The 144,179-nt window shown below is 42.1% G+C and overlaps 2 protein-coding genes across 2 annotated transcripts; one reads left to right on the forward strand and one right to left on the reverse strand.

Moving 5' to 3' along the window:
• The first annotated feature begins 4,731 nt into the window (after window positions 1-4,731).
• On the forward strand, window positions 4,732-57,556 carry GPR137B (G protein-coupled receptor 137B). The gene is made up of 7 exons (XM_082673224.1): window positions 4,732-5,211; window positions 32,177-32,226; window positions 40,771-40,993; window positions 43,823-43,972; window positions 46,378-46,506; window positions 51,849-51,973; window positions 53,991-57,556. The coding sequence occupies exons 1-7, from the start codon at window positions 4,843-4,845 to the stop codon at window positions 54,100-54,102; spliced, it is 1,158 nt and encodes a 385-aa protein (XP_082529350.1). The 5' UTR covers window positions 4,732-4,842; the 3' UTR covers window positions 54,103-57,556.
• A 4,292-nt stretch (window positions 57,557-61,848) lies between these two features.
• Window positions 61,849-119,776, reverse strand: ERO1B (endoplasmic reticulum oxidoreductase 1 beta; the record flags this gene model as incomplete). The annotated part of the gene is made up of 15 exons (XM_082673725.1): window positions 61,849-64,856; window positions 69,597-69,730; window positions 70,721-70,807; window positions 73,009-73,078; window positions 74,120-74,366; window positions 74,478-74,570; window positions 78,133-78,159; window positions 88,286-88,332; window positions 88,469-88,589; window positions 94,242-94,315; window positions 99,765-99,847; window positions 101,148-101,189; window positions 106,617-106,700; window positions 113,655-113,774; window positions 119,756-119,776. 15 exons carry the CDS (start codon window positions 119,774-119,776, stop codon window positions 64,796-64,798), a joined length of 1,311 nt encoding a protein of 436 aa, XP_082529851.1. The 3' UTR covers window positions 61,849-64,795.
• Between the last annotated feature and the right edge of the window lie 24,403 nt (window positions 119,777-144,179).

Consider the following 144,179-nt stretch of genomic DNA (forward strand, 5'->3'; position numbering starts at 1 on the left):
GGTGCCTGTGACAAGCCGTGTTTGGAGAGTCACAGTGTCAGCTATTAGCGTTTGGAGCAAACACACACCTTCTTTGTCAAACAGCTATTTTTCTGGGCTCGCTACTGCACCATTGAAGAGATTGAATGCGTGATCCATGCAGTCTGAGCTGTCCGTCTTGAGCTGGATGTTATTTTGATCCGTTAAGCCACCAAGTCAGGTTCAGCAAAAGACCCAACTACACAGGAGAGTCTCAGTATTCAGGAGGACAGGTTAACATGCCCCATGGATGTAAGTCAACTTCTCTCCCCAGCTGGCCCAGTGCTTATTCAATGGATTTATGGACACAGTGACTGTGCAGGCAGAGACTGAGACCACCCATGTTTTTAACAATCCAGACTTCCCCTATCAAGGCTAACCTGGCTCCTTACCAGCATTTACTAACCAATTATGAGTTCTCCCTAAAGGTACCGGATTAAGCCACCTGGAAGCAGATTATATAGGTTGGATTTCTTTATTCATGGAGGGGATCAGCAATTTGTCCTCACTGGAATAGACAATGCTTCGGAACTTGGACTTACTTTTTTTGCCCAGCTATCATCCTTGGGCTTTCCAAATGCCTTGTTCATCATCATGGTATCCTATACAGTATCACTGCTGACCAAGGTCTCACTTTACACCAGAAAAAGAAATGCAGTGGGTTAATTTCTGTCCCTCAGTAGCAGCTGGGCTTATAGAATAGTGGAATGATTAATTGTTGACTTAGTTATAGCGCCTGCTGAAAGACACATCTGTAAAGACAGTATGACTGTCCTATAGCACATAGAGTATCTTCTGAACTCAAGGCCAATGTATGGCGTTGCTTCTCCTGAAGCCAGGATACATGGCTATAGATACAAGAGGATGGCGTCTCTCATGAATACACCCAATGACCCACTTGCAAATTTTTTTGTTTCTGTTCCCTTTACCTCTGGGCTCTGCTAGTTTGAAGGTCTTAGCAATCAGCAAGGAATTTTTCCACCAGGGGAAATCAATCATAGTTCCCTTAAGATTGAAACTGAGACCCGGGCTATTTCAGACTCCCTGCGCCAGTGGGTAAGAGTGCAAAAAGAGCGTGATGGTAGTGACAATCAGGGGATGCAAGGTTGCTGTTATATGATGGGCAAAAGAGGCCAATATGGGACTTCCCTGGTGGCGCAGTGGTTAAGAATCCTCCTGCTGGGGCTTCCCTGGTGGCGCAGTGGTTGAGAATCTGCCTGCTAATGCAGGGGACACAGGTTCGAGCCCTGGTCCGGGAAGACCCCACATGCCGCAGAGCAACTGGGCCCGTGAGCCACAATTACTGAGCCTGTGCGTCTGGAGCCTGTGCTCCGCAACAAGAGAGGCCGCGACAGTGAGAGGCCCGCGCACCGCGATGAAGAGTGGCCCCCGCTTGCCGCAACTAGAGAAAGCCCTCGCACAGAAATGAAGACCCAACACAGCAAAAATAAACAAGTAAATAAACTCCTATCCCCAACATCTTCTTAAAAAAAAAAAAAAGAATCCTCCTGCCAATGCAGGGGACATGGGTTCGAGCCCTGGTCCAGGAAGATCCCACATGCCGCAGAGAAACAAAGTCCGTGCACCACAACTACTGAGCCCAAGTGACACAACTACTGAAGCCCTTGCACCTAGGGCCCACGCTCCGCAACAAGAGAAGCCACCGAAATGAGAAGCCTGTGCACCACATCAAAGAGTAGCCCCCGCTCACTGCAACTAGAGAAAGCCCGTGCGCAGCAACGAAGACCCAACACAGCCAAAAATAAATAAATAAATTTATTAAAAAAAATAAAAGAGGCCAATAGAATCCAGCCATGGTGGTGCCCCATGTTACTGGCATGTCCAGTGAAAAACAATTTTTTGTTAAAAAAATTAACATACTCAGATCCCTCAGACCTAAGGGTTATCCCTTGATTAGCTAAGATTCTTGATAAAGGGAAAAGGGGATTTGTAATGTGCATTAAAGAGCGGAGTCATAAACTGATATAATGATATATCAATTAAAGCCTTGCGACCAACTGCAAAAATAAGAACTCTAACTTCTACTTATATTTTCTTCCTTGCTGTGTTATATGTATATTTATATCTATTTTAACTAATTATCCTTTACTTTTAACTTTCTTCTATTTTATGTAGGATAAATTAGTGAAAGATATCAAAACAATTCTGTGGCAGAATTAAAGGAGGAATTACTATCACCCAGAGATCCTGGACTTCAAGCTGGACACAGAAAATGATCCTTCAGTGTGACCCCTTTGGAGGAAGGAGTGAAGGTATTTTTCAGTTGTATAAGGAATATTGCATTATATTAAGTGGGAGCATTTTTATTTTATATAGTTTTTATTTTCAGAATTGTAAGAATAGAGAGAAGCACATTTGATGCTGGGTGGTCAAGGGACAGACTATTGTCGACATTGTCATTTTGGGGGGCTGCTTTGGAAGTATGGTGGAGACTGCTAGTTCCTCCCCAAATCCATCTCCCCTTCGTCCATAATAACAGAACCTTGACTTTTAGCTGTGCATGTTGCCATACGGAATAAAAATTACATTTCCCAGTCTCTCTTGTAGCTATCTTATTAAGGTAACTAAGTTCTACCAATGAGTAGCAGATGCATTGTGTGCTACTTCTGGGAAGGCTCCTTGAACTAGAGAGAACACGTGCCCTTTAGTCCTTCCCTCTTCCTCCTAATGCCATCCTGGCATTAGGTGGATGCAATGGTTGCAGAGCCAGCAGCCATCCTGGATCATAAGGTTGTCTTGTGACTAGAGGTCTTGCATGGTGGAGAAATATCAGAGCATGGGCCTTTGATGACATTGTATTCTTTCAGTAAAATAAAATATAAACAGATTTTTTTTGATTGTCCAGGCAAGCACAGGGAAGACCAATATAAGCAAGGCATGTTTCTATACTAAGGAAACTTATAAACAAGTGGGGTGAATGACAATTATGCAAGGATGCTCTGTAAGCACACAGGTGGTGCACCTAAACTAATACTGAGTGGATGATGGTGTGGTCTGGGAAGTCTTTCTGGAGGAAGTAACCCCCTTACAAATGAATGGGATTTGGCCAATTGTTGGAAGAAGGGGTTGAAAGAGCTTCCTTGGCAACAGGAGTTAAGGGGTGTTAACAGTCATTAACACCTCAAGAGACAAGTCTGGGAGGTCAGCTAGGGTAGGAGTTTGAACTTTATCCTCAGAACAATGAGGGGCAAGTGAGAGAAGGAAAAGATAGAGGAACTAGAAAGGAGCGTGACACCAAAGGCACACCTGGCCCTGATGAAGCACCTGAAATGTATTAGGAGGGTGTAAGCACTAAATAATTTGTTGGAAAAGCAGCGCTGGTCCAGGCTCCACCGTGGGGGAGGACGGGTTCGTTTAAGGAACGAGAACACACAATTAGGCACGAAGTTGATGAAAAAATAAATCACAAGATACTACTGGAGTCTTGGAGATTTCGGGTCCCTTTCTTTTGTTTACCCGAACTGCTTGTCTAGAAGTGCTCCCAGACGCAGCTTGGCCAGCCCTCTCTGCCCACAGCACTCTACAATTCCCGCCCACACCCCCCGCCCGCCAAGGTGATGATAGAGAGGCTCCCTGGGGCGTAAACTCAGTCAAAGCCTCTGAAGAGCGACCCCTCAGCCACAGCAAACGAGAGAGCTTGTCTGTCTGATGGGCAGGCAGTCCTGCTGGATGGGCCGGATTGGAATGGGAGGCAGCACGCCGAGAGCGGCCACCAGCTCTCTGAGGTCCCGCGGGCTCCCTCCGCTGCCCCGCCCCCGCGCTGCCCGCCGCACCAGCTGCTTGCCTGGGAGGTGAGGGGCGAGCATCCCCCAGCCCACCGAGGGAGCACCGTGTGGGGCGCACTATGAGGATTTCCGGGAGAAAACAGCCCCGCTTACCACCGAGACCAGGCGGCAGCCATAGGGACCATTCTTTTCCTCACTCTGCGTACGCAAACTTAACCTCAAAAACACAAACCCTGTCTTTGGCATTTCTGGATTTAGAAATAAGCATCACTCCAGCATGACATTTTCAAGGAAAAACGCCAATTAGTTCACAGCCCCAGAGTCGTAAAGTTTATTTTTAATGTTTAAAAAGATTGCAACGTTTGTCGCTGTTGAAATAAAATAACTAACTTCTGCAAAGCAACAAGTAATCATCAGCAGAGAGCGAGAGGTGTGGGGCTGCGTCCCAGGAGAAGGGGGCGACGCGGAACCCGTCAGGCGGCTCGGGGGGCGTGGGGGGGGGGGCCGAGCGGCGCGGGGGCGCGCGGCAGGGGGCGGGGCTCCGGGGGGCTTGCGGCGCGGGGCAGGGGTCGGGGTGGGGGCTTGCGGCGCGGGGGCCGCGCAGTGCAGGGGGCGGGGCGGAGGCGCGCGGCACGGGGCGGAGCTCTGGGGGGCTTGCGGCGCGGGGCAGGGGTCGGGGTGGGGGCTTGCGGCGCGGAGGCCGCGCAGTGCAGGGGGCGGGGCGGGCGGGGTGGGCGGGGGCGCGCGGCAGGGGGCGGGGCTCCGGGGGCGCGCGGCGCGGGGCAGCGGGCGACGTGGGGGCGCGCGGCGCGGCGCGGCGCGGGGGGCGGGACTCCTAGGGGCGCGCGGTGCACAGCCCGGGCGCGCGGGGCTGGCGGGCGCGGCGCTGCCAATCGCAGACAAAGGCCGCCCCAGTGAATCATGTGGTGCCGGGGGAGGAAGTGCGGCTTATTTTCTTTCCTCCAGTCGCCGGGCTCTGGGTGGAGCGCGATGCTCGGAGACCCCCGCGGGGGCGGCGGCGGCCGCGAGCCCAGATGAAGCCCGAGCGCCCCGGCCGTGCCGTAGCGCCCCCGGCCCGATGGAGGCCCAGCCGTGGGACCCCCTACGCAACGACTCGCTGCCGCCTACGCTGACCCCGGCCGTACCCCCCTACGTGAAGCTCGGCCTCACTATCGTCTACACCGTGTTCTATTCGCTGCTCTTCTTGTTCATCTACGTGCAGCTCTGGCTGGTGCTGCGCTACCGCCACAAGCGGCTCAGCTACCAGAGCGTCTTCCTCTTCCTCTGCCTCTTCTGGGCCTCCCTGCGGACGGTTCTCTTCTCCTTCTACTTCAAAGACTTCGTGGCGGCCAATGCGCTCAGCCCCTTCGTCTTCTGGCTGCTCTACTGCTTCCCCGTGTGCCTCCAGTTCTTCACCCTCACGCTGATGAACTTGTATTTCACGCAGGTGAGTCTCGGGAGGCCGCCCCCGCGGGCGGGAGGCACCTGGAGGGCGCTCACCTGGAGGGGGCGATGGCAGCCGCCGGGGCGGGTCACAGAGCCACCGGCCTGCGAGGGTCCGGGGAAGAAGCATTGGTTCTGGGGTGGTCCGAGCCCTGTCCTACCTGCAGGCCGTTGTCCCAGGTAACGCCCTCCCATTCCCAAGGGAGGCGAGGGAGAAGGGACAGGAAAGTGAAGGCTGGAGGCCACCGCAGCCTCTGCTCTCAGCTCAGCATCACCCAGTGGGTATGGTCCTCCGTGCGCGGGGAGCAGCATCTCCGTGCACACAGGAGAATCGGTATTGATGGGAGGTGTGCCCCCCAGGGACACTCGAACCCTAGAGTTTTCCCTCTATCCCCTCATCCCAAAGGATCTAACCCCCCAGCCCGGAAAGATCACCTGCACGTTGGCCTCCAGGTTGGGGCCAGACACTGGCTTTGTGAGGCAGGGTGGGACTGCCCTGTTTTGGATGGGATGTTTTGAGCCTCCAGAGTGGGAGCCCTGCTGAAGTGCAGCTTGCTAACTCATTCCACAGGATTGCTAAACAGCAGTCGGGGCAACACCCAGCTCCTGAGCTGATGCGGCGGGAAGTCAGGGTTGCTGTCTGAGCTCATCTGAGAGGCCCCGAGAAAAAGCCGTAAAAGTTTGCTGGGGCCCTTTTACAGGCACACGGGAGTCGTTTTAGGAGGCAGATTGTTAATAAGCTAACGGGAGAACGTGCGAATTGACTTGGCTGCTGTGACGGTTGACTTAATGAAGTACAGTAATTGGAAAGTACTTTGCAAATACTGTGTAAAAGCATTGCATAAAGGTGTAATAGCACAATACCGTCGTCATCATCATTGTCATCTCTGCTTCTCATTAGCTTTCCAAGCACTAAAATGTCCATTTTCACTAGGACCCTGCCCAGGGGTGAGGCACCAACCACATCACCTGGTAAGGGGAATTTGTACCAGCAAGCATTCCATTCCTTTTAATAGTGTCCTTATTTATTAAAAGAAAATGCTGTTGCTTTAAAAAAAAAAAAAAAGGGAAAAAAGAAAAGTTAGAAAACGGATTGCCCTGGTGTAGTGGGAGCCCCTGACTGAAAATTTGGAGGAAATACTTTTGGCTAAAAACTAACATATGTACCCTTTAGTAGCTATTATAATCTTATCAAAAGGGATCTATACTCAAAGCCTTCTCCTCGGTCCAGTGTATCAGCATATTTTCCAGTCCACAAGTAATGTGTATCATCTGTCCAAATACAACTTTTAAACCCGAAAACCAGTTCAGGCAGTCAGCTACGTTGCAGACACTCTGGCTTGTTCATTGGATGGAAAGGGCTGATTCCAGCAAGATACGTAAGTCAGGTAGGTTGATGTTCCTTCAAGAACTGTGACGATGATCTGATTGCATATTGAGATCTTTATTCTGGTCCCTTTCTGAGAAAAAAAGGGCAGCGTAAAGCACTGCCATGGCTCTCTGGCACTCACATGCAAATTCTGCACTCAGAGCTGGATTAGGGGCAGGGCTTCACATTTTCTGCACCATCTGCTGGCTGGTGAGTAAATGCTGAGCGAGGGAAAGAGTGACCAGGCCCACAGCCTTGCAAGCCAAGAGGCTGCAAGCCACCACTCTAGCTTCTTTGTAACTGTCAGGACTTGTTTTCTTTATATCTCCAGGGTGGCTGGCAGGGGCAAGTGGTACTAACTGGTGGCATCTCAGACCCTGGCAGAGAAGCCATTCTCTGGCTTCCTGGCAGATACTCTGATACTTCTGGGGTGTTATAAAGGGGTCGCCCTTTGACTCCCTGCTCAGATGCCCCTCTCCCCCCTCCCCTCCCACATGCCTTCTCTTAGGCAGGGTTCTCAACCACTGGAATGGCTGGGGGACCTTTAAGGATTACTGCGGCCTGGGGCCCTTCTTAGAGCACATAAATCCGATTTCGGAGGGTGGCGGGTAGTGGCTAACAATGAAGAAGCCTGTGCTGTGTGCTAGGCTTGGTTCTAAGCGGTTTGTCTTATTTATTCTTCCCAACAACCCTCTGAGGGAAGTACGGATGGTGTCCCCATTTTTCAGAGGTGGGTCAGGGAGGTTGTATGACTCACTCAAGGTCACACGACCAGTGAGCCCTGGAGCCAGGAGTCGTCCCTCCTCCCCCACCTCCTCACCCCGCCACCAGACCAGGCTGTACAGCAGAGGCTCCGAGGCCAAGGCTGCCAGCTTCTGGGCCAGGGCAGCCCTGCACGAGGCAGGTCTGTCTGCAGAGCTGGGGTGGAGGGTCTGGCGGGGGGGGCGGCCGGGAAGGGCCGGGTTGGGGGGTGAGTTCAGCAGCGTCTGGGCAGCCGTCTCCCCCAGCTGTTCTCTCTCCTAATTTGGGGTCTGGCCCTCAGACTCCTGGGGTTCCTGGGTGTGACTGAATGCGGCGGGCTCAGCTGCCCCCTGGTTCAGCCTTGTCTTGAGCCCTGGGGCAGATTCCTGCCATTACAGGCTGGTTTGAGGAAGGAAAAGGAGAAGTGAGGCCTCTCGGTGGGGAAGAGGTGGTGTGATTACTGGACACTGAGGCAGGAGCCAGCACCTACTGCGCCTTAGAGTGCGGTGGGGAAGCTGCAGGGGGGTTACTGTGGGCGCCTGGGGCTCAGGGTGGGCCAGCAAAGGCCTGTGAATCCGGGCAGCACCTGGCGTGTCTCCCAGGGCCAGTTACCGACCTGCTGCAGGACAAGGGCAGCGCTAGCGCTCTCCCCAGGGTTGGAGCGGGTTAAAGGAGGTGCCCTCTGTGCTGCATCCTTCCGCCCCTCCTCTCCCTCAGTTAAGGTGCTCTTTCTGCATCTCCTAATAGCCGGAGCCCAGACTCTGGCCAAACCACAGTCCTGAACGTCAGGCCCCAGCACTGGCTCAGCCCTTTATCAGCCCACTGTGTCATTGAAATAATTTTTCCCACCAACCTGCAGCTTTTATGTTTGTCAAACGGCAGTGGCCCTGGGCCTCCCATTGCGGGGAGGATGGAAGTCAACAGTTCCTCACAGCTGTAGCTCGCAACGCTGAGTCAAAGGGACTGGGGGGTCCAGCCCTTCATTCGGCAGATGAGGCAGCCGAGGCCTCGGGGATTCTGGTGACTTGTGCTGGGTCCCCCAGCCAGGCACACAGAGCCAGGAAGAGTGCTTGCTGCACACAACACCCTGCAACTCAATGCATCCTGGTCCGGGAACGAGGAGGCAGCTGGAAGGCTAATCCAGGGACCCTGTCTTCTCCACCCCACCGGGAAAAGGGAGGTGGTGACCTCAGGCATAAGTGGATCTCGCTAGGCCTCTTGGCAGTCAATTTAATCAAGAAATGTTTACCGAATCTGTTGTGTGCCAGGCCCTAATCTAGGAGTTGTGAAGAGGGAAGCTTCTAGGCCTCTTGATGATTATGAAGAAGTAAGAAGCTTAGGAATACACACTTAGGAAGCCTTTGCTGGTCCCCAAGTACCTTATTTCAAAGCTAGGAGCACACAGTTGCACAGGGGCCGGGAATCCTCACCTCTGCACCAACCGTGGCTGCCCGGCCCCTGGCAGCGGCTCCTCGTGGTCACTCAGTGGACTCACAGCTGCCAGAGCTGTGTGTGTGTGTGTGTGTGTGTGTGTGTGTGTGTGTGTGTGTGTCTGTACACACACACACACATGCAGGACCAGGAGAAGTTTCTTTATTAACGTTCAGTCTACCATCTACCACCAGCACTCCCCAGGAAGTCACTTCCTGATTTTACTTCTAAAAACTGCCGCCCAAGAAGAAGCTTTCCAATTTTAACAGCCCGATTTCGCAAGATCTGTCCTCCAAGCACTAGCTCTTTGTTCTCTCTGTCCCCCACTCTTGTGGCTTCAATGCCGAAGGGCTCGCCTGCCAACGTCAGGGGAACCAAATTTCCTTCACAGCCTCCGCACTCGTGGGAACAGTTAGCCTCTTCTCAGCGTATCTGAGCTCCAGCCCATTGACCAGGAAGCCGTGAATTCTCAACAGCAGAGGCTGAGCTGAGAATGGTCAGTGTTGTCCCTGTGCTGTGAGCCCAGACCTGTGGCTCCCATTCCCATTGGAGCCTGGGTCTGGTCCCACACAGCCTCACGCCTGTAGGTTTTTGCTGCATCCTTTTGCTCCCCTGCCTTTCCCTGGGTCAGACGAGCAGGGACTAGCAGGGAGGCAGAAAGAGAGCATCATCGTAAGGCCCTTTTCATTGCTCAGGTGGGTGGTGTGCGGCAGTGCCCTTCCCGCCAGAGGGCTGTGATGCGCCCCCATCTTCCAGCCCCCAGAGACGTCAGCTCGGAGGTTCCGGGTGGAGCAGTGAGGACTGGTCTGATTGGATAAGAGCATTGATGAAATTGATGCCACTCATCCGAATGACATTCCTAAGAGTGTCAGGTTTTTGGAAGCATCATAGTGTGTGATCCCAGGATCTGTTTTCATCCACTGATTCCTGATCGCCTTGCAGTTCCAGGGAGAGGAGAGAAGCCTCTTCCCTGTTCTAGGTCTGGCACGTCTGTTGTCTCAGGACGGAAATGGCCTCAGCACACAGGTGACCATACCTGGCACGTAGGCACCCCCAGAGGTCCGCAGAGCTTGTAAATATTTTACTTTTGATTCATCCTGTGGCTAAAGTTTAGAGCCTGTTAACCTCTGAGGACAGAGGAGGTCCGAGTGGTTTTACTCTTGAGTGGGTTATTTCCTCAAACTTGGGCGTGGAGGACACAGGAAAGGAAGTCCAGACAGTGCCCGAGTCAGTATTTTAAACCTTGTGTGTCACATATGGTCTCTGTTGCATGTTGTTCTTTCTTTTTTAGACATCTCTTTAAAAACATAAAAACGATTCTTAGCTCACAGGCCATACGGTAACAGGCTGCAGGCTGAACTTGGTCCTCGGCACAAGGTTAGGACAAAGCTGGCGTGTGTCACCAAGCTCCCATCCCACCTTGCCGTTATTTTTACTGTGACAGGTCCTCGGGCACGTTGGAAACAGGCCGTGGCTTCTCAGCTTGTGGTTAGAGTGTCGTTCACTCAGCGAACAGATCTCATCAATCACCTGCACACGGGTATCTGGGCTCAGAGACAGTAAGCTGGAATTTGTGCCCTGAGGGGCCACAGACTATAGGGAAAGATAGACAAACTGAGGCAGCAGTGCCGGGAGCCACATGCCACCCACAGCACCCGGGGGAGGGGGCACCTGTCCCGGCCTGCGAGGCGTGGGGGAGCTGGGGAGACACAGACGAGGGGCCTTGGGCTGGACATCTTGTGATGTCACCTTTAATGACAGACACACCGGTCAGGCTACATAGTGTGTAAAGCACAGGGTAAACGTCTGCACACACTGCTCTCCTCGCTCCCCAGACCTAAGAGCCGTCAGAGGTCACGTTGCCCATCAGGCCATGTGACGGTCTGTTGGTTGTGTGTGACCGGGGACAGACAGGGAGGGACGTGGGCCGAATGTGAGCCCGGCTGGCTCCTGTGGGCCCAGCCCCGGCAGGACCACAGCCCTGTCCTGATGAGACTGCATCACTGTCCGCACAGAGGCCCTGGTCCTCCCAGCTTTCAGTCGCACAGTCTACTGACATGACCTTGGAGACACATTTCACTCACTCGACAAGTGTGTTCTTAAAATTGGGGTGAAATTCACGTCCCGTAAAATTAACCATTTTAATATGTATGACTTAGTGGCATTTAGTACATTCACATTATTATGCAACGATCACCTCTGTTCAGTTCCAGAACATTTTCATCCCTCCAAAAAGACCCTCCACGCCCATTGAGCAGTCACTCCCTTTCCCCCGCTCACCCCAGTCCCTGGCGGACACCGATCTACTTTCTGTGGACTGGCCTGTCCTGTATACTTCACATCAAAAGAGTCATACACTAAGTGGCCTTTCATGTCTGGCTTCTTTCACTCAGCACGACGTTTTCGAGGTTCATCCGTGTCGTAGGGTGTGTCACTAGCCCATTCCTTTTTAAGGCTGGCTGACGTTCCATCACAAGTGTGTTCCACAGTTCGCTTACCCACTCATCTGCAGAGGACACTAAGGTTGCTTCAGCACGTGTTTCTGAGTGTCTGTTATTCCCTGGAGGCTGTGCAGATTGGGTGAAGGTCACACGTAGTTCCTGCTTTCAGGGAACTTGGCGTTGAACAGGGAGAAGAAGAGACCACGTAAATTCTGTCTCCATGGTGCCAGTGGCCCATGTGACTTAGTGACAGTCCTTACAGTGGTGACACCAGGTGCGAGATGTTTCTGATAGAAGATTGGGGGCTTAATTCACTCCGTCATCTCTGTAATTCTCCCTCTAGGACACACGCTTTAAACAGAACCAATGGCTTTGCTACTATTTAAGTATAAGTCAAATCCTTTCACCCTGCTTTGTTCACGGCAGCCTCTTGGGGTCCAGGCCACCACCAGGATGGAAGAGTGAAGCTGGGGGAGGGCTGGCCCCGACCCTTGGGGCCATGCGGAGCTGTGTCACCCCTCCCACGACAGACTTGGTGGCATGTGTTGCTTCCTCTTGGGTTCTCCCTGCTCGGGGTGGGACATTCTCAGTTCCCTTCATTGCTTCTGATGGGATATGGGTTTGTCCCTCACCGTCCTGGTCATTATCCCAGGTGTCTCCATCCAGTGTCCTTCAGTGAGTTGGGGGCAGCGCAGCAGCAGACCCGCGTCTCGCTCCCCGAGAGCAGTTTCTGTCACCACGTTCCTTCCCCTGGAGGAGGTACCGCCGGCCGTCCTCTTGGGCAGAATACAGGAGCATCCTCTGACCTCGTCTGAGTCTGTTTGGCTGCTACAATGAAACACGACAGACTGGGCCGCTTCAACACCAGGAATTTCTTTTTCCTCTTCTTTCTTTCTTTTTTTTTTTAACAATCCATTGCTTTCTTTTCTTTCTTTAAAAATTTTTTATTTTATATTGGAGTATAGTTGATTTACAGTGTTGTTAGTTTCAGGTGTGCAGCAGAGTGATTCAGTTATACATATGCATATATCTGTTCTTTTTCAAATTCTTTTCACATTTAGGATTATTACAAGATATTGAGTCCCCTGTGCTATACAGTAGGTCCTTGTTGGTTGTCTGTTTTATCTATAGTGGTATGTATTTGTCAGTCCCAAACTCCTAATTTATCCCCCCCCGCTCCACCTCTCCCCTTTGGTAACCATAAGTTTGTTTTCTATGCCTGTGAGTCTGTTTCTCTTTTGTAAATAAGTTCTTCTGTATCATTTTTTTTAGATTTCACATATGAGTGATATATTTGTCTTTCTCTGTCTGACTTACTTTCCTTAGTATGATAATCTCTGGGTCCATCCATGTTGCTGCAAATGGCATTATTTCATTCTTTTTTATGGCTGAGTACTATTCCATTGTATATATGTACTACATCTTCTTTATCCATTCCTCTGTTGATGGACATTTAGGTTACTTCTTTGTCTTGGCTATTGTAAATAGTGCTGCTATGAACATTGGGGTGCGTGTACCTTTTCGAATTATAGTTTTCTCTGGATATATGCCCAGGAGTGGGATTGCTGGATTGTGTGGTAGCTCTATTTGTAGTTTTTTAAGGAACCTCCATACTGTTCTCCATAGTGGCTGCACCAGTTTACATTCCCACCAACAGTGTAGGAGGATTCCCTTTTCTCCACACCCTCTCCAGCATTTATTGTTTGTAGACTTTTTGATGAGGGCTGTTCTGACTAACACTAGACACTTCGCTCTCTCAGGAGGCTGGTCGCCTGAGGGCAGGGTGTCGGTAGGGTCGGGCTCTGGCAAGGGCCTCTTCCTGCTTGCAGACAGCCGGCTTCCCGTCGCGTCCTCACGTGGTAGGGAACAGAGGGAGGCTCCTTGGGGTCCCTTTGATAAGAGCACCAATCCCACCCACGAGGACTCCACCCTCTTGACCTGAGTGTTCAGAGGCCTCCCCTCCTAATACCATCACAGTGGGGGTTAGGATTTCAACCTGTGAATTTGGGGCGGACACAAACATGCAGTTCATAAAAAATACCACACTGCTCCCAGCAAGGGCAGGAGTTCCAGGAAACCTCAGAATTGTCCTTCCTTCCGAGGCAGAAAGTTATTTTCTGGAGGGAAAAAAACCCCTGAGGCCTCTTCACTACCTATTCTGTAGTTCGTACATCATTTGCCGAGAGGATTGGGGTCCAGTGGCGAGCCGTGGCCCGATGCTGCTGCAGCCACACGAAAGCCTGAAGCCTTGGGGCCCGGCTGGCTGGTAACCCAGCTAAGCTTCCTAGGTGGAGAAATGTATCTTCCGTGCTATGGTGTGTTAACCTTATTTAAGCCTTTACCTTATTTAAGCGTTTAGAACAATTATGGGCAGGGCCCTGGCAGGTAAACTGTGAACTGCCATCGTGGCAGGAGCAGTTCAGAAACATCGTACCGAACATGGTACCTTGTGTGGCCACAGCCCTCCCTCCCGCAGAGGGAGATGCCTGCCAGGGAGGCTGATGGGCGTTGTTCACCTCCACCTGCGCCAGTGAGGTGACCCGGGCTGCCCTGGGGGCGGCTGGGCCCGCGTCCCTCCCCTACAAGTCAGGCCCACCCCCACTTAGAAGCAAGGCTGCAGCGATCCCTGTGGGGCTGGGATCCCTCTGGGAACTTCGTGTCATCGTTTTGAAAGGAGAAGTTACCGTGATGAACATTCGTACTGACCCTCTTATCTTACAGGGGGACCCTGAGGCCCAGGAGCGTAAAAGAGAGTTTATCAGGGGTGAGCAAAGAAGCAGGTTCAGGGAATTCCCTGGTGGTCCAGTGGTCAGGGCTTGGTGCTTTCACTGCCGTGGGCCTGGATTCAATCCCTGGTCCGGGAACTAAGATCCCACCAGCCGAGCGCGGCCAAAAAAAAAAAGGCAGGTTCATGGCAGTCTGGCCAGCTGCGCACCCCTGAACCCAGACGCTCGGGTAGCAAGAGATGACACAGGAAAAATCAGGGCGCCTGAAGGCCAGCGTTCAGTGTGTCGTCAGGTGGCCTTGAGGGCCTTTGGACAGGCGTGCCCTCCAGGGTGCTGCTGCCCGTCGTGGGTGGTACCTGTGGGCCTGACTTGACCAGTGTGGAGCCCAGAGTCTGTGGGGTGGCCTGGCGGGTGCTGGTGATGTTGGATGGAGGTGCAGTTCAGTTGATAGGGACAGAGAGGCTCTGGTGAGCCGCCGGGGCGGGTGGAGGAGAGAGGAGCTTGGCTGGACCCCTGGGAACTGGAGCAGGAGAGGAGCCTTCCGGAAGGGAGGGGGCAGGTGGAGACGCCTGTATCCCGCGAGACCTCATCCCTTCATCATTTGCAAAGGGGTCCTGAGACTACAGGGCAGAGAAGTGTGAGGCTGAGCTCCTGCCTTCGTGGGGCTCCCAGGCTGACTGGGGATAGGCTACACACACACACACACACACACAGACACACACAGACACACACAGACACACACAGACACACAGACACACACACAGACACACACACACACACACACACACACACACACACACACGCCTGAGGAGGGCTCTCCGGTGCTGGCTCAGCTGGACAGGAAGGGCAGCAGAGCTCTCAGGAGAGCGGGAGAAGGCTGAGGATGCTTCCGGGGAGTTCTGGGCTTTACAGAAGTTCAGAGGAGAGGGAGCATCAATGTTGGTCCGGAGATCACAAATGAAAGCAGCTCGCCTAAGTGCTGGGGGGCCTCTGTCCCGACGGTCAGCGTGAGGCCAGGCAGTGAGTAGGACTGGCTCCCTGAACCACGCACTTGCCAAGTTCAAAGACAGGAGATGACAGGGTGAAGACCTGACCTTGGGAGCCAGTCACCTCCCTGGGGGCCTGTCACACCTGCCCAGGTGGGGGCACAGAGCACGTCTTGGCTCCAGGCTGCTGCACCCAGAATGACTTGGCATGGACAGCATACTCCTTTTTCTATCATGGGGTTCTGTGGCTTTTTTTGAGGAAATTTTATTTTTCATTCAAGCATAGTTGATTCACGGTGTTGTGTTAGTGTCAGGTATCCAGCCAAGTGATTCAGTTATACATATACATAAATCTGTTCTTTTTCAGCTTCCTTTCCCTTATGGGGAGTAGAGTTCCCTGAGCTGTACAGTTGGTCCTTGTTGGTTATCTATTTTACGTATTCTGTGGCTTTAAAAACAGGACCAGTGTCTGCAGACGTAGAGACATCGCCGCCCTCGCTCTTAGAGAGTTGACCTTGCGGGGACTGCTATGCGGAGGGAGACGTCCTGCATTTGAATTCAGCGGGCTCCAAAAATTTAGAAACTGCAGGTTGAGTCACCCTGCTCTGGTGAATGAGGGTGCTTAGCATGTGGAAACACAGACTAATGACTGTCACCCAGGGCGACCAGGGCCTCAGGGTTTGCATAATTTCCCCAATATATCAGGAAGTGGCCAACAGAGAGGGATCACAAGCGCAAATCGTGAATGTGTCAGTGGTTCCTAAACTTCTTGAGTACGAAAGTTCCTTTTATGGTCAAGAGAGCATTTATGATCACCGTTTAGCAGCTGTGCATTTAGAATCGTGGTTTGAGAGCGTTTGCAGGGACTGGTAGTAATAATATAGCAGCAGGAGGGGCAGCAAACACAGAAATGCTGAGATAGTGTCTGGTAGGTGGCAGGCATTTGGCTGAGTACTCTTATCTGTGGTAATTCACCCAATCTTCACAAAAACCTATGAGGTGGGCACTATTATTAGTCTCATTTTACAGATGAGGTACTTGAAGCACAGAGAGGTTAGGTAACTTTTCTAAAGTCACACAGCTGATTATTGGTGGAGCCAAGATTCAAGCCCAGGGGAGCCAGCTCCGGAGTCCACACTCTTTTTTTTTTTTTTCCAAGTTTTTGTAATATATACATATACATTTATTTATTTATTTATTTATTTATGCATAACCCGCCCAGCGTGGGTTGCAGGATCTTAGTTTCCTGACCAGGGATCAAGCCAGGGCCATGGCAGCTCCTCCATGAACTGAGTCCTAACCACTGGACCGCCAGGGAATTCCCCAGAGTCCACACTCTTAACCATCTTTAGGCGTCTCTCTGCTGGAGATGGACACACAGCTGTGACCTGCAGACGGTGGAATACCCAGCCTTAGTGAGAACGCATGAATGAGAGCCAAGTGTCTCAGCATCGATACATTGTAAATACCTTGTGACAGGTGAACAGACAAGTTGCAGAAGCGTATGGAAGGCATTGATTCGAACAAAGTGAGAAACCATGCACGATGGGACTATATATTGTTTATCCTCGTAAAAGCAGAAGCCTGCTGGCTATCAGAACACCACAGTCAGGTGGCCATTCCCTCTGCAGAGGAGGGAGGGATCAGAACCAAGGAGAGAGACGCTGGGGGCTTCAATGGTGTCTTTTTATTTATTAGAAATAAAATGAACTGGAGCGAACAGGGCAGTGTCAAAGGTGACTGAACTGCATGGTGGGTAGTGAATTTTGGTTACTTTATTTCTTTGTGTATATGTGACATAGTTTATAGTAAAGTTTAAACCTACTATAAATGTGTAACATTTTCAAACGAATTTGCATACATACATTTAAAAATAGTATGTGAGAGAGAGAGGAGGAGGAGGCAGAGATTGGTTTAGACATGCGTCTGTGCTTGGTACACACAGAGTTACAGACCTTCTTGGGGCTAACTGTGAGGGTCTCCAGGGGCCTCAGCCCCCGGGCGGGACCACAGACACAGAAGCAGGTGTGTAGCCTGGGGTCTGGAGCCTGTTCAGGATGGGAGGGTTGTGAAGTGTCCACCTGCCTGTTTTCTTCTAAAGGGGCAGCGCTTCAGGAAGAGGTGGCACTGAAGCGGAGACTCGGTGACGCGGGTCGTGCTCTGGGGGTGTGGGGGTGGGTGTGGAATTTATAAAGCAAAATGGCCACATAGAGAAATTGTGAATAAAGTGCAGGTCTGGAGGCATAGCGCTTCATTGAGCTGTCACGGACGCTGCCTCTGGGGACAGAAGAGGTTACTTTTGTTTAGTTTCTCTGAATGCACACGGGTCACTGTCATCCCCACAAGGAAGAGCCTGGGACGTTTCTGCCAGAAGCAGCCAGCATGCTTCATTAGGAAAAATGATTGTAAAGCAGCAAAGGCCAGCTGGGGTTGGTAGGAGGAAAACACAGGCAAGCAGGACTTCAAAGGGTGGGAACAGAAGGGGTGAGCCGTTCAGGGGCTGTAATTTATGAGGGGAGGGAGGCCGAGGGCAGCAGCTGCTTCTAGAACCTTTGTACTTCTGTCACCCGTGTACGTCATAGGCGGCTCTCTGGGCCCTCCTGCGTCATCCGGGAGGTGGCGGGAAGGGCCTGGGGTTGCCCAGAGGGCACAGAGCCCCACGGGTGGGCGGGAGGGGTGCTGGGAACAGAGGCGGGCTCTCCCCACCCCAGCCTCCCTCCCTGGGGCCAGCTTGGGGGTGGGGACGTCCTCCCGCTTCCCCAAACTGGAATTAAACCTTCAGAAAGTCACCTGGCTTTCCCGTTCTGGGCGTCAGTTCTAGGTAGGACTCCGCAAGGCCGTGGAAATGATGCTGAGACCGACAGGAATGGGTGCGGGGAAGATGCTTTAGTCCCACAACAGGATGGGAGTTTCCATGGAAACTGCTGCTCTGCCCCTCTCTCTCGGCCGCAACCCTGCCTCCTGCCTCTCCTTCCCTCTGCTCTGCCATCCCGGGGGTCCCGGGGCCCAGGCTCCTGATCTTAAACCAGGTCCTAGTGCCCTTGAATAATCTCTCTCGCGTTTCACAAACACATTTTTAAAGAGTAGCTGATGCTCTAGAATAGCCTCCCCGCTGCCACTTCCTCCTGCCTCCCCCGCTTCCCCTCCAGGCCCCTCCCCATCTGCCCAGCCCCCCACGGTTATACAGTACTACTTCCGAGCAGCGGCTGGCACCCTGATGGTCCCTCACCCAGGCCTCTCTCTCCCCCTTTGCCCGCCTACGCGCCACTGGCACCCCCGGGCCAGCTCCTTGCCTGCCGTTCTGCTCCTTTATGTTGACTGAGACCAGTTCACACTCTGTACTGTTCTCCATTTAAAGCTCTACATCCACAGACTTGCCCAACCATCACCACCATCAATTTCAGAACATTTTTTTTATTGAAGTATAATTGATTTACAAGGTTGTGTTCATTTCTGCTGTACAGCACAGTGATTCAGTTATGCATATATACACATTCTTTTTCATATTCTTTTCCATTATGGTTTATCACAGGATATTGAATATAGTTCCCTGGGCTCTACAGTAGGACCTGTTGTTTATCCATCCTACAGATAATAGTTTGCATCTGCTAACCCCAGACTCCCAATCCGTCCCTCCCTCACCCTCACCCCCGCTTGGCAACCACAGGTCTGTTCTCTATGTCTGTGAGTCTGTTTCTGGTTCATAAAAGTTCAGAACATTTTTCTATCACCCCCAGAAGAAACCCTGGAGCTCTTAGCAGTCACCCACACTTCTCCCCAGCCCCCAGACCCAGGCAACCGCTAAGCTACATTCTGTCTTTGTTTTCCCTGTAAACATACACCTCTGTTTTCACCTTCTCTCTGAACCCCTAGTCCAGGCCCTTTGTCTCTGGTCCCCCACCCCTGCCCCCCTCTAAAAGCACAGCTCTGATTTCAGATTGTGTGGCTTCTACTGAAAGCCTTCTGATTCTCTTACAGGCAAGTGCATGTGCCTTACCTGACTAAAGGCTGCTGCCTGGACTTGTATCCTAGCCTAGCCTGCTGTCCACCTGGCCCACCCCAGGGGGTCCAGGTTCCCCGCAGGGTGTCTCACTTCCTCACAACTCACACCCCCCTCACACCATGTCTGTATCTGGTTGTAGTTTCTGGAGGTCAGGACCAACGTTTCCTTATTTTCACAATTCTCGGTTCCAGATCTGGCGCTGTGTCAGCTGAGCTGTCACCAATACCACCAGTCTGAATGTGGGGAGAATTTGAATTTTTGTCTGACCTCACTTGTTCCCCAGCCACTCACAGGTCCCTGTCGTCCTGCCCTCCCATCTGGCAGGTCTGGTTTTGCAGGGAGCCAGCGGAGCCCGCACTGTCCGTAGCAGGGGCTGTAAGATGTGAAGGAGTAATTCGTCCTTGTCTGCCTCCCCCTCAGGAGCCCTGTCCTCCTCCCAGCCGGATTCCTGCTGAGGTCAGTGGGAACCAACGCAGACTCTAGGAGATGGGCAGCCCGATAAGAGAGCAGGAGTCAGCCCCGGAGGGTTAGCTCCACTTCTGGGCACTAATCAATCTTCAGTGAATTTCCCTGGAACACAGACAGGAGTGGGGGAGGGGTGAGTAGGAGAGATTTAGAATTTTTTTTTTTGAAAACTTGGTCCAGGCATTTACGTACTGTATTTAATGAGGGCAGAAATGACGCTGCAATTAAATGTATAGTGTGTCAGTTTAACACGCCAGGAATTTAAATGCAACTTTGAGCAACTTAGGTTTAAGGATTAACTTGAGGACAGGGCAGAGTTTCTAAGCACAACTTGCAAAGGCCCAGGTGAATTCAAGACATAAACAGTTGACCCTTGAACAACATGGGTCCGCCTAGATGTGGATTTTTTTTCCACAGTGGATACTACAGAACTACATGATCTGCGGTTGGTTGAGTCTGTGGTTACAAGGAAGCCGCCTTTATGCTGTAGGCCCATGATAAATTCTACTTGGATTTTCACCTGCATGGAGGGTCAGGGAGCCCCTGACCCTCTCGTCGTTCAGGGGTCAACCGTAATTGCCACAAATTATAAAGAGTGGACAGAGCGTTTACAAATCATGGCTGAGGCTTTGATTTTGATGTCGTTATCTGTCACCGTGGCTTTTAGCTTAGAGAGGATCCAATGGTTTATTTCGTGTCAGACTGTCCCCTTACCTGGTGATGACTTTTCTCCTCCAGGCTGCGATGTGGACTTAATGAGGATCTAAGTTTTGCGGGGTTTCCCCATCTTTTACAGGATGGGCCTTTGGGTTCCTTTTGGGGTAGAATGCTTTGACCTGGGGGACCCCTTGGTTGGTGTTCACGGGGGTGAAGGCTGAGTATGATTTTAAAGTTGTCATTTTTTCTTGTTTGTTGTTGTGATTATTATTATTGCTGTTATTAAGGCTGCAGTGAACATTCTACCTGTGCTTAGCACCTTTAAGGGCAGTGTTTCCCAAACTCTGTTCCCTGGAACACTCATTAGGTACACCTTCAGCGGCCAAATAAGTTTGGAAAATTGCTGCATACCTTGCGTTTCCCTTGAAGATTTACAACATAGAGTAATTAGCTTTTTAAAGGCTCTGGGAATTCGTGCAGGGGAAATCTAGGTAGCCTAGCAGTTCCTAAATTTGTTCGCTGACCTAACGCCTATTTCCAGTCACCTTTATGAATTCCCAGTTCTGTGGGCGCACCTTGAGAAAGTCGGCCTCAGGGTCAGTTCTTACAAGGAGCATTATGGGGGCAAAGCATGTGATCGTTTATAAAGCTCGAGTCCTGGACCAGATATTTGATCGTCATGGCTGGGAACCCTGACCTTCGCTGTGTTCCAGGAAGGGGCTTCTGGGGACCAGGCTGGCCTCCCACCCCTGACTCCTTTCAGTTCATCATCCATCCGGCATGCACATTCGGGGCTGCAGGGACCATGGGGAGTAAAGAAACGTCTCTTATTGTATTTATGGAGGAGGATGGTGCGCAGTTGGGCTGTGCTTCCACTCGGGAGGGGTGACTGCTTTTGCAACTCTTGGCTGGGGGTGTGGATCTGCAGGTCCCGGGCCCTGAAGACCCAGCGCTGGCCGAGTGGTGGCAGTGAGCTGGGTGCCCCATGGGCCACGGGTTGACCCTGATCCATGCATGTACTCTCGTGCCGTCCTGGTGGGACCAGGAGCCGCCTGGGTGAGACGAGGCAGGATGTGGCCGAGGAACAGTTGATGTGCCCATCACGCGGCCGAGCCCCCGACCTGCAGATCAGCCCCCTGTGCCCAGACCACCTGAGCCCATGGCCTTTCTGGGTTGCATCTCCTCTTGTCATTTGCCCAGTCCAGGTTTTCCCTCACCAGTAGGGACCATAACCCTGTTGAAGGCAGAACGGGTCAAATTTTTCTTGCATCCGTGACAGCACTTTGCACCGAGCTGAGTCCATAGGACGGTACGACCTGTGGGTGGTTTCTGGGAGCCCAGCGATGGCCCTGGCGTATGAGAGTCAGCTGAGTTACCTGCCACCGAGTAAGCCCCCCAGGGGTGGCGAAATAATAAAACGATATTTGTATATTTTGTCGACAAGTTCAAACACTTTTTAAAAAATACTGTAGTTTCAATATCATATGATATCACTTATGTGTGGAATCTAAAAAAATGGGACGATTTAACTTATTTACAAAACAGAAATACACTCACAGACATAGAACACAAAAATGGTTACTGAAGAGGAAAGCGGGGGGTTAAATTAGGAGTTTGGAATTAACACATACAAGCTACTATATGTAAAATAGATAAACAACAAGGACATACAGTATAGCACAGGGACCTATATTCACATCTTATAATAACCTATAATGGAAAAGAATCTGAAAAAGAATATATATATATGCATATATATATATACACACACACACGTATGTGTGTGTAACTTAATCACTTTGCTGTACACGTGAAACTAACACAACATTGTAAATTAACTATACTTCAATTTAAACATGGTTTTAAAAATACTATAGTTTCTTCTCCTCCCTTTTTTTAACTTCCTGATGAAATTTGAATATTTATTTATTTATTTATTTTTTACATCTTTATTGGAGTATAATTGCTTTACAATGGTGTGTTAGTTTCTGCTTTATAACAAAGTGAATCAGTTATACATATACATATGTTCCCATATCTCTTCCCTCTTGCATCTTCCTCCCTCCCACCCTCCCTATTCCACCCCTCTAGGTGGTAACAAAGCACTGAGCTGATCTCCCTGTGCTACGCGGCTGCTTCCCACTAGCTATTTTACGTTTGGTAGTGTATATATGTCCATGCCACTCTCTCACTTTGTCACAGCTTACCCTTCCCCCTCCCCGTATCCTCAAGTCCCTTCTCTAGTAGGTCTGTGTCTTTATTCCCATCTTACCCCTAGGTTCTTCATGACATTTTTTTTTCTTAGATTCCATATATATATATGTTAGCATACGGTATTTGTCTTTCTCTTTCTGACTTACTTCACTCTGTATGACAGAGTCTAGGTCCATCCACCTCACTACAAATAACTCAATTTCATTTCTTTTTATGGCTGAGTAATATTCCATTGTATATATGTGCCACATCTTCTTTATCAGTTCATCCGATCATGGGCACTTAGGTTGCTTCCGTGTCCTGGCTATTGTAAATAGAGCTGCAATGAACATTTTGGTACATGACTCTTTTTGAATTATGGTTTTCTCAGGGTATATGCCCAGTAGTGGGATTGCTGGGTCATATGGTAGTTCTATTTGTAGTTTTTTAAGGAACCTCCATACTGTTCTCCATAGTGGCTGTACCAATTCACATTCCCACCAGCAGTGCAAGAGAGTTCCCTTTTCTCCACACTCTCTCCAGCATTTATTGTTTCTAGATTTTTTAATGATGGCCATTCTGACCGATGTGAGATGATATCTCATTGTAGTTTTGATTTGCCTTTCTCTAATGATTAATGATGTTGAGCATTCTTTCATGTGTTTGTTGGCAATCTGTATATCTTCTTTGGAGAAATGTCTGTTTAGACCTTCTGCCCATTTTTGGATTGGGCTGTTTGTTTTTTTGTTATTGAGCTGCATGAGCTGCTTGTAAATTTTGGAGATTAATCCTTTGTCAGTTGCTTCATTTGCAAATATTTTCTCCCATTCTGAGGGTTGTCTTTTGGTCTTGTTTATGGTTTCCTTTGCTATGCAAAAGTTTTGAAGTTTCATTAGGTCCCATTTGTTTATTTTTGTTTTTATTTCCATTTCTCTAGGAGGTGGGTCAAAAAGGATCTTGCTGTGATTTATGTCATAGAGTGTTCTGCCTATGTTTTCCTCTAAGAGTTTGATAGTGTCTGGCCTTACATTTAGGTCTTTAATCCATTTTGAGCTTATTTTTGTGTATGGTGTTAGGGAGTGTTCTAATCTCATACTTTTACATGTACCTGTCCAGTTTTCCCAGCACCACTTATTGAAGAGGCTGTCCTTTCTCCACTGTACATTCCTGCCTCCTTTATCAAAGATAAGGTGATCATATGTGACCATGTGTGTGTGGGTTTATCTCTGGGCTTTCTATCCTGTTCCATTGATCTATATTTCTGTTTTTGTGCCAGTACCATACTGTCTTGATTACTGTAGCTTTGTAGTATAGTCTGAAATCAGGGAGCCTGATTCCTCCAGCTCCATTTTTCGTTCTCAAGATTGCTTTGGCTATTCGGGGTCTTTTGTGTTTCCTTACAAATTGTGAAATTTTTTGTTCCAGTTCTGTGAAAAATGCCAGTGGTAGTTTGATAGGGATTGTGTTGAATCTGTAGATTGCTTTGGGTAGTAGAGTCATTTTCACAATGTTGATTCTTCCATTCCAAGAACATGGTATATCTCTCCATCTATTTGTATCATCCTTAATTTCTTTCATCAGTGTCTTATAATTTTCTGCATACAGGTCTTTTGTCTCCTTAGGTAGGTTTATTCCTAGATATTTTATTATTTTTGTTGCAGTGGTAAATGGGAGTGTTTTCTTAATTTCACTTTCAGATTTTTCATCATTAGTGTATAGGAATGCAAGAGATTTCTGTGCATTAATTTTGTATCCTGCTACTTTACCAAATTCATTGATTAGCTCTAGTAGTTTTCTGGTAGCATCTTTAGGATTCTCTATAGTATCATGTCATCTGCAAACAGTGACAGCTTTACTTCTTCTTTTCCGATTTGGATTTTGTTTATTTCTTTTTCTTCCCTGATTGCTGTGGCTAAAAATTCCAAAACTATGTTGAATAATAGTGGTGAGAGTGGACAACCTTGTTTTGTTCCTGATCTAGTGGAAATGGTTTCAGTTTTTCACCATTGAGGACGATGTTGGCTGTGGGTTTGTCATATATGGCCTTTATTATGTTGAGGAAAGTTCCCTCTATGCCTAGTTTCTGCAGGGTTTTTATCATAAATGGGTGTTGAATTTTGTCGAAAGCTTTCTCTGCATCTATTGAGATGACCATATGGTTTTTCTCCTTCAATATGTTAATATGGTGTATCACATTGATTGATTTGTGTATATTGAAGAATCCTTGCATTCCTGGAATAAACCCCACTTGATCATGGTGTATGATCCTCTTAATGTGCTGCTGGATTCTGTCTGCAAGTATTTTGTTGAGGATTTTTGCATCTATGTTCATCAGTGATATTGGCCTGTAGTTTTCTTTCTTTGTGACATCTTTGTCTGGTTTTGGTATCAGGGTGATGGTGGCCTTGTAGAATGAGTTTGGGAGTGTTCCTCCCTCTGCTACATTTTGGAAGAGTTTGAGAAGGAAAAGTGTTAGCTCTTCTCTAAATGTTTGATAGAATTCACCTGTGAAGCCATCTGGTCCTGAGCTTTTGTTTGTTGGAAGATTTTTAATCACAGTTTCAATTTCAGTGCTTGTGATTGGTCTGTTCACATTTTCTATTTCTTCCTGATTCAGTCTTGGCAGGTTGTGCATTTCTAAGAATTTGTCCATTTCTTCCAGGTTGTCCATTCTATTGGCATAGAGTTGCTTGTAGTAATCTCTCATGATCTTTTGTATTTCTGCAGTGTCATTTGTTACTTCTCCTTTTTCATTTCTAATTCTATTGATTTGAGTCTTCTCCCTTTTTTTCTTGATGAGTCTGGCTAATGGTTTATCAATTTGGTTTATCTTCTCAAAGAACCAGCTTTTAGTTTTATTGATCTTTGCTATCATTTCCTTCATTTCTTTTTCATTTATTTCTGATCTGATTTTTATGATTTCTTTCCTTCTGCTAACTTTGGGGTTTTTTTGTTCTTCTTTCTCTATTTGCTTTAGGTGCAAGGTTAGGTTGTTTATTTGAGATGTTTCCTGTTTCTTAAGGTAGGATTATATTGCTATAAACTTCCCTCTTAGAACTGCTTTTGCTGCATCCCATAGGTTTTGGGTCGTCGTGTCTCCATTGTCATTTGTTTCTAGGTATTTTTTGATTTCCTCTTTGATTTCTTCAGTGATCACTTCGTTATTAAGTAGTGTATTGTTTAGCCTCCATGTGTTTGTATTTTTTACAGATCTTTTCCTGTAATTGATATCTAGTCTAATAGTGTTGTGGTCGGAAAAGATACTTGATACAATTTCAATTTTCTTAAATTTACCAAGGCTTGATTTGTGACCCAAGATATGATCTATCCTGGAGAATGTTCCATGAGCACTTGAGAAAAATGTGTATTCTGTTGTTTTTGGATGGAATATCCTACAAATATCAATTAAGTCCATCTTGTTTAATGTATCATTTAAAGCTTGTGTTTCCTTATTTATTTTCATTTTGGATGATCTGTCCATTGGTGAAAGTGGGGTGTTAAAGTCCCCTAATATGAATGTGTTACTGTCAATTTCCCCTTTTATGGCTGTTAGTATTTGCCTTATGTATTGAGGTGCTCCTATGTTGGGTGCATAATATTTACAATTGTTATATCTTCTTCTTTGATCGATCCCTTGATCATTATGTAGTGTCCTTCTTTGTTTCTTCTAATAGTCTTTATTTTAAAGTGTATTTTGTCTGATATGAGAATTGCTACTCCAGCTTTCTTTTGATTTCCATTAGCATGGAATATCTTTTTCCATCCCCTTACTTTCAGTCTGTATGTGTCTCTAGGTCTGAAGTGGGTCTCTTGTAGGCAGCGTATATATGGGCCTTTTTTTGGTATCCATTCAGCCAGTCTGTGGCTTTCGGTGGGAGCATTTAATCCATTTACATTTAAGATAATTATTGATATGTATGTTCCTATTCCCATTTTCTTAATTGTTTTGGGTTCGTTATTGTAGGTCTTTTCCTTCTCTTGTGTTTCTTGCCTAGAGAAGTTCCTTTAGCAGTTGTTGTAGAGCTGGTTTGGTGTGCTGAACTCTCTCAGCTTTTGCTTGTCTGTAAAGGTTTTAATTTCTCCATCGAATCTGAATGAGATCGTTGCTGGGTAGAGTAATCTTGGTTGTAGGTTTTTCTCCTTCATCACTTTATATATGTCCTGCCAGTCCCTTCTGGCTTGCAGAGTTTCTGCTGAAAGATCAGCTGTTAACCTTATGGGGATTCCCTTGTGTGTTATTTGTTGTTTTTCCCTTGCTGCTTTTAATATATTTTCTGTGTATTTAATTTTTTTTTTTTTTTTTTTTTTTTGCGGTACGCGGGCCTCTTACTGTTGTGGCCTCTCCCATTGTGGAGCACAGGCTCCGGACACGCAGGCTCAGTGGCCATGGCTCACGGGCCCAGCCGCTCCGCGGCATGTGGGATCTTCCCGGACCGGGGCACAAACCCGTGTCCCCAGCATCGGCAGGCGGACTCTCACCCACTGCACCACCAGGGAAGCACTGTGTATTTAATATTTGACAGTTTGATTAATATGTGTCTTGGTGTGTTTCTCCTTGGCTTTATCCTGTATGGGACTCTGTGCTTCCTGGACTTGAGTAACTATTTCCTTTTCCATATTCGGGAAGTTTTCAACTATAATCTCTTCAAATATTTTCTCATTCCCTTCTTTTTCTCTTCTTCTTCTGGAACCCCTATAATTCGAATGTTGGTGCGTTTAATGTTGTCCCAGAGGTCTCTGAGACTGTCCTCAGTTCTTTTCATTCTTTTTTCTTTGTTCTGCCTGCAGTAGTTATTTCCACTATTTTATCTTACAGGTCACTTATCCGTTCTTCTGCCTCAGTTATTCTGCTATTGATCCCTTCTAGAGTATTTTTAATTTCATTTATTGTGTTGTTCATTGTTGTTTGTTTCCTCTTTAGTTCTTCTAGGTCCTTGTTAAATGTTTCTTGAATTTTCTATATTCTATTTGCAAGATTTTGGATCATCTTTACTATCATTATTCTGAATTCTTTTTCAGGTAGACTGCCTATTTCCTCTTCATTTGTTAGGTCTGGTGGGTTTTTAATCTTGCTCCTTCTTTTGCTGTGTGTTTTTCTGTCTTCTCATTTTGTTTATCTTACTGTGCTTGGGGTCTCCTTTTTGCAGGCTACAGGTTCATAGTTCCCGTTGTTTTTGGTGTCTGTCCCCAGTGGCTAAGGTTGGTTTGGTGGGTTGTGTAGGCTTCCTGGTGGAGGGGACTGATGCTTGTGTTCTGGTGGATGAGGCTGGATGTTGTCTTTCTGGTGGGCAGGTCCACGTCTGGTGGTGTGTTTTGGGGTGTCTGTGGCCTTATTATGATTTTAGGCAGCCTCTCTGCTAATGGGTGGGGTTGTGTTCCTGTCTTGCAAGTTGTTTGGCATAGGGTGTCCAGCACTGTAGCTTGCTGGTCGTTGAGTGAAGCTGGGTTTTGGCGTTGAGATGAAGATCTCTGGGAGATTTTTGCCGTTTGATATTATGTGCAGCTGGGAGGTCTCTTGTGGACCAGTGTCCTGAAGTTGGCTCTCCCACCTCAGAGGCATGGCACTGACTCCTGGCAGCAGCACCAAGAGCCTTTCATCCACACGGCTCAGAATAAAAGGGAGAAAAAGCAGAAAGAGGATAAAATAAAATAAAGTAAGATAAAATAAAATAGTTATTAAAATAAAAAATAATTATTAAGAAAAAAATTTTTTAATTAAAAACGAAACTAAACAAAAACGAACGGACAGTACCCTAGGACAAATGGTGGAAGCAAAGCTATACAGACAAAATCTCACACAGAAGCATATACATACACACTCACAAAAAGAGGAAAAGGGGAAAAAATAATAAATCTTGCTCTCAAAGTCCACCTCCTCAATTTAGGATGACTCGTTGTCTATTTAGGTATTCCACAGATGCAGGGCACATCAAGTTGATTGTGGCGATTTAATCCGCAGCTTCTGAGAGAGATTTCCCTTTCTCTTCTTTGTTCTCACAGCTCCTGGGGTTCAGCTTTGGATTTGGCCCCGCCTCTGCGTGTAGGTCGCCGGAGGGTGTCTGTTCTTCGCTCAGACAGGACGGGTTAAAGGAGCAGCTGCTTCGGGGGCTCTGGCTCACTCAGGCCAGGGGGAGGGAGGGGTGCGGATGCGGGGCGGGCCTGCGGCGGCAGACGCCAGCGTGATGTTGCACCAGCCTGAGGCGCTCCATGCGTTCTCCCGGGGAAGTTGTCCCTGGATCCCGGGACCCTAGCAGTGGCGGGCTGCACAGGCTTTGGGGAGGGGAGGTGTGGACAGTGACCTGTGCTCGCACACAGGCTTCTTGGTGGCGGCAGCAGCAGCCTTAGCGTCTCATGCCCGTCTCTGGGGTGTGCGCTGTTAGCCGTGGCTCGCTCCCGTCTCTGGAGCTCCTTTAAGCAGCGCTCTGAATCCCCTCTCCTCACGCACCAGGAAACAAAGAGGGAAGAAAAAGTCTCTTGCCTCTTAGGCAGCTCCACATTTTTCCCGGACTCCTTCCCAGCTAGCCGTCGTGCACTAACCCCTGCAGGTTGTGTTCATGCCACCAACCCCAGTCCTCTCCCTGGGATCCGACCGAAGCCCGAGCCTCAGCTCCCAGTCCCCGTCCGCCCCGGCGGGTGAGCAGACAAGCCTCTCGGGCTGGTGAGTGCCGGTCGGCACCGATCCTCTGTGCGGGAATCTCTCTGCTTTGCCCTCCGCACCCCTGTGGCTGCGCTGTCCTCCGCGGCTCCAAAGCTTCCCCCCTCCGCCACCCGCAGTCTCCGCCCGCGAAGGGGCTTCCTAGTATGTGGAAATCTTTCCTCCTTCACAGCTCCCTCCCACTGGCGCAGGTCCTGTCCCTATTCTTTTGTCTCTGTTTATTCTTTTTTCTTTTGCCCTACCCAGGTACGTGGGGAGTTTCTTGCCTTTTGGGAGGTCTGAGGTCTTCTGCCAGCGTTAAGTGGGTGTTCTATAGGAGCAGTTCCACGTGTAGATGTATTTCTGATGTATCTGTGGGGAGGACTGTGATCTCCGCGTCTTACTCTAACGCCATCTTCCCCCGCTCCCGCCCGTCTCCTCACTTTGATATCTGTGAAAAATTCTCTCTTTTTTTTAAAATTTATTTATTTTTGGCTGCGTTGGGTCTTCGTTGCTGTGCACGGGCTTCTCATTGTGGTGACTTCTCTTGTTGCGGAGCACGGGCTTCAGTAGTTGTGGCATGCGGGCTCAGTAGTCGTGGCTTGCGGGCTCTAGAGCACAGGCTCAGTAGTTGTGGTGCACGGGCTTGGTTGCTCCGCGGCATGTGAGATCTTCCTGGACCAGGGCTTGAACCTGTGTCCCCTGCACTGGCAGGCGGATTCTTAACCACTGTGCCACCAGGAAAGCCCCCAAAATTCTCTTGATTATTTAAAAGCAAGATCCTCAAGTACTATGTATCGTAAGAGCGTTTTTCTGAGAGCGTTGTTGTAGGTTGCATGAATCAGTATTATTCAGTATTATCAGTAACAGAACTTTGGAGTGATGTATTAATCTATGTCTTATTCCTAAGGGAGGTTGTTTTATAACTTTTCTCCTTCTCATGGACTGCAGAGAAATACCAAAGGTGACGTGACTTGCCTAAAATCCCACGGGAACTTGTCAGAGAACGCTGAGCTCAGGGCCCCTTTGACGTAAGGGCAGTGTACTCACGCCATCTCTTTGTGTTTTTACCAGGTACTTTATTTGTGATGTGAACCCCTGCTTCTTACGTCCTTCCCAAAGAGATTTAGGACAGAGACAAAACTCATGTCACAAACAAAATAATTCCTCCATAAGTTTGGAATGCTCCCCTGTGAAGCTCTGAAAATGTGTTTTTAAAAAGCGGGGCGTGGGTTTGCTTATTGTAAAGTCTGTAGGAATGTCTGTGGTTCCCCTCTCACCCAGATGTTGATTCTGAGGATTAGAGTCCTCAGTTGGTGGCACGTTGTTGTAAGTTTGAGGCAGGCGTGAGCGTGAACGTCATGGGGTGCTGTCCGTGGACTTGGAGCGTCCCCCGATCTCTGTTCTTGGCACTGTACCTGGACTCTTGTGGTGTCATCTCATTGCTGTGATCAAGTATTTCAGTGCGTTTGAAATGAATGATTGGAAAGCGACTCAAGAATAATAGGTCAGGCAGTTTTTATCTCTTTCGTATTTCCTACGAGGCGGTCTTTGTGCTAGCCAAACCCGAATCCGAATCCCTCGCTCGGGGTGGGCAGTCTATTAAAATGCAGATTCCTGGGCCCCAGCCCAGACCCATCAGCTTGGCACCTCGGAAGGTGGGGCTCTGGGATTTGCATCTTTAGCAGTTTCCCTGGGTGATTCCTATGCACGGATAAGTCTGAGAATTACTACTGAGGATCCTCAGAAGAGTGTCTTTGAAAAGGTTCCCAGGGGAATGGCTGCTTCTATTGCACGTGTTTTGTGGGAATCGGCCCCTAGGGTCACTTGGAGGCTCGGTGCCCCTCGTGACATCTGTCTACATCTGCAGACACGGCAGGGCACTTGGATCCACTGAAGGCTTTCCCAGCATTATGTTCGCATAACCCTCCAGCAGACTGATTTCTCACTGCTTGCTCCTCAGACAGGAGGGCGACAGTATGGAACCCCCGTGAGCCCCCATGGGTTCCAGGGCTGCCTGTCCTCTCCTCCCGTGTCGCCAGGACCGTGCTCTCACTCCCCACCCTGTTTTCCCCTTGTCCTTCCCTCCTTACCACTCAGGCAAGGTTTCTCCCCCTTAGACAGGTGTCTGGGGGCTGAGTAAATCCCAAGGCAAGTACCAAGGGCCCAGAGGGCTGAGGAGAGGGGAACAGCGCGTGGCGGAGGATAGTGGGCTCCCAGCGGGACATCGCAGCCCTCAGGGCCAGCAGGAGGAAAGGCGGGGTGCCCAGGGCGTGTTTGGGAGTTCCGTGCAGAGGGAGAGCCTGGATGCAGGGAGCGCAGGTCGTCTGACCCTCGCGGTCCACGGCAGGAGCATCTCTGAAAAAATGTCCTCACTCCTCTCCTCTTCCACACCCTTCCTTTCCTCCTGCCCGTGCTGCCGCCACCCGCTCGCAGACACCGGGGGTCAGGAGAGCAAGCGTATGGGCACCTGCACGGCTGCTCCAATGCACCCCGAGCCAGACGCTGACCGGTGACCGCCCTCAGGGCTCCCGCGAGCACACACCCACCCCGTGGGAAGAGCCGCGTGTCTCGTGGGGCTGGAGCCTGTGCTGACACCTGCTTTCCGTCTCCCCTTCGAAGGCCTTCTCACAGGCTCTGCCAGGCCAGCCTCTGCCCCCCACATGGGCCTGTTAACAGACTGTGCAGGCTGTGAAAATCTGGGGAAATTCCAACAGGCAGCATGTCATCGAGTTTGACACTCCTGTAGTCCAGTGGGCTGCAGAGTTTGAGGCCTGAGTCGATGGACACACGTACATTCAAACCACATTCTTTTGGTGCCAGTGAAAGTCCTAATAAAGTGAGAGTGAACTGTTTATCTCTGGGGGAAGTATGGACTGAAATACAAATTTTTTTTTTTATTTTTTTCGGCCACACTGTGCAGCATGTGGGATCTTAGTTCCCCGACCAGGGATTGAGCCCACGCCCCCTGCATTGGAAGCGTGGAGTCTTAACCACTGGACCACCAGGGAAGTCCCTCAAATATAAATCTTAAAATAAGGGACGTACTGGCTAGTGGTAGACCAGTAATACCTTAAAAAAACAAAACATTTTAACCATTTGTAAATACTTTTCCTTTTAAGTTTCAAATTAAATTTAAATTGTATGCACAGCCTAAACAATGTTTAGCTTCACAAACTTTCTCACAAAGCAGACATCTCAATTTCAGAGGCCGTGCCCCAGCGCCGAGGCACCAAGGGAAAGGGGAGTTCTAAGCAATGATATCAGTTTGTCAGTGTCAGCAGATTGTGTCCCCAACTTGCTGTGTTTTTTTGTCATTGCAGGTGATTTTTAAAGCCAAGTCAAAATATTCTCCAGAATTACTCAAATACCGGTAAGTTCACCCCCCGCCCCCCGGGACATTTCTCTGTGTGACAGCAGGTGACCTCAAGGTTTGCACACATCACTCCTCTGTGAGCTGCCCGAAACTGGCTTGCTTGCCGGGTGTTGCGTTCACTGCTCACTGAATCACCGCTTAGCAGGCCTTGCAGCATATTGGCCATGATTAGAAGAAACAAGAGTGTGGTAGGGACTTCCCTGGCGGCCCAGTGGTTAAGACTCCCAGCTTCCACTGCAGGGGGCGTGGGTTTGATCCGTGGTCGGGGAACTAAGATCCCTCATGCCGTGTGGCATGGCCAAAAAAGAAACAAGAGTCTGGTGCCTTTCCTAACCAGGGAGAACGGAGAGGGGAAATAAGTCCGAGTCGTGCGTGCTGCATCTAAACCTTTCCAAGGCGCTTGCGAGGTCAAGGGCCTCAGCAGAAGGAAGGTGAGCTCCCTAAAGATGCCCACGGGGCCTGACATCCCCCTTCCTCCCCTCTGGGTGCAGGTGCAGCTCTGGTAGAGCCTTGTCCCCAGGCCCTGCCCCCTCCCCCTGGTGGCCTGACCCCCAGTCCCTGGCTGCCGACTGCTGGCGGGCTCTGTTTCTGGAACTCACCAGTGAGGCCCATGCAGGGCTGAGCAGGAGAGCCTTATAATCTGGAAGGGGAGGCTTTAAATCACATGCCGAATTGATGGCAGGAGGTAGATATGCATGTTTTTCCTGGGGGTGCGGGGCGGGTCCATCGCTTTCCCCAAGTTTTCAAAGAGGCCTATTGACTTCCCAGCAGCAAAGAACCCCAGTGGTTTCAAGAATGGTCAGCCTTGGGGGACTTCCCTGGGGCCGGGGTGGTGGTGGTGGGATGAATTGGGAGATTGGGATTGACATGTATACACTAATATGTATAAAATAGAGAACTAATAAGAACCTGCTGTGTAGAAAAAAAACATAAAACAAAATTCAAGAATGGTCAGCCTTGGGCAGAGGGGGAAGGGAGACAAGGTGTTCAGAAGGTGTGAGATGGGCACCACGTGAGCCAAGGTGTCCTGATTTCCCTGCCTGGGAGAGCTCGGCTGCCTAGGTAAACATTTCTGGAAAGGTGGCTTTGGCCACTTACCTTCTAGAGTCAAAATGAAATTTTAGTTATTTTGTTACTTTACAAACATGTAAAAATGTATACATATTTTATTTAAACATGTATCATCTTAAATTTACAAAGACTTTTATTTAAAATTCTGAAAGTATATGTTTTTCTTTTTTTTTTTTTTTTTTTGCGGTACGCGGGTCTCACTGCTGTGGCCTCTCCCACTGCGGAGCACAGGCTCCGGACGCGCAGGCTCAGCAGCCACGGCCCACAGGCCCAGCCGCTCCGCGGCATGTGGGATCCTCCCAGACTGGGGCACGAACCTGTGTCCCCTGCATGGGCAGGTGGACCCTCAACTACTGCGCCACCAGGGAAGCCCTGGAAGTGTATGTTTTGATCCTCCTTTTGTATCTCAGGAAGCTGAAGTTCAGAAAGTTAGGTGATAGTACATGGGCCAAGATACAAGTGATGAGACTTGTGTGCTGTGTGTTTGTTTTTGTTTTTCATCTGATCTTGATGTTTCCCTTCAATGCTTTTTAAAAAAAATTTACTTATTTATTTTTGGCTGCGTTGGGTTCTCGTTGCTGCACGCGGGCTTTCTCTAGTTGCGGCGAGCGGGGGCCACTCTTCATTGCGGTGCGCGGGCTTCTCATTGTGGTGGCTTCTCTTGTTGCGGAGCACGGGCTCTAGGTGTGTGGGCTTCAGCAGTTGTGGCACGTGGGCTCAGTAGTTGTCACTTGCAGGCTCTAGAGCACAGGTTCAGTAGTTGTGGCGCACGGGCTTAGTTGCTCCACGGCATGTGGGATCTTCCCAGACCAGGGCTTGAACCCGCATCCCCTGCATTGGCAGGCGGATTTTTAACCACTGCGCCACCAGGGAAGCCCTTCACTGCTTTTAAAAAAAATTTTATTGAGGTATATTTGATTTACGGTGTGTTAATTTCTGCTGTACAGCAAAGTGACTCCGTTATACATATACACATTCTTTTTCATATTCGTCTCCATTATGGTTTATCACAGGATATTGAAAATAGTTCCTTGTACTGTACAGTAGGACCTTGTTTATCCGTTCTGTATGTAATAGCTTGCATCTGCTAGTCCCAAACTCCCAATCCATCCCTCCCCCAACCCACCTTGACAATCACAAGTCTGTTCTCTGTGTCTGTCCCTTCACTACTTCTGAGGAGTTCAGTTCATGTTTCTGCCAGACTATTTGTCTGGGACTTCAGAGTCTACCATGGAATGATGTTGCTTCTAAGAAGGACAGTTTAAAGTAGCAATACTTTACAGCCAGCCCTCCATATCCACAGATTGCGCACCTGCAGATCTGGAGGGTGGGAGGGGGCTGACAGTCCCTTATGTGACATGTACGACACTATTCTCTGTAGTGGACTTGAGCATCCTTGGATTTTGGTATTGGCTGGTGATCCTGGAAGCTGTCCCTTGCAGATACCGGGGGACAGCTGTATTAGGAAAACTTGGGGACGTGCAGGAGGAAGAACATTAGAAATTAAGCTTGCACGTGGGCCTCAGTGGAGGCTGTTTGGAACGTGAGTCGACTTGGACAGAGGCAGTGGCTCGAGACAAGCGCTTTTTTTTTTTTTTTTTTTTTTTTTGCGGTACGCGGGCCTCTCACTGTTGTGGCCTCTCTTGCTGCGGAGCACAGGCTCCGGATGTGCAGAGGCTCATCCTCTGCGCCACCAGGGAAGCCCGACAAGTGCTTTTAAAAAATATATATTTCAAGGATTATTTTCACAGATGATTATCATACAGTATTATAATGTATTATGTGCAAAATTCCATTAAAAAAACATTTACAAAAGGAAGTACGACACGGTATGTGTTGAGGGTTCTAGATGTACAGCAAAAGCTTAGAAAGGGACAAGGTACAAAGCCAACCAAATTAGATGACTATGCATCTTTACACAGTACAATAACATGTTTTTGTAACTACCTGTGTTACGTTGATACGAGACCCTCATCCTCTGTGCAAACTGCCCCCCGCCCAAGGAGGTTTCGTAAAACAGAAATTTAACTTCACCACACATTCTACAACACAGGTGGGCTTTTTGGTGCATTTGCAAACTCCTTTCCAAACTCACATTACGTGGTTTCTGCCGAAAATAATTTGATGCTGTTTGTTTTGATTTATGTGGAAAAGGAAAAAAAAAAGAAGCATTGTTCTTATGTTTTTTTCCTCGTGGGGTTTTCAAAATTGCTTCCGAAAGCAAATAACATGGGACAGATTCTGCAAATCTCACTGCATATTCACAGTATTTTCAGCATAGGTGGTTCCTTCTATCTCCTTTTCCCACTTCCTTCAAGGAGCCTGAACCAGCAGACTCCACCCCTTAGTCCTCTGTTAGCGTCTGTATATTTCCCTCTCGACCTCTCTCTACATTCATTTCTTTCCTCATCCTCAGCATCACTTGGTGAAAACACAAAACAATGCGATACCACTGAGCGTGAGTAAGGTGATAACAGTACGTCGGATTTCCAAAGGCATTCTGTGGCCAGTGTCAGTAATACATGGCTGTAAGAAACCCAGCAGTCTCTCCCCACAAAGTTGCCCAAACATCCGGTTACAGAAGAGAGACTTTTAAAATGCAGTACTCTCAAATCCAGCAAGAGATTTCTTTTTGCATATTAAATGTTAAAATCACATGCATAATTATAGAATATCTTAAAGTTACAAAAATATTTTAAAAACCAATCCTGACAGTTTACCTGCAACTGCTATAAAAATTTCTATGAAAGATATAAAAACACAAAGGCTCTTCATTAAAAAAAGAAGGAAGGAAGGGAGGGAGGGAGGAATGGATGCAGACACTGAACTGAGAGGTCTTTCATGCACCGCATCGGACAGTCTTCCCAAAAGCCAGCTGTTGAACTCAAGAGCTTGTACCTTAAATGTTTATTTAGTACGTATACATACCCGTGAGCCAACCCAGAACCTGGCTGGGCGTAGGCAGCAAACGATCTTGGGGCACCTGAACCATCAGATGCAATTCTCCAGCTCCGAAGGATGGATCCTATTGTTACATGAACCTCAGCTACCCTGCTTGGGCGTTGTGGCTAAAGGTGCCCTTGGCCACGTCGGCCTGTGGATGGCTCCGTCACTGAGCCGAGCGGTCCCCAAGGAGGTGACTGCTTTTCAAGCACGAGCACGTGGAAGCCAGAGGCCAGGTTCCTGACTCCGCTCTTTGGATGCACCACTGGGCAGCCTCACGTGTCTCCTAGGAAGCAGTGGGCTCTTCTTCCCCGGACTCCTCGGGGTCGGCCCCCTGGAACTCCTTGGCACAGAGCCGACACACGTCCTCCGTGGTGACATCAGGCCTCAGGAGGAGGTTCTTTCCCGCGCAGCCACTGTTGACATCTTGGAATGCAGGCCGGAGGTAATTCTGAGCGTCGTCCACTGAGGGGATGGTCCGGTTGGTGAGACAAGCGCTTTTGAACGTGGTCGTACAGGAGCTGTAACTGAGGCCGGAGGAGGGAACGTATTTCCCGAGGAAGAGGGTGCAGAGCAGGAGCCATAGGTGCTGTCACCCTGGGGGAAGAAGAGGGGGAAGAGGGACCAGGGGCCTCCAGGGACAGGCTCAGACGGGGGAAGGATGGGGCGAGGGTCACGCCTTTGAGGTCAGTGAGCAGGTGGTGGGAGGACTTGAGGCAGCAGGGGTACCTGCGGAGGAGGTGATGGGGCAGGAGGTGACGCCTTTTTCTAGAAGTTGCTCTTGACGAGGGTGAGGCCTCACTGCTCCCTGGGTGATGTCAGAGGAGAAGCTCAGGGTCCCTTGAATTCTCACAGCGGCTGTTTGAGGCAGGAAGGAAGGATCAGCTCCGTTTCACAGAGGAGGACACGGCAGCCCCGAGCGGCCGAGGACCCGCCTAGCGTCGTGGCTCTGTGACCCAAGCTCTCTGGGTCACGCCCAGCAGATGAGAGCAGAGCTGGGGAGGGTATGGGGGGAGCGGAGGCTCGGTGGCTGTCGTGTGACCATTCAAGACAGAGAGGGTGGCCGGGGGCACACACCAGCAACGTGTCTGGGTGGTGAGCTGGGCCTGGTTGGCTTTTGCTTTCCCTGTCCCCGGTGTCCTCTAGGGGTCCTGTATTATTTACTGTAGTAAAGAGTAGTAAGAATTTATATCCACCATGGTATTTAAAACAATACCCAGGAGGAGTCCTCCGGAAAAGCTGAATGTCCAGATTGTGCTTTTTCCGGAGGCTTATCGCCGTCACGTGTATACAGAGTGTGCGCACATGCCACCAAGGGGCTGGGAACGGTAGGGCTGATTCCAGAGGGTTCTGGATGTTTCTAAATTGTGTTCTTCACAAAAGCACAGCAGATAATAATAAAACAATAAAAAAATAGGGCTTTCGAGGAACCAGAATGCAGATTTTTGGTGACTCTCCATTGGTCCTGCCTTTGTCTCTCTCTCCATGCCCCTGATTTCCCCCATCACCGTGAGAACGTGGTACAGAGCAGATGAGGTGGATTGCAAGGGCCTGGACCAGTGATCACGTCCTATAAAAGAACCTGTCCTTGGCAACTAATTCATGTGCCTCCCCCCTGCCCCAAACCTGTTTCTGTGTGAAAAGCTTTGAATGCGTGACTACACGTGAAGATGGATCTCTGAGCTTTCAAAGAGCTGCCCACCGCCAGCCTCACGCGGCACAACTCCAGGGGCGAGGGTCACGCTGGACCTTGCCCTGGGCCGGTGGGCGGCAGCTCTCACCACCCCTGTGCACATCTCTCATCTCCTTTAATGGCATCACCCTGTGTCCATCCCCACGGCCCCCCGCCCCCCTGCCTCTGGCACGCCCCCCTGCTCATCTCCCCGGGGCCGTTGTCTGCCGACTGCGGGCTCTTCACCCCTTCCCTGCTTTGCCATCCCGTCTTTCTCAAAGACAGACATGGCCACGTTGGTCACTCCTTTGCTTATCAACCTCGAGTGTTCCCCGGCTGTCCTGCCCACCCCTCCGGTCTCTCTCCCACCCCCGTCTGTCTCCCCTGCAGGGCTGGTGCTCAGTCCTACAAACACCCTTCAGCCCGAACGAAGCATACTCTTTCCTACATCTCTGACTTTGTACCAGTCATACTCTGTCTTCCATGTGCTTTGTCCGTCCCTCCAGTGTCTTCCCGGCCACCCTGAGCAGGGGACCCGGGCCACCTCTTGTTCATCTTGTTACCTCGGTCCCCCAGCACAGGGCTCGGGTGGGAAGAACTGCAGTTCTTTCTCTCTAACTTTGAAAGAGACAGCCCCTCAAGTTTAGATTGTCTCCACAAGAAGGGGGAGGATCTAGTATCTGCTGCAGTAGCGTGTGTAGGAGAGAAAGGGCAGCCCTTGTTTAGTCAGCTGCCGCTTCCTGGATTCAGAGTGCACATTTCATCTGGCTGATTCCTTCCCTCTCTTCCTCCTTGACATTTATTGAGCTCCTGCGGTATACAGTGTGGATAGAGCGGGGAAGGAAAGAGCCGAAATCTCGACCCTCGTGGAGCGAACTGCCTAGGTAGGAGCAGCATGTGGTCAGGTCACTGTCCGTATGCTTCATTATAAACTGGTGATAAGTCTGCGAAGTTCAAGTGCGGGGGACCGGGAAGCAGACCTCAGGGAGACCTGATCGTGTGCCTCTGGTGAGGGCTGGGTGTGCAGGAGGTGTCAGGAAAGGCTTCTTGGAAGCAGTGATGTTTGAGCTAAGATCTGAAGGCTGAGGAGGGGTGGGGTAGGCCAAATTCCTTTGGTAGAAAAAGTACGTGAGAGCCTTTGCCAGTGGATAGTAAATCATTCATTGCAAGACATAAAATCCCATTCAGATTAGCTTGGGTAAGTGGGGGGTTTATTCCATCACCCTGACATCTGATGGCAGGAAAGCAAACTGCAGCTGCCCCATTGCTGTGCTTCGCCTCCCAGCAGTCACTGCACTGACTACTGTCAGTGGCGTGATGGCTGGAGCTGGGACCAGGACCCAGTCTGTGATGGCTTTGGAAGACCCCAACACTACCTTCTAGCTTCAAGCCTGCTTTTAGTTGCTGGTTTTCTGCTTTGGGACTTGTGGACATATTCAACTTAAATGGTCTATTTTTGAGCCAAACCAGTCTGTTCCTTATTTGCCTCTTGAGTGATATTTACCTGAAGTAAACACGATATGGACAGTCCTAGAGGGAAACTTGAACTGATTTCGGTTTTGGTAAATCTGAGAAACCTCTCTCTAGACCTTGCACAGGTCACGTAGGCGGCGTGTAGCTCTGAGAAACCACAAGTCAAAAACGGCTAGTGGGGGCTTCCCTGGTGGCGCAGTGGGTGAGAGTCTGCCTGCCGATGCAGAGCACGCGGGTTCGTGCCCCGGTCCGGGAAGATGCCACATGCCGCGTAGCGGCTGGGCCCGTGAGCCATGGCCGCTGAGCCTGCGTGTCCGGAGCCTGTGCTCCGCAACGGGAGAGGCCACAACAGTGAGAGGCCCGCGTACCGAAAAAAAAAAACAACAAACGGCCAGTGGCATAGCCCGTCCCCTTCTGGCCCCGGGGAAAGTGCTGAGGCTGAGGCGTACTCACTGCAGACTGTCCACTAGTGAGTGTTCCCACGCAAAAGGGGGTGCTGCCCAGACTCGATGACTTTGGGGGGGGCAAAACCCTTTCTTTTTCGGCTGCGCCACTTGCAGGATCTTACTTCCCCTACCAGGGGTGGAACCCTGGCCCTCGGCAGTGAAAGCGCAGAGCCCTAACCATTGGACCACCAGGGAATTCCCTAAAATCCTTTTTAAGCATTATCTCGCTTGATTTGCAAAAACAGCCAGCAAGGTGGGTATTATTTAGTCTGCTTTCGGATGGTGACACTGAGGCTCACCCAGGGCGATCTTGCCCAGGTTCTCAGAGTGCAGGATGCTTCCCGCTCTCCCCGAAACCCAGCCCTGCCTCTGAGCCCGGCTCTGCTCTCTGCATTCTTGTGAGTAGCGGGTGCATCAGCCCATGTACATACACCCCTCTGATCCTCACAGCCTCCCAGGGACAGGGGAAGCGGGGCTCGGGTAAAGGACCTTCCTGAGAGCACAGTTTGTAGTTGATTCATCTTTTAGATTGGGAACCCTCCAAAGACCGAACTCTTTTTTTTTTCTTTTTTTTGATTTTTTTAATTGAAATATAGTTGACGTACAATGTTGTGCCGATCTCAGCTGTACAGCAAAGGGGCTCAGTTATACACATATACGCATTCTTTTTATATTCTTTCCCATTATGGTTTATCACAGGATATTGAATATAGTTCCCTGTGCTCTACAGTAGGACCTTGTTGTTTATCCATTCTAAATGTAATCGTTTGCGTCTACCAGCCCCAAACTCTGAGCTCTTAAGTGTTAACTTTGGCATGTTCTGCTTCTAGCATTTAACCAAAAAAAAAAAAAATCAGTTTCCTTGTGGATTGATCTAGAATGTATGGGCAGCATGCGTGGAAGGATGCCTTCAGTCTCTTCTCTGGTCCTTCCCAGGTTACCCCTCTACCTGGCCTCGCTCTTCATCAGCCTCGTCTTCCTGCTGGTGAATTTAACCTGTGCAGTGCTGGTGAAGACGGGCACCTGGGAGAGGAAAGGGATCGTCTCCGTGCGTGTGGCCATCAACGACTCACTCTTCGTGCTGTGTGCCGTCTCCCTGTCCATCTGTCTCTACAAAATCTCCAAGATGTCCTTAGCCAACATTTACTTGGAGTCTAAGGTAAGGTGGACATGTGGTCGAGATCCCGCTGGTTCCCCCTGGTTCTCAGAAGAGTTCCCTGGTTTGCAAACAGAACTCAACCAATGCCTCTCACACCTGACCTCCTGCAAATGATGAGCCGGGTTGTGGTTGCCAAAACAGGGAGCCTTGTAGTTCCTTGAATTTTGTATGTGAGAAGAGTTGGCTCTGGGTGGCTTGTGGCATATGGGGGTGTGCAGAGTTACTGGCAGAGCGCTAAGACTCTGGTTTATGGATACAGCGGTTTAAGTGACATTTTAAAGGACCAGTGGCATTGACTGTGCCACTAATATTAATAGAAACACACACCTAGTGTTCCCTGCGTTCCCGGCACTTTTATAAGCGCTCTGCATGTGGAAACGACTGTAACCCTCACAACTCTATGGGAGTAGGTATCACTCACTTGATAGATAGGGAAACTGAGGCAAAAAGAGGTCAGAGGCTCGCCCTGGGTTACACAGCCAGGAGATGCAGAGCCAAGATTTGGTCTCCGCAGCCTGGCTCCGGGGTCTGGGGTCTCTCCTCTCCACCACCCTGTCGTAGTGCAGGGAGACTCAGATCCACGCTCACCCCTGCCTTGGCTGTGCCCATAAGGGGGTCCCCCTTAAGAGTGGGAACTGCTCCCGGGGTTCAGGACATCAGGCCTTTCATGGTGACAGTTCAGAGATGGAGCCAGACACGCTGTGTGTTGGGCTGCAGCCCACAGACCTGCAATCCCTGTGCATAACCAGCTTCAAGACCAAAGAAAGAGCCCGGAGTCAGCAACAGAGATATCAGTGGTTTAATAGATGGGGGAGCTTACACGTGTGAAGCAAGGTCCTGCAGAAACACCCCACCGAGTGCAGTGGACGGCAGGCAGGACTTGGTGGCGGTCTTCGCTCCCGGGGCGGGGGAAGGAGAGATTACCAGTTAAGGTGGGGGGATTGACATCCGGTGGGCTCCTTAGTTACCAGGGAAACCAGCAGAGGGGCCCGCCCCTCACCGCCCCCTTGATAAGAACATCACCAGCTGGGCCCTGGGAGCAAGTATGTAGGCAGGTCAGCCCTGTGAGTAGGTGTAGGTGAAGCGGGCCCTGGTCAGGCAGGGGATGGACAGAGGGCAAGAGAACAGCCACCCTGAGTGGGCTGACCGTACACTGGGAGAGGGCAGCTCCTGCCCGTCCTCTTGTTTAGCTGCTGTGCCCCCCACTCTAGGGTTCCTGTCTTCTCCTTTTCTTCCCCCAGAGTTACAAAGAGGGGGGCTTCCCTAGTGGCGCAGTGGTTGAGAGTCCGCTTGCCGATGCAGGGGACGCGGGTTCGTGCCCCGGTCCGGGAAGATCCCACGTGCCGCGGAGCGGCTGGGCCTGTGAGCCGTGGCCGCTGAGCCTGCGCGTCCGGAGCCTGTGCTCCGCAACGGGAGAGGCCACAGCAGTGAAAGGCCCGCGTACCGCAAAAAAACAAACAAACAAAAAACAAAGAGGGGCAGGTCTGCTGCCTGGAGCAGGGGTTCTGAGGTGCCCCTCACCAGCCTGGTCCCCGACTCTCCCTCATTGAGAAGCCTGGTGGCGAGTGGAGGTCAGGAGAGACGCCCTGGGCTCTGGCTGGACGCGGGACCCCAGGCCCACCAGCCTGTCGCCCCAGGGAGCCTGGGTTTTCTCATGTGTAAAGCAGTTGAGTGATTTCACAGCTCCTCTGCTTTGGAAATTCAGCGATGCTGTGCCCCGGGGCACCCCCCTGCCTTCCTTGCCTCGCAGCCGTGTGGCTGTAACATCTTTGGTCTGAAGACTTGAACAACTGTGCCTTCCACAATCCTGTGTCTTCAGGAGTGATCAGTAGATTAAAGTCTGCGCCTCCAACTTCAAAAATACAAAGCCTTCATCAGGGCGTCCTGTGATGTGACTGAACTCTTGCCGAATCCCAGAAGTTACTGTGGCACCGTCGTTTTCTGATTGAGAAAAGTCGGCAAATTTTAGACGTCACTTTGCCTGACTTTACTATTTATAGTGTCTCGTGTATAAGGGCTAGCGAAGGCTTTTTAAAGACAGGATTGTGATTTTTATAGGAGGGGTCACATTTTAGATTGTCGAAGTACCGTTTAGATGACCCCTATGGCAAACAAGCTAATAATAAACTACCACTGGCAAAATAAAACACTAGCTTAGATTTAGTTAATGACTTTCAAACACAAAACTCAAAAATCGGTTTCAGGTTTTTAGTTAACCGTTTCTAGCCAGGGGTCATCTGACTTTGGAAATTGAAACTTCGTAAATGGGGGCACAGATGACGCATTTTCACAGAATTGCAAGCCCTGAGTCACGTGGGGACTCCAGCACTCCCGCCTAGAGGATGCTGGGTCTTGAGGAAGTGCTCACCGCCCAGAGCCACTGTCCACAGCAGCGCTGTCTGCCAGCCGCCATCCCTCTGAGGTGGTTTTGTTGTCCTCAAGCCAGGGGCCGGGCGCTGGGCTCATAAGCTGAGAGGGTCCTTGGAGCTGAGCCAGCGGCATTTAGAGATTTAACCAAATAAGCCCTCTGACTTTCTTGTTCTTCCAAACCTAGGCCTTAGGCAAATGGTCCTGTTTTCAGGCATCTCCAGATCAAGTCCCAGGTTTTGAAGCATCTCTATGAAGATAATTTGAAGTTTGGGATGGGTGTGGTGTGAGGTGAAGTTTGCAGTTGGGTTTAAGGTCTGAGGGTGGAGGAGAAGCTTGGAGGAGACAGCAGTGCCTCTGAGATCGAAGCTTTAGCAGGTCCGAACACAGCCCATGTTCTGGGAGGGGGCTGGGGTCCTGGGCCCGGAACGGGCGCCCCCCTCATGGCTCCTTCTCTTCCAGGGCTCCTCCGTGTGTCAGGTGACTGCCGTCGGTGTGACCGTCATCCTGCTCTACGCCTCCCGAGCCTGCTACAACCTGTTCATCCTGTCGTTTTCTCAGAGCAAGAATGTCCATTCCTTTGATTACGACTGGTACAATGTGTCAGACCAGGTCAGTGGGCGCCGACGAGGGCCACCTGATCGGTGGCTCTTTGCTTTGCAGCATCCCACGTGGCAGAGAGGTGTAAGCTCCTTGATTCTGCCGCTAAATAGCTGGGTGACCTTGAGAATCACTTACCTGGGTGGTGTCTGCACCCTCACCTGTAAAGTGGGATCATAGTTCCTGCCTTGTTGCAGCTCACATGTCTTCTGAGAAAACTAGGAAACACACACACACACACACACACACACACACACACACACTTCTCCTTTCGACTTTCTGGGGCTTTTGTCAAGCAGTACTTAAGTTTTTTAAGTGCTTTCATATAAATGTAATATGATGTTATTAAAGGGTGAAATTTGCAAAGGTAAAAACAAATTGTATCCAGGTTTCAGAAAATACGTAAAATTATGAAGTTGTTTTTAATGGAGCATGTAAACTAATAGCATTTGAGGAAATCTAGACAAACGTGACCAAGAATATTAAGGTGTTAGTAAGAGCCCATTTTATATCCCAATATGAAACTCTTTCTTTTTTATAATGTATTCTAGAAATTCATAAATTATAAAACAAATGAACAAAGGTAGTGAAATATAATATGGCATCCATCTTCACAAAAGCTCAAAATAAAAAAGAATGAGAATTCGTGTTCTCTCATTTGAGAAATATCGATTCTTTGTCTCCAGCCCTGGGCAAAGTGCTGGGGACACAAAAAAGAACAGACCTAAGCCTCCCAGTAGGAGTTTGTGTCTGCTGAGGAAAAGAGCCACGCAGATAAGCCATTACAACAAAGAAACAGAAACGTCTGTAGTAGGAGTCTATTGGATTGAATGGCAAACGCTCCTGAGATGTTCCTGGAAAACACTGAATACCCAACTCTAGACAAATCCACTTCTAAAATCCCAACAGTGCTCAAACCTTGCACTGAATTGTGACTCTGGAGGAAAGAATGAAATGACCATGATAAGTTAAAACTGTGAGGACAAGATGAAATCCAGAAGAGGCACATGCAAGATGTTATAATTAGAAAGGATAAAAACCGCCACAGTGAACACCGCCGCCCCTCACCCAAACGAACAGCACAAATACAGGATGGGGGGAAGGTGGGCAAAGCACTGCTGAAGCTCTGTCCTGTTGTGAGAAATCAAACACATAAAGGTCTAAACATCCAACAATGATAAACTAGAAACTCATAATACATCGAGGATTTTCATTGTGGTAAAATATACAACACAATCGACCGTTTTAATCATCTGTGAGTGTCCCGTTCAGAGGCATTCAGTGCACTGACACTCCTGCGCAGCATCACCACCACCATCTCCAGAACTTCTTGATCTTCCCAAACTGAGACTCTGTCCCCACTGAACAACAGAGATTTGGTTTTAAAACAAAATAATTATTTCAACGTTTCTTTCAATTAAGAGCTTATAATTATAACGAACTTAAGATATCACAATTTAAAAAATTCTGTTGTTTTGGGGATATCTATTTATTTATACATATCTAGATCTATGTGTTGCAACCAAAATGATCTAGCAGCAAGCAAAACAGACGGCCCCGAGTTACGGGTTATTTATGTAGAATGGAAGAAGCACACACAACACACTTTTGAGACATGTAAGTAGAATTTGAGATGCAGAGTGTGAGAGTGACCTTTCCGAAGGAGAGCATGATTGGTTCGGTTACTGTACTTTACACGCGATGTAGTAGAGAAGGCAAAAGGATTCCGTTCAGGGGATTGGCGCCTATGGTTTGATGTAGGTGCAGTCTTCCTTTGAAATGATGGCCTTTCTGATCGACTTGCCCAGAGACAACCTCACCTTCCCTCTGCCCTACAGAGAGGACAGCACTGCTATGCCACATCCACTCAGCCATCTCACGGGTCCGGCAGGTAAAAATCCTGGACTCAGAGAATTTTTTTCTAGACAATCTAGCCTGCAGTAAAGCTTTAAAGGATAAATCATAGGATGTGGTTAATGTGAAGAGAAGTTTAAAAACTGACACGTTCATCCCAAGGATGAGACCAAGGGTAACACGTGATACGCTGCTCTTAAGAATCGCGAGAAGGCAACAGAGCATTCTCATTACTCAGTTGTTGAAGGAAAGAAAATCAGCTTAGAGACTTAATTTGGATGTAAGGAAGGTTCTTGGAGGGTGAAGGAATAAAACCTCAGAGATTGGCATTATCTGTCTTTGAATATTTTGAAGAAGATAATTATCTATCCTGTCTGGTTTAAATAACTCCCCACCTGAGGTCTGGACCATTAGTAGTATCTGATTTCAACATGCACATTTTTGGGGGAAAGAATTACACTGTATTCGATTATTAGTCTCTGTCATGTTAGAAAGAATCGAATCAAACTTATTTCCTCTGCCCTCAACCTAGCGACTCTCTTATTTTCTTCTCTTTTCAACAGGCAGACTTGAAGAATCAGCTGGGAGATGCCGGATACATAGTATTCGGAGTGGTCCTCTTTGTGTGGGAACTCTTACCTACCACCTTAGTGGTCTACTTCTTTCGAGTTAGAAATTCTGCGAAGGACCTCGTAAGTAAACCACTTTGTATTTGCAGAAAACATCTCCTAATTCTAATCACGAAGCATACAGTTGGAATTTTTTCTTAGATTTTTCAATAGAGAGCCTCTTCCATCCTATTCTGATATGAAAAGTTCCTTGTCTATTTAATTGAGACTTTCTTTTCCCTTAATTATCTTTTGAGGGAAATTTGTTTTTCAGTTTAGCTTTATTTTACAAAAAAAAAAAATTTAAGTTGCATCTTGAGGCCTGGAGATAGTGGTTAACTTTTTATTCTAATGAAACAGCCACCTCACTAGTATTTGAGGCTTGACTTGCTGTGAACCAAAGGTAGAAGCTTTATTTTAGCAAAGGAAAATAGAGAATGGTAGTTCAGCTCTTCACCCCTGTGTTGTGCTGGTTGGTGATTAGGGGGTGGAGTGATGGGGAGATACAACCTTATTGTGAAGAATGCTAAAGTCACTCCCCCAATTTGGTCATGTTTCTGCTCAACCAGCTTCATATAAATGTCTTTATGGGGGCGGGGCAGAAAAATGCCAAACCCGGTGGAGTGGGGAGGCTCCCGGAAGCTTTGCTCCCTGAATTATCCCATCCATAGGAACTAGTGGTAGGATTTTGAGTCACTCATCTGTGAAGCCCACAGAAAAGTACAGTGAACGGTTTTTGGCCAATGGAAGCAAAGTGTGGGTGGCAGGGAAAGCATAGATACGTAACTAACCTGTTTTGTGTTTTATCTTGTCTTTTGTTTTGTTTTCTTATTCATCTCTGGATAGTCACTAGTGAGCCAGGAATAGGGGAAAAAAAAAAAAGTCATACTGGAGCAGGGTGGGTAGTGGAGAAGCACAGCCTGACCAATGGGCCCTTGAAGACAGAGTGTGTGGGCACTGTTTTCTAGATCTGAGAGTCAGTTTCCTCACCTTTTATTATTTTTAGCTTCAGGACAGCAGTTCTCTGCTCTGACCTTTACTGGCATTGGGAACACCTGGAGGCTTCTGTAAAGTCAGACCCAAATGCTTCCTCATCAGTGGCAGAGAAACATGGGGAAGGTGGGCAGGGGACTCCAGGCCAGAGTCTAGTGCCTTGTTTTCTTTCCTTCTCTGAAGACAGACAGTTGAAGCTTTCTGGAAAGAGCCTCTTAACAAACATCCCCGTGCTCACTGTGCTTCTCCTCGGCTCCATGGGCCTTCTCACCAGTGTGACAGAGGCTTAGGAACTACACTCCCTAAACCCAAGGCAGCCTGAAGGAGAGAGTACACATCTGAGTCCTAAGGGGTGAAAGACCGTTGTTCAAAATACTATTTTTTTTTCTCTTGATATTTAATGTTCTTTCCATCACATCTCTGTTGATTAAAATCAAAGAAAAAGGGGCTTCCCTGGTGGCACAGTGGTTGAGAGTCTGCCTGCCGATGCAGGGGACACGGGTTTGTGCCCCGGTCCGGGAAGATCCCACATGCCGTGGAGCGGCTGGGTCCGTGAGCCATGGCCGCTGAGCCTGCGCGTCCAGAGCCTGTGCTCCGCAACGGGAGAGGCCACAACAGTGAGAGGCCCGTGTACCGCAAAAAAAAAAAAAAAGAAACAGTATAAAGAATCATCCTGGTTGAGTTTCAAAGTACTATTTTATTAAGTGAATACAGAATATTAGGGATAGTCTCATTTGTACTCTTAGGTCTCACTGTCCAGGGAAACGTGTCAGCCTTAACACACTCTGTGTGTATGTGTATAGAGTTACTTGGCTATTGTGTTTGAATATATTTACTGTTTAGGGTATTATCTAGAGCAGTGGTTCCCAAACTTTTTGGCGTCAAGACATTTTACACTGTTACATTATTATTTGTTGTTTTGTTTGTTTTTATTGAGGTATAACTGATATAACATTATATTCATTTTAGTTTACAGTGTAACGATTTGATATTTATATATATTTCAAAATGATCACCACAGTACGTCCAACTAATGTGTCACCACACATAGCTTATCAATTTTTTTTCTTGCAGTAGGAACTTTCAAGATCCATTCTTATAACTAATTTCAAATGCAATACAGTATTAACTATAGTCACCATGTTGTACATGGATCCCCAAGACTTATTCATTTTATAACTGGGAGTTTGTATCTTTTGACTTTCTTCACCCATTTCACCCACCTCCAACCTCAGGCAACCACTAGTCTGTTCTCTGTATTTGTGAGCTTGGGGTTTCTTTGTTTTTAGATTCCACATATAAGTGAGATCATATGGTATTGACCTTTTTCTTTTTCTAGTTGACTTATTTCACAACATAATGCCCTCAAGGTCCAACCATATTTTTGCAAATGGCGAGACTTCATTCTTTTTTTTTTTTTAATTTTATTGAAGTGTAGTTGATTTACAATGTTGTGTTAATTTCTGCTGTACAGCAGTGACTTGGTTATACATATATGTATTCTTTTTCATATTCTTTTCCATTATGGTTTACCAGGAGATTTCATTCTTTTTATGGCTGAATATTTCTAGCGTGTGTGTTATCACATTTTCTTTATCCATCCATGCATTGGTGGACACTTGGGTTGTTCCCACATCTTGGCTATTGTAAATAATGCTGCAGCGAACATGGGGGTATATATATCTTTTTGAATTAGTGTTTTCGTTTTCTCCAGATAAATATGCAGAAGAGAAATTGCTGGATCGTGGTAGTTCTGTTTTTAATTTTTTGAGGAAGCTCCATAGTGGCTGCACCAATTTACATTCCCACCAGCAGTGCACGTGGATTCAAGGATTCCCTTTCCTCCACATCCTTGCCAACACTTTCTTTTTTTTTTTTTTGATTATAGCCATTCTGACAGGTATGCAGAGATACTGATTGTGGTTTTGATTTTTATTTCCCTGATCATTAATGACATTGAGCATCTTTTCATGTAACCAGTTGGCCATCTTCTTTGGAAGAATGTTCATATCCTCTGCCCATTTTAAAATCAGATTGTGGTGGGTTTGTTTTTTGTTTTGCTATTGAGTTGTATGAGTTCTTTATATATTTTGTATATCAACCCCTTATCAGATCTAGGATTTGCCAATATTTTCTACCATTCAGTAGGTTGCCTTTTCATTTTGTTGATGGTTTCCTCTGGTGCGCAGAAGCTTTCTGGTTTCATGTAGTCCCACTTGTATATTTTTGCTTTTATTTCCTTTGCTTTTGGAGTCAGATCCAAAAATCGTCAAGACTGATGTCAAGGACGTTATTGCCTATGTTTTTTCTAGGAGTTTTATGGTTTCAAGTCTTTCATCCCTTTTTTAAAAAAAAATTTATTTTTGGCTGTGTTGGGTCTTCGTTGCTGCGCGTGGGCTTTCTCTAGTTGCGGTGAGCGGGGGCTACTCTTCGTTGCGGTGCACGGGCTTCTCATTGCAGTGGCTTCTCTTGTTGCGGAGCACGGGCTCTAGGTGCATGGGCTTCAGTAGTTGTGGCGTACAGGCTCAGTAGTTGTGGCACACGGGCTTAGTTGCTCCGTGGCATGTGGGATCTTCCCAGACCAGGGCTCGAACCCATGTCCCCTGCATTGGCAGGCGGATTCTTTTTTTTTTTTTTGCCGTACACAGGGCTCTCACTGTTGTGGCCTCTCCCGTTGCAGAGCACAGGCTCCAGACGCACAGGCTCAGCGGCCATGGCTCACGGGCCCAGCTGCTCCGCGGCATGTGGGACCCTTCCGGACCGGGGCACAAACCCGTGTCCCCTGCATCAGCAAGCGGACTCTCAACCACTGCGCCACCAGGGAAGCCCCTGTTATCTATCTTTCTGATTCAGGATGCCCTGATAAGAGATCTCACTGTGGCTTTTGATTTGTATTTCCCTGATGACTAATGATGTGTCAAGCATTTTTTATGTACTTATGGGCCATTTGTATATCTTCCTTGGAAAAATGTCTATTCAGATATTTTGCCCACTTTTTAAAAAATTTATTTTTCTTTGGCTGCAGTGCATGGCTTGTGGGATCTTCGTTCCCCAACCAGGGATTGAACCTGGGTGCTTAGCAGTGAGTGCAGAGTCCTAACCACTGGACCACCAGGGAATTCCCTGCCCACTTTTAAATTGAGTTGTCTTTTTACCATTGAGTTATGAGTCCTTTATATATTTTAGATATGTCCCTTGTAAAGATATGTGATTTGCAAATATTTTCTCATTCTGTGGCTGTCTTTTCACTTGATGGTCTTTTGACAGAAAAACGTTTTTAATTTTGAAGTCCAGTTTATCTGTTTTTTTGGTTTGTTGCTCATGTTTTTGGTGTCATATCTAAGAATCCTTTGCTAAATTGTAGGTCATGAAGATTTGCCCCTATATTTTAAGAGTTTTATAATTTTTAGTCTTTCGTTTAGGTCTTTGATCTATTTTGAGTTACTTTTTGTTTATGTGTGAGGTAAGGGTCCAACTTCATTCTTTGTACAGACATTCTTGAACTGCTATAAACAGTAAATTTGAAGGTGTCCCACCTTGTATAAGTTCCGCTTTGCTTCCTATGTTTGGCTAGGTGAGTCTTAGAAAAGCAGAAATTCACATATAGATATCCATCCTATAATAACCTTTTTTCATACTCTATTGGTTAACTTTTAAATAGACCACTAGGGACTTCCCTGGTGGTCCAGTGGTTAAGACTCCGTGCTTCCACTGAAGGGACTGCGGGTTCAGTTCCTGATCGGGGAGCTAAGATCCCACATGCTGCACCGTGTGGCCAAAAAAAAAAAAAAAAAGACCACTAATGATATGTACAAAGATGTCAAACAAACGTGGGATTTTATGCCAGGTTGAAGCCACAAACGCGAAATCCGCATATACAGAGGCCTGACTGTACTATATCATTTTATATTAGGGACTTGAGCGTCCTCGGATTTTGGTATCTGTGGGGGGGGGGGTCCTAGAACCAGTCCCCTGTGGACAACTGTAATTTGTTTTGAGAGGTGAACTCAGCTTGGGGACAGAAACAGGAGAGGCAGATTATAGAAACTGGATAAGAAACTCTCTCAAAATTTCATCATTTCATTATTTTAGTTTGTTGTGAATGCCCACATCATTATACAGGTTTATATCTAATTTGGGACTGTCTAGTTTGGCTGATTTGGGTATTGTCTGATTTTTCTGTAAGAGATTAAAACAGTGATCATTCACTGCTGCAAGCAGAACTCTGAAAGAAGATTTTGTCCATACTGATGAGAAAAAGTTAATACCTCTTAAATTAAACAGTAACTGAAATGAACACTCCAGCTACAAGTGCCTCCATCCAGGTGGATCGAGCATCTTTAGTCTCTTGCAAGAAAGAGATGTTATTTATCTTTGCCTCGTGCAAGGCACAGTGTCTGAAAATACACTGAACCATTACATTGTCTTTCTAGACCAACCCTGGAATGGTCCCCAGCCATGGATTTGGTCCCAGATCTTATTTCTTTGACAACCCTCGAAGATATGACAGTGATGATGACCTTGCCTGGAACATTACCCCTCAGGGACTTCAGGGAAGGTAAGACCCTAGTTCATGCTGGAGGGGCGTGGTTAGGAGGCTGAGGGCCGAGCCAATGAAATGGATTCAAACTAAACGGAAATGCCTGCATCAAACCCCAGAGCTGGAGGTAGGGTGAGGCCAACAGAAAAGGAGGGGAAGCATCTGAGTAGTAAGACTAACTGCAACCAGAGTCGAGACCCGCCTCCTGAGATCATGTGCTTCGCGACCTCTGCCAAGGCCACGTCGTGGTCTGCAAACAGGAGGTGGGGTAGCTACTGGATTCCCTTCCCACTCTTCAGCCCAGGGACGCTTCAGCCACACTTCACTGCTCAGCGATCATCCTGTCCCTTCTTTCAACCTGTGAATCTGGGACTTCAAGGCCAGCAGGGGCGAGAGGGGCAGAAAGGGCTGACCTAGTGCTTGCCAGGCTCCTCTCTTCACTCTGCCCGTCCTCCCAGGATCCCTGGACTGTTCCTGTGAAAGGGTAGCTTCCGGCTGAGTGTTTTTTAGAAGTGAAAGCTTATCTTATGAAACCCTTTGTGAATTTAAAGACCTACCGTTACATATTAAGGTAAATTCTTTTTCCCCCTGGGGCAAAATGATAAAGCTATGCTTGCTTTTCTGCTCTTTACTACTACAGTAAAATCCTTAGAAAACCTTAAAAGAGGTCTGAAAGGAGTCCTTGTTACAGGGTCAGAAAAAGCTGGGAGAATACCTTGCTTTCTCAGTGGATCAGGGAGCAGAGAAATCCTGGTCAGACGACAGAATAAAATATAGTGCTGGGGAAAAAAGAACAGTCCACCCAGCCAGCAGGTGTAAAGAACACAGATAATTGGGAAAGGAGTCAGTGAACTCCAGGCCTTTGAGGTCAAAAGGTGTCCCACCTCTCTTCCCTAAAACTGTTCTCTTCTCCAGTCCCCACGGCATTGCCTGTTCGCTATGTATGTCCCTCTATAACCTGCTGGAGCAGCCCTAACCTCTCACGTGCCGGAAGAGACACAGCTGAGGGTGCCCTCACTGCCTCTGTGGAAGAAGAAAAGATCCCCTTTCCATTACACAGAGGAAAATAATGATAAAACAACAATAATGTACATTATTGAGAGCTAACTGTATAGTAACATTCTGTTATAAACATTTTACAGGTATTAACTCACAAAAGTCCAACAAGGTAGTTACCAATATTACTCCCATTCTAACAGATAATAAAATTGAGGCACAGGAAAAAAAGTTTTTTTTAAATCAAGGCACAGAAGTTATTTGTCCAAGACACACAGGTAGGATGGCCCTAGAGTCTGACATACAGAGTGAAGTAAGTCAGAAAGAGAAAAACAAATACCGTATGCTAACACATATATATGTAATCTAAGGGGAAAAAAAAGGTCATGAAGAACCTAGGGGCAAGACGGGAATAAAGACACAGACCTACTAGAGAATGGACTTGAGGACACGGGGAGGGGGAAGGGTAAGCTGGGACAAAGTGAGAGACTGGCATGGACATATATACACTACCAAACGTAAAATAGATAGCTAGTGGGAAGCAGCCGCATAGCACAGGGAGATCAGCTCCGTGCTTTGTGACCACCTAGAGGGGTGGGATAGGGAGGGAGGCGCAAGAGGGAAGAGATATGGGAACATATGTATAACTGATTCACTTTGTTAAAAAGCAGAAACACACCACTGTAAAGCAATTATACTCCAATAAAGATGTTAAAAAAAAAAAGACACAGGTAGTGAGCTATACTCTCCATTAGGATTGAGATACAATTTGTTGCTAAAGCGTCTTGTTATACACAGTGAGTGGCTGCAGTATCACTACACTTCTGGGCTGTACAGAGTCCAGGTGACTTGTGGGTGGTCTTCTAGCCACTGTGCACAGCACTGTTTAGTGGGAAAACGGGCTTCAAGAAGCTACTTTCAACAGCTTCGGGATTGTCTGGTTTATACAAAACCCTAGTTCTGTCCGCCTAAAATTGGCATGTCATCAACAGTCAGCGTAATGTTTCACGTCACTGAAATCTCTCTTTTTCTTTTCAAGTTTTGCTCCGGACTGCTATGATTGGGGACAACAAACTAACAGCTTCCTGGCTCAAGTAGGGACTTTACAACCAGACTCAACTTTGGATCCTGACAAACCAAGCCATGGGTAGCATCAGTTAACAGTTATATGGACGACGCCTCAGTTGAAAATCTTCAGAAAGACTAATTTAATGACAGCTGAATTTTTAGGGCATGTTTCCTTAAGAAATAGGACTTGATTTTTCTTTGTTACAGGTTTCTGATGGCTCCATAGGACTAAGCAATAATTTAGAGTGATAAAAACCTTATTTTAGTACTAAAAAGTGAGCCTGGCTGCCTGTTTCAGTGAGTATAATTTAAACTTCAAAAAAAATCTGTACTTTTATAAAGATGTATTTTATATAACTTAATGCTAAAATATACTAGGATTTTTTGAGAATGTTACTGCAATATATGTTGTAGTTTGCACAGACTTTTATGCATAATTCACTTTAAAAGTATACAGTATATGGTCTGATGGTTTTTGTTTTGTTTGGTTTTGTTTTAAAGGCTTTTGGACTAAAGTATTCCTCAAATCCTTACCTCTTCAGATCGCTCAGATTCTGGTAGACTCTAAGTACAGTTGACATCTAGAAAGTCGATTGCAGCTCCAGTGTTGAAAGTTACAGTGTGGCAGAACGTCAACAGACTGCATAGTACGTAAACTGGCTCCTTAAGAGTTGTTGGAGGCATAGATGGTTGGTTCCTCAGAGAATCTCCTAAATTTTGCCAAAATTTAGTACTCCTTTCAACAGGGCACTAATGTATACCATCAGTGATAAGTTGATAAAGTTAATAAAAACACTGATAGAATTGACTTACACTATTAAACTTCCTCTGCTGTATTCAGAGATTTTTTGCACAGTTTGTTAGCCCAGTGAATCTGATACCCATTACCTCAGGACTTCAAGACTGCACCTTTCCCAGCTCACTGAACATTCATTAGTGAACAACGAAGAGGTTCTCAAAAGGGGTTTAATAACCGGTAACCCTGAGTCCTTGAGCCAAAAGACTATGTGGAATCCTAACAGTTTTCTTACAGTTTCCAACCATATTTAAAATAAGACTTTTTAAGTAGCTCTGAAAGCAGCCCACTGGAAGCTGCATGTTTAAAATGGTAGTAGCACTGCCGTATCCTATAGCATGAGTCCTGCCTCTCAGCCATGGAAAAGGGCATTCCAGACAGTTGCTTGTAAGTAGTATTTCATTTAAGTGAAACACGTCATGAAATACTAGTTCCCCAACCATAAATGCCATTCTAAAATCTCCAAGTCTATATATATACATATATATGTGGCCTGCAGTTATAAAACTGCCTATAATAGGAGACTGTACATGGCTCTGTCAGGGAGGCTGGAGTACTAGAGGAAGTATTGTTACCAGAGAGAAAGTATCTTTCTGCTCTGCCTAGGAAATCTCACATCTAGGGACAGAGGGGAGGGGCAGATGAAAAGGAACTTATATTAGCAAGTTCTGCCCACGTGACGAAACCCATTTCTGATGTCTTCCTTCCCAGTTTGGCCTTCAGGAATAACTTGTCTCCGGGCACTGATTTCACAGTGATCAAGTCTGCTTCTCTTATCTTGATGGTATTTAAAAATCAGGATCTCAAGTTTTCAGTGGGTCATGATTGGGTTTTTCATGTGTACCAACACCTTCACCCTGCATAATCACACACAACAACATTCTTGCTTTTCAGTATATGGAAGAATTTGGGTCACATATTTAAAACAGTTACTGCCAGGGAAAATTCTACACTGAAGCAAAATTTGCACTGATTATTCAGGTTACCTTAAAATATTATAAGTTGTTATTCTAAATAGCTTTAAGAACACCCTACTTGTCATACTATCTTTGTTAGTGATACTTAGAAGAATTTAAAGGCAGACTCAGCAAATGCTTAAAAATCCTTTAAATCATGCTTTCAGGAGGTACTGCAGTTCTTCAATATTAGGTCAAAACATCATGCAATTATTATACTCATCCTATGACATACAAATATCTTATTATTATTATTGGCAAGAAAATTGAAATACTCAGCATTAACTGATAAAAGCCGTAATCTATTTTTATGATTAAGCTGCTAGTATTATTTGAACTATTTTTTTATCAGAAACGATAAAAATGTTTTAAGTGCCTATTTTTCTCTTCTTCCCTTTTTGAAAAGTAATGCCTTAAAGTACAAGTAATGTAAACACATCTAGAATATGAAAAACTGATTGTAACAAACTCTCTCTCGTAAATGATCACGTATACTCTGAAATGTTGTGTGTATGGTGTGGAAAGGAAAATTAAAATTTCCTTTAACTTCCTAATTTACTTGTGTTGCCAAGTACACTAACAAAGCTACTCCTAGGTGAAATACTAAAGGCCAAGAGAAAGCAAGGAATGGTGATTACTGGTTCTAAAATACCCAACTGTCCTCTTGTCTTAAGGCAACATGATGAAATTAAAACTCCCATAATTGGAACGTTAAAAAAGTATGGGGAAGTATGGCAATATCACTGAAAATTTTGTACCATCATTTAGCTAAGTCTGATTCAACACTAAAAGGCTGCATGTGAATGTTCCTGTGCATCCACTGGAAATATGCATAACAGAGTTAATTATGGAGTTAATTTTCTAAAGAATTCCAACTGATTTGTGTACAGGCAGACCTTGGAGATAACTGCAGTTTGGTTCCAGATCACTGCAATAAAGCAAAACATTGCAATAAACTGAATCACATGATTTTTTTTGGTTTCCCAGTGCATGTAAAAGTTATGTGTACACTACACTGTAGTCTATGAAGTGTGCAGTAGCATTATATCTTAAAAAGCAATGTATGTACCTTAATTTAAAAACATTGCTAAAAAATGTTAACCATTATCTGAGCCTTCAAGTCATAGTAGTAACATCAAAGATCATGGATCACCTTAACAAATATAGTAATAATGAAAAAAGTTTGAAATATTGGGAGAATTACCAAAATGTGCCAGAGTCACAAAGTGAGCACATGCTGTTGAAAAAATGGTGCCGACAGACTTGTGCAATGCAGGGTTGCCTCAGACCTTCAATTTGTAGAAAATGCAGCACCTGAGGTGCAATGAAGTAAAGCACAGTAAAATGAGGTCTGCCTGTAAGATGTCCTTCAGTGGCTCTTTTTCCTTTCTACAATTAACCCATTTAATTGGGCTGATGATTAAAACACCCGGAGTGTAACACACAGAGCTGTGGACTCTAAGAGGTTTTGATTCTTAAAATATACACACACCAGTCACATTTAGCTATGCCAGTTCTTTCTTGAATGTGTCGGGCACACTGCTAATGACTATGCTGGTTATTGTGTTTAGCTGCTTACATCAGGCACACTTGCTAATGCATCCCCCAATTTTCTCTCTTACCAAAATCCAGAAGAACTGCTCTTTGTTGGCCTTGAACAATTAACCCCTATTAAGAGGAAAGGAATAACTGTTAGTAAATCCTAGAGCGTGAGAAGTGCTTTGAGAAAAAGGTCCTCATTTACGTTTACATAGTATTACAAGAATATTGCTTTTACTTTTTAACCATAAAGATGAACTTATATTAGAACTAAATGGGTCTAAATATTTGAAACTATCAAGATTTCCAAATAAAGAAACTTTGTTTTTAAAAAAAAAAAAACCTTGCTCTCGTGTCTTTAGATTACTGCATGATAAAGTATAGGGCTGATCAAAGACACATCTAATGTGCATTTCTAATTTTTATTCCATATAGGTGAGAATTTTTTTTAATTGGAAGCATTTCTAACTATGCATACTACTACTTAAGACTTCATAGTCCAGATGGAGGAGCTTTTGGAAAGGATCAAGCTAAATAGTGGAATTCTTCTCAAAGACTATAAACAAACGGATTAAAGTGAGGAAACATTTTTTTAAAGGGACCATGAGGATAAGGAAGTGGAATTCAGTCAGTGTTTATTGAGCACCTACTATGTGCTAGACCCTGGGCTCAGTACTTGTGTCTGTGGGCCCAGCCTGTGGACTCACCACCACCCTTACATTAACCCTACTCTTGGCGCTTAGCAGGTATGTATTTATGAAGAGCCCTTGCACCAAAGGGTCAAAATACCTTAAAAGTCAGCTGATGTTCGTGTGCCTCCAACCTAGATCTCTGGGTTCATTCCCCGTACCTGTCACTCAGCTCCTCTGGGCCTGGGCACTGATGTGGGTTCATTCAGTGTGGGGTTCTGAGACTGGCTGCCAGGTCATCAAGTAGGGGTTTCAAAGTCCTCAGATCCAAACCTGTTGACTCAGCAGCTCCTAATGGTATCTACCTGGTTCCTCTAAAGCTGGATTCGTACCTCTATCTCTATCCCTTGACCTGTCGCTGGGACCTACCCCGTTTACCTAGAGACTAATCATACCTTGCCAGCATTCATTCTTTAGCCTCCAAACCTGATCTGTCCTTTTGGAGCCTGGTGCCCTACCACTCAGAATATTAGAGTCTTTTATCTCCAGAATATGTTTTCTGTCTCTGAACTTTAAGAACCTAGTCAGAACTAGAGATGAGCTGCCTGCTCTCTTCAGCTGGATCCATGACCTGTTTCTTTTCAGCTTGTATGAGCTTCAAAATCTCTCTCTTCTCTGCTGATCCCTGTCACTCTGACCTTTCTTGACTCTGACCCTCAATTTCCCACGACCCTTGCTAACCTACAACAGTCCCTCCCGTTTCTTTGCAGTCCCAAGTCATACGTGCTCCTTGACGGCACTGATTTGAGGTATAGAAAGGGTAAGTTTAGGATAACCAAATAATGCTTTACCAGCGCCATTCAATTTGTGCTACTGTATATCCTTGGTGTGCTATCCCCTTGGTGCGTTCACTAGCCTAGAGTCTGGGCTTCAGGTCTGCAGACTGAAAACCTGTTAAAGGACAGCAGAACACTTACCCATTTGGAGATACAGTCTGTGAAGGAAATCCGCACGGAAAAGTTAAATGATATCAGAACGATGCATGGTGAACGCAGACTCTGCCCTGACCAAGGGGTGGTAGGTAGACGGTTTTAATCAGCCTGTGACAACTTGATGGCACTGTCAAGCAAATAAGATTCATTCACATCGAGGGGACCTTCTCCACTAGACAGGTTTCTGTGTTACCTATTCCTCTTCGACTGATACACAGTTGATTACTGAACATCGTGAAGGTTAGGGGGCTGACCCCCAGGCAGTCAGAAATCCACATGTAACTTTGTAATCAGCTCTCCGTATCTCCGGTTCTAAATCTGCAGATTCAACCAACCACGCATCACATAGTACTGTAATATGTATATACTGAAGAAAATCTGCATGTTAAGTAGACCCGTGCAGTTCAAACCCATGTTGTTCAAGGGTCAACTGTAGTCTTCCTCTGAGTGCATTCTCGCTATCAACTAGATATAACCTAGTGAGGTTACAGAATTCATACGTTACACGATGGCAGGGATATGTCTGTTTCGTTCACTGCTATATGCCCAGCTCCTAGAACAGTGAGTGAATATTCAAATCCCGTTTCTTCTGGTATATATCACCGGGGCTTTTTTAAGGTGACTTCTTGCACTTGCACTTTTATACACTGCATATTAATTTTAGAAGATTAATACTCATTTAAGGGCCCCTCCCTGTTTTGTTATGAATCTTTGACAGACATCCAACTTTTGGACAAAGAATCCATAATGGAGTAAAAAAGGAAATAAGGACTGTATAGCAAGACAGCTTCTACGAATGATTTGAGAACTAGGTCTTAAAAAAACGGAAGCACTGAGATGAAATTCTGTCTACACAGGCATCTCACGTTCTGTCTCTTTGCTCTCACCTGTTTGGGCGCTGGCAACTAGAATACTGAAATGATTAACACAACAGATAATAAAAAGTAGATTTTTATCAGGTGAAGTATCAAAAGAACAGTGACACATTATGTGGTTAAAAGGGCAACGCTCCAGAGAAAACACTGAGGTGGGCAGAGTTTTTAGCATGATTCTTATGTTAAAGGACTTTATTTTTTTAAGCTCCTATGGAACAAACAAGAACAGCTAAAAAAAATCATTTTAAAATTTTGAAAGGGGGCAGGGGAGATAAGAGGGGGCCAATGTACCAGGTATTAAAACATAGGCCCTGAGTAGTTAAAACAATGTGGTACAGGTACAGGAGTGAATAGATCCATGAAATAGAGAACCCAGGATTTTAGATGAGATACACATAGCATCTCAAACTAGTGAGGAAAAAAGATGAGCTGTTCGATAAATGGTACCGGATTAACTGGGTAATCGTCTGGGAAAAAATTAGGTTGGATCCTTAACTTGCACTTTATGCCAGGATACACTCCAAGGAGTCAAAATTTAGATCTAAAAAAATAAAGTCATATTATAAGTTCTAGAAGAAAATATAGGTGAATTATTGCTGTGGAGTGAAAAGGGCCTTCTTAATTATCAAGAAGTCTGGAAGCCACTAAAACAATAAATTCGACTGCATAAAGACAAAGAAATCTCCATGGCTAAACCACCATGAGCAAAGTCAAAAGACAGACTGGAGAAAAAAAAAGTACAGCTTATTACAGTCAAAGTATGAACATCTCAAATAAAGCACTCCTAGAAATTGATAAGATCAACAGTGCAGTAGAAAGATGGGTAAAAGTTATGAACACGAAAGGAAATATGGCTCTTGAACATATTAAAGGTAGTCAGCCTTACACGTGATAGGAAAAATACAAGCTAAAATACACTGATACATAATTTTTGCACCTTAGGAGAGCAAGAATCCAGCTTTTTAATAACACCGGTATTGGCTGGAGGAGCAGATACTGCCTTCAACTGAAGGTGGGCATGTGAATTGACAGCCGTCCCCTGTGGAGAGCAATATTCTAATATCTTTCAAAATTATGAATGCACATGGTCTTTGACCCAAAAATTCCATTTGGGGGAATTTAGACTTACAAGTACGTATTTACATATGTGTAAAATGGCATCAATACAATATCTGGAAACAATCCAAATGCCCATTAATAGGAGATTGGCTAATTAAACGACTGCATAGTCATATAATGGGATACCAAGCAGTTACTAAAAAAAAAAAAGTGATTAAGCTATCTACTGACATGGGAAGACTGCCAAGAAAACCTAAGTGGGGGGAATAAAAAGCAAACAGTACGTATATGATGCCACTCTTTGGGTAAAAATGAGAGAAAAAATAAGACTTTTTGTATTTGTTGGTATATGCCTTAAAGATGTATGGATGGAAACATAAGAAGCCAAGCACAGACTGATGGTGAGGGCAAGGGAAGGATGCCCAGTACGGAAAGTTGGGCCCAAGAAAGACAACGTTCCACTGTAGAGCTTTGTACATTTTTTGGTTTTTGAACCATGTGAATGTTATTACCTTTTCAAAAAATAAAATAAGTATATTTAAAAAGCTTTATGACTCAATACCAATCAAAAGATGCCAGAAGACCCCAGTTTTTAGTTGAATGGTAATAAGCCAATTTATAAACTAACGCAAATACACCACCTTCTGAGCCAAGACTCTACAGAGTCAGGCTTTCTAGTTTCAAATTCTAGTCCCACAACCTAGAATTTCCGACTATGGATAAGTTACTTAGCCTCTCTTATCCTCAGTTTTCATATTTAAAAACAGAGAAGTAATTGTACTTACCTGCTAGCGTTGCTGAGAAGATAAATCCATGCAAAGCCCTTCAACAGTGGCTGCCAGTGAGTGCAATTATGATTTTAAAAAGAAACAACCACAGACTAGTTTCTCCCTTCGCCCAAATTATAACCAGTTTTCATCTCATAAAAGGAAACATTTAAAAGGGGGTTAAAAAAAAAGAACAAGATAGGAAGATGGCAGAAACATTTAATTCACATTTTCTATAATCTGGTGGGTACAACAGCAAATTATTTGGAATTCTGTTCAAAATCAAAGCTGCGCCTGTAGATGTTACTTAGAGTACACGTAAATTTGGTGTGTGTCTATGTTGTTTTGTTTTACCAAATAATTTCCATGGTACCATGCACCCAGTCTGTATTTTGGTGAATAGCTATGGTTTCTGCAGGTACTTCAGTTTGCAAACTGCTGAGAGGTTTACTGTGAACTGTTCCCAAATTTCCAGATGAAGGCAATGCTGACGGAGATCAAAATAGCTGTCCTTTTTTATATACAGTGGCACCTAGATAAAGCTGTAAAACATGGCACAGTGTTTCATATACGTACAGAGATTATAAGTACTGAGTAACTCACAATGTTAAAATGTCAAAATAAAACGCTGGGTTTATCAGATTTCAAAACTGTAAAAACTATTACTAATATTGTCTGATCCTCCTCATAATCTAAGAATCAACACAAGAGAAACACTTAAATTTATCAGTTTTAATATACAGTATTTCTAACTTACATAGATGCCACTTAAGAAAAAAAAATAAACTTATGCCATTGAAGGAAGGAATATTTTCCTTTTCTTCCTTTTCATTACTTTATCAGCTGGTACAATCATTTCTGTCAAGTTACATTATCAAGTGTTGGACTTTTAAATTAGGTGATGAGATAAAGACAAAATGCCAAGCATTTTCACAATGCAGTCGGTACTCTAGTATCACTTGACAACAAAAAGGTATGTGAGTTGGAAAAAAGTTTATATCACAAGGACCATAAAACATCACCAGGCTCGCAAAACAAAGATTCCTATCACATACACATTCATTTGAAAAGCACACACATACACAAAAATGTAGGCTGCCCGCCACAATCTAATTTATGGTAAAATAAAGTTAATCAAATAGATTTCAGCTTAAGAATACTTCATTTGTTTATTTTCTTGGTAGTGAAAGATCTGTTAAAACCTTTAAAAGAACTTTTTACCCTAACTAGATCTTTTAATCCTAGAACTCACTCTAATACACAATTGTAACTAATCTTGAAACAAATCACAGTAAAGGAAAGAAGCAAGAAATGGAAATGACCAAAGATCTTCTCCAGGAAACAGAGCTTAAATAATAGCCTTTATCTTTAACTGAGGGAACGATGAAGTGACACTACCAAAAAGATTTTTAAACTTACAGTAATAATAGACAAAGTGCAAAACATTCACATTTTCTTAGACTCTGAAAAACACTAAGAATAATTCTTATTAATTTACCAGCAAGATTACTTAGATATTCACTTTTTAGACAAATTTACCTGAAGGTCCCCCTCTCCCACCAGACAATAACTTGCATCCCTAAAAATGAAAAGAGAAAGTAGAGGAGCCTCCAACCAAGTCAGCCTGTTTTATTCAACTTAAAAGAAATACCACCACTGTCAACAACAAAATGAAAACTCCAGGTCTATAAAGGTTAGAAATGGGGTAAGAAAATAATTAAATAGTGATATCTTACTCCCTCAAACCATAGACCTCCAAGGGATGGCTAAGTATTTTTAAAAGGGATAAAGCCAACTAAATACAAGTTAAAATATGTCACTAAAAATCATCAGTGAACACATTCAGACTTTGGCAGGATAAGATATGGGTTTAAGAGCACTTATTTACTTCATGAAAGACTGATACCCGCGTGACTTCTACACAGATGCAACCTTCCGAATTAATCACATTATATATACTAACACCTTTTAAAATAATCAATATCTTAAATATTAAGGATATTTAAATCCTAGGTTTAAAAAATGACAGTTTAGGACTTATGAAGTCATCTGTTGGTACAAGTCACACGAAGTACCATTTATATACAAAGAACTAAAAAAGAAAAGGTGGGGAAAGGGGAAGCTTAGAGAAGGTATGAATTAATTTATCTACTTAAATACCCTACCAAAGAAAATCAGATTGAAAGAGCATTGCATAGACTGTATTCTGAAATAAAGTCCTTTAAAAATGCTTACTTTAATATAGTAAGTTTTGTGTATATAGTGTTTTCATTTGGTGTTATAAATCCATACAATTCCATTCAAATTTTATCAAGATGGAAACTATTAAATAAGTATTTATGCAATTTTTTTGGTTTATTAAACAAAAATTTCTAAAATTGGAGTAGGGGCAAAGAAACACACAATCAATAGAAACTGATTTACAGGTTCTAATTCACAGGTTCTAAAGAATCCTCTTGAGCCAGCCCACCGCAGGCACGTGAAATCTGGCTGGGTAGCATGGGGATAGTACTTATTCACCTTTGCCGAAGCAGGTCCTTTAGACCAAAGCAAAACACAACAACAACCACCTAGAATCTTCAATAAAAACCAATGAAACCGAAGCCTTGGGGATTCTAAGTTATAACTATACATTGAAAGGGTCATTGATCACGCTGACACTTCCATATTACAGAAGGTGATACACAGAGCTAGGCAAGGCTAAAAATACATTTAAAAATAACTGATGAATTTTTGTCACTGATACCTGCCCTAAGCAACATTTGCTCCCTAGCTCTCCTTTTCCATAATAGACTAGTTAACAGTATTATTCAGATGGAGACATAGTCATTTAAGTTTGACAGCTGGAAACAAAGAATAGAATAAGCACAAAGCCAATTCTAAACAAATGGAATAGCAGAATATTCAACAGATGGAAACACATGGAATTAAATACAGAATTAGTGTAGTTTACATGTTTTAAAAGTATATACTTCCTTTACAAATATCTCTAATTGATAATCTATTAAGAAGCATAAATATTCAAGTGAACATTTGAATTTTCTCTTTAAGAGTTCAGAATTCTTGAAGTCTGAAGATTAGTCTCCTTCTGCTGAAATGTCCAAGACTAAAAAGGCTTCACACAGTCACTTTATGTCTCTAATTAGACATATAAAAGCCTCTATTACCTACTGTGTTGTAGTAAGACTTTGAAATTCTGTAACTCTTTTATACTTGTAGAAAGCCTACAAGAGAAAAAAGAAAGCATATTAGCACAGCTAATATGATGTGTACACATTTCAAATTATTGATGCTGTTATATGGGCTACAATTTGAAAGCAAAATCGAAAGTAAAATGCTGTAAACAACACTAAGCAGTGAAGCTTCCATTTTCAAATGCGTATGCTATAAAGACTGACAAAACAGAGCTGCAGTTCGCTACTCTTGGTTTAGAAGGGGCAAAGGAAGCCAGTTACTTCATATTATCAACAGATTCTAGATTAATGATGGGAACAGTGGTATGGTAATTCATTACAATAAAGAATCTCAAATCATTTACATTGGCCTTATAAATTCATTTTGCACATTACTCTCCAAATCCGCTTCTTTCTTGTTCCCCAAAGACGGATTTGTTTTAACCCAAACACTAATTTGTTTTAACACAAAGGCACAGGTTCTATTTATTCTGTCTATTGATGAATCCCTATGCCCTCCATCCACCCATATTTATAGTGTTCAATAAATTATTGAGTGAATAAATGAATGAAATGCTTCTGAGCCCAGACCCAGAAGTAAAACTCTAGAATGGAAATCATAAAAATAAAATTCTATAAGCTCAATTATTCTTAGGTACAATTCAGGGTTGATACAATAAAAATCTAATGTTTTTCTTTCTATAGCTTAAGATAATGTAGAATGCAGTACTGAGCTCATTTCTTTAAGAACTTAATAAATAACAGCTTTTCTTATATTGAGAGCTTAACGTATGGTAAGCAACGTTCTAAGCTCATCACAGATATAATCTCATTAATTGTTTAAAAAAAATTCCACAAGGTAGATAAAATTAACCCTGATTTTACATTTTAGGAAAACTGAGGCTCAAATAAATCAAGTAATTTTCCCAGGGCTGCTCAGCTAGTAGAGTAGGTGGGTTCTAACCAGTTCATCAGATCCCAAGACCATATGTCCTCTCAAAAAAAATCTATGTCCGTTATGGTCTCAAAAACATTTTCTTTATATTCTTACAAGCTGTAGGATTAACAGAAAATGAATTCTTACTCTAATCCTCAGAATATTAGAGGACTGAAACAGTGTTTACTTATTACGAAAAAACATTATGATTATTAAACAAAATAAATGTGTAAAATCATATGCTGTACCTCAAAGTACCTGTTTTTAAAAATACCTATCAAAATACATATGAAGATACGGTAGAAACCAAGGTCCATAACTAAAGAAAAGAGAGTTTAGTAAAGAGCAGCGAAAAAAGTATGCTCAAAGTCTGATATAGATACAGAATGAAGAGTGTCAGAAAACTCAAAGGTTATCATACAAATTAACCGTAGGTTACCTTTTACGCGGGGAGTACAAACTCGCCAGCACTATATGGGACCAGAATCTCTGTGAAGATGCATTCCAGACCTCACAATTTATTACACAAGAGAGATTTTCCACATTCCCTATTATAAGACAGACACAGGAAGGCACAGAGTGTACCTGCATTTACCTACTGCTTTACCGGTACTTTTACAGGGATACTAAAATATATTTTAATAGCCAACAGGTATATTAATTTGTTCCCTGGAAAATAAGCCCTTGATATAAATGTTGAAACCATCAAAAAATGGCTGTTAGTGTAGGAAAGACATCTGCAGAGTATTCAAAATAAAGAAACCACATTTCCCAGCCTTCCTTGGCCAGAACCAAAGACAATGCTCACTGTATGTCTCTGCCCACTAGCATCACATGACAAAGCAATGCTGTCCTAGCTGCCCTAATTGAGGCAGAATTGTATTATATAGGTTGTCAGACCAAGAAAACTACCAATTCACTTAACAAGAACAAATGCACAAACCCTCCCAAAGTGTAACACAATAATTTTTTGTGTTAGTGCAGCCAAAATCATTTATTATTTAAATGGACTGATAATCAGGTGGAAGATACAATGAACGTATCTCATTAACAATTATTAAGAACTGTAATATTTTTTAAGGAAAAAGTAAGAAATGTATAGAATACATATGAAGGAAACAGTTAAATTCGACTAAGAAATAACAGAATGACTAAATTGTGGTATGTCCATGTAATAGAATATTGGCCTATATTAAAAATAGTGCTTATGTATTTAAAAGTTGCTAAGAGAGTAAATCTCAAAAGTTCTCATCACAAGAAAAACTCTGTATGTGTGGTGATGGATGCTACCTAGACTTACTGTGGTGATCATTTTGCAACATATACAAATAGTGAGTCATTATGTTGGACACCTGAAACTAATACAATGCTGTATGTCAATTATACCTCAATAAAGAAAAAAATAACAAAAAAATTTTAATAATATTGGGAAATGATTAAATGTAATGCCAAGTAAAACAGGATAAGAAAGCATACAAAATGTATGGTTTCAACTCTGTAAATATGTACACACACACACACACACACACACACGTACGTAAATTTTTTACGTGTAAGTAGTGGGAAAATACACATTAAAAATAGGCCAAGGGCTTCCCTGGTGGCGCAGTGGTTGAGAATCTGCCTGCTAATGCAGGGGACACAGGTTCGAGCCCTGGTCTGGGAGGATCCCACATGCCGCGGATCCATGTGGCTAGGTCCATGAGCCACAGCTACTGAGCCTGCATGTCTGGAGCCTGTGCTCCGCAACAACAGAGGCCGCGATAGTGAGAAGCCCACGCACCATGATGAAGAGTGGCCCCCGCTTGCCACAACTAGAGAAAGCCCTTGCACAGAAACAAAGACCCAACACAGCCATAAATAAATAAATTAATTAATTTAAAAAAATACGTCAAATGTTGAAATCGTCCTAGGTGGTAGGGTTATGAGTGATTTTTAAATTTATTTTCTAAATTACACTTTCACATGTTTTTCCCGATTTTCTATAATGAGCATGAATTACTTTAATATTAGGGGGAAAGAAAGATGAATATTTTAAAAGAGATTTAAAAAGCAGGTGGCTGCCATTTGTTTTCTGTGGGGAGGAAAAGGGAGATTAAATTAGGCTGTACCTTGTTTGTGTAACCATCCCACCCTGAGTGTCATTACCCTTAAGAAAAGAAAGGTTTCTCACATCTAGTCTAGCCATAAAAACAATAAGACAATTTTTTAAGTACTGAAAATATTGTGGCACTAAACATCCAATGGTGTTTGTAAATCACCATCTCCACGCCCACCACGGCCATGGACTTCAGGTAGCGTCTTGTGATTTAAAAGTGTCACACAGGACCTCGTTTTATCTTCATGTTAACTCTGTGAGAAAGGTTTTTACTCCTCTTCATTATACAGAGAAAGGAAACAAACTGGGAGAAAGGAGTGATGTACCTGAGCTCATGCGGCCAGTAAATGGCAGGGCCAGGATTCTAGAACGCTAGGACCTGATTCTGAGTCCAGTACTCTCTAGGGAGCAATAAAAGGTACTAGCAGGCTCTAGTTAGAGAACTTAGCTGGAAGGGTTGCATTTGTGAATAATTCCTTGTGAGACGCAGAGAAATTTTGAGGAAGTTAACATCTGCTTCTTTCTCAATTTAATTTTATTTAGATTTAAATACGTTTTAAGAAGGAGATTCCCAGATATAGAGAACTAGTGGTTACCACTGGGGAGAGGCAAAATAGGGGTAGGGGGTTAAGAGGTACAAACTACTATGTATAAAATAAGCTACAAGGATACATTGTACAACACAGGGGATATAGCCAACATTTTATAATAACTATAAAAGGAGTATAACCTTTAAAAACTGTGAATCACTATACTGTACACCTGTAACATAATACTGTACATCAACTATTCTTCAATGAAAAGTGTTTAAATTGATTCAAATATTTTTTCATTTAAATTTCAAATAATTTAAATTTAATTCAGCTTCTCCTATTTTATCTTACTACAAAGCCTCATAAGTGGGTGGACTGAATTCTTCATGAAACACCAATTACTAGCGGACATGCTATGTCTATCTTGTGTTTGAAATTTCAACCTACATGGTCATCTTTAAATACAGGGGAACAAGAGGTGAAATCTTTGCTATTAAGATGGGGAAGGGGCAATTAATTTATTTTTAATTTAACTGCCTCTTTTTAACTTAAAAATGCATGTTAAGAAAACATTATAATCTCTGTATTACTTTGTTCTTTCTTTCTTTTTTTAATTCTTCCTTGATTTGACTTTGCCTTTTTTCCCAGGGCAGTATAGTATTGTTTCCTCTGATTTTCTATGATTCTTTTCCTTCTCTTCTGTATTCTTCACTTAGTTGGTACTGCATGTATCTCTGTAGGCAAATTCAAATTATTTTTGAAACCATCTGTGGTATAAACAAAAAGCAAACTGTATGTATGTACACAGGAAACAATGGGGGAAGCATGAGTGAAAGAAAAATGCCTCCTCAGATTAAGACACAGAGCAGCTGAAAGGTTTAATGTCTTTTTCTTTCCTCACCTTCTGAGCCAAACTCTCCTTACTCCTGCTATTGTACTTGAATGAGTTAAAGCCAGCTAAAGAGAATTTTATTAGGAGAATATTTCCCCACAAAATTGAGAAGGCAAACTGGGAAATGCCGGCAATTTGAAACTATTACTTTTTCCTGTAACCTGTAGAGAAACTGGCTTGTGAGTGCAGGTACGATGCTATATGAAAATAATGCTCCCTCTTTGTCAACAAAACAAAGCAAAACAGACTACTTTAGCAAAGAAGATGATCTTTGCAGTTTGTTGAAACCAGCAGGGGAATCAAAAGTCTTCACTATGAAAACAGTTCTTACCTTCCAAAAGCATTTAAAAGAGCAACTATTTCTTGTCGAGTGAGTTGGAAGCCTTTAGATGGGCTGTTCTCTGGAAGCTTTTGGATTTCTTTTTCTGAGAATAATATCTTCAGGGCAGTTCCTAAACCCTGAGTCTAAAGAAAATAGTGATAAACTTTTAATTAAATTCATATAATAATAACTGCTATAAAGGTTTAAAGGAATACTCACTCACTGTGATGAGAGTCAGGAAATTCATATTAACTGAACTTTTCACCAAAATGTTCAACTATGTAAAACACAGTTTCTACTTCCTCACAGATTATGCATATGATAAATTTATCTAAGCTGTTAAGGAAATCTGAATAGTTTAACACTTTTTGGATACATATCCTACTATTCCAAATTACTAAAATGCCTTTTTTTAACGTAGAAAATATCACATTAGGATTACAGTGTTCAATATGTAACTCTGAAAGCATTCTTTATAGCCCCTAACAATTCAAAACTTAGAAATAAGTATCAGTTTATAGGTATAGTGATACCTACACTTAATAATTTCTCAATTATTAGCAACAGAGAAAAAGAAAAATCTGATTTCAGTGTAGCCTCCATTAAAAAAATTCTGTCTCTTGACTTTCTATGACTTAATATCATCTTCGTAAAAGAGAAAACAGTCACACAATCCTTTTTACACTGAAATATTTAGGTAAACGGGCCTGCTGGGCAGAACTTTCCCATTTTGTGACTAGGGGGCCTCCTTCTTTTGATCATTGATACAAACTAAGTGACCAAAATTTGATAATTAAATTTCTTATATAATTATATTTTACCTTTTATATAGGTATATAAAATACCAATACACTCTATTTATAACCACCAACTCCAAAAATGAATCTGAGATTGTACCAACAGAAACAATAAAACTAAAATCATTAACCTACAATAATAGGAAAAACGTCCTAATACATACACATATAACACAGAGAGTCTAATATTAATTGTTTTTATAAATAAAACAGAAAAACCACACTTTGGATTTCTAATTCAATGAACAATGAGGACATCTTAGTAAAAACTTTCAACTTCTCAGTGGAGAAATTTAAGGTTAGTAATAGTTTCAAAACAGAAGACAACACACAAACCTGTAATTTCCCCCATAACCTGCATTTGTCACATCCAACACAGTCCATTATACGGGAGATATTCTTGAAATGCAACCGGAATTCCTCCTAACAAGGCAGAACACATGTTCATTCTAATCAGACATTTAAAATTAAACTGCATTTGTCTGAATTATAATAGAAGTTTCAAAGCTTATTAATGAATGAGTTGTGTTTTTCAACAATGAAGTATTTGAATTTGTATAGCACAACATGGCACATAAAACAGCTAACTTTAATAGCAGTTTATAAAATTCATTCTATATATTAATTCAACATACTTTTGATTGAGGGGCCACTCCACGCAAAGCACCAACATGTACCCTACAGGGGACACCAAAGTAAATAATACACGATTTTCACTTTGAAGGAGCTTAATTGCTGCTTCCATTTGATATCTGTGTACAACCAGTGGTGAATACATCTATATTATGTTTCATTTATTTTTGATGCATTGTTTTGTGTGAGTCTAAATCAGAAAGCTAGTCCTAAAACAATAATCAGTGTCCGTATCTCTCTCCTTAGGACCACACCATGTTTATAACATGTATTCCCCATCAGCACCGATGATCACAGGGCTATACAAGGGGTCTGTGATCTCACAGTCCCCCACATTTGCTAATGCAGCTTCTCCAGGGACGCTTGCTTACTGGATCCTTGACTTTTGCTGTATTAGTTTCCCACACAGTTAAGATGCCTGTGAGCATCTGTGCATGGGTTTCTGTGACTCTAAGGTCAGTCTCACCTTCTCTGAGGACAAAACTAGCTAAGAGGAAGTTTCCTCATCTTTTTCACAGGGCAAACATAGAAAATAAAAATCATTTTATTGCACCGAGGTAAACATTTTATTGCAAAGAGCTGGAGTGAGTCACCCAAAAACTTAAAGCGTTTGGAGGAATCAATACCTTGGCCAAAAGAAACACAACATAAATAGAACACAAAAACTCCTTTGCTCTCCATTCCCATGTAATTCATGTTCTTTGGAGCAGATGGAAAAATGGACTTATATTCTCCTTTCTACACCTTTGAAAAACGGGAAACCAAATTTCCAGCATTTTATAACTTGAAAGCTAGCTGTGAAACCTTACTCTGCTCTCAGTCTTACCTTCCTCATCTATAAAAAGATACGTAATTATAGTTGTCTTGATCAGAAGTATAATATTTGTATACACACTAAGAAAATAGGAAGCATTACAAAAATGAATTAGCATTATGTTAAATACTGTAATACTAATATACCTCTAAAACAACCATAAACAAAACGACCTTCCAAAACTAAAACATAGTTGTGGCTAAATTACTTCATTTCAGAAATACCAAGGAACTCTTACTAATGTATTCATTCTTGTAGCATACCCACATCTAAAACATCTCGGGGCCAAATGTGTTTCAGAATTCAGAATTTTTGAGATTTTAGAAATGTAGTACACACACTATATATTATGTAACACCCCACCAGAGTGTATGGCAACACCCTGTAATCAAATACATGACTGTTTTTGCAACAAAATGTAAGAACATTCATACAAAGCAGAATTTTTTAAAAAACATTACAAATATCCTTACACCAGTTCAGGTTAGGTTTTGCTAACAAATTAATTTGTACCAAACATAAGAAAAATGTTCAAGTTTTTGGATTTCAGAATCGCATATAAAAAATTGTGGAGCTGTGGCAGAAGACTATTTGCCAGTCAATTTCGAATACTTTTATGAACACTGTAAGGGTACAATGTATTCCTTAATTACTGTAAGCAAATGAAAACCAAGTGCTTGTAACATCAAGTTGCATAATGTTCCTAAAATATAGTCTCCTTCTGACATCACAGGTCAACAGGTAATTTTTGCCTTATATGTTAGTCCGTTAGGACAAAAACATAATAGTTTCAAAACTGTAACATTTTGTAAAGTAAACATTAGAAAATATACTATTTACTGCCTTCAAAGTGGCTAATAGTGCATGATTTTTTTTAAGACGCATCAAAACAGCAATAAGTAAATGAAAGAAAATAAAGTAAGAAAACTTTCAAAATAATGCCTTTTGAAAAGACATTTACAAAGGTGTCATTAGTCAGAGGTATGACTGAGGATTCACTAAGCAGTTGGGCAAACTAGAAAGGAGAAAGGAATTGAGAAAGCTTTTTGTATCATTTATAGTAAAATCCAATCAGACCAACAAGATGGTGAACTGGGAAAGAAAGTTTAGATGAACAGGATTAAAACACAACCAGTAAACTGTTCCCCACCCGGTCCGCCAGTCAAGAACTTTTTACCTTTAACGATTTGGCCCCCTTTTTGTCACCTGCAAACATGGATTTCTCGTCAAAGTGCATGGGAAAGGACCTAATGAAATGAAAATATTATAAGCTACAGATGAAAAATTCAAGCTCTGGTAGAATTTTCTATCTCTACAAATATTTAAAATTCAGAATTTACTCATGTGTAAGGTTTGGTAATGTGGGAAGGTAGCAAAGAGTTTAAACTATTCAATCAAAGAGTAAAGCAAGATAAAGAGGGCTTTGTAATTTATGAGAGTGTAATGTTTTGAAGAAATTACGTGACAAAAATAACCTAAAAAATTAACTAAAAACAATCTGTGTGAAAAAATGTACAAAACTCTTAACATTTTAAAACATTTTAAAAAATTTAATGCATAATTTACCTTAGACATTTCTTAACCCAACTCTCCTCTGTGCTCATTTTTAACAATCAGTAAAGTGCAGTTTTATACACCCAAGATTTTTTTTTAAAGGTTATATTGTAGAAAGTAAGGCTAATGTCCTCTTAGGTAATCTAACCTTATGCTAGCACCTATTACCATCTGAATTTAAGTAGCAACTGGAAGAATACAATATTGGTAGAAAGAACATTAAAGTAGCATTAAATTTTGGTACTACATAAAATTTAAAGTTATATTTAAAAATACAGCCTAGAGGCTTCCCTGGTGGCGCAGTGGTTGAGAGTCTGCCTGCCGATGCAGGGGACGCGGGTTCGTGCCCCGGTCCGGGAAGATCCCACATGCCGCGGAGCGGCTGGGCCCGTGAGCCATGGCCGCCGAGCCTGCGCGTCCAGAGCCTGTGCGCCGCAACAGGAGAGGCCACAACAGTGAGAGGCCCGCGTACCGCCAAAAAAAAAAAAAAAAAAAAATACAGCCTATTCTCAAGTGTGAAAGTTTATGCAACAAAGCTTTATAGATGCTTTTCAGTCAACATTTTCAGAAATATTTTTAAAATGCTGCCATTCTATGGAACACTTTCCTTCTCAGTTCTAATTCTCCCTTTTCCTAACTTTCAGGAGTCAGTTTTTGTTTTATCAATATTTCAAGAACTACCTCACTCAACTACAGAGTGGAGAATTTCAGATCACTGACAATTCAACTCTTACTTTGTATCTTGAAAGATATTCAGTAGAAGGGTTTTTGTGTCAGCATCCTCTTTTACATTTCCAGTGTAAAGATCGACAATTGAGCGCTCAAAGTAAGGGGCCACCTTTGATAAAGCTCGAAGCTCAATTAAATATAAAAAGTACAGATTCTTTAGCCTTCTTGGGCCTTCTCCCTTGGTTTCCACAGGGTCGAAGCGGCGTTTAAATTCTTTCATATTGGGTCCCCAGGTAGGTTTACCCCAGGTTTCTAAAGAGAAAGGGAAATATATTATACACTCTTAATAAACAGGATTTTTGCTCTATAGAGAATATGTATTTTCCCCAACAATTTTTATACTAATAGAAAAAATCTGATTACCTTCCAAAAGATAATTTGCGCATAGATGTAAATTGATACTAGCATGAAGTCCCGATATAAGCTTATAGAAGACTCTTTTCTCCAAACACAAACCTATTCAGAAAAATATTGAAAAAGAAATCACATCCATTTAGATAACAAAAATACTGAATCAACAGGATTAGGTACATGGGCTTATTTTTAAAGTTAACATTCGAGGACATTAAAGACAAATCAAGGACTAATATAAAATAATTAGATTGAGATACTATCACTAGAAGATAAAATAAGATTCTGACTTCAGAATGGAGTTAACTGAGTATGATAACTTAGTGCAGAATAAGATACAAATGTCTGGGCTACTGGAGGTCCAAACACTATAGATGCACTTGGAAAAGTCCTCATGTTACCCAGAAGGCAACAGCACAGATTTTTTGTGGTTTAGGCTAAACTAAAGCACATATAAAGTCACTGCTTTGGCGTAACAATAGCTGTTTCTCCTTTTCCCTTCCCTATAGATGTTCTTTATTTGAACCTACTTGTTAGTGGAGGAAGAAGAGACTGAATTCTGTTTCTCTCCTTCCTCCAGATTCTTTAGTGGTTCTTATTAATCCTTTGCCCTGGAATTCTCTAATTCTACTTAACTGTATGTTCCACAGGTAAGGAGCAAAAACTTGGAAAACAGACATCCAGGAGTTTCAGCCAATTAAAAAAAAAAACGTGTGCTGATTATTTACTATGTGCGTAAAACCATATCAAGATGGAGTGCAGTAATGTGATGGAAATTTATTTTATGTAGCCTTCTTAAGCCACAGAGGCTTTTGCTCAAAACAGAGGTCAAGATAATTTCGCCATCCTATCCAACCCCCGCCTCCATTTAAAAATATTTTCTATTATAAGAGTAATACACATTGTGAATGAACTTAATGCTATTAAATAAATTCTGAAGTGCTTAAGGTAAATTTTATACTGTGTACATTTTACCACAATGAAAAAAGAGAAACATTTTTAGGAAATTTTCTTTATAGAAAAATTTAAAAATAGATAAAAATGCAAAAAGTTTTAAGAATCCACACTAGACGCAGAACAATTAGTTTTTCCCCTTTCCTACCACCCAACAGAGTTTGGTTTTGTCTTTTTTGCTTTTTGGTTTTTTTACTTTCCCTATGGGGAAAAATGGGCTTCAACAGTGGAAACTAAGAAACAATCTCATTTATATGCTGAAGGATTTTTTAAGAGTATGTATGTGGCTTACTTTGCATCCTTTCAGGATCTTTTAGATCTTCAACTTACTTTCCGTTTATGTTCTACCATAGATGGCTCTGAAGCAAGTAGCTTCTAATAGGAAAAAATAATTATTTTGAGATCTCATTCCCTAATTCAAAATTCTTCCTAGAGCATTCTCATCACCACGGATAGAGACCAAAAGGTAGAAATTCAGTTCTATTTTGTGGCTTCTTCATAAAAGTATATGGCCAAATTTGAATGCTTATGGTAACAAGGGATATAAACAATATGAATAACTTTGATAAAACATTAGGTATTAACTTCTCTAGTAAAACTTTTAATCAAATCTGTTATCAAGTACGAAAATGATCAGATTTGAAGTTCACTTCCTCTTCCTTCCAACCTACTTCTCTAAGCAGTAAAATATCTAAAGACAAGAGAAGGGAAAACAGGCAAAGCAAAGCTCATGAAAATTCATATGCCTAAAAATGAGAACATGAAAACCAGGAGGGAATTCTAATTTGCAAAGCCCACAAAGCCCCTTACCTAAAAGGGGATGGGTGGTAAGAGGGAAGGAAGGAGTAGACCTGTACGTCTGTAAACTGTGAAAATTAGGTAACTTCAAGCAAAATCTTAATAATAAAAGATGAGCCAAGTGAATGCACCAAGAAGACACACAACACTCTTAGCAGAAAGTGCTGGAGAGATGCTCCCCGCCTGCGGTCTGCTGCCAGCCCTAATGCCTGGCAAATCCAACAATTCAATTTAGAAAGTGGTTCTCCTCTTCCTCTTCTGGATTTAATTTCATTCAAATTCATTTTCATCAACTGAATTACAGGACACCAATATATAACTTTTTCTCTCACAAAAGGGCTAGATATATTGTTAACACTATTATTTGGCATTTGTACACTGTTTAGTGATTTTCGAAGCAGTTTTCACAGGCATCATCTACACTCACAGTGTAGGTAAGCTGGATGGCTGGTGCCACTCTCGTGCCCCAGATCAGGAAACTGAATCTCAGAAAAGTTGCCTACAAATAGGAGTTCTCGCTGGACTGTGTATCAATATTCAGAGACTCCCATCAATAGGATACTAGGAGAGTGGTTGATATAGTATACCCTAGAATCCGATACTGCCCATAAATTTCATTCTCATCCTCCATTATCAATATGCAGAGTCTCTGACCACCTCTTTTAACCTAAATACTGCTTTCCACAATTTGTGCTCTTAAAATAAAGTTAATTAAACAAAGATAACCATCTCTTCCCACATTGGCCATTTATCAATATAATTCCTAGCAGTATCTGCACAGCAAAAATAGTTCATTGGGCTTCCCTGGTGGCGCAGTAGATAGGAATCTGCCTGCCAGTGCGGGGGACACAGGTTCGATCCCTGGTCCAGGAAGAGCCCACATGTCACAGAAAAACTAAGCCCAGGTGCCACAACTACTGAGCCTGAGCTCTAGAGCCCGCGAGCCACAACTACTGAGCCCACGTGCCACAACTACCTGAAGCCCGCGTGCCTAGAGCCCGTGCTCCACAAGAGAAGCCACCACCATGAGAAGCCCGTGCTCCGCAACTAGAGAAAGCCCGTGTACAGCAACGAAGGCCCAACACAGCCAAAAAAAAAAAAAAAAAGCTCATTAAAACACAAAGAGAAATCATGTTCATAAGTTAACACGACTGATTAACAAAGATAAAATGGAATTAAGTGCTTAGTTTAACTCAGTAGAGTTCCTATAAGGTTATGGCTATGAAATATCCATTTTCCAGTGTCATTCAACTTGCTTATCTTTCATTAATATATTTGAACTTTTGGTTTCATAAATTAATGGCAATTTGGTAAATTTTTTAAAAGCAGCATATATCCAGTTATTAACCAAAGTTGTTAAAATCCTAGAATGTTTCAGCTTTCCATTAATAACGTTTATAATTTCAACACTAGAAAATATAAGAATGCGAAGGTATATGATATATTGGGATCTATATTACTTTATCCTTTAGTTAGACAAGTTTAGACTATATGTGTAAACATGTTTAAAACCTTCTGAATTCAAATTCATCTTCCCTTAATTTCATATATAAAAAAAAGTACTTCCTTCCAAAAAGAATGCCTCTACTTAAAAAAACAGACTTGCATAGTGGTTACTAGAAAAGTAGTTTGGATGAGTATTACATACAGAATGGAAATAAGACTGGGACCCAGTTCTGGAACCCTGATGACCGCATCTGCCCTGTATATTTCCATAACACTGGTTTTTAGCTGACCAATATCCTCAAAATTTTCAAATAATTTTATCCTAAACTATAATAACCTAAAACATGTTATTTTCTTTCAAACATTGTCAAGATTTAATGAATCCTAAAACTTACAAATATATATTAAATAAATCAATTCATTTTTTTGCAAGATGCCAATAAATTTAAAATGCAGACATTAAATTTACCTTCTAGCCACGTGTAGAACGATTCTCCTAAAAAACAAAACAAAAACAATCAAAATTATACACACACACAGAATTGGGTTAAAATGTTTAAATGGTCATTCATAAATAAGAATAAATTAAGTCTATAAAACATTTCTCATGACAGATTAAGGAATATGTCCACTGCTCATGTGTAATGGAAAAATAGGCATATGGTTCTAGAAGATAAAGTCCAAAAGTTACTGAAGTAGTTTTGGGAAAAAGTTCTTATAAATGACATTTTGACTTGTAAAATTTTTGAGAAAACTTCCAGTCAAAATATTATGTAAACCTTATTCACTTGAAGGCTTAAATATCCATAAGTATGAGGAGAAACAATCTTAAATTTGCTTTTGATAACCATAGCATTATTCAAAACTTCCAGAAAAAAGTGAATATGAAAATCAAATTATTAATTCCGTTTTTCCTGAGCAATAAACCTAAGTATATTTCCTCAATTATCTAAAACTACTAAGTTTTAAGAGATAATAAAAAAGTTCCCTAAATTTTCAAAATAATTCTTGAGAAAAGTTAACGACCAGAATATGAAGAGGCCTTCCTTGTGTACTATGCTAAAAGAACTATTTCTAGCCCAATATTGTTCTGAGTGAAAAGAAAAATGGCAGTCAATAAAGATAAAAAAACAGTTAATATACTTCCTATACTCATCCTTATTTTTTTTTTTTAACATCTTTATTGGGGTACAATTGCTCCACAATGGTGTGTTAGTTTCCGCCTTATAACAAAGTGAATCAGCTATACATATACACACGTTCCCATATCTCTTCCCTCTTGCGTCTCCCTCCCTCCCACCCTCCCTATCCCACCCCTCCAGGCTGTCACAAAGCACCGAGCCAATATCCCTGTGCCATGTGGCTGCTTCCCACTAGCTATCTACCTTACTACGTTTGTTAGTGTGTATATGTCCATGACTCTCTCTCGCCCCGTCACAGCTCACCCTTCCCCCTCCCCATAACCTCAAGTCCGTTCTCTAGGAGGTCTGCGTCTTTATTCCTGCCTTACCCCTAGGTTCTTCATGACATTTTTTTTTCTTAAATTCCATATATATGTGTTAGCATACGGTATTTGTCTTTTTCTTTCTGACTTACTTCACTCTGTATGACAGACTCTAGGTCTATCCACCTCATTACAAATAGCTCAATTTCGTTTCTTTTTATGGCTGAGTAATATTCCATTGTATATATGTGCCACATCTTCTTTATCCATTCATCCGCAGATGGGCACTTAGGTTGTTTCCATCTCCGGGCCTCATCCTTATTTTAATTGCGAAAAGCAAAGCATGATGATAAAAACTCAACACATAGGTGAGTTGAGCAAGGAGTCCAGGGGATAAATTAGATGGTGGGGAATTACTTTGCCTCCTGAGAGTCTTCATCCTTAGCAAAACAACACAAACATCTTCCTAGAGAATCATTCATTCAACATACTCTTACTTAGATGATACTCTTACACAAAACATCATTCATTATCTCACTTGTTTACTCAAAAAGCCCCAGCTGCTAACAGGAAAAGTCTAGCTCCTAATGTCCTCAATAATCTGGCCTCTACTCATCTTTCTAATTTTAAAGTACCCCATATATGAAGTCTTTCCTACTCTCCCCAAACATGCCTTGTTTTTCCTTTCTCAACCCCTTGGTCCATGCTGTCATCTAAGTAGCACACACTATCCAATTCTTCAGGCTTTAAACCAGTCCATCATTCAAGTCCATCTCAAATGCCACCTCCTCCAGTAAATTGTCCCAGTGAGGCAGGATCTGTTCTACCTCCGAAGAGCTATACCACCTACTGTTGCACTATGTATGTAATACTTCTTTATTATCACGTATGTACAGTGCTGATGATTCCCACTATACATATTTTTAGCTCCTAGAGGGAAGGCATGTTTTATACATCTTTCTATCCTTTACAATGCCCATCACAGTGCTCTTGACACATAGGGTAACTTTATTTTTTTAAATAAATAAATTTATTTATTTATTTATTTATGACTGTGTTGGGTCTTTGTTGCTGCGCGTGGGCTTTCCCTAGTTGCGGCAAGCGGGGGCTACTCTTTGTTGCAGTGCATGGGCTTCTCATTGCGGTGCCTGCTCTTGTTGCGGAGCACGGGCTCCAGGCACGCAGGCTTCAGTAGCTGTGCCTCGTGGGCTCTAGAGCACAGGCTCAATAGTTGTGGCGCACAGGCTTAGTTGCTCCGCGGCACGTGGGATCTTCATGGATCAGAGATCGAACCCATGTCCCCTGCACTGGCAGGTAGGTTCTTAACCACTGTACCACCAGGAAAGTCCCTAACATAGGGTAACTTTAAATTATAAAAAACATTCTTATTTTTTTGGTCACCATTGATTGGTAGCTATTTTCTGAAAAAAAGTAGGATACTTTCTTTTGAATTAAAAACAGGAAAAAATCAAATTTTGATCATTAAAGGCATTTCTTCTACATTTGAAGCAAACATAAAATGAGACTTTTAACTTACCATCATCTTCTCCTGAAAGAGAAAATAATAGACAAGATTTTAGAAAATGTCTTACACAGTTCAGATTCCAATCCTATTTATTTATGGGATTAAAACTTACTATGTGTTAAACTATTAATTATACCATGAACCTTGCTCAGTGTGTAGTTACCCTGTAAATAAGACTTCTTAATAAGAATATAGGCCAAAGAGTACAAGATTTTCACGTATGTTTTATGCAATAAATAGTAACAGAGAGTAACTAAACAATCATAAAGACCACCAGTTTCAATAATTAACAAATATACAGTCACTCCTTTAATCATTATGCACACAACTCTCTGAACATGTGTTTCCAGACTGGAGTACTTTTCTTTTTTAAGTTACTGCTCCTCGGCACATATTCACCTTAACAAAAGCACTTTCCAAACTCTAGTCAGTGAAAGCATCCCTGCAGGGGTTATGGGGCTGCCTAGATGTGGGGGAGAGGCCAGAAGGCTGGGCTTTCAGGCTCCACAGCAGCCCTGTCTTGATTAGCTTTACATGTGGAATTCTGACAGAAAATTTCATTTTTGGAAAAAAGCTGTTGGAAAGCTAGCTATGGAAGCCAGGAATAGTGTGGAAGAAACACAGTTAAGAATATTAACCACCAAATCAGATCTACAACAAATGCTAAAGGCACTTCTGTAAGTGGGAAACACAGAGAAGAAAAGGACCTACAAAAACAAACCCAAAACAATTAAGAAAATGGTATTAGGAACATACATATCGATAATTACATTAAACGTGAATGGATTAAATGCTCCAACCAAATGACACAGGCTTGCTGAATGGATACAAAAACAAGACCCATATACATGCTGTCTACAAGGGACCCACTTCAGACCTAGGGACACATTCAGACTAAAAGTGAGGGGATACAAAAAGATATTCTATGCAAATAAGAACTAACAGAAAGCTGGAGTAGCAATACTCAGATAAAACAGACTTTAAAATAAAGAATGTTACAAGAGACAAGGAAGGACACTACATAATGTAGTGTCAATCCAAGAAGAAGATATAACAATTGTAAATATTTATGCACCCAACATCGGAGCACCTCAATACATAAGGCAACTGCTAACAGCTATAAAAGAGGAAATCGACAGTAACACAATAATAGTGGGGGACTTTAACACCTCACTTACACCAACGGACAGATCTTCCAAACAGAAAATTAATAAGGAAACACAAGCTTTAAATGACACAATAGACCAGATAGATTTAATTGATATTTATAGGACATTCCATCCAAAAAGAGCAGATTACACTTTCTTCCAAGTGCGCACAGAACATTCTCCAAGACAGATCACATCTTGGGTCACAAATCAAGTCTCAGTAAATTTAAGAAAACTGAAATCATATCAAGCGTCTTTTCTGACCACAAAGCTATGAGATTAGAAATGAATTACAGGGAAAAAAACACAATCAAATGGAGGCTAAACAATATGTTACTAAATAACCAAGAGATCACTGAAGAAATCAAAGAGGAGATCAAAATATACCTAGAGACAAACGACAATGAAAACACGATGATCTAAAACCTATGGGATGCAGCAAAAGCAGTTCTAAGAGGGAAGTTTATAGCTATACAAGCCTACCTCAAGAAACAAGAAAAATCTCCAATAAACAATCTAACCTTACACCTAAAGAAACTAGAGAAAAACGAACAAACAAAACCCTAAGTTAACAGAAGGAAAAAAAATCATAAAGATCAGAGCAGAAATCAATGAAATCGAAACAAAGAAAACAATAGCAAAGATCAATAAAACTAAAAGCTGGTTCTTTGAGAAGATAAACAAAATTAATAAACCATTAGCCAGACTCATCAAGAAAAAGAGGGAGAGGACTCAAATCAATAAAATTAGAAATGAAAAAGGAGAAGTTACAACAGACACTGCCGAAATACAAAGCATCCTAAGAGACTACTACAAGCAACTCTATGCCAATAATATGGACAACCTGGAAGAAATGGACAAATTCTTAGAAAGGTATAACCTTCCAAGATGGAATCAGAAAGAAATAGAAAGTATGAACAGACCAATCACAAGTAATAAAATTGAAACTGTGATTAAAAATCTTCCAAGAAACAAAAATCCAGGAGCAGATGGCTTCACAGGTGAATTCTATCAAAAATTTAGAGAAAAGCTAACACCCATCCTTCTCAATCTCTTCCAAAAAATTGCAGAGGAAGGAACACTCCCAAACTCATTCTATGAGGCCACCATCATCCTGACACCAAAATCAAACAAAGATACTACAAAAAAAGAAAACTACAGATCAATATCACTGATGAATACAGATGCAAAAATCCTCAACAAAAATAACAGAATCCAACAATACATTAAAAGGATAAAACACCATGATCAAGTGGGATTTATCCCAGGGATGCAAGGATTCTTCAATATATGCAAATCAATCAGTGTGATACACCATATCAACACACTGAAGAGTAAAAACCATATGATCATCTCAACAATGCAGAAAAAGCTTTTGACAAAATTCAACACCCTTTTATGATAAAAACTCTCCAGAAAGTGAGCACAGAGGGAACCGACCTCAACATAATAAAGGCCATATATGACAAACCCACAGCAAACATCATTTCCAACAGTGAAAACCTGAAAGCATTTCCTCTAAGATCAGGAACAAGACAAGGCTGCCTACTCGCACCACTATTATTCAACATAGTTTTGGAAGTCCTAGCCACAGCATCAGAGAAGCAAAAGAAATAAAAGGAATACAAATTGGAAAAGAAGAAGTAAAACTGTCACTGTTTGCAGACGACATGATACTACATACAGAGAATCCTAAAGATGCCACCAGAAAACTACTAGAGCTAATCAATGAATTTGGTAAAGTTGCAGGATAGAAAATTAATGCACAGAAATCTCTTGCATTCCTATATGCTAACGATGAAAAATCTGAAAGAGAAATTAAGGAAACACTCCCATTTACCACTGCAACAAAAAGAATAAAATACCTAGGAATAAATCTACCTAGGGAGACAAAAGACTTGTATGCAGAAAACTATAAGACACTGATGAAAGAAATTAAAGATAATACCAACAGATGGAGAGATCTACCATATTCTTGGACTGGAAGAATCAATATTGTGAAAATGACTATACCACCCAAAGCAATCTACAGATTCAATGCAATCCCTATCAAATTACCAATGGCATTTTTATAGAACTAGAACAAAAAATCTTAAAATTTGTATGGAGACACAAAAGACCCCGAATAGCCAAACCAGTCTTGAGGGAAAAAAGTGGAGCTGGAGGAATCAGACTCCCTGACTTCAGACTATACTACAAAGCTACAGTAATCGAGACAATATGGTACTGGCACAAAAACAGAAATACAGATCAATGGAACAGGATAGAAAGCCCAGAGATAAACCCATGCACCTACGGTCAACTAATCTATGACAAAGGAAGCAAGGATATACAATGGAGAAAAGACAGTCTCTTCAATAAGTGGTGCTGGGAAAACTGGACAGCTACATGTAAAAGAATGAAATTAGAACACTCTCTAACACCATACACAAAAATAAACTCAAAATGGATGAGAGACCTAAATGTAAGACCGGACACTATAAAACTCTTAAGAGGATAACATAGGAAGAACACTCTTTGATGTAAATCACAGCAAGATCTTTTTTGATTGCCTCCCAGAGTAATGGAAATAAAAATAAACAAATGGAACCTAATGAAACTTAAAACCTTCTGCACTGCAAAGGAAACCATAAACAAGACGAAAAGACAACCCTCAGAATGGGAGAAAATATTTGCAAACAAATCAACGGACAAAGGATTAATCTCCAAAATATATAAACAGCTCATGCAGCTCAATATTAAAAAAAAACCCAATCCAAAAATGGGCAGAAGACCTAAATAGACATTTCTCCAAAGAAGATATACAGATGGCCAAGAAGCACATGAAAAGCTGCTCAACATCACTAATTATTAGAAAATGCAAATCAGAACTACAATGTGGTATCACCTCACACCAGTTAGAATGGACATCATCAGAAAATCTACAAACAACAAATGCTGGAGAGTGTGGAGAAAAGGGAACCCTCTTGCACTGTTGGTGGGAATGTAAATTGATACAGCCACTATGGAGAACAGTATGGAGGTTCCTTAAAAACCTAAAAATAGGGCTTCCCTGGTGGTGCAGTGGTTGAGAGTCCGCCTGCCGATGCAGGGGATATGGGTTCGTGCCCCGGTCCAGGAAGATCCCACATGCCACGGAGCAGCTGGGCCTGTGAGCCATGGCCGCTGAGCCTGAGCATCTGGAGCCTGTGCTCCGCAACGGGAGAGGCCACAACAGTGAGAGGCCCGCATACCACAAAAAACAAAAACAAAAACAAAAACAAAAACCTAAAAATAGAATTACCATATTACCCAGCAATCTCACTACTGGGCCTAAACCCAGAGAAAACCATAATTCAAAAGGAGACATGCACCCCAATGTTCATTGCAGCACTATTTACAATAGCCAGGTCATGGAAGCAACCTAAATGCCCGTCGACAGACAAATGGATAAAGAAGATGTGGTACATATATACAATGGAATATTACTCAGCCATAGAAAGGAATGAAATTGGGTCATTTATAGAGACGTGGATGGATCCAGAGACTGTCATACAGAGTGAAGTAAGTCAGAAAGAAAAGAACAAGTATCGTATATTAACGCATATATGTGGAACCTAGAAAAATGGTACAGATGAACCAGTTTGCAGGGCAGAAAGTGAGACACAGATGTAGAGAACAAACGTATGGACACCAAGGGGGGAAAGCAGCAGCAGGTGGTGGTGGTGGTGTGATGAATTGGGAGATTGGGATTGACATGTATACACTGATGTGTATAAAATGGATGACTAATAAGAACCTGCTGTGTAAAAAAATAAAATTCAAAAAAAATATTAAACAGCTGTTAATCGACAATTAGCAGTTTCAGTGGAGAAAGCATATAAACAGCATTAGTGAGAACTATTGCATTACTTCCTGGGGTACCCACTTTTCACCCAGGACCCACTCTCTCCCTTACCTAGTCTTTTGTCTCCCTCTTCTACACTTGTTTTTTCTCTGCTCCTCTTTCCTCTCTCTATCCTTTTCTCTATGCACTTTCCTTCCTCTCTTCATCTTTCCTACAGCCTCATGTCTCTAGTTTATCATAATATGGAAGTGAAGTATTTCTTAGGACTTGATGCTTTTATTAAATGAACAATTATATTTTCTGCTTTAAGAGTAAGTGATCCATATATATGGAATATAAAAAAAAAACAAAAACTGATCCTGTCCTAGGGGCAGGACAGGAATAAAGATGCAGACATAGAGAATGGACTTGAGGCCACGGGGAGGGAGAAGGGTAAGCTGGGACGAAATGAGAGAGTAGCCTGGACATATATACACTGCCAAATGTAAAATAGCTAGCTAGTGGGAAGAGCAGCATAGCACAGGGAGATCAGCTCGGTGCTTTGTGACCACCTAAAGGGGTGGGATAGGGAGGGTGGGAGGGAGACGCAAGAGGGAGGGGATATGGGGAGATATGTATACAGATAGCTGATTCACTGTTATACAGCAGAAACTAACACAACACTGTAAAGCAATTATACTCCAATAAAGATGTTAAAAAAAAGGGCTTCCCTGGTGATACAGTGGTTAGGAATCTGCCTGCCAGTGCAGGGGACACGGGTTCAAGCCCTGGTTGGGAAGATCCCACATGCCGCGGAGCAACAAAGCCCGTACACCACAACTGAGCCTGCGCTCTAGAACCCGCGAGCCACAACTACTGAAGCCTGCACGCCTAGAGCCCGTGCTCCGCAACGAGAGGCCACCACAATGACAAGCCTGTGCATTGCAACGAACAGTAGCCCCCATTCGCCACAACTAGAGAAAGCCCGCGCACAGTAATGATGACCCAGCACAGCCAAAAAAAAAGATGTAAAAAAAAAAAAAAGAAAGGGCTTCCCTGGTGGCACAGTGGTTGAAGTCCGCCTGCCGATGCACGGGACACGGGTTCGTGCCCCGGTCCGGGAAGATCCCACATGCCGCAGAGCGGCTGGGCCCATGAGCCATGGCTGCTGGGCCTGCGCATCCGGAGCCTGTGCTCCGCAATGGGAGATGCCACAACAGTGAGAGGCCCGCGTACCGCAAAAAAAATAAATAAATAAATAAAAGAGTAAGTGATCATAGAAAAGGTCTGAAAGGACACCTTCCAAACTCTGTACTACGGAAAAGAAAAAGTGTGTGGAGGTAGGGGTGGGGGAAGCGTTCCCTTTTTACTTTATGTAACTTTTGCATTGTTTCAATTTTTATAAAATCTTGTATAATAAAAACATTTAAGTTGAAAACGGAAAAGTTATGAGGTAAAAGTAGTAAAAAAGACAAAGGATAAGAAGCCATGCACACCTTCTTCACACTTCGATTATCTTGCCCAAGCAGTTTCAGGATGAATTTGGGAAAACTGCTGGCCATACTGTGAGTGCACATCTGAGAGTAGTCCATTCATCAAACTTCCTAAGTCACTCTGGTTCTGAGAAATGCCTAAAGAGATGAATCTAGACCAGGAAATTCAAGTTCCTAAATCAATCCTGGTCTAAAGAAAGCATTAGAATGGCACTTCAATCACAGGGCTGCTCCCAGGGTTTGAGTCCTCGTTGAGAATAGATTGAGGATACGCCTAATAATTTTATACTGAATAAACTCCAACTACGTAAGATAATGCTGTCCCATAGAACTATAACGACAGCCATATATGTAATTAAAATTTTTTTCTAATAAAAATTTGTAATGTTTTCTAATATCCACATTTTAAAAAGTAAAAGGTATACATGCACTGCAGTACATCAACTGTTTTGTGATGCAAGAGTTAAAGTAGTTCTACCAAAACAATCAGGTTCTGTTCAATGGCAAAAATATTTTATACTGCTTCAGTTTTTAAGCTGAAATGAACTAAAATGACGTAAAATGTAAAATTTAGTTTCACATTAGCCACATTTCATGTGCTCAACAGCCTGATGTGGCAAAGTGGCAACCTAACTTTCTGATACTTCTCTGCATCCTTCTGAATCAGAGTGCCGTGCATCGACCAGCACTTGGGCATCACCTGGGAGTCTCACCCACGACTTACAGAATCAGAACCTGTATTTAACAAGGCTCCTAGGTGATTTGTATGCGTACTGAAGTCAGAGAAGCATGCTATGAGTCACTGGTTCTGAAAGCGGCTGCATACTGGAATCATCTGGAGAGCTTAAAAAAGACCAACGCCTGGGTCCGAATTCCAAAGACTGTGACAACTGTTATGGGACAGGGCCCGGGCATTCAGATTTTTACCAGTTCCCCAGGAACCTCTAATATATATGGATTACCCATATATTCTAATTTATTTTATATATAGCTCCTAGTTTAGGGCCTGGCACATATCAGGCAGTCAATAAATGACAGTAATTATATAAAACGTGGAAATCTTGAGACCTAACTATGAACTAATCTTGTACTTTTGATCATTCGAATTAAGCAAAAATATAAAATAGTTGAAAATTTTCTCAACATATAATTACAAAGGTATCTCGTAAACAATTTCTAAAAGCATGAAAATGTATCAAAAACCCACCTCGGCTGGGTGCCAGAGGATTTAAAGGACGATAAACAGATCGAGGTCTGAAAAAGAAAATACAAAACTCCAACGTAAAATGGTTTGACATTTTGATTAATTTTTTCCAAGAGAAACAAGTATTCCCCTTCTTCCACCCTCCCTCTAGTCAATCCTCCTCTTTCCCCTACCCCCTCCAGTTACTTGAAACAGTTTTCTTCGTAGATGCTGTTCCACACTCTCCACGCAGAGGGCCCTTTATAGCCAGTGTAACGCTCAGGATTCAGCAAAAGGTCTACATACTGAGCAGCTGGAGATCTCTCATCTGAACAAGAAACAATTCATGAAACCATCCACATTTCACTATTTATCTAAAATTTACCATTACAAAGCAAACAGGACTATCCAAAGGTTAGAGAAATGCTACGCTTTCAAGTCATCTCCAACTTAAATGGTAGAGTGGTTAGCACACTTGTGACTGTCCTTGACCCAGGACTTAAAATAACTTGAACTTGAGAGAGGAAATATAACTGCTCCCTTTCTTTTGGACACTCAATGCCCTCTTACGGAATGTAACAGGCTTTACCTTATTAGAGGCATTAATCATTTAAGTTTTAAGCAGCAGGACTGAAAAGACCTAACAGAATCATAACCTGTTCTTAATATTTTATGTGATTGCCCCCCTATGTATATATCTACCTAAACACATACTTGAAACATTTATTTTGTTTGCACATATTGTATCTTAAAAAAAAAGAAAAGATTTCCCTGATACTTTCTACTTGGACTTAGGAAGTAAATGGTGTAGTAACTTTGTGATTCAAATTCAATCATTCATAGAGTTACACAATGTTGTAGTAAAAAAAAAAGTTACAAATTTATTTTTACCAATGTTAATATATTGGTTAACATATTAATTGGTTAACATATTGGTGAGTAGGCACAACTTCAAGAATTTATTAACACATTTAAAATTAAATAACCATTTTCTGTGTTGAAACTCAAATTAGTATTTACTAGATCTCCACTATTTGGACAACATTTTGATAGAGATCTCTGGGGGATACAAAAGATAAAAAAAATGGTCTTAATGGTCACATTCTGGGTAGAAAAGGGAAGCACACGCTTTGCGATCTACAGAAAAATTATAATGACTATGCTTCACACATCTATGCTCATACCACCTATAAGCTGAAATGCTATGTATGTTGGCATGGATGTATTCTTTTATGTATATGCTTCCTAATTTTTGGTGTCACGGTATTAAATCAATGGTATATAGACACCTGACTTGAAACAGGGACAAACATGGTCATTAAAATATGGGCCCTCTTGCTTTCATTACCTATCAGTCAAAAATATTCATTGGTCATTCAATGACCGTAGATTGAGATGATCCATAATCTTAAGGGAAAAAAAAGCAGCATCCTGATCCATACCTTTCAAAAACCACCTGATACTTTTGTGATGTATAAAGAGTACAAAGATAATCATAACGTATCATTACTAAACGAGTGGTGTCTAACTTACAGACAATGAAAACATGATTTTGAAGAATATTGGCTCTATTTCCAGCACTAACATTATACAGATATTCCACTAAATAAGTTAAAGCACAGAAAACGCTAACTTACAGATGGATGAACAGAAACTGTTGAAGGACATTTATTGATCAGGACTTAAAACAATAATTTAAAAAATCTTAATTGAAAAATAAAAATTCAATCATTTAGTTAACGAAATATGGATTTTACAGTAAAATTTTAAGTTTTACAATTCACTAATTTCTGTTATATATTTCAAATTTCTTTGAGCTGTTCTCAAGTTCACTTGCAAAATTGACTCAGTTATGTATATAAGCTTTAGAAATATTAATATCATAAATATATACCCATTGACATATACATGTATACACACATGTATAAAGAACGTATGTGCACACACATAAGCCTTCACTTACGTACAGTCATCTATGAATGTGAAGATTGAATTAGTATCACCTCTTCGCCCAATTAAACAACAAACAAAGAAAAAAAAAAACCCTGGATTCAAATATTAAAGTATATGGATTTAAAATATACTCTAAGGAAGTAGAAAGTCACATGAGTAAAATCAATTATATCAGTTTTTAAAGTACTTAAGTAAACTTACGTTCTTAATGTTCTTAGTGTGCATTCCCTTAGTTCCCAAATCAAAAGTTGTTTTAAAAAATTTAATACTTTTTCAAATCATGAAAAAGGTGTTTTGTTAACCTACAGAAGGTATCAGCAAACTATGGCCCACAGGCCAAGTCTGGTCTGCTGTGTATTTTTGTAAAGAAAGTTTTATGGGAACACAAGTCATGTTCATTTGCTTATGTGCCACTTTCACATTATTATGGCAGAGTTGAGCAGTTGTAAGAGGGACCATATGGTTCACAAAGCCTAAAATATTTACTGTCTGCCCATTTACAGAAGAAAAAGTTTGTCAACCCCTGACCTATACTGACAAGAATTTCATGACATCCACAGTGAGGAACATATGTGGGAGAAAGCATACACAGGCTGAGATTCCCTATAAACACACCCATCCTTAGTCCCAGGGCCACCTGTGACATGATCATAATTAAATTGTTCCCAAACTATAACTTCTTTCCATTTGTACAGCTGTATCATATGTTCAGGTAATGCTCTTGGATCCCTATTAAGTCCTCCCCTCAAAAAGTTTTCTCTTTTTCCTCCCTCTACAAACCTGCTCCAAAGCTATTCTTTCTTTTTGACCATGCTAACCAATACCTAAGGATTCAAAGAATTACTACTGAATCAAAATACCTAATTCTGAGAATTCATCAACTTGAACCAATATTTTTTCCTCCTCCTCAAGTACACCTTTTTTCCCCAGTTGAATTTTCTTTTCACTGTCCTAATTTAGTGTTAGAGTTACGAGGCCACACTGCATGCTCTATGGTGCCAGGCATCCTTCCCACCTTCTAACCCATATATCTCTTAATACGTAATGGTTGCATAGGACAACTTAGCGTGTAAGCTTTTTGCTTATGGACAGACAAAAAATATAAGGTTACAGACTCAGGATTGGGTCTACAAGCCTCCATCTCCAACGCTACCCCAAACTGCCACTAACTCACTATTAAAACATAATTTCCTCAGTCAAGGAGAATCTATAGTTTATAAAGCATCCAAGTAATTCTGATACACAGCCAGATTTAGAAACCAGTGTTTTAAGCAATATTTTTAATGTATCAATGAACCTGTTTTAAGGGGAAAAATAAAAAGTAAAAATCTATCACACTGTTCAGGTTATTTATGAACTAACTACTTCATTGAGCAAATATTTACTGGGCATGAACCATGGCCAGGCAGTGTTCTAGGCACTAGGGATACAGTTGTGAAGAAAAAGACACGGTCCTTGCTCTCAAGTCACTCACAATCTAGATGAAGACAGACAACATACAGATAAACTAAATAGTGTTTCTCACATAGTTCTTAGTACTCTGGGAGCAGGCAGCAGTGCAGAGATAGAAAGTGAAAGTGGTTACTCTTTTATGACAGCAGGCTTCTCTGAGGAGGTGACATTTGAGCAGAAACCTGAAGCAAAGGAAGCAGCAAGCCATGCATAAAAACAATATCAAAAAAAAAAATAGAGGTAGGGAGAGCGGCTTACCTTAAACCGCTGAATTATTTAAAAACCTATTATTTGATCTATGAGGATCATCTTTCCTTTCAAATAATGATAAAACCAAAAACAAAACAGCAGAGAGCAAGGGTGTTTGACTATATTCCAATAACTGGAGTGAACATTCTTTAGACTTTTTGTTTTAATCCAATGATTTTATTTTTAAATATTTATTTATTTATTTAGCTGCGTCGGGTCTTAGTTGCGGCACGCGGGATCTAGTTCCCTGACCAGTGATCGAACCCAGGCCCCCTGCACTGGGAGCACAGAGTCCTAGCCACTGGACCACCAGGGAAGTCCCTAATCTAATGATTTTAGATTACTGAAATAACTAAACAATGACTCCAAAGCTACTCTGATAGTATTCTTTTTCAACTGCAGGTAAAAAACTTTGGGACACACATGAACATTACTACCCAGGAGAATCGTGGTAATACAACTAGTAGCATGGTTTCACGTGTTTAAGAATTACATAAAATATAAGAACAGGTGGCACAGCAGTTAGGAATCCGCCTGCCAGTGCAGGGGACACGGGTTTGAGCCCTGGTCCGGGAAGATCCTACATGCCGCAGAGCAACTAAGCCCGTGCGCCACAACTACTGAGCCTGCGCTCTAGAGCCCACGAGCCACAACTACTGAGCCCACGTGCCACAACTACTGAAGCCCATGCACCTAGAGCCCATGCTCCGCAACAAGAGAAGCCACCACAGTGAGAAGCCTGCACACCATAACGAAGAGTAGCCCCAGCTCGCCACAACTAGAGAAAGCCCACGCGCAGCAACGAAGACCCAATGCAGCCAAAAATTAATTAATTTAAAAAATATAAAAACAACTAGTTATTTTAATATGTAATCCTAAAATTTTTAAAGGACGATTTTATGGAAATTTTTATAGGACACCTCTTCCACTTTTACGATTTAAGAAACTACTACTGAAAAATTAATTAACACTATTTATACTGATGACAGATAATAGAACACATCAATTTAATCATAGCAAGCAATCTCTACAATTGAGTATTTTTTACTAAATACCTAAAGAGAAATATATACTCACAGAAATGATTTTTTAATCTGAAAACCTGTTAAATAAGCACTATCCAGAATATTTTAATAAAAGAATACATGAGAAGTTGGAAAGAAGTGACTATGAGTGTTAAACACTCAAATATAATTAGATTGACAGCCAAAAAGCAAATGAGAGCAGTCAGTCACGTGAGTGCTTACCCAGGAACAACGGCTTGCTCTGATAAAACCGTTGCCAATTCCAAATATCATAATAGGGGTATTTATGAATTGCCCATTATCATATCAAAAAAAACTTTGTTCAGATTTCTTAACAATTTCCTTGCTGAAACCATACAAAACATGGTAATAACACTCCCTCTCCCAGCATCTTCTCAATTTACCATACTATTGTAGAAGCGCCCTGTAATTTATTCCATTACAGACAGCATTAAAAACACAATTCTACATAAGAATCTTTAAAACAAGTCTTTAGAAGCAAACCATGCCAGATGCTTTAAAAATTCAGAAGAACTTCTGCTGCCTGTTTTCAGTTATGCATGGTTGAACCCCAAATTCTTTTCTACCACCAGAAAATAACAATACCAAGGTAAAAGGTAAAGAGAGGCCAAATGAATGATTTAAGCCTACTCAACACAATTATTGGGAGTATTCTCCTATAGATAAAAAATTTTGAGTCACGTCAATTATTTTCTGTTAAAAGAAGTGGTAGTTACTACTGAACTACCATTTGTTCCATTCCAGGGGACTCTTGGAAAGAGGGCTGTGGGGAAGTCAAATTAGAGTCCTCCACGATGTTGGAAGGTGTCTTTATGTTAGTTTGTTGAGACCTCCAACTAATTCGAGTGTGAACATTTCTATAACATGGTCACAGACCTATATATAACTAAGTGGCTTGAATTAGAGGTCCATAGGAGGTAGAGTGTCACAATGGAAAGAAGACAGGTTTGGGATTCAGTCAGATCTGGGATTAAATCCTGTCTCAGCCTCTTGCTACTGTGTGATCTTGGGCAAGTTACTTTGTCTTTTTGAGACAGTTTCCCCAGATATAAAATAATACACACCTATTAGGGTAGTTGTAAAGCTAAGAAATAATGTACTTAAGGCACTTAGCACAGGGCCTGGAACATCGGTTCTCAATAAACACCATTATGAATAATAAGATCCACATACAACATCCTGTGTCTTTAAGCTATAACTCTGACTGTAACTTCACTGATTTAAGGGTCTTAAAAGGGTTAAAGTTAAAATAATGTAATTACAATAGTTTCTTTTATTACCATCAAGTTCACAAAAGTGATCCTGTGAATCATCATATCTTGCCCAGTCAATGAAAGCTTCTCTGCTTTGATTACTATGGGAAGGAGGAATAAAAAAGAAAAAGGATTAAATCTGGAGTTGAAAACTTTAACACTGTATTCTAGTGTACTAAAAATAGATAATCTGAGATCACGTCTTTATTAATTAGATGGTGTTACAAATTCAGTTAGCAGTCACATGAAGGAATGATTAAAACAAGTTATACGAAAGACATATTTATTTCTGTGAGTAATTTATATTTCTTAACTATATTAAAACTATTTTAGCCCTAGTTCAATGATAACTACTTTGACCAGAAAACTAATTTACAAATATATATAAGACGTAGTTAAACACGAAATTCAGGCTGGTCTTTTTAATTGACTTAGAAATTGTAGTTAACTATGTATTATTTTTTCCTAAAGTAGGAATTAAATTTACTTTCATAATTCTTTTAATTTAAATTGCTTCTCTACTTATACAACCCAAAATACTAAAAAATGCATTTCTAGGATCTTCCATCCAATGTGCTATTCCCTAGTAACACCAATGTCACTTTCATCACAGTATATCATTCATTTTACACATTATGTCACATTTAACAAAATCTATGTTCAAGATTTCTTTTTTTTAATAAATACATTTATTTATTTATTTTTGGCTGCATTGGGTCTTCATTGCTGTGCATGGGCTTTCTCTAGTTGCGGCAAGCGGGGGCTACTCTTCGTTGTGGTGCATGGACTTCTCAATGCAGTGGCTTCTCTTGTTGCAGAGCACAGGCTCTAGGTGCGTGGGCTTCAGTAGTTGTGCCTTGCGGGCTCAGTAGTTGTGGCTCGCGAGCTCTAGAGCGCAGGCTCAGTAGTTGTGCGCACGGGCTTAGTTGCTCCGTGGCATGTGGGATCTTCCCGGACCAGAGCTCGAACCCGTGTCCCCTGCATTGGCAGGCAGATGCTTAACCACTGCACCACCAGGGAAGTCCTATGATCAAGATTTCTGACCTGGAGGACTGATAAAGGAACAACTACACTCATTCAAATAAACTTTGACCTATATTCACTTTAACCTATATTCAGACCTTCTCTGTCTTAAATACATGATGGTAGCATATATACCATCTTTATTCCCTAAAGGAAAAAAAATGAGGCAAAAAAAAAATGATGTACCAAGTATATATCAGGTATTCATAAATGTGGTACTGTCACAGCCAATAACTTATTTTGTATTTGAGAAGCTGCTGCATAGCATAATGACTACAGGAAGTATATAAGGCTGGCCGCACTACAACTTTACCAATAAAAATTTCCAATTCAATTTACCATGGGACTTTTTTTCTCCTATGGGAATATATAACTAACTTCATAAAAGTTAATGGAAAATTTTATATCATAGGTGACTCAGTTGAAATATATGATGCCATAAAACAAGAATGCCTAAGCTCTAGTTAGAGCTAAAATGATAACTACAGTTATGTTTAATCAGATAAGTCTTCTGCTGAAAATAGTAAAGAACAAAGCAATTTTGATATAAATGCCTATTTTCTTATGAGCAATATGACTAACTTAGAGGAACTTTCAGCACACTTATTTGATGAAGTTTTCTGGATCGTTTCATCTAACCCTTGCCTAAAGCCATGGTAGCAGAAAAGATATGGAATGTTAATCTAATGCTATAGAGCTGGCCCAGGTTGGTTTATAAACAAGTTATAAGGAACCTTAGAGGTCATCTAGTCCAGCTTTTCTAAAAGTCAGTATGAAGATGGATGCCACGGTACTTAAAGAAGAATCTCTTGGGCTTAACCTAGGGTTTTCTATCAAGACAGTGCCATGAGTTAAAGTAGTCATCTTTGAAGTGGGAAACAGGGACAGGAAGGGATGGGATGGAGGGATCACACTGGGGCATGAGAAAACTTTGGGGAGTGCAGACATAACCATCTTGATTGTGCTGATTTTTGTGAACGTACACATGTCAAAACATCACATTGTACATTTTGAATAGGTGCAGTTTACTGTGTGTCAATTACACTTCCATAAAGCTGTTTAAAAATTACACTTCCGATTGTCGGAGAAGTTGTGGAATGAGGAACTCCTGTACACTACTACTAGCGGCAATGTATTTTGGTACAGTCATTTTGGAAAACCATTTGGCAGTTCTTAATTCCACTCCTAGGTATATTCTCCACAGAAATGCATACCACATGTACCAGCAAATATCCACCTAAATATTTTGTGAAATGGCCAAGACATCCAGCATAATATTATTCAACATAATGTTACATAAAATAAGCCAGATACAAAAGAATACACCCTATATTATTCCATGTATATAAATGGGCAAAACTAATCTTTACTAACATAACTCAAAATCATGATTAACTCTGGAAGGTGGTAATGGCTAGGAAAGTACATAATGTGCTCTTCTGGGTAGCAAGTATATTGTTCTGGATGGTGGCTAATAGAGTTGGTTCACTTTGTAAAATTAAATTGGCCTTTATACTTAAGATTTGTATACTTTATTATGTGTGTGTTAAACTTAGAAGTTTAAAAAATTAATAACTTCAGTTTAACAACAAAAATCCATAAGCAAAGTTAAAAGACAAGCCCTAACAACCCATACAGGCAACAAAGAATTATTATCAGATTATATGAAGAATGCCTACAGAATAATTTTAAAATGCACCCCTTCTCCAATGGAGGAAAAGATAGCAAAGAATATTAACAGGCAATCTACCTCAAAATCTTATGATAACTTAAGGCCCAGTCCCTGCATCACTTCTCTATTTACATTCTCTCCTTGGTAATCTCACTCAGGTTTATGGTTTTTAAATATCACACATTCACTGAATGACTCCCACATTTTATCTATAGCCCAGACCCCTCCCCTGAAATTGAGACTTGTATATCCAACTGCCTGCTGGACATTTCACAGGCAGCTCAAACTTAACAAGTCCAAGGTTGAACTAAAATTTCCCATCAAACTTGCTCCTCCGGTAGGTGCCCCCAGTTCAATAAATGGCAGCTCCTTTTTTTTTTACAACCAAATCTTGTAATCATTCTTAGCTCCTCTCTGTTTTCATACCCTACATCCAATCCTTCAGCAAATACTCTCAGCTCTACCTCCAAAATCTATCCAGAATCTGACCACCTCTCATCATTTCCACTGCCATCACCCCAGCCTAAACTAAACCACCATCATGTCTTACAAGGATTACTACAATAACCACATAAAGCAGGCTTCCACGACATAACACCTGGCTCCCCAACACACTCTCAAAATCCTCCAGTGACTTTTCATTCCACTCAGTTTTAAAAGCAATATTCATAATAAGCGTCTTCAAGATGTTACAAGATCTCCACCTCACCTTACTCCTGCCCCCTTCCATCCCTAGCATCTTTTGATTTTGTCTTCCATTCCTTTGTCCTTGTTCACTATACTCCAGCCACACTGGCCTTGTGCTTCCTCAAGCAGTCTAGGCAAGCTTTGGCCTCAGGGCCTTTTACTAACCATTATGCATGCCTGGAATACTGTTCCCCACCCGCTACATGCCCAGGCAGCCATATTATGACTCAGGCCTTCATGAGCGCTTTGCCTGTTATCACTCTGGCCTTCTTGGACCAACAATTTAAAACAGTGCAACCACCTTCACCCCTAGCCCTCTCTCTCACTCTTCCCTGCATCATTTTTCTGCCTGGCACTCATCATCATTTTATTACTTAGCACTAACTTTACTTGTTTCTTGCACATCTCTGCCTAGGATTAAGCTGCAGGAGCGCTGGAATTTCTTTCCCACTTACACTGCTATAATCCTAGAATAGCACCTGGCATATTGTAGGCATTCGTTTGTTGAATGAATATGAAACCGGAATGCCCAATAAACAAGAGGAAACAATGCCCAAACTCACTAATAATCAACAAAATATAATTAAGGAAAAATGAGATACTATTTCACACTTATCAAACATTACCAATTTTTGGCAAGGATGTGGAGAAAAAAGCAAGTTCGCAGTGCTGGAGGCCATACATAGCCACACAAGTGTTTTAGAAAAGCCACCAGGCTATGTGAAGAACAGCTGCAAGAGGGCACGCTTAGGGTTCAGTAATTTTATTTCCAGTATATACAGAAAACGTTAGCAAGGATGCTCAAGGTGGCATAATTTGTAGAAGTAAAAAATTTGAAACAACCTAAATGGCCATCAGTAGGGGAACAGATAAGCAAAATATGGCATATTTATATGATGAAAACAATTTATCAGCTAAAAAAAAAGAGATTTGTCTCATTCTAACATGGATATATCTAGAAAGCAAAATGTGCAGTTTAAAAAGAGTTGCAGAATGTTAATTATCACGTTATATCATTTACATAAAGGAAAAATAAAATCATATACACAAACTATATATATATATAAATTAAAAACAAGAACATGGACTTGGATACATACCAAATTCAGTTATCTCTAAGGAAAGAGGGAAGAAAACAGGATTGGGGAATAAACATAGGGGATTTCAAATTCATCTTTGGCATTTCTCTTTTCTCATAAACATGGTAGAAAATGTTAACATTTATTCATTTGGAGTAGAGGATATATGGGTGTTTATTATATTATCCTTTCTACTTTTATATATTAGAATTTTTCATCAATAAATAAGATACAGGGCTTCCCTGGTGGCGCAATGGTTGAGAGTCCGCCTGCCGATGCAGGGGACACAGGTTTGTGCCCCGGTCTGGGAAGATCCCACGTGCTGCGGGGCAGCTGGGCCCGTGAGCCATGGCCGCTGAGCCTGCGCGTCCGGAGCCTGTGCCCCGCAACGGGAGAGGCCACAACAGTGAGAGGCCCGCGTACCGCAAAAAAAAAATAAAATAAAAAAAATAAATAAATAAATAAATAAATAAGATACATAAAACTACTAACTTTATTGTCTTTAACAATTATAGTACATAATTACAAATCTTAACAGGGAAATTAAAAAGAATTTCTGTAATATTCCCTTCTCCACTCACAACTACAGATCTGCTCAGTCATTTTATACTGCATAATCTGAGACCACTTACAAATTACTCATGTTGGCCTTCAAAAGCAGGTTTGTACTTAGAGCAAATAAAGTCAACAGAAAAAAAAAATCTATGAAACGTTAACAGTTACGTTAATAGAACCCTTTACCATTCAAAATGTAACATATAGATTGAATTACTATTTTAAAAAGACTAAGAGATTCAAGTTCCTTTTCCCATAATAATCAGGAAGAATGGACCCATAAACCCTGCTAAATGAGAAATCACCTAAATTTTTCCTTTTTAATAGTCATTACTGATGACTTAGAAATTAAGAACGAATAAGCTAAGAGGAAGCAAAGCTATCATGAAATTTAGGATAAAGAGTAACTTTTTCCTTTCAAAGATTAGTTGAAACTTTAATGTTTAATCAAAATCACAAGAAAAACCAAAGATTTCTATCATAAATAAATTAAACAAGGGAATATTTTCTTAATACTACTAAAATGAAATTTACCTTAATGTGCTGTTAATTGCTCCCAGTTTACTAGCTTGTTCACAATCTTCTAATTCTTTGGTATTGTTTGCCACTTTCAAGTACTGAAAAGAAATTCATAATATGTAAGTTTAGTATCAATTATTACCTTTGTCTTTATTTCAGGTTCCATTGGCAGAAGAGTCAGTTTGTCAATGATGATGTATACTAAATATAGATATATCCTATTATCAGAATCCCTAACACATGGAAGAAATGCAAATGAAAATGTGTCACAAATTTCCACCTAATAAATAAGCAAAGACATTAAAAATGTAGCAATTTGCATTGGTATGTTGGTGATGATGTGAACTGAGAAGACCCTCTTGGGAAAGTAATTTAACACTATTTATGTAGAGCTGTAAATATGAATAAACCCTTGAGCCAGCAGTCCCACTGCTGAATCCATATCCAGAGCAACATTTAAACACAAAAACCAAAACCACTTTAGAAAGTTATTTGGTACTCTCCTGTAATGTTGAGACAGGCATCCCCTTTGGCCCAGCAATCTTACTTCTAAATATAGACCTAGAGAAACTCTTACATATGTGCACAATTCGACGAAAGACAAAGATGCCAGTGCGTCATTGTTTGTGATAGCAAAAACCTGAAAACAATTGAAATGTCCATCAACAGAGGAATGGCTATTCACACAATTATACAAATATCTATACAACTGAATATTTTGCAGCTATTAAAATTAACAAAATCTACATATATTGTAGATCTGAAACAAAAATAAATAAAAGAGGGAGTGCAAACCAAAGACTGCAAAGGTAGAGAGCACAAGAAAATGGAGAGAGGATGCATAGGGAAGCAGAGAGAGAGGGTAGGATGATCTTTATGACATATGTATGATAGTGAAAAGCTAGAAACACACTGTTATTTAAAAACATATGAATGGCCAAGTAGATTATGACATACCCCATAAGAGGAAAAGGATAACCTTTTAATGCCATTGAAAAGTACTACGCTCAAAATATCTTGATAATTGTTTACTCTTATACAATATAATCCTGAATATGACTGAAATAGTTGAAAACAGCTGAAACAGAAGGGTAAAAATACACGCCTGACAAAATGCCTGTTGATTAGGTAAACTGACACTGACTACAGTACTTTATAGTTATTCTAGAAGTTCTAAAAACACAACTAAAGTATTTCAAAAGAAGCTATATAGTTTAATTGTAAAGAATACACTACACCTCACTGCTTGCTACAAAATTAAGGATTTGGGATTCTCATACAAATATGTGTCCATTCCTAACTAACCATATCATGGTTCTCTTCAGCAACTACAACAAGCAGTAAGGGGCAAGTTTCACTATGTAAAGCAGAAATATTTAATGAAGAAAAGTGACTCACCTTATTAGAACTCCCAGCTTTAATTCCAACTGGAATTTTACTCTTAAAAGAAGAACAAAAACAAAAATTTAGAAAATGATATTTTTATTTTTTGAGATTTCTTCATGAATTATTAATGCCACTGTTCTAATTCAAAGGCTATTTTATTTTAGTCCATGAGGAGAAAATATACATTCATTCAAATTCTGTTTTCATACTACCTCCTGAGGTGAAAGGTAAACAACTATCCCAATTTACAGACTTGTAAATCACAGTATAGAAAACTGAAACAAAGAGTGTCAAAATCAGCTCTAATAACTCTCAATGCAGTAATTAATAGGTTACATAATTTTTAGGTTTAAAAAAAAACCTAGCGAAATCACTTTTTCCATAAATTTTCTTTCCACAGAAACTTTTTAAAAATTAAAAATTATTTGAAATATATTATGCTTAATTTAAATTTCTACTCTAAGTTGACATCTGAAATTTACATACTTTTGAATTAATACTAGAAAGCAAGAGTAAGTCCTTTGCCAGACCTGTGATTGCCAAGGGGAAGGGGGGTAGGGGAGGGATGGACTGGGAATTTGGGATTAGCAGATGCAAACGATTATACGTAGGATGGATAAACAACAAGATCCTACTGTACAGCACAGGGAACTATATTCAATATCCTGTGAAAAAACAAAATGGGGGCTTCCCTGGTGGCGCAGTGGTTGACAGTCCGCCTGCCGATGCAGGGGACACGGGTTTGTGCCCCGGTCCGGGAAGATCCCACATGCCGCGGAGCGGCTGGGCCCGTGAGCCATGGCCGCTGAGCCTGTGCATCCGGAGCCTGTGCTCCGCAACGGAAGAGGCCACAGCAGGGAGAGGCCCGCGTACCGCAAAAAAAAATAGAAAATAAAATAAAATAAACAAAATGGAAAAGAATATGAAAAAGTATATATACGTATAACTGAGTCACTTTGCTGTGCAGCAGAAATTAACAACATTGTAGATCAACCACACTTCAATAAGATTAAAAAAAAAAGTTTCCTTGGCTCATATGATTAACCTAGGGCTTACCAATCTAGGTAATCTAGGGTTTACCAATGTAAGAACTTCACGTAGGTCTTTCTTTTCTGTAAAACCAATAATTAGTTTCAGGCTTAAATAAATCTATCAATTATTACAGCTGGTTTATCAAACACAATCTTGAGCAAAAATCATATCTGAAAGAGGCAATCCCAGGTTGATCCTCTGATCAACCCAGGGAACTGATTTCCAACATTTGAATCTATGGGCTATCAAATTAATTGCAAATTACCCATTAAAACTTTTTCATGTTTCATAGATAAAGTTTAGTCAAATATTCAGAATAAATATTTTTCTGTCAGGCTGAAGAATGTAAACAATAATGATAAGAAATTTCCCCCCAATACCATATAGTTAAAACGTTACTTGCTGCCAATATTTTATCATCTCAGTGTTTTCTAGCACCACTAACAGAAGGCAGAAGAGAGAAAAGTATAAAACTCAAGTCAAATGTAACAGTTATAGTTATCAGACCCTGAACTTAAAATATGGAATACTTATTAAAATGCCCTCTCATTACTGTTGTCCTCTAACAAGTATAATATGCTAAAACCAAAGTACTAGCAGCTTTTTAAAAGGTTTGATGCTGAATGCAGTAACCTGACTTAAGCAAATCTTAATACAGGCTTTTGAGAAATATGGGGATAGGCACCACAGATGATCATAATGAATAACATAAAAATCACAAAAAAGAATTATTAAAAGTAACGATAGGGGACTTTCCTGGTGGTCCAATAGTTAAGAATCCGCCTTGCAATGCAGGGGATGCCGGTTCGATCCCTGGTTGGGGAACTAAGATCCCACATGCCAAAGGGCCACTAAGCCTGCGCGCCACCGCTACGGAGCCTGCGCTCTAGAGCCCGCAAGCCACAGTTACTGAGCCTGCATGCCCCAACTAAGACCCGACGCAGCCAAGTAAATAAATATTTTTTTAAAAAGTAATGATAAATGTAAAGTTAGGGGGCTTCCCTGGTGGCGCAGTGGTTGGGAGTCTGCCTGCCAATGCGGGAGACGCGGGTTCGTGCCCCGGTCCGGGAGGATCCCGCATGCCGCGGAGCGGCTGGGCCCGTGGGCCATGGCCGCTGGGCCTGTGCGTCCGGAGCCTGTGCTCCGAAACGCGAGAGGCCACAGCAGTGAGAGGCCCGCGTTCCGCAAAAAAAAAAAAAAAAAAAAAAATGTAAAGTTAATAACTAAAATCAAACATGAAATAAACCTAGTTGTTGCCACTAACAATATGAAGCAATCTGCAAATTACAAAATTAAGTGAGCCTCACGATTGAATTAGACTTCAAATTATAGAATGCAAATTGTAACTCTGTATCATGACAAGTTTGGGTTCAATATGAAACGCCTACTGAATTTTCCCCAGAGAGAGAAATACAAATATCCTCACATTAGTTGAAAGAACCAACATAAAGGGATAGTTTTCATCTCTGGAAAGAAAGGAAAGAGAATGACACTGGGAAGGGAACAGACAGAAATTTTTAAATACTTATGTTAGATTTCTTATGTTGGGGATTTACATGCAAATAAACACCTTCATTTATTCTTATTAGAAATTTAAGACTACAGAGGATAATCCACTGTAGACAATAAATAACTGATTATTTTAACATAAAAACAACTTAGAGGGGCTTCCCTGGTGGTGCAGTAGTTGAGAGTCCACCTGCCGATGCAGGGGACACGGGTTCGTGCCCTGGTCTGGGAAGATCCCACAGGCCGCGGAGCGGCTGGGCCCGTGAGCCATGGCTGCCGAGCCTGCGTGTCCAGAGCCTGCGCTCCGCAACGGAAGAGGCCACAACAGTGAGAGGCCCGCGTACCGCAAAAAACAAAAAAAAACTTAGAAACACATATTGTGCAAAACCGAGTAATTCTCACAACTGAGTGATAAAAAGGCATCTCAATTTTAAAATGGGCAAAGGATTTGAATAGACATTTTTCTGACAAATATATACAAATGGCCAATAAGCACCTGAAAAGATGCTTGATATCAGGGAAATGCAAATCAAAACCAAAATGAGATGCCATTTGTAAGCATGGCTAAAATAAAAGACAAGACAGTGTAAGTGTTGACAAGTATGTAGAGAAACTGGAACCATCATACATACATTGCTAGAGGCAATGTAAAATTGTACCGCACAATGGTAAGAGTTTGGCAGTTCCTCAAGAGTTAAAGTTACTATATGATCTAGCAATTTCACTCCAAAGTATACTTGAGAATTGAAAACATATGTCCACACAAATATTTGTGCCTGGATATTTATTCATTATTCATAGTAGCCAAAAAGTAGAAACAACCCAAATGTCCATCAACTGATGAATAAACAAGATGAGGTATATCCATACAATGGAATATTATTCAGCAATAGAATGAAGTACTGGTACATGCTACAACATGGATGGAGCTTCAAGACAGTATGCGAAGCAAAAGAAGTCAGTCACAAATGACCATATATTGTATGATTTTATTCACATGAAGTGCCCATAATAGGCAAATTCGTAGAGACAGAGAGTGGATTAGTGGTTTCTACCAGGAGGAGGGAGTAGGAAACAGGGTGACTGCTAATGGGCAGGGGTTTCTTTTTTGGGGTGATGAAAATGCATTACAACTAGATAGTGGTGATGGTTGCACAATTCTGTAATATACTAAAACTCACTGAATTGTGCACTTTAGAATGAGTGAATTTTATGGTATGTGAATTATGTCTCAATAAAGCTGTTATAAAAAAACATGATGGTAACGATATATATTGACATAAACATACAATAAATAAAGAAAAAGGTCTCACTTGCAGTAGAATGCCAACTAATAAATGTAGAAGAAATGGAATCAGAAAATCACTATTTGACAACTATCATATAATTAATTCAGGCAAGAATCATCAATGGATGCTAAAACTTATGATGGCAAAAATATGATAAAAAATGAGATATTTTCATAGTTCATAGTCTCAAAAAATTTTCCCACTTTACCATGAAGAAATATGGCAAACACCACCATAACCACATGATCAAGACGACATCACGTGCCTCCTGATATGGCAATGAGAAGGACACATCACTTCTATGGTGTACCTGCCCAAAGTGCATGACCTTAATCTAATAATTAAGAAAGACCAGGAAAACCCCAAATAAGGGGGATCCTACAAAATAACTGGTGTATTTTAAGGAAGGGAGGGAGGAAAAAAGGAAGGAAGGGCGGGAGGGAGTTCATTAAAGTCAAGACAACGAAAGGCAAAGAAATACTGAGGGACTCTTCCAGATTAAAAGAAGACTAAAGAGATGTGACATCCAAATGCAAGGCACGATTCTGGATCAGAAGGTTTGTTGCTGCTGCTGCTGCTCTGAAAACACCTTATTAAGTCAACTGGCAATGGGTGCTTAAGGTCTACAGAGTATAGACTTTGGTATTGCAGAAATGTTAACTTCCTGATTTTGCTAATTATGCTGTGGTTAATAATCTTGTTTCTAAAGAAATACACACTGGAGTATTTAGGGGTAAAAGATCATCATGTTGGTTACATACCTAAATGGTTCAAATAATAATAATATTAATATATACATAGAGAGGGAATAATAAAACAAACTTGATAAACATTAACATTTGGGGAATCTGGATAAAAAGTATATGGGAATCGTTTGTACTATTCTTGCAACTTTTCTGTATGTCTCAAATTATTTCAAACTAAAAAGTTAAAACATTTTATTCTTAAAGGAAAACGTAAATAATTTTTTTTTAATTTTCCGTTTAGAAACAATATTGGTTCAGATGTTTTTTTCCTGTTTTTAAAGGCAAAAAACTAGACTTTACTGGTTAGGTGAGAAAAGCAAAAAGTAAAATGGAAATAACTAATTACTGTTGAAGAGGGATATAATTAATTATGCTAGATGTCAATAAACAAAGTCTAATGTAGTCTTCTAATGTAGTCTAATGTAGCTTTCCCTTACTAACAAGTACAGCCCTTTTCCCCCCACCCAACGTAACAAGACCAAGGGAAGATCTAACTCCAAGCCTTGAATTTCCCAAGTTTTTGCACTCTATTTCCCACTCTAAATTTGAAACTTAAGGTGCAGTAGCATTTTCTTTGCCCATGAAACAAGATGCAGATTCAGTGAAGCATGAAATAAGAGCCAACTGCAGATCCAGTCCTAGAACAGGACTCCATTTTAGAATCAGACTATGTTTCCACATCCAGTCACCAACACCACTGGATACAAGACTGTCTACAAACCCATTCTGGTGGCAAGTACAGAATAAATCTTCTGTAATCTGGTTAAAAAGAAGAGAGCTGAGACCATATGAACTTGATGACAAGTCCAAATGCTTTGACATTAGCCTCAAATGCACAGTTTGTGCTTATCTAAAAGTCTAAGAGAAAGCATTTCTTCTCTCAATTTTTAAAAAATTGATTTTACCTCTGGACAAGGCTCTACATGACAGTCTTTTATTGAACAATGGCCATCTTCTGCCCAGAAAGGACACGGTCGCTTCAGGTTGACCTTGAGAGAAAGAATGAATGAGCATTAGTCAGTGTGTGTCACAGTCCTGAACTGCTAAGTATCACTGTGCTGGGCTCCAGGGACCCAGTGGTGAAGGAAAAGCATCCTATCCTGAGGCATCTATATAGCTCAGAAGTTAAAATGACTGAAGTTTTTCAGACATCCCAGGTATAATACTTATTTTTTAAAATAAATGACTGCTATTAGTCCTCCGACACTTCAAAAAGGAATAAAGTTCAGGCACACTGCTCATCTGCAGAGCCTGGAAAGCATTTCGGGACACTCTAATGTCTCCTAGCCCCTTACCATCACCTCACTGACTGAGTTCTCCCAGGTACCCACTCACTTAACAAATGTGCCCTGAGCACCCACTATGCATCAGGCACTGTGTAGGCTCTAGGGGAAAAAGAGGCAGAAAAAGCACTTTTCCCCTGCAACTTACAGTTTCCTGGAGGGAACAGGAATTATATATTTGCATGTTCATTTAATTACAAATTGTTCCAAGTGCTACAAAGGAAAATCCAGAGTTCTGTGATGGAAAATAACGGGGCTGGTGGATGCAGGTCTCTGAGGAGGTAGTGTTTTAGCTGGTGGAAGCGTGTATGCGGAAAGGTGACAAGGCGCTGACTTAGTTTAGCTGACTTTTAGTGGGGAAGGCGGAGGGTGACAGGGAATGAGGGTAGAGATAGACAAGACATGCAGGACACTTTACCACGCTACAGACTCTGGATTTTCATATTCTAAACCTAACAGCAAGACAGTAATTCAATAGGACATCCGCATGCGTTGCCCAAGCCAAAAATCAAAGTTTTATTCTTCTTTCCTCCCTTTTTTATCCCCTGCAAACAATTCATTACTTGCTTCTCACCACCTCTTCTGTCACCACCTGCCCCTGCCCCGACTACTGCGAGTCTCCCTACTCCTACCACCATCTATTCTCTACACAGTAGCCATAATCATCTCTCTGAACCAACTCAGAGCATACCAATCCCTGCTCAAAACCATCCCGTGGCTTCCTCTCACCTTTAGAGTAAATCCACCGGCACTCCATCACCTGGTCTCCTGCCCACCTGTCTGACCTATCTCCTCCCAAAGTCCTCCAGGCACAATGGCCTTGCTGGAGACACATCAGCTCCTTCCTGTCTCAGGGCTTTACGGTGGCTGTTCTCTGTGCCTGTGCTGGTGGCTCCTCCAGGTCTTTTATGGCTCAATCCCCTCACCTCCTCCAAGGCTCTCTCAAATATCACCTCAGCAGAGAGACCTTTCTGACCAGACTCTCTCAAGTAGTGCTCGATATGCACCCCACACGCTGTTTCACATGCTTTTATAGCACTTATCACTACTTGAATATTATTTATTGTCTGCACCCCTGACTGTAAGGATGGGCATTTTGCCTGATTCATTATTTTATCGCAGTGCCTAGCACACATAATACACACCTCAGTAAATACATGCTAGGTGAAGTAAAGAATAAGCACATTACAAGGAAGAGGCAAAAAGAGGTAGAGACTGGCAACATGAGGAGAGAGTGGTCAAACTGTGCCTGCGGGGTCTCAGGAAGGCCTCCTTGGTAACACGTAAAATGGGTATGACTAGAAGTTTCCTAGAGGAAGAGATTTCTAGGCACAGGGATCCGGATGTCTAAAGGCAAAGAAGCTTAAGATCGCCTGGCATGCTTGGGAATTGCAGGTTCCCCTGAGCTCCTGGCTTGTAAATCCACCTCCTCCCTGGCATCTCCACAGGACACACACAGGCACCTCAAACTTATCATCACCTCCCAAACCGTGCTCTACCCTCTAGTAATTCTTGCCATCTCAGTAAACAGCAACTCCATTATTCTACTTCTTCAGGCCAAAATCATGGCATCATCCTTGACTCTTCTCTTTGTCACCCCACATACGATACCTCTGAAAATCAGCTCAGTTCAAAATCCAATTCAATGGCTGAGAACGCCTTCCGTGGGCTGGTTCCCTAGTTTCCCGCCCCTTCTGTTGTTCCTCAAATACATGAGGCACACCATGGTGTGCCTTCGGGGCCTTTGCTCTTGCTGTTCCCTCTGCCTAGAATGTTCTTTCTCCAGATATCCACATGGCTTGCTTTCTCATTCCCTTTAGGTCTTCCTCAAATGCCACCTTCTCGGTTTGCTTAGGTTGCTAAATTTTAGGCTAATTTGTTACGTAGCAATAGATAACTAATACACAGTGTTAAGGAGTGGGTTGTGATAGACGCTGCAACACACTACTCAGGTCACCCTTCAGGAAGGAAAGGCTCAACCCCAGCCCTGGAAACACTGCAGCCAAAGAGAGCCACTTTGCCCAAGGTGGCACCACCCCTTCCTACAATGCCCTTCATTCAATGACTGGTGTAAGGATATAAAGGCCTAGACATCCCCCTGAAGTAGGGACAGCTCTGGGGGGTTATCCCATCTTAAGAACTACCCCCACAAAGGGTCACCTGAGGTTTCTCTGAGGCTGCATCACAGCTTTACTTCTCCCTTTGCCCAGTCCTGACGTCCTCCCTTCCTTTTCCTTCCCTATGTTGTTGGTTCCAGGAGTTGTCCCTAATTAACCTCTTGGACACTAATCACTGTCTCAGAGTCAGCTTCCCAGGGAACTTAACCTGTGACAACTTGTCCGGCTCCAGAAAAAAACTACATGTATTTTTATTGGGTTCACATTAAATTTATATATTAACTTGGGGGAGAATTAACATCTTTATGCTACGAAAGACGTCTGTCCATTTGTTCGAGCCTAGTTTTATGTCTTTCAGGAGTGTTCAGAAGCGTTCTTCCTTTAGATTTCGCACATTTCTTGATACATTTATTCCTATATATTTTATCTTTTTTTTGCTAATGGAAATGGGGATTTCTTCTCCATTATATCTTCTAACTTGTTATTGTATTTATGCAGATATTGATTTTTCAATATTAAATTTATAACCTGCTATCTTAATGCATTTTTTATTATTTGTGTTCATTTAATAATTTAGAGTTTTCTAGGTCTACTTTGTCATTTATAAATGGAGATAGCTTTATTTATTCTTTTAAAATTTTTATGCTTCTAGTTGCTTTTTCTTGTTTGACTATACTGGCCAATTTGGTCCAACAGTAAAGGAGATAGTAGGTACCCCCTCCTCATGGTTCCTGACCTAAGGGAGAATTGCTCTAGTGTTTCCCTAGAAGTAAGGTGCTGGCAGTGCTGATGTTAGGGTTGAAATTATCATGTTAAGGAAGTATCCATCATTCTTACTTTGTCAACGTTTTAAAAAATCAGGAATGTGTACTGAATCTTATTGAAGACCTAAAAGCCTCATCTTTACATTCTTGGAATGAAATCCACTTGGCCATGATATATATATTTTACTTTTGGTAACATGCTCAAAACTCAGGCATCATCTTTGAGTTCACTTTTACCCTCACACCGTACATTCAATCCATCAGAAGCGCTTGCTGTGTTACCTTTCATATATGGCACTAATTCGATCATTTTTCACCTTTTCCAACTCTACCAGCCTATTCCAAATCCATATCATCTTTCAGCTGGACTACTGCAATAGCCTCAGAAGCGCTTTCTCTGTTTGCTCTCTCATACCCATACAGTCTCTTTTGTACAAATTCCTCCAATAGCTTCTTATCACACTTTGGATCCAAAAGCCTCACTGTGGTTTAAAAAAACCCAAAAAACTACAGGGCCTTATTAAGTCATTGTTTAATTCTCAAATTTTGATTTAAATGCTTAAATGAAAGCATAGGGGTTTTCTTGTTTGTTTGTTTTTGGCCACCCCAAGTGGCTTGCGGGATCTTAGTTCCCCGACCAGGGATCAAACCCAGCCCTTGGCAGAGAGAGCGCGGAGTCCAAACCACTGGACCACCAGGGAATTCTTTTTTTTTTTTTTTTTTTAATCTGGCCCCTACCTACCTCTCCAAATCTCCTTCTCATTCACTTTCCTCCAGCTATACTGGTCTTCAAACACTCTGCGCCTTTATACCTGCAGTTCAACTCCCCTTCCCTGGAATATTCTTTCTCCAGATTGTCACGGGTGACTCTTTCACGTTAGGTAGGTCTTTGCTCAAATGGCACAGCAGGAATGTCTTCCTTTCCTGACCACCTTCTTTAAAATAGGGCTACCTACCTTCTCCATTCCCATTATCCTCTATCTCCAATTTTATTTTTCTCCATGTAATTTCCTATGATTATAAAGTAAATGCTATTTTATTGTTTCCTTGTTTATTGTCTGTCTCCTTAATCATATAAAAAGTTTCATAAGGTGAGAGGCTTTGTTTTATTCACTATTGTATCCACAGCACCTAGAATACACTCTGCTACAGAGTAATTATTCGATAAATACTTGGCAAATAAAGGAATGTAACGGATAGTAGAAGAGAGAAAATATAAATACAAGCTACAGCAGCCAAGTGACTGGTTGATAGAGGTAGACTTACTTCTACCTGTACTTCCTTGCTTGCTGAATCATAAGCATGTATGTGTGTTTAAAATTAACCTCTTCTCTTAGCTTTCCTCTTCCACCACTAATGTACTCTACGTCAAATTTCCTTTTTTTTTTTTTGGAATTCACAGGTTGACAGAACTACAAGAAGAGTAGATAGCACCCACATATCCTAGACTTGAAGATAACTGGATTAACTAGATCATTGCATTACCCTCCTTTGGGAAAGGGTACAAATATATTCCAGTTACACACACAGTAATTTCATTATGTTGGTTGGAACACTTTTTAAATTGCATGTATGATGATGAATTGTATGTTGGCTAGCCAATGACCACATTGTTATTTTTGCCTACTCAACTTTCATTTTTCCTCCTTCTGTAACATCTCCTAATTTCTCTTGGAGAAACAATATGCAAATGCAAACAGGACTATTAACCAAATTGTCCTTTGGTCAAGTAGTGGGGTTATATGACCCTGCCTAGACCAATTTAGACCCTCTCTCCCAGAAATCTGACTCTTGTGTAATATTAAAATATGGGAAAATGGTTAATTTGATCCAAAATTTTGGCAGTATCATAAAGAGAATGGCCATTAGTTCCTGCTATAATTTGTCTTTTCTGAAATATGCTTCTTCAGCTTATCTTTCAATTTTGTGAGCTGCTCCACACCTTTTCTTAATAAAACTTCTCTTTCGTTTGTAAGCCAACAAAAGTACCCTACCTTAGGATACCTAAACCATTGTTTATTCTCTGGAAAATGTGGATAATGTTGATCTAACAGGATTTTAGTATAAAGATTCAATGAGATATTCATTCATTTATTCAAATATTTGAGTGCCTACTATTGACCAGATCTATGGGGATACAGAAACAGAAGATATAATCCCAAAAGGTAAGTGTGAAAGAGTGAGGGCCATGACATATTGAGTGGACATGTGATCTGGACGTTCTGTGAAGGGATGGTCTTTGATAGAAGGAACACTTCCTTCTCTGTATTAGACTGAACCATATGAAACTGGCAACATTCAACCATTCTGATCTCTAAAAGCAACAATTTCATATGGTTAAGCCTAGCAGTAGAAAGGAAGCAAGAGAAAGCAGTTACAAATGCAGACAGACTTATAGACATAGGAGTGGGAATCTGAAGAAGCTATTGGAACCTGTGTTGTTTGTATGTAAAATGTCTAGAATGTTAGACAATAGTTTGCTTAGGTATAGATTTCTTTTTGAAGTAAGTTTATGGCAACTGTATTCCTAAAGGATTTTGTATAGAGGAGAAACATTCACTTTTTTGTATATTCTTGGGGCTGATGGGAAAAGGGGATGGGTTCCCAAATCTTTAGGTTTTGACTTTGTTATCTTTCTGCACAACTTACATTATTTGGAAAGTTTTATTTTTTAACCTTCAAAAATATTTAAAGGACTGGGGACTTCCCTGGTGGCGCAGTGGTTAAGAATCCACCTGCCAATGCAGGGGACATGGATTTGATCCCTGACCTGGGAAGATCCCACATGCCGAGGAGCAACTAAGCCCATGCGCCACAACTACTGAGCCTGCGCTCTAGAGCCCGTGAGCCACAACTACAGAGCCCAAGTGTCACAACTAGTGAAGCCTGTGCGCCTAGAGCCCATGCTCCGCAGAGAGAAGCCACCGCAATAAGAAGCCTGTGCACCACAACGAAAAGTAGCCCCTGCTCACAGCAACTAGAGAAAGCCCGCACACAGCAACGAAGACCCAATGCGGCCAAAAATAAATACATAAATAAATGTATAAAATATATTTAAAGGACTAAGATAACCTATACAGTAACAGGATAAAAAAGGAAATCATGCTTACTTTTTAAAATAAACTAAAAATGAAAATCAAAGAAATTATAAACCCAACCAAATACTGAGAGCAAGAACACAACAGCAGCTTTTAAACCATTGTTCTTTTGAATTTGTGTTATTGCTACTGCCTTTAACCTACCATTGGTTATTCTGAAACGGTCCAGCGTGGACTATTGTTAGACTTAAGAACCAATGCTGCAGTCTTACTATGGATGGTGTTCTGCTTCTATCCTCAGGCTGCTTTGCCACCTGTCACAGTGAGCTACCCAACAAATGCTGCTGTGGAACCATGTACCACTAACAACGACAGCACATGACAATGCCATCAGCACAACTCAGAGCCTGGGTAGGTGTGTCTGGATAACAGAACCTAAGTTACAAGGGAGACTGATAAAATAAGTCCTGGGCATTTTCAACCTCTTTAGAAGAAGGAGTCTCTGCCTCAAAACCCAAATTGAACAATGAGAAATCCCCCAAACATAAGAAGGGAGTTCAGATTCTTAGGGTTCAAAAAGACTAATATGTTTTCACTGCAATACTTAATACATTCCAATGATAAAGGATACACACAGGGTGCTGAGTAGAAATGGGTTTCCAAAAGAGTCGCAAGAGTCGCACCTGTAGAGAGCTATATAAAAATCTTTAGTACCAACGGAATCTGAAATTATAACTATACCTTGTAGTAACGGAAATAGTCTCGTTCTTGCAGCTTTTTTATTTTGGGGAAGATTTTGAAGGTGTTGAAGTTATCGATGCTATCAACATCACACAAGCAGTCATCCAGGACACCGGTGACCTAGGGGGAAACATGTATATAATTGAAAAGATGTAAACTACTGATGTTTCAATCTTAACAAATCTGTACTGTTACATAAAAAGCTAAATTATGCATTCAACTTCGTTAGTATTTGCTGATTAAGATATATAACATTTAAAGCAGTCACTTTTTTACAATGGTCAATTAAATAAAAAGCAATAGAAGGATTAGATATACCCATTCTGAAGAACTAAACATTCTTGTTCAGCGGTCAAAAAGAAAGCTATTGAATGCTTTCTCCCTTGACTAAACATATATAAAATCCAAATAGTCATTGGAATGCTAAGGCAACTTCTTCCAAGATTAACCTAGAAATCACAGGCTGTAATAATATTGCTGTAGTAACTCTTTCTTTTAGACTGCCATTTATGGAACACATACATGACAGGCATGATGCCAAGACCACTACATATGTTAACTCATTTATTCTTTAAATACCCTAAGAAATGGTATTATTATCCTCATTTTACATGTAAGGATATTAAGGCTTAGCAAGGTTAAAATAATTTTTCCAAAGTAGACATGAGACTTAAGTCACAAGTCTACTGCACTTTAAAATCTACGCTTTTATCCACTACTCAAAGTATACATTAATCGAAGAGAAATTGATATTTACAAAGTGAGTTCAGAGTCTAAAAATTCCATAAAACATTCTGCAGCTAAATTTAAAAATGGGACTCATTAATATGCACAACTTGGATGAACCTTTATGGAATTAAGCTGAGTGAAAAAGCGCCAATCCCAAAAGGTTACATACCATATGGTTTCATTCATGTAACATTTTTTTAATAACTTTATTTTATTTTATTTATTTTATTTTCGGCCGTGTTGTGTCTTCGTTGCCATGCACGGGCTTCCTCTAGTTGCGTTGAGAGGGGGCTACTCTTTGTTGCGGTGCGCAGGCTTCTCATTGCAGTGGCTTCTCTCGTTGTGGAGCATGGGCTCTAGGCACGCGGGCTCAGGAGTTGTGGCTCGTGGGCTCTAGAGCACAGGCTCAGTAGTTGTGGTGCACGGGCTTAATTGCTCCGTGGCATGTGGGATCTTCCCAGACCAGGGCTTGAATCGATGTCCCCTGCATTGGCAGGAAGATTCTTAACCACTGAGCCATCAGGGAAGCCCGATAGAACATTTTTGAAATGACAAAAGTTTAGAAATGGAGAACAGCTTACTGGTTGCCAGCGCTTAGGGACTGGAGAAGGGGATGGGAGCTTGATGGGGGGAGTAAGGTAGGAAGGAGGTAGGTGTGGTTATAAAAGGGCAACAGAAAGGATCCTTGCAGTGATGAAATTTTTCAGTATCTTGACTGGTGGTGGACACACAAACCTATACATGTGATAAAAGAATACAGAACTAATCCATAGGTACACAAATGAAACAAGTAAAACAGATACACATGATTGTATCAATGTCTATGTCCTAGTTATAATATTATACTATATGTTTACAAAATGTTACCATTGGAAAAAACTAGATAAAGGGTAAATGACATTTTTACGTATTATTTCTCACAACTGCATGGAACCTACAATTATCGCAATTAAAATTAAAATTAAAAAAAATGGGACTCAGCCTGTTAAAGGTTATTCATGTGATCCATAAGAGGAACATATGCGAAGAACGATCAAAAAATGGAAACTTCCCAGTTGTTTCTGTCTCACGCTTTTTCCCTAGGAGTATAAATGTGTCGCCAAACTCCCTACAACATAAAGAGTTAGAGCTATATTATCTTGAGATAAAGAAAAGGAATCATTATCAATAATTGTGGCTCTGAAGTTCTTCTATGCTTTGCTATCCCACTTACTAAGATCCTGTCACTAACTCCACCAAATTTCATTCCATTGCTCTGAGCTTACTGCTTACAAAACTTCAAATTCTAGGCCCCTAAATAATAAAAGGGGGGAAAAGAGGAAACAAAATACACACCAAAAATCTTTCTAGGCTTTAAAAATATTTTACCCATGACTGCTCATTCTTACAAATTCTTCTTAAATTGTTAACTTTTAGTTAGTAAACCACAGTATTTTTAAAAATTTTAATTGCGTAGGGGCTGGAGTAAGGCATACAAAATTACTGTGAACTTATTTCCAACTGTTAAAGGCTACTACTAAGACAAACACTGTATATAACCAAATTTTAAAAAATAGAAATTAGACAGGAAGAAGAAATAAAAGGCACCCAAATTGGAGAGGAAGAAGTAAAATTTTCACTATTTGCAGATGATATGATATTATGCACAGAAAATCCTAAAGAATTTCAGACTAAACACTGTTAGAACTAATAAACAAGTTCCAGGATACAAAATCAATACACAAAAATCATGTGTAGTGCTTCCATACACTAATAACAAACTATCAGAAAGAGAAATTAAGAAACAATTCATTTACCATTGCAACAAAAAGAAATAACACCTAGGAAAAAATTTAACCAAGAGGTTTAAGACCTAGAAACTATAATTTATTATGGAAAATATTAAAGACACAATAAACGGAAGGCTATTCCATACTCATGGATTAGAAGAATATTGTTAAAATGTCCATAGTACTCAAAGCAGTATAAAGGTTCAATACAATCCCTATCAAAATTCCAACAGCATTTTTCACAGAAATAGAAGAGTCCTAAAAATTTGTGTGGAATCATAAAAGACCCAGAACAGCCAAAGCAATCTTGAGAAAAAACAAAGCTGGAGGCATCATATGCCCCAATTTCAAACTATATTGCAAACCTAGAAAAACAAAAACACACAGACCAACAAAACAGAATAAAAAGCCCAGAAAGAAACCCATAAATATACAGTCAAGTAATTTATGACAACAGAGCCAAGAATACACAATGGGGAAAGGATAGTCTCTTCAATAAACAGTGTTGGGAAAACCAGGCATACAGCCACATGCACAAGAATGAAAAGTGGACCATTATCTTACAGCATACACAAAAATTAACTCAAGTGGATCAAAGATTTGAACATAAGACCTGATACCCTAAAACTCCTAGAAGAAAACACAAGTGTTAAGCTCCTTGACATCAGTCTTAGTGATGATTTTTTGGATTTGACACCAAAAGCAAAGGCAACAAAAGTAAAAACAAACTAGTGGGACTACATCAAACTAAAAAGCTTCTGCACAGGGCTTCCCTGGTGGCGCAATGGTTAAAAATCTGCCTGCCAATGCAGGGGACATGGGTTCAAGCCCTGGTCCAGGAAGATCCCACATGCCGCGGAGCAACTAGACCCGTGAGCCACAACTACTGAGCCTGCGCGTCTGGAGCCTGTGCTCCACAACAAAAGAGGCCACGATAGTGAGAGGCCCGCGCACCGCGATGAAGAGTGGCCCCCGCTTGCCACAACTAGAGAAAGCCCTCGCACAGAAACAAAGACCCAACACAGCCAAAAATAAATTAATTAATTAAAAAAAAGAAAAAACTTCAAAAAAAAAAAAAGCTGCACAGCAAAGCAAAACCACTAACAAAATGAAAAGACAACCTATGGAATGGAAGAAAATATTTGCAAATCATATGCAGTAAGGGGTTAATATCCAAAATATATAAAGAACTCACACAATTTAACAGCAAAGAATAATCTGATTAAAATATGAGCAGAGAATCTGAACAGACCTTTTTCCAAAGAAGACATATGGGTGGCCAGCAGGTACACGAAAAGGTGCTCAGTATCACCAATCATCAGGGAAATGAAAATCAAAACCACGATGAGATATCACATCACACCTGTCAGCATGGCTATTATCAAAAAGACAAGAAGTAACAAGTGTTGGTGAGGATGTGGAGGAAAGAAAACCCTTGGGCACTGTTGGTGGGAATGTAAATTGGTGCAGCCACCATGGAGAACCGTATGGAGGGCCCAGAAAAAAATTAAAAATAGAACTACCACAAGATCCAACAATTTCACTTCTTGGTATTTAACTGAAGAAAACAAATATACTAACTTGAAAAGATATATGTAGCTCCACGTTCACTGCAGCATTATTTACAATAACCAAGTACAGAAGCGATCCAAGTATCCATTGATGGATGAATAAAGAAAATGTGGTATATATACACAATATATCCAGTCACGAAAATGAATAAAACCTGGCCATTTGCAACATGGATGGAACTTGAGGACATAATGCTTACTGAACTAAGGGAGAGAAAGATAAATACCATACAGTCTCACTTACACGTGGAGTCTAAACAAAACACAACAACAAAAAAAATCAAAAAGAAATCTAAGCGTATGCATACAGAGAACAGATTAGTGCTGTCAGAGGCGCTGGGGTAGGAGGTTCAGGGAAATGTGGGAAGGGGGTTAAAAAGTATAAGTTTCCAGCTATAAAGTCAGGGGGATGTAAGGTACAGCACAGTGACTACAGTTAATAAGACTGTATTATATATTTGAAACTTCCTAACAAAGTAAATCTTAAAAGTTTTTATCACAAGAAAAAAAAATTCTAATAATGTATGGTGATGGGTTTTAACTAGACTTATTCTGGTGATCATTTCACAATATATAGAGATACCAAATCATTATGTTGTACATCTAACATTGATACAGTATTATGTCAATCATATCTAAATAAAATTTATAAATAGAAATGGAATACCACCAGTATCTTTGAAGTCCCTTTTTAATTATATCCATCTCCCTCCTCTTAGAGGTAAAAATTTTACTTTCGTTTATTTCTTTTCTTTATAATTTCATCACATATGTATCCCTAAACAATGTACTTAGGTTATTCTTTCCTGTTTTTGAACTTTAACATGAACGTAATCTAATGTGTGACTTCTTCTGTGATGTGCTTCTTTTGCTAACATTTTACTTTGGCATTTACCCAAGATGATGAATTTTATAGTAGCTCATTTATTTTCACTGCTGTAAATGTTACATTATCTGAAAATGTCATGATTTATTTGTTCTATTGTTGATCTATTATATACGGTAAGCAGAGAGATGGCCCCCCGAAGATGTCCATGCTCTAATTTCTGAAACCTGTGACTATGTTAAAAGGGACTTAGCAGATGTGATTAAGTTAAGGAATTTAAGATGGTGAGAGTACACTGGATTATTCAGGTGGAACCAATACAAAGTTCTTTATAAGAGGGAGACAGGTGTGTCAGAGTCAGAGGAAGATTGGAAGATTCTACACTGCTGGCTTTGAAGATGGAGGAAGAGGCCACAAGCCAAGGAACACAGCAGCTTTTAGAAGCTTGGAAAAGGCAAGGAACAGTTCTCCCCTAGAGAAAGGGAGAAAGAAGCCTTGTTCACACATTTATCACACCTTTAAGACCAATTTTCAGACTTCTGGGCATAGAACTATAAGATAATAACTTTGTGTTATATTAAGCCACCAAGTTTGTAAATTTGTTACAGCAGCAATAGGAAACTAATACAATTCATATTTAGGTTATTTCCAGAATCAGCTAAAGAATAATGTCATACAAACATTTTTGTACATATCTCCTGATATATATGTGTGTGTAAGACATCCTCCAGGTTATATGCTTAGGAGAATTACTAGAAGTACATGTTCAGTTTTACTAGGGAATGACAGGCTTATTTCCAAAACAGTTGTACCAGTTTACAACCCTACCAACAGTGGATGGGAGTTACTGTTGAATCATATCCTCACCAATATTTTACATTAATCTGTTTTCATTTTTGCCAATCTAGTAAGCATGAAAGGGTCTCTGATTTTTTTTGCACTAATGAGGTACAAAATTCTAATGTTTTATAAAACATTTCTATTCTTGTGTAAAATGTCTGTTTATATCTTTTGTTCATTTTTCTATTGGGTTGTCTTTTTCATATTGACATGCAGTAAAAATACTGCTTTTTCCCTATTCTGTTTTAACCTTCTGGAACTCCAGTCATCATATCAGACCTTCTTACTCTATTCTTCACATCTCTTAAGCTCTCTTAAACATTTACCATCCTGTTATCTTTCTGCGGTTCATTCTGAATAACTTACTTGCACTTCTCTTCCATTCATTTATTCATTTATCCAACATATTTATTGAGAGCCTAACATAAGCCCTGCACTGTTCTAATTACTGGGAATGTAATATTAGAAGAAAGAGAATTCTCATAGAAGAGAAAAACAAATGAATGACCAAAGTATAGAGTCTGTCAGATAGTAATAAAGTGATATGGAGGAAAACTAGAGAATTGAGACAGGTGTTACAGAATCGGGGCTGCTAAATTTTTAAACAGGGATAATTATAGAAGGTCCAACTGAAATTTCAGCAAAACTTAGAGGGGAAGGAGCGAACCAATGCTTTTTTGGTGGGGGGGTGGTGGTGAGGGGGGCCGGGAGAGGAAGAAGCATTCCAGGCATTGGGAATACTAAATGCGAAGGCCCTGAGGCAGTAAGCTTTGCCCAAGGGCTCAGAGAAACAATAAGGAGGACTACATAGTAGGTAAAAGGAGAATTAGAGGACCTTTATTAAGATTGTGGCTTTTCTGAGTCTGGTGTTTTCTCACACCAACCAATTCTCCACCTCTCCAACATTAACTGGGTGCCCAATTCAATTCTGATATCACATGGAATTAGAGCAGACCCCAAAGATTAAGGGTGTAGACACACAGGACTGCCCCGACTTAAGATGCCAGCCCCAAGCCACCTGTAACTGACAGACCGGCTATAGAGAGGGGTTCCCACAACTTCCTTCTCAGGTTTGATAATTAGCTAGAATGGCCTATAGAACTCAGGAAAACACTTTACTTACGTTTACTGGTTTACTGCAAAGGGTACAACTCAGAAACAGCCAAACGGAAGAGATGCACAGGGCAAGGTACTGATTGGCGTATGGGGGGAGGGGGCAGCGTGCAGAAGTTCTGTGCCTCTGCACCGCTCTCCCAGCAAGTCTATGCGTTCATCAACCTGGGAGCTCATCGAACCTCACTGTTCTATGAGTTTTTACAGAGCTCAATCTACAGCACCCCTTGCCCGAACCTGGAGATCAGTGGGTAGGGCCGAAAGTTCCAGTCCTCTAAGCACTTGGCCTTTCTGCACCAGGCTCATCCTGAAGCTCTCTAGGGGTTCCCACCTAAGTCACCTCATTAGCATAAACTCAGCTACGACTGAAAGGGGCACCCCTATTTCTCAGGAAATTGCAAGGCTTTTAGGAGCTTCGTGCCAGGAATAGGGGATAAAGAGCAAGTATGTTTTTGTACCATGCACAACACTGAGTGAGGCAGGAAGCCACTGGAAGAGTTTTAAGCAAAGCCTAAAAGGAACATGGAGTACAAGGCAAGGATGAAGGGTTTCTCTTTTATATTGTATGGTCAGGGAAGGCGACAATTTAGGTAAGTGGACATGGCAGATAAGGTGACGCTTTAGCAGAAACCTAAGAAAGTGAGCGAGTGAACCACATGAATACATGAGAAGAGTGTTAGCTCGGCAGAGGAAACTGCTAGTCCAAGAGTCTCAATGCAAGAACACATTTGCCATGTTTGAGGAACAGCTGGGAAGTCAGCTTGGCTGCAGCATAGGTTTAAGGGGGAGTAGACTGTGGGAAGAACAGATTTGAGGGGGGAAAAAATCAGGAATTCGGTTCCTGATACATCAAGTTCGTGATACCTATTAATTATCCAAGTGGAGAGGTTGAAAAGGTAGTTGGATGTATGGATCTAGAGCTGAGAATCCTAGTCTGGAGATTCTGAAAGTCAGTTATATAGATGGTATTTAAAATCAAGAGACTAAATGAGATGACAAAGGTGGAGAGAAGAAAGACTACAAGATTTGAACCCTGAGGTTCAACATTAGCAGTTAGGGACAGAGGAGGAACAAGCAAAGGATTCTAAGAAAGACTGGCCTGCAGAAAGACAGGGAAAAAAATCAGAAAAGTATACTATCCTGGAAACCAAAAAAAGAAAAAAAAAAACCAAGAAACATATTTCAAGGACAGTGAGTGGTGAGCTGTGAAAAAGTCTGCTGATTGTTTTTTTTTGGGCGGTGGCCTCTCCCGTTGCGGAGCACAGGCTCCAGACACGCAGGCTCAGCGGCCATGGCTCACGGGCCCAGCCACTCCACGGCACGTGGGATCCTCCCGGACCGGGGCACAAACCCGCGTCCCCTGCATCAGCGGGCGGACTCCCAACCACTGTGCCACCAGGGAAGCCCTGCCGACAGTTTTTAAACCTTAGCTTTTTAAACTACTGGCTTTAGCATCAAGGAAGACATTAGTGATCTTGACAAGAGCAGTTTTAAAGAAGTGGTAGAGCCAAAAGTCAGGCTGCAATGGGCTGAATGATCAGAAGAGGAAAGATAAAGGTAACTCTTTTGAGGAGTTTTTCTATAGAGGGGAAAAGAAAAACTGAGCAGAGTCAGAAGAGATGGGTGGCTCAAGAGAGAAATTTAAAATAGTAGAATTAACAGCATGTTTTATGATGACAGTAACAGTCCATTAGAGCAGGAAAAATCAATGATCCAGGAGAGAAAGGGAAGATTTGCTCAAGCCATGTCCTTGAACTGGAAAGAATGGGACTAAAATACAAGTGGAGGGATTGACCTTTGATAAGAGCACAAACAGTTCATCCATGGTAATCTACAGGAAGTCAAATTATGTGTGTCAGAGACTAGTAGGTGGACAGATGTGGATTATTCTGATTACTCCAACTTTGTTGGTGAAGTATGAAGCTAAGTGATGGAAAAGGAGGTGTTGGAGGGTCAAGTAGAAAGAAAAGTACATTAAATGGATGTCTGATTCAATAATCATTTTTTTCTGCTAGGTATAATCAGCTATTTAATCCATCCATTGATTTCTTAATTTCATTTCTAGAACTTCTATTTCATTATGTTTTAATCTTTTGGGTAATTCTTTAAAATTTCTTGTTCTTTTTCATACTTTCAAGGCTTTTTATTTAAACACATTAAACAGTGATTTTAAATTATGTCTGATATTTTCAAAATCTAAGGTCATTATAGGTCTATTTCTATAATCTATTATTTCTAATATCTCATTCATGGTGCCTTTGTGTGTTTTGACTATTAGCTTATTCTTCCTGACACTTTATCTTCAAGAATTCTTTAGGGCCTGGGTTGAAAATAAATCCCAGTATATTTGGATATTTGCTTTTACCAGTAAACTGGGAGCGTACCAACCTGAGGCTGCTACAAATTAAATTTCCCACTTAAAGCTTTTCCCAGTACAGGTGGCATGAATTTGCCCTGTATAAGGGCTGGTTCATGGTTACAAATTCTCAAGGTGGTTTTTTTTTCCCTTCCCCTAGCAAGTTTCTTCACTTTCCCCTTACTTGTGGTGGGTTTCATTTCTCATTTACCCTTGTATTGAAGATGTAGCTCTGTGGAGCCCAAGCTTTATGGTGGGGCCTCCTTTTATTTCCCTCTCTTTGGGCAGACACACGCTTTATTTGTTCACTCCACTCCATGCAGTTGTTAAAGCAGAAGGCTCAAGGTGTTCAGAGTTCGGGGGAAGTCCTCAAGGTAATGGGACTGAAGCAGCACTGTTTGAGTCTCAAGGTTCTGGCTTTCCATCCTGGGGGGGTGCGGGGCGGCTTTATGTATTCCTTGATTTCCTGCCACCTCAGAAATGCATTTTAAAAAATTTAAAAATATATCTGACTGAAGTTATTTCTTTACAGGAAGATTAACTTGTTATATCACTTGTATGCACTATGTTTTTAGTTCCTATGTTTTGCCATAATACAAAGCACATTTGCATTTCATTTATAAAACATGGGGTATGTGGTGTACAAATGCCTATCATTTCGTGTGCTTAAAAATAATTTTATGCTTTTAATGTAAGGAGATAATATTCAAAATATTCATCTCCTTAACTAAGTTCTTCTGAATAGAAGTACTTTTTAAAAAATCTAATTCTTCCCTTTATTCTTTACCGTTTTTCTTCCAATTTAGTGTATGAAAGAGAAGAGAAAGAACTGGCTTGGTTCCATCTTTTTATTTTCCTGGGTCTCCCTCTGCTCTATTTCTATACCGCAAAGAAGCAAGCATGCTGAGATGCACTGTATAAACCAGAAAGAAGCCTACTGGGGCTCCAGTCTAATCTTGTTCACTTACTTAACAAGTGTGATATTTATCATGTAAGCTCTCTTAATGTCAGTTACCTCAATCGGCCCACAGATATGTCAAATAAAATGAGATAATGTATATTTAAACATGTTACAGATTAAAGTACTATCTAAAATATGATCCAACGCTATATTAGAAAGTACCACTGGAAACAAAAAACATATATATTCATTTTTGAGGACCGTTTGGTACAATGCTACCTTGAATATGTGCAAATCTTTAACTATTGAACTATATATATTCATTTGGACATAATGAAACTTAAATTACATATATTCACTTGGATATAATAAAACTTAAAGTACACATGGAATTATAAAGCATTAATACACATAATTAGTGATAGGAACCTAAAACAAAGCTTCTACATTGGTAATAAAGTATACAATTAATATATGCTATATAAAGAGAAAATGAGAAAAATCAAAATTTTTAAAAATAGCTAAATGTAAATTCTACTCAAAAAGAAACGACCCACTAATAACTAGAAAATAATTTTGCCAAAGACAATTTGGAAAATATACTTTTCGTAAGTCTGGTAGATATGCCCAGATTGCCACTATCTATTTCAGTGTTTCCAAGTGGGGTTAAAAGATAGTTACAAGGGTAACTGCATTAGTTACTTGCAAGGTTAGTTTAAAATGCTGATTCTTGGTTCACATCCAGATCCCTTAAATCAGAACATCTGGTAATGGACCCAGAGAATCTGCATTTTTACCATCCCCCCTCCCCACCCAAACCAAAAGTCTGCCGCTTTTATTTTTGTCAAATCATTCATTTAAAAAATATTCAGGGACTTCCCTGGCGGTCCAGTGGTTAAGATCTCACCTTCCAGTGCAGGGGGTGTGGGTTTGATCCCTGGTCGGGGAGCTAAGATCCCACACGCCTCGCAGCCGAAAAACCAAAACATAAAACAGAAGCAACATTGTAAGAAATTCAATAAAGACTTAAAAAATGGTCCACATCCAAAAAAAAAAAAAATCTTAAAAAAAAACTTCAAACAGGGACAGAAACTGAATATTCGGGCATTCGGGATTCAGAACACCATAACACTATGACACTGAATAAAAAGTGAGAAAAACATGTTTACACGGTTACCCTCAGTTATCTTCAATTTTACTTAACAATCAGCATTAATTGCTTCAATCGACGTCTCCCTCATTATCGGGCCACCTGAGACACCTTTTGTGTTTTTTGCTTTTAGCAGTTTTGCCACTTTGGAGCAGGTGCAGGCAAGAGAGCACCTGGCAGAGGTCTACTCAAATTCTCCTGTATGAAAAAGAAGCAAACACCTTTCTTAAGGCAAAAGGCTGCGGGAAGCTAACGCTCTGATTTCCAGCATATTGAGAACCCTTCCTTAAGATACGCCTCACAAAGACAACCCCCAAACCCTAATTTACCAGCCAGCACCTCACTGCTGATGGAGCCACAAGATCAGACACAGACCTCCGGTCTCGTACTTGGGCTCACCTGGCGACGCCACTTAGCAGACCGAGTACAAGCTGGGTAAAAATACGGCGGTCCTGAGCGAGGGAAGATGCGAGGGGTTCTCTAGTCCGAAAGTCGAGGAAGTTAAGTCTCGTCCCCCTCGCGATCCACACGGCTGTTGCAGGCCCGCGGGGTCTGTCACCTCCTCTCCACCTGCCCGCCGACCCCCTGAGCTCGCCGCAGGGAGGGCTTCCCCATTTCTCTGCGTGCTCTCTTCCCAAAACAGCCGCGGAGGTTTTCATTCCCGTCCCATCTCCCGCCACACTCTCAGCCGCTTAAACATCAGAAAGATAGAAACGAAAACACCTCCGGGGACCGTCACCATCTTCCTCATTCTCCTGCCATCACCCCAGGAGTGTCGCCAGCCCCGTACGCCGCGAGCGGCTCGCAGGCGTTTCCTGGGCTCAACGATCACGGTTTCAGCCCCCCTCCCCACCCCCCCATCTTTTCCGCTCGCCAGAAACCACGCCGGGCTCCGGCTCCGGCCCTCCCGCGCCTCAGCCGCGGCCCGGTCGCCGCCGCTGCAGCCGCCGGCTTTCGGCCGGGGGTCCCCGCGTCGCCATCACTCGGGCTCACCTGGGCCTCGACGACGCTCGGGAGGAAGCTCAGGGTGACCAGCAGCTGCAACGCGGCCGCCGCCCCCTGCCCTGCGCCGGCCCGCCCGACCCCCCGGCTCATGCTGACCTCTCCCCTCGCCGCGGCCGGCCGGGCCCCTCGGGGCCGGAGAACGGCGGGCGGCCCGGGCGACGACCCAAGGGGACAACTCCCGGCGGCCGAGAGACTCCAGGGTCAGAGGTCTGCACGCCCGTCGGGAGGTAGGGGACGCTCTGCCTGACGCCCGGCAGCTGTGAGCGAGGCTGGTGAGTCGAGGGCCCCCGACTTCATCCCCCAGGCGGCCCCGCCCCCGGCCTCCCCTGCGCCGGCCCCGCCCCCTCCGACCGCGAGGCCTTTTGGGAGTTGTGGTCCCGCGCGGCCGGGAGGGCGCCTCAGGCCGGAAGGCGGGGCCGGCGGCAGGGGAACCCGGGAACTACAACTGCGGAGACCGCTCCGCCTCCCCGGGGCTTCGGACTCCAAGGCGGCCAATGACTGGGGACCACGCGGGCCTCCAAAACAAGAGGCTGTGCGGGCGGTGCGGGCGGGTGGGAGGGAGCGTCCTCCTTCGCAGCCGGCCGCCCGCTGCGCCCCTTCCCTTCGCAGCTGCTCCTGGAAACGGAGCCAAGGGGCCCCACCCTGTGTCTTCGCCCGCTGACACCGGACGGCCGCGAGGCTCCAGGATCTACGCAAATGAGAAACGAGGGCTCTTCGATTTTAAGTGTCGGGCGCTTTCTTTGTCTCACCCACTTTTCTGTAGCCTCACATCTACCGCGGGTGCCTGGATGAGCCAGCCACCTGCGACCTGTGGAGATGGCTTCGGCTCCTCCTTCATCTTATACGCCCTAGACGTGGATGTCGTCCTCTGCCTCGTCCAGCTCCCACTCCTATGCTGACACGTACAAACATAATTATATACATAATTACATACATAATTACAAACACAAAGGATGGGACGTAACCCAAGTTCATAATAAAATCTGGGAATGGGGATGAACACACAAAATTTTGGAGTGATAACTGGGTTCAGCTCCCACCTCTAAAACATCCTAGTTTGTTATGTGGCTTTAGACAAGTTACTCAACCTCTCTGAGCCTCAGTTTGTCCGTCTATAAAGTAAACACACTAATACCCACCTGAAACACTGTTCTAGCATTGCATAAGATTATAAACATAAAGGGCTTAGTATGGTGCCTAGTATAAAAGAAATGTTCAGGGCCTCCCTGGTGGCGCAGTGGTTGAGAGTCCGCCTGCCGATACAGGGGACACGGGTTCGTGCCCTGGTCCGGAAAGATCCCACGTGCCGCGGCGTGGCTGGGTCCGTGAGCCATGGCCGCTGAGCCTGCACGTCTGGAGCCTGTGCTCCACAATGGGAGAGGCCACAACAGTGAGAGGCCCGTGAACCGGAAAAAAAAAAAAAAAGTTCAATAAATGACAGCTGCTATTAGCTTTATTAATATTCTTGATTTCTAGTAAACTAGTAATACATCACCTTACATTTATGCAGTGTGTATTAGTTTCCCACCGTTTGTATAACAAATTACCACAGATTTAGTGGCTTAAAACAAATTTATCATCTTACAGTTCTGGAGGGCAGGAGTCCAAACTGGATCAGCAGAGCTACATTCTTTCTAGAGGCTTTCTCTAGGGGACAATATGTTTTCTTGCCTTTTCCAGCTTCTAGAGGCCAGGCATTCCTTAGCTCATGACCGTGCATCATATTGTCACGTTTCACTCCCTCTGCTTCTGTTGTCACATGCCTTCTCTTTCTAAACCTAACTCTACCGCCTCCCTCTTGTAAAGATCCCTGTGATTCCATTGGACCCACCAGATAATCAAAAATAATCTTCCCAACTCAAAATCCTTAACATAATCACATCTGCTAAGTCCTTTTCGCCACATAGGGTAACATACTTTCAGGATCTGGGGATTAGGGCGTGGGCACCTTTGGAGGGCATTAATCAGCCTACATATATCTTATGAAGCACTTTCATAGTGCAAAATGAAAATGCAGGGTCCTGGCTCAAAAAATAGTAAGAATTTCAAGAGAGCGACAGCAGAGCATTAAGGCCAAGGGCAGTGCCCTTCTGAGCACAGGTCACATGCCCAGAAGCCAGCCCTGCTGTCCTATTCCTTTTCAGCACCTCTTTCTCCTGCCTGCAAACATGTCTAGCTCATCCCTAGCTTAAAAACAAAAAGAATTTTTACTTGATTCTTCCAAATACTTTTCCATCCCTCCTCTTTTTTTCTTTGCCAAACTTATATTTTCTATCCTCCCGTTTCCTTCTTTCCCTCATATAAACGTACTCTGTCCCCATCAGTCTGCTAAAGCTTTGCTCTTATCAAGTCCAGTGGACTTTCCTCAAGAGTCCTTGTCTCTGTTCAGCGTTTTATGTTACTGGTAACACATACATCCTGGGATGATGTTATAAAAAAATGCCGGGAAATTTTTGTTGTTGTTAAAAAGAGTGGATTATAAATTTACTTGTTATAAAATCTCAGGTCCTTGAATAGATCTTTACTCTTGGGTCCTCTCTTGGATGCGCAGTTTGAACCTTTCCATCCCTAATGCTATGGTTGGAAGTTGTAACAGAAGTAAAGTGTATGTGCTAATTCCCTTTGGTTGCAACCCACAAAAATCAGCTCTAGCTAAAAAAAAAAATTTTTTTTAATAATAGCAGATTTTAAAAGTGTGGAATAGCTTATAGTACTGAGGAAGATTTCACCACTCACACCTCCGGAAATGCAAGTCCATCAGGACAGCATTCAGGGACTCCAAGGAGAGTCTTACCTAGGACACTGCCATTGGACTGATCAGTTCCAATCATTTTAGTCATTGTCCCTCCTATCAAAATTCAGATTTCTTCTAGAGTTTAGCTTCAGGGGAGGGAGCAAGCTCTTTGATTGACAACCACACAATACCACACAAAATGAGCAAGACGTAATTACACAGATGAATAGTGAGTGCTACTGCCTTCAATCATTAAAAGAAGGGAAAAAGACGCTGGTCAGACAAAAGTGACAGATGTCCCCTTCAGGAAGTCATGCTTTTATTCGTGTACTCCCTTTGCACATACTTTTTTTTTTAACCTCAGCATATATTCACACATTCATTAAATTGTCCCAGATGTCCTGAGTGCAGAAAACCAAGAAGCACACCTCTGGACACTGGCGGCCCAGAAATAGTAACAATATGCATCCTGTAGTTTATGTAATTTTTGATTTACTTAACATCACCTGGATTAGATGAACCTAATTACCTGGAACTAAGGTGTAGAAAAGTTGACCACATTGCTCAAACGGAAGAATTTATAGACCTTCCAGATCTATTAATCTGAGAAGGGTCAGCTAGGAAGACAATCAGTACAACTCCTTCATTGCAAACAATGACAATTTATAATTGATTTGGTTGGGACAGATTATTGGAGAGGGTTAACCTGGAGGAATAATCTTAGTATAGATAGTAATTCCACTAGGGCCAGCTATGACTGTATTTCCCGTGATTCTTAATGGAACCAAAATCAGAATCAGCCATGGATGACCTCAGTGTGCTTCAGCTTTTCGAATGAATAGTGTCAAAATGTGCTTAAGTCAAGATGAATAATAGTCATATTTGAAATGTAGTCACACTGACACCATGCACAAAAACAGATTTATATTTATTGCAGATTCCGTTTTGCTCTCAAGTACAAATGATTCCCCCATCTCTCGTCCCTTTGTTTCACCTCCCCTACTTTCCACTCCGCATCTCTCTTCTTCTCTGAGTCGATGGCCGAATTATCTCATCCCTGTAGTCTGGAGTGAGTCATCCAGAGTCTATGGCGGTTCCTATCACCACATTCATTTAGCACCAACAATCTGCTGCTCTGTATTAGAAGCTAGCTTTTCCTGTGAATACGTGTATTATAGACATCTAGTGTGTAACGTTGTAGAGGACTAGCTCTTCTTATTCTATGTTCTCTTTAATAACTATCTCAGTTCCTATGAACAGTAATTGATAAATATTTGTTGATTGACTGGTTAATATTATCTAGGATCTTAATTTATCTTGGAAGACATCTATCTCAGAACCAATCCTGGGTATGGTGCCCTCTGAACATTTCCTATGGACAGCTGGGACCTGGCTTCCTTGGGCCGGAACATTTCTGGTGAAGGCAATAAGATGAAACTGGCAGCCTTTCTTTAAGGCAATGGATGACAGTTCTTTAGAAGTGTATTGGGGGATTAGCAAAAAAAACTGAGGGAGTAACACACTTGTCAGAGGACTGGTTGAAACCAGTTACTGGAAATTTACTACTTCAAGAGCTCTGTTTTTTTCTCAAGCACTTCTTGATATGTCCATAGCTAATGGTTGAAACAAAGGCTTGAGAATTTTCTTAGTAGATTACTGTAATGCTTAAGAGATTTTGTGAATTAACCAAATTGCACTAAGTATTTACATTTCTGAGATATCATCAAATTGTGTTTCTTTGATTTTTTTTTTTATAGCTTGGTTAACTTGTGACTTCTAATGGAGGAAATTGTTGATGAATGGCTCAAAATAAAAGTCAAGGGAAGGGCTTTCCTGGTGGTGCAGTGGTTGAGAGTCCGCATGCCAATGCAGGGGATGTGGGTTTGTGCCCCGGTCCGGCAGGATCCCACATGCCCTGGAGCGGCTGGGCCAGTGAGCCATGGCCGCTGAGCCTGCGAGTCCGGAGCCTGTAAAAGTCAAGGGAATGGGGTGGAAATTTACACACCAGTAATTTTCACTCCTGATAGCAAGCTGAATTGTGATTAATGCACCTGCTGAATAATGACAGCAATCTGGTGTGTTTAAACAACTGTATTTGTAGATAGCACTGGTGTGTTAACAACCGGCCATGGCATTTTTTTAAGTGGATTTCTACTTGTAACTTAGTTATAAAGGGAATTTTTGCTTGATGATAGGATTTCTGAATTTTACTGAGGGCATTTCTTCCCCTTTTCTTTTCACAATAGGGATGAAAAGTAATCAAAACAAAAGAACTTGGCTGGCCTGTGGCTTGTTAGTTACCTACCTAAAGTATTCATTGCTTTTTCTTGAATATTTACTCAGCTGTGACACTCAAGTATTTTCACTTAACAGCATTAAAGCTGATAGACTTAAGTTAGAATTATTTCCATTTCTAAAGGAGTTTACATAGTGATAATGCAGTTTGGATAAAACTTTATTTTATATAACAAACATATTATGGTATTGTGCTAGAAGTTCATATATCATGTGATCAGGGGAAACACCTATTAAATGTAAATAATTGGAAAAACTAGAATCATAATTCTGTCAATTTCATCCTCCTACCTAATTTCTAGAATTCAAAAGACTTCACATAATCATAATTATGATTCTGCCAATTTCATCCTCCTACCTAATTTCTAGAATGCAAAAGACTTCACATAATCATGAAGTTCTTCACTGCTTCCTACACATTGGGACTGTCTGACTTCTATCCACTTTCCTACTCCAGTCCGTTCCACAAAGTGTCCAGGGCACACGACAGTGAGGGCTAACACCGAGAAAGAATGTTTGCATGACGTAAAAACAAACATCCCAGGAAGGAGAGAGGGACAAGGTCATGGAGATGGTGACTGCAGACAGGGAAAGGCAGAGAAGGTCATAGATGGTCATTCAATTCCTGTTGGAGGTGTTTCTCTGTCGGCAATGACTGAGTTCTTCCCTCCTGTCAATATGTACCCCCAGCCATTGGGAACCTCAAGAAGTTTAGTTTCTCCAAATTCAGTTGCTCCATATATGGAGTTCAGTCAGCTGCTTCATCTTTTGTGTTCCTGCTGCTTCTCCAATGGTCACATTCCCAATTCCTCCCCCACTACTGCCCTACTGTCCCCCTTCTCCAACCCCTTCCCCCAGTAGAATCTGGTTTTGATTGTCCAGTATCAGTTGGGAAGAAGCTTGACCACCTGTGCATCACTCTCTCTCACTTGCCAACATCTTGACTCAGATACAGATTTCATTTGGCCTTAACAGAATCACATACTTGCTTGTTTCCACTTCATATGATTTCCTTTTTTCTATTTAGGACATTTTTTTTTCATGAGGTATAGTTGATTTACAATATTGTATCAGTTTCAGGTACAACATAATTATTCTTTTTTTTTTTTTTTTTTTTTATAGATTATACTCCATTTAAAGTTGTTGTAGGGACTTCCCTGGCGGTCTAGTGGTTAAGACTCTGTGCATCCACTGCAGGTGCAGCAGGTTTGATCCCTGGTTGGGGAACTAAGATCCCGTATGCCCAACAGTGCAGCCAAAAATAAAAATTAACTAATTTATTTATTTAAAAAAGTAAAGTTATTGTAAAATGTTGGCTACATTCCCTGTGCTGTACAATGTAGCTTGTACAGTGCTGTCCTTGTAGCTTATTTATTTTTGATAATCTCTCATAGATACACATTCTTCAAGGATCTTCTCCTTCTACTGGAGCAGGATGATGTTACATTTGAGATGTTACATAAAAATCCTGTGCTCTTTTCTGGAGAAAAGATGAGCATAACACATACTCTGCAGGACACTGTAAGTACCCCTTACCTAATATCTCGTAGGATTGGAATCCGAGTGGAATTCTTATTGTCTGTGACAATTGTCCACGGTCACCCACTGAAGCAGGATGAATCACCATACTAAACTGCATTCTCGGGATTCCAGTACCCCAAGAATGAAACAGGTCATTTATGCCTCTCTTTTCTTCCATAATCCCAGGGATTCACTTTCCATTCTGCTAAACAATAAAATCAACTAACTATTTCTTAGAAAATACTACCTATTTTTATCAGTCTGAAGTTGCCACCAGGTTATAAAACCATCAGAAAACCCAGAGAAAATATCCAGTTATCTCAGAGATTACTTTACAATTACTTGAGAGAATATTTCCCCCCAGTTTTCAGGTTCTGCTTTAAAAAATGTCTGAAAATCTGATGTTCCTAGTCTGTGGTGCTTTTTTCAGACATCTCTGGATTTATCATACAACTAAATTAGAGTGATGCTTCACTGTACAAAATAATTTACCAAAGAAGTAAATGTCTTCACTGTCAGCATTTGTTTGTTTGTTTCTTTGGCCGCGCCACACTGCATGCGGGATCTTAGCTCCCCAACCAGGGATCTAACCTGTGTCCCCCGGCCGTGGAAGCATGGAGTCTTAACCACTGGACCACCGGGGGAGTCCCCACTGTAGTTTTTTCATTGCAATGGGTAACAATTTATCAAAAATGGTTCCAAGTTTTCTAATAACAAAAGAACATTTTGGAAATGAGTAGTTGTGCTTATTCAAAAACTTGTGTTTATACCTGACGGCTTTGTGAAATCATTTTTTAATAGACTTAATTTTTTTAGAATAGTTTTAGGTTTACAGCAAAACTGAGCAGCAAGTAGAGTTCCCTTATACCCCTGCCCCTTAAAAGCACAGCCCACCCTGCTGTCAACATCACCCACCACAGTGGTACATTTGTTACAATCAATGAACCAACACCGACACATCGGACTTACCCAAAGTCCATAATTTATATTAGGCTTCATTCGGTGTTGCACATTCTATGAGTTTTGATAAACGTATAATGACATGTATCCATCATTTGGTGGCGCTTAAAATCCCCTGTCCTCCACCTATTCATTCCTTTCTCCCCAGTGAAATCAGTTTTCTAGTAAACTTACTATCCTGAGGTTTATGTCAAAAATGGACAAGTCTACTTCAGCTGGAATTAATTCTAATAGGTAGATTAAAACAAAAGTGAAACATCAGAATCATTAACCTGTAATGATTTCACTCTGTCTGCATTGTGTGCTTTTAAGAGAAAATAAAATGCATAGTTGTGTCCAGTTATCTTACTAAACATTAATGATTATGAACTTGATCTTCTGACCAAAACGATGACCAGAAGGGTGGGATTTTAAATCTTGCAGTAAAACCAGGTACCCGGAGCTAAGTCAGAGACAAGAAAAGCATCTGCCACGCTGTCAAGGTTAGGGAAGAAAATTAAGATACAGGATAGCTTTGGGATAGCAGCCTCCAGCTCAGACCTCCGATATTATCCTCTGCCCTCACCTATGAAGCAACTAGTGCTTCAGACAAGAATTAGCTTGGGATCCTTTGCAGCTCAGCCTGTTGCAGAAGGTTCTTATGCCACCTGCATTTCCCCATTCTGTATCTATGTAAAAGCATAATTCTGACTTACAAGTCTTTGAGTAACAACTGAAAAATCTCTTGCCTATCCTGAAAAGTTTCATACAATTCATCATCATTTTAAGTAGAAACTTAAGAATGTGTCCTTGCTTGTTCATTTCTAAGACGACACAGAGCAGTGAAGTAGTCAGTTCCCTGGCACTAGAGCTCAGGAAAGTGTGGACACACATTCAGCAGAGGTGTTATAGGGGAGTTTAAGCATCAAATGAATGATTGGGCCAGATGATTTTTAAGAGTTTTTCAATCTTCACTTTCAGTGATCCCACCTAGAAAACAGAGAGCTCCGCCAAGCCTTTTGTCACCAACCAACCAACTAACCAACCAACAAAAAGCCTTCTTCTAACATATTTTAAACATTTTAGAATGATCCCTCTGATTTTCAGTATGAGCAACTCAATAAATGACCCATTATCCCATGAACCCACATTTAATAGTTTGAACAGGAAAGTAGCTATAAGTTGCAAATTCAGTGAATGGAGCAGCCAGCAGCCATATTTTCCTGATTTTTAAAAATAGATCTTGATTGGAGTATAATTGATTCACAATACTGTGTTAGCTTCTGTTGTACAACAAAGTGAATCAGCCATATGTATACATATATCCCCATATCCCCTCCCTCTTGAGCCTCCCTCTCTCCCACCCTCCCTACCCCACCCCTTTAGGTGGTCACAAAGCACGGAGCTGATCTCCCTGTGCTATGCGGCTGCTTCCCACTAGCTAACTATTTTACATTCGGTAGTGTGTGTATGTCGATACTAGACTACCTATAATAACGTGCAGGAAACAGGAATGTAGGATACTTTGAGGAAAAAAAAATAACAAGAAAAGCCTTATGATTCAAAGATCCAAACTAAAAAAATAGCTGGTGTTTAGAGGAAGGGGGGCTAATTATTGTGGGGTTATTTTAATAGAGCTGATTATTTAGGAAACACTTTAAACCATCCACATAGCCGTGTCAGAAAGAACTATTTGGGAGAAAGGACACCAGACTGTCTTGGAATATTAGCATACCATTTCCCTCAATGTTCACAGCAACAGCATTAGCAACATTTGGACTTTTCAGATTTTAAAGATAACCTTGTCATCCCAAAGTGAGTATGTCACCCATCACTATCATTATATGTAAGTATGATAACCAAAAATTTTGTTTCGGGGGCTTCCCTGGTGGCGCAGTGGTTGAGAGTCCGCCTGCCGATGCAGGGGACACAGGTTCGTGCCCCGGTCCGGGAAGATCCCACATGCCGCGGAGCGGCTGGGCCCGTGAGCCATGGCCGCTGAGCCTGCGCGTCCGGAGCCTGTGCTCCGCAACGGGAGAGGCCACAGCAGTGAGAGGCCCGCGCACCACAAAAAAAAAAAAAAATTGTTTCATTTGCAAAAAGCATACAGAAACCAAAGGATAGGCATATATCTCCTACGACCACATGTACCTGGCCTGCATCTACCTTTCCTCATTGCCCACCCTCCCCTTACACACTAGCCCTATTCCTTTGGCCAATTTAAGAGCGTTACCCTAACAGTTCTCTCCTCTGTTTCCGGCGTACCAACTTGCCACTCTGCAGCCTTCCTCCATCAGTATATAAAAACGTGCTGTAATTATGTCCAGCCTTTAAGAACACTCTCTTGGCCCTATTTCTGCCACACCTTTCTTTTTACAGAACACTCCATGAAATAGTTCTCTATATTCACTTGTGTCCAATTCTGCTCATTGTATTTTCTCACTGACCCACACCCATTAAGTTTTTGTCCTCACTACTCCACCAAAACTGCCCTTATCAGAGCTCGCCACAGACCTCTAGATTGCTGTATCCAGAGGTCACATCTCAGTTCTCACATATGTGACCTAAAGCAGTACAGTTGATCGCTCTCCCCTTGAAACACATTCTTCCCTTGACTTCCGGAATACCACAGCCCTGGTTTTCCTCCCTCTGTCTCCTTTGCTGGTTCTTCCTCATCTCCACAACCTCTAAATATGCTCTTCTTTTTTATTATTTATTTTCACTCCCTTGGAGATTTCCTCGTCACTTTACATGCCATCAGATGACAGTGACTCCCAAATTTCTGTCTCCAGCCTGGATCTCTGCATTCAGCTCCAGACTCATGTCCACCTGCCTACTTGACACATTCACTTTGATGTCTGACAAGCATCCCTGCCCTGGGATGCTCCTCTTGCCATGGTCCCCATCTCAGTAAATGGCAACTCCCTTCTTCCCGTTATTCAGGCCAAAATCCTTGGCGTTTTATTGTCTTTTTCTCTCCCACTCCAATCTGATCCAATAGCAAATCCTGCTGGCTCTCTCTTCAAAATACATCCAGAATCTGATCACTTGTCACCGTTTCCACTACACCACCCAAGTTCAAGTCACCATGATCTCCCACGTGGATTACTGTAACAGCCTAATTGTTCTTCTTACTTCTCTCCTTGCCCTGCTTTAATTTTTTCCTCAACAAAACAACTGTAGTACTCGTGTTAAAGCATACATCGATCATGTCATTCCTCAACCTTCAACGGCTCCCTTTTCACTTCTCATAAAAGCCCAAGTTTTCACAGTGACCCGTGAGGCCCTATGTAATCTGCCTGCATCCTTTCTTTCTTTTTTCTTGTAGCACATAATGGTTTATTAGTAAATTGCAGAGTACGACAAGACCCTAGAGCATCTAACCCGCGTTCTTTGTCATTTTATTTTTTTACATCTTTATTGGAGTATAATTGCTCTTTAACCTCATCTCCACTTACTTTCTTCTTGGCTCATTCATCTTCAGCCATATTTGCCTCCTCACTTTCTTCAGACATAGTGAGCAAGCTTCCTCCAAGGGCCTTTGCAACTGTTGGTCTCTGCCTGGCATACTCTCCTCCAAATATCTATGTAACTCACTCCTTCACCTTCTCCAGATCTGCACTCAAAATTCAACTTCTTGGTGAGCTTTCCATATCTAGAATTGTAATCCCCCTTTCCCTGGTATTTCCTCTCTTTCCTGTTTTATTTTCTCCTTAGCACTATTTGAAAATACAATTTTACTTATCTTGCTTATTTCTTTCCTTTTCAGCTGGAGTGTAAGCTCCATGGGGGTGGGAATATTTATTTGATTCCTCCTCTGCACCCCTAGTAGTCACTCAATAAATATTTGTTGAATGAATGAATAACACTGTAGACTTTATGTCAAGTACTTTCTAATCCATGCTGAGTAAATGTCCTACAATCCTCAGTTACAAAAGTAACTGTAAGGCCAACTGGCCCGAGGCAGGGGAACGCAATCAGACTCACAGGTTGAAACTGACCTGGAGACTTTCCGGACCACCCAGTTCCAGGAACTGACCTGGGGACTTTCCACCCGGCCCAGCCTTCCCGCCTTTCGAGGGGCGGGACTAACCGTCCCCCACGATACCCGAAAAGACCACCAAATATGGAATACCCTGCGCCCTCCCGGATTCACCACACCCCTTTCCCTTCTTCCCCTATAAATTCTGCCCAAACCCTCGCCCGGGCGCGACTTCTCTGGCCCCTTTCTCTCGGACGAGTGAACGTCACCCGGGAGCGTACCCAAATAAAGCTTGTTTAAGCTCTCCTCCATTTTTAGTGCCGTTCCTTACAGTAACCTTGTGATCAGTAAGGATAATACAATTGCCCTGGCTGAGGATAAGACCATAGTTCCTGTTCAGCATAATTAAAACAATGTATCAGAGACAAATAGTGAAAGTAACCCATGAATGATTTTTCTGGTGCTCCAGGCACCAGGAAAGTACTAGGGAAAAGTATTCTATACTATTGCTGGTTCAGATGAAAGAAGTAAAAGGTAAAATCACAGCATAAGTATAATTAACCCAAAGTGTATCGTTTGTTAACCAATAAATGATTAGTGCCTCCCTGCTGTACTTCTTCAGGTTCTCTCAGAACAGGGACTCATCTGGTGGGCATACAAATGGATTGAGGTAGAAAAGGAACAGTTGCAAAGGTCAGATTGACCCATGAAGCACAGTAAGTTTTGCCAAAATTACTTACCCTGCTGATGGTTCTTAGAAAGCCCAGAGTTGATCAAAAAGCAAATGTTTCTAGTTTTCATCTTTCTTTTCAGCCTTTAGCAAACAAAAACATTCCCTATAGTTGTACTGATCTATTGCAAATTTACAACTTAGTGAAAAATTAATAGAAATCCACCCGGACTAATTTAAGCAGAAAGGAGCAATGTGCTATAAGGATGCAGGAGTGACTCGGGGGCCACAGGAGCAAGGAAGCAGCCAGTCTGTGTTATCAAACACAAGTTCATGCGTCTGACGCATAGTTGAGGCCAAATGATACCGAAATGACAAGAGTTTGGAGCAGAGAAAGGTTTACTGCAGGGCCATGCGAGGAGAACAGATGGCTCATGCCCCCAAAACTCCAAACTCCCCAAAGGGTTTCAGCAAAGCATTTTTAAAGGCAAAGATGAGGGAGGGGCATGGTTGGTTGCTGCAAACTTCTTGGTGTTGGAATCCTTTGTTCTTGCAACTGTCCAGTAGGTTAGGTCACCATGTTCCTGTAAACCTCCAACAGGATGTTACTCTCTGTTCTGCAACTTTTTATCTCTATATGAATGGAAATGTGTTACACCCTTAAAGGTCAGAGCCTTGAGAATGGGCTATTCTGTATATTTCAGGCTATAGGCAACATTCTCAACTCAAAGCAAAAGCAATAGAATGCACAGGTTAAAGTAAAAGAAACAGGTCTAATATGGAGTCATATTTGTTCTTCCCTATTACAGCTGGAGGAATAAACTGGAATTAGGGGCTCAGATTCCTCAGGAATCTCAGCGTATCTCATCTCTGCCTTTTCTGGGTGTCAACTTTTCCTTTTCACAGCATAGCAGCTTTCTCTGCTTATGTGTCCACATAAGCAGAACGTGGCAGCCATTTTCTCTAAGATTTACTTTTCTTCCTTTCTAGAATGAGAATATAATCTCTTGGTCCTAATTCCAAATTCTCAGAAACTGCTTGAGCCGGGTACCCCCCCACAGAAGCACCAGATTTGTATAAACATGTATGCTACTGGAACTGTATAGATGAAAGTGGGCCATTGCAAGAATACTTAGGCGTGGGTGCAGATTGATTGAGGCAACCCAGCAGATCTCTACTATACTTAGGTTTCTTGGAAGTTCATGATAAAGTGTTATATTTACCATACTAACTTTTCTCTTACCCTTCCGCTAAGGTTCAGTCTGATTTCTCAAAAGTAGTAAGTATTTTATGGCAAGATTGGGGCAACCATTTTTACCTTGAGCACTTTGAGTCAGGGATCATGCTTGGCTTGTTCACTACTGAATCCCCATTTCCTATTAAGCCTGAGATAAGGACTGTTGATGTCAGTTGTTACTGTTACAATAAGGACTCAACAAAACTCATTGAATACTGCTGACATGGAGGGGGAAAAACGAGTAACAAGTGAGAGGATGGCATAGTTCCTCAATAAAAGCCTTAAAGGGCACAGATATTTTAGTTTCTCTGACCTTGTTATAGAACTAAAACATGTTGCAGTGGTAGCAACTGACAATACCCAGGAGGATCTGACATTAGTAGGGACCCCTGCAACAGAATGAATACATAGCTAAAGAGGATGTGTATTACATAAGCCCTGGTCTATTTCAACGATCCTAAATAGACTTGTCAAGTACCAGTCTCTTGTGTCCATCAGGTCAGTCTCTCCAGAGATGGCTCGGGTGTCAATCTCTCTCAATTCTTTCAAGCTGTGTTTGCAGTTCTGGGATAGGATTTTCCTTTTCATTCTTGTATGCATGCTTATCACAATAAACAGACATCTGAAACAAAAGATCAAATATCATTAGTGATTACCCTTGGCTTAATTTCCCTCTCACATTTGGCTCATCCACAGAAACAGTAACATGGGAATTCCCTAGTGGTCCAGTGGTTAGGACTCAGCACTTTCACTGCTGGGGCCCGGGAGTGGCCTGGGTTTGATACCAGATCAGGGAACTAAGATCCTGCAAGCCCTGTGGTGTGGCAAAAAATAACTAAATAAAATTTTTTGGTTTCCCAGTGCATATAAAAGTTATGTTTACACTATACTGTAGCCCATTAAGTGTGCAATAGCATTATATCTAAAAAAACAACAATGTATATACCTTAATTAAATAGAACTTTATTGCTAAAAAAAATGCTAGCCATCATCTGAGGTTTCAGCAAGTCATAGTAGTAGCATCAAAGATCACTGATCAGGGACTTCCCAGCTGGCGTGGTGTAAGAATCCGCCTGCCAATGCAGGGGACACGGGTTCGAGCCCTGGTCCTGGAGGATCCCACATGCCACAGAGCAACGAAGCCCCTGTGCCACAACTACTGAGCCTGCGCTCTAGAGCCCACGAGCCACAGCTACTGAGCCCTCAAGCCACAACTACTGAAACCCGCACGCCTAGAGCCTATGCTCTGCAACAAGAGAAGCCACCACAATAAGAAGCCCGTGCATTGCGACGAAGAGTAGCCCCCGCTCACTGCAAGTAGAGAAAGCCCGCGCGCAGCAACAAAGACCCGATGCAGCCAAAAAAAAAAAAAATTAAAAAAAAAAGGATCACTGATCACAGATCACCATAACAAACAGAATAATAGTGAAAAAGTTTGAAGTATTGCAAAATTTACCAAAATGTGACACAGAAACACAAAGTGAGCAAATGCTGTTGGAAAAAATGACACTGATAGATTTGCTGGATGCAGGGTTGCCACAAACCTTCAATTTGTAAAAAAAGCAATATCTGCAAAGCACAATAAAATGAGGTATGCCTGTATGGGAATTATCAGATTCTGAGTTTAAAATAACTGTGTAAGACATGGTTAAAGTATGATCACATTGAAAGAAGGCCAAATTTTAAAAGTGAAGAAATAGCAAGGGTACTCCCTTGCTATCAAAGTAGATGTAAAAAAAGAATAAGAAACAACATTGAAAAATGAAAAATATAATCATGGATATTTCAACCTACATTTCAAGATAGATTAAAAAGTTAACTAGATGCAGGTGAGAGAATTAGTTAACTGGAAAATATTTCTGAAAAAATTACCCAGATTTCAGCATAGAAACTAGAAGATGGAGAAACCCAAAGATGACAAAGAAATAAGAGACATGAAATCTAGAATGAGGAGGTAGAAGAGACACTGAATCAAAATCCCTAGAGGAGAGAAAAGAGAACATGAAAGAAAGGCAGTATTCAAGTAGGTAATGGGGAACAATTTTCTAGAAATGATAAAAGTCTTTTATTTACAAATTTAAGAACCACAGTGAATCTCAAACAGGATGAATAAAAAGAAATCCACATGTAGGGAAATTGCAGAATAGAAAGTCAAAGAAAAAACCTCTGAAGCAACCATGAAGAAAAGGCAGATCACTTCTGAAGGAAAGACAATTAAATATACTGCAGACTTCTCAAAGCAACAATGTTAAGAGGGATGACAATAAACAACTTCAAAGTCTGAGAGAAAAATAAGTGCCAACTAAGAATTACATACCATCAAACTTACCTTTCAAAAATGAGGGCAAGGGGGCTTCCCTGGTGGCGCAGTTGTTGAGAATCTGCCTGCCAATGCAGGGGACATGGGTTCAAGCCCTGGTCTGGGAAGATCCCACATGCCGTGGAGCAACTGGGCCCATGACCCACAGTTACTGAGCCTGCGCGTCTGGAGCCTGTGCTCCGCAACAAGAGAGGCCGTGATAGTGAGAGGCCCGTGCACCGCTATGAAGAGTGGCCCCCGCTTGCCACAACAAGAGAAAGCCCTCACACAGAAACGAAGACCCAACACAGCCATAAATAAATTAAAAAAAAAATGAGGGCAAAATAAAAACATTTTCATATTAACTAATGCCAGAGAGATTATCTGTAACAGATACTAAAACAACAACAACAACAACAAAAAATCCATAGACTATATACTTTCAAAAAAAAAGAAAAAAACTTCCATAAATGAAAGTCTGAAATATAAAACTGGTTTATGAAGAACCCTCCTACACTGTTGGTGGGAGTGTAAATTTGTGCCACCACTATGGCGAACAGTATGGAGGTTCCTTAAAAACCTAAAAATAGAACTACTATATGACCCAGCAATCCCCCTCCGGGCATATACCTGGAGAAAACCATAAGTAAAAAAGATACATGCACCCCAATGTTCATTGCAGCACTATTTACAAGAGCCAAGACGTGGAAGCAACCTAAATGTCCATCAACAGAGGAATGAATAAGGAAGATGTGGTACAAATAGACAATGGAATATTACTCAGCCATAAAGAAGAACAAAATAATCCCATTTGCAGTAACATGGATGGGCCTGGAGATTGTCATACTGAGTGAAGTAAGTCAGACACAGAAAGACAAATATCATATGATATCACTTATATGTGGATAAGCGATAAAAAAATGGGTACAAGTGAACTTATTTACAAAACAGAAGTAGAGTCATGGATGTAGAAAACAAAGTTATGGTTACCAGGGGAAAAGGGGGGGAGGGATAAATTGGGAGAGTGGAATTGACATATATGCACTACTATATATAAAATAGATAACTAATAAGAACCTGCTGTATAGCACAGGGAACTCTACTCAGTACTCTGTAATGGCCTATATGGGAAAAGAATCTTTAAAAAAAAAAAGTGGATATATATATATGTATAACTGATTCACTTAGCTGTACACCTGAACCTAACACAATATTGTAAATCAACTATACTCCATAAAAGTTAAAAAAAATGGTTGATGAGTAAAGAAATCAATACAAATTAATATAAATACATTCTGTACATTAAAAAAACCAATACCATTAATGTCTAATCAAGAGTTTTAAAAGATAGTAATAGCAAGTAAATTGGAAATGGGTGATCAGTACTCTCTTTTTTTTTTAAAGCTTTTTAAAAAAATTAATTAATGAGTATTTTTGGCTGCGTTGGATCTTCCTTGCCATGTGTAGGCTTTCTCTAGTTGTGGTGAGCAGGGGCTACTCTTCGTTGCAGTGTGCGGGCTTCTCATTGCAGTGGCTTCTCTTGTTGCGAAGCATGGACTTCAGTAGGCGTGGCGCACGGGCTCTAGAGCACAGGCTCAGTAGTTGTGGCACACCGGCTTAGTTGCTCCATGACATTTGGGATCTTCCCGGACCAGGGATTGAATCCCTGTCCCCTGCATTGGCAGGTGGATTCTCAACCACTGTGCCACCAGGGAAGTCCAGTACTCTATTTCTTGATCAGTGTAGTGATTACATAGTAAAATTACTTTGTGACAGTCAAGGTATACATTTATGTCATTTGCACTTTTGGGGATGTATGTTATAGTTCAGTAAACATACACACACATATATATGTATATATACATATACATTTTCATATATATATGAAATATATATTTATATGTGAAACATATAAATAAAAATAAATAAATAAATATATATATATATATATTTAAGAAAGAAAAATGTTGGAATTCCCTGGTGGTCCAGTGGTTAGGACTCGGTGCTTTCACTGCCCAGGGCCCAGGTTCAATCCCTGGTGGGGAAACTAACATCCCACAAGCCATGTGGGGCTGCCAAAAAGAAAAGAAAAGAGAAGAAAAGAAAAATGTCTACATCGGGCCAATTTAAAAGCAAATTCTACCGAATTTGAAAGGAATATATCATTTCAAACTTATAAAACCTCCTCTGGAAATAGTCTCCAATTCATTCTGTTAGACTAGTATAACCTTAAAAGTGTAACCAGATAAAGACAGTTTAGGAAAGGAAAATGACAGGCAGTGTTACTCATGAATAAGATGTCAAAAACATCAAACCAAATATTAGCAAACTGAATCCAGCAGCATACGAAGAAGACAACAAAGTTGAGTATATACCAGGAATATGAGTGGAATAACAGTAAACAATCAATTAATACAATTCAACAGATCAGAAGAGGAAAATCTATATAATCATCAAAGGATGCAGAAAAATATTAAACTCAGTAACTATAATTAAGGGGAAAAAACTCTTAGCAAATCAGTAAGAGGAAAGGAACATCCTTTATTCAGTAAAGTTTCAGATATTAAGACATACCTCAAAGTCATTTA

Source organism: Grampus griseus (genome assembly GCF_964374135.1).
Source record: "Grampus griseus genome assembly, chromosome: 16".
Classification (NCBI taxonomy): Eukaryota; Metazoa; Chordata; class Mammalia; order Artiodactyla; family Delphinidae; genus Grampus; species Grampus griseus.

What these genes read in the sequence shown, in the direction of transcription:
- GPR137B (XM_082673224.1), top strand. Translation starts at nt 4,843, where the DNA reads ATGGAGGCCCAGCCGTGGGACCCCCTACGCAACGACTCGCTGCCGCCT. An exon ending in GGTACAATGTGTCAGACCAG is followed by an intron (nt 43,973 to 46,377) that starts GTCAGTGGGCGC and finishes TCTTTTCAACAG; the next exon opens with GCAGACTTGAAGAATCAGCT. An exon ending in CCTCAGGGACTTCAGGGAAG is followed by an intron (nt 51,974 to 53,990) that starts GTAAGACCCTAG and finishes TTTCTTTTCAAG; the next exon opens with TTTTGCTCCGGACTGCTATG.